At 37.6% G+C, this 144,179-nt stretch overlaps 9 protein-coding genes across 14 annotated transcripts; 4 read left to right on the top strand and 5 right to left on the bottom strand.

Annotated features, from left to right (window-relative positions):
- The first annotated feature begins 57,887 nt into the window (after positions 1–57,887).
- Positions 57,888–59,288, top strand: LOC149935200 (uncharacterized). Its single transcript, XM_090152977.1, has 6 exons — positions 57,888–57,991; positions 58,050–58,171; positions 58,240–58,338; positions 58,404–58,563; positions 58,628–58,898; positions 58,963–59,288. Exons 2-6 carry the CDS (start codon positions 58,077–58,079, stop codon positions 59,196–59,198), a joined length of 861 nt encoding a protein of 286 aa, XP_090009103.1. The 5' UTR covers positions 57,888–57,991; positions 58,050–58,076; the 3' UTR covers positions 59,199–59,288.
- LOC149935199 (nonsense-mediated mRNA decay factor SMG8) lies at positions 59,070–64,202 on the bottom strand. The gene is made up of 21 exons (XM_090152976.1): positions 64,064–64,202; positions 63,768–63,894; positions 63,664–63,702; positions 63,476–63,601; positions 63,335–63,418; positions 63,213–63,280; positions 62,984–63,149; positions 62,820–62,908; positions 62,222–62,352; positions 61,936–62,153; positions 61,737–61,876; positions 61,438–61,681; positions 61,210–61,371; positions 60,918–61,149; positions 60,707–60,856; positions 60,501–60,647; positions 59,811–60,079; positions 59,690–59,748; positions 59,452–59,631; positions 59,258–59,387; positions 59,070–59,201 (listed from the first exon to the last, which is right to left on the bottom strand). The coding sequence occupies exons 1-20, from the start codon at positions 64,123–64,125 to the stop codon at positions 59,267–59,269; spliced, it is 2,814 nt and encodes a 937-aa protein (XP_090009102.1). The 5' UTR covers positions 64,126–64,202; the 3' UTR covers positions 59,070–59,201; positions 59,258–59,266.
- A 12,537-nt stretch (positions 64,203–76,739) lies between these two features.
- LOC149935198 (uncharacterized) lies at positions 76,740–77,948 on the top strand. Its single transcript, XM_090154805.1, has 4 exons — positions 76,740–76,772; positions 76,850–77,020; positions 77,476–77,734; positions 77,848–77,948. The coding sequence occupies exons 1-3, from the start codon at positions 76,740–76,742 to the stop codon at positions 77,575–77,577; spliced, it is 306 nt and encodes a 101-aa protein (XP_090010931.1). The 3' UTR covers positions 77,578–77,734; positions 77,848–77,948.
- A 4,928-nt stretch (positions 77,949–82,876) lies between these two features.
- tw (Protein O-mannosyl-transferase 2) lies at positions 82,877–86,296 on the top strand. The gene is made up of 16 exons (XM_090154436.1): positions 82,877–83,174; positions 83,239–83,323; positions 83,389–83,493; positions 83,556–83,664; positions 83,801–84,069; positions 84,137–84,243; positions 84,309–84,391; positions 84,451–84,560; positions 84,622–84,749; positions 84,813–85,141; positions 85,204–85,280; positions 85,346–85,417; positions 85,481–85,637; positions 85,698–85,838; positions 85,899–86,010; positions 86,066–86,296. The coding sequence occupies exons 1-16, from the start codon at positions 83,035–83,037 to the stop codon at positions 86,169–86,171; spliced, it is 2,130 nt and encodes a 709-aa protein (XP_090010562.1). The 5' UTR covers positions 82,877–83,034; the 3' UTR covers positions 86,172–86,296.
- On the bottom strand, positions 86,248–99,246 carry Ufd4 (ubiquitin fusion-degradation 4-like). Its single transcript, XM_090154432.1, has 32 exons — positions 98,881–99,246; positions 98,131–98,270; positions 97,602–98,064; positions 97,258–97,530; positions 97,137–97,195; positions 96,765–97,048; positions 96,033–96,700; positions 95,365–95,544; positions 95,076–95,310; positions 94,841–95,016; positions 94,447–94,755; positions 94,248–94,385; positions 94,086–94,186; positions 93,914–94,022; positions 93,571–93,848; positions 93,364–93,507; positions 93,030–93,301; positions 92,717–92,965; positions 92,480–92,644; positions 92,212–92,420; positions 91,658–92,144; positions 91,424–91,591; positions 91,103–91,306; positions 90,755–91,029; positions 90,313–90,689; positions 89,956–90,236; positions 89,676–89,889; positions 89,412–89,610; positions 88,529–89,347; positions 88,374–88,467; positions 88,162–88,312; positions 86,248–88,088 (listed from the first exon to the last, which is right to left on the bottom strand). Exons 2-32 carry the CDS (start codon positions 98,268–98,270, stop codon positions 87,806–87,808), a joined length of 8,004 nt encoding a protein of 2,667 aa, XP_090010558.1. The 5' UTR covers positions 98,881–99,246; the 3' UTR covers positions 86,248–87,805.
- A 144-nt stretch (positions 99,247–99,390) lies between these two features.
- LOC149935195 (aarF domain-containing protein kinase 1-like) lies at positions 99,391–101,979 on the bottom strand. 2 transcript variants are annotated; one of them, XM_090154437.1, is made up of 9 exons: positions 101,686–101,979; positions 101,481–101,564; positions 101,220–101,423; positions 100,960–101,118; positions 100,737–100,895; positions 100,407–100,682; positions 100,149–100,346; positions 99,949–100,078; positions 99,391–99,877 (listed from the first exon to the last, which is right to left on the bottom strand). In XM_090154437.1, the coding sequence occupies exons 1-9, from the start codon at positions 101,812–101,814 to the stop codon at positions 99,654–99,656; spliced, it is 1,563 nt and encodes a 520-aa protein (XP_090010563.1). In that variant the 5' UTR covers positions 101,815–101,979; the 3' UTR covers positions 99,391–99,653. The 2 variants fall into 2 exon arrangements, with proteins under 2 accessions (XP_090010563.1, XP_090010564.1); XM_090154438.1 differs by having other exon boundaries at positions 100,407–100,670; positions 101,686–101,976.
- Positions 101,980–102,091: 112 nt separating this feature from the next.
- Positions 102,092–105,466, top strand: Mitofilin (inner membrane mitochondrial protein mitofilin). 2 transcript variants are annotated; one of them, XM_090154434.1, is made up of 13 exons: positions 102,092–102,247; positions 102,417–102,478; positions 102,540–102,716; positions 102,777–102,873; positions 102,937–103,015; positions 103,083–103,166; positions 103,236–103,372; positions 103,438–103,535; positions 103,606–103,741; positions 103,800–103,914; positions 103,971–104,194; positions 104,270–104,498; positions 104,556–105,466. In XM_090154434.1, the coding sequence occupies exons 1-13, from the start codon at positions 102,203–102,205 to the stop codon at positions 105,236–105,238; spliced, it is 2,166 nt and encodes a 721-aa protein (XP_090010560.1). In that variant the 5' UTR covers positions 102,092–102,202; the 3' UTR covers positions 105,239–105,466. The 2 variants fall into 2 exon arrangements, with proteins under 2 accessions (XP_090010560.1, XP_090010559.1); XM_090154433.1 differs by having other exon boundaries at positions 102,937–103,018.
- A 9,445-nt stretch (positions 105,467–114,911) lies between these two features.
- On the bottom strand, positions 114,912–124,784 carry LOC149935193 (prolyl 4-hydroxylase subunit alpha-2-like). Of its 4 annotated transcripts, none has more exons than XM_090153178.1 (12): positions 124,340–124,784; positions 124,115–124,269; positions 123,864–124,058; positions 123,625–123,794; positions 123,505–123,541; positions 123,315–123,445; positions 123,078–123,251; positions 122,561–122,631; positions 122,313–122,505; positions 121,623–121,679; positions 121,398–121,563; positions 114,912–115,224 (listed from the first exon to the last, which is right to left on the bottom strand). In XM_090153178.1, exons 1-12 carry the CDS (start codon positions 124,513–124,515, stop codon positions 115,148–115,150), a joined length of 1,602 nt encoding a protein of 533 aa, XP_090009304.1. In that variant the 5' UTR covers positions 124,516–124,784; the 3' UTR covers positions 114,912–115,147. The 4 variants fall into 4 exon arrangements, with proteins under 4 accessions (XP_090009304.1, XP_090009305.1, XP_090009306.1 ...); XM_090153179.1 differs by lacking the exon at positions 114,912–115,224 and adding an exon at positions 118,630–118,957 and having other exon boundaries at positions 124,340–124,783; XM_090153180.1 differs by lacking the exon at positions 114,912–115,224 and adding an exon at positions 120,312–120,734 and having other exon boundaries at positions 124,340–124,783.
- A 2,823-nt stretch (positions 124,785–127,607) lies between these two features.
- Positions 127,608–134,074, bottom strand: LOC149935192 (uncharacterized). The gene is made up of 8 exons (XM_090153556.1): positions 134,013–134,074; positions 132,064–132,173; positions 129,032–129,122; positions 128,807–128,971; positions 128,627–128,733; positions 128,324–128,570; positions 127,962–128,263; positions 127,608–127,905 (listed from the first exon to the last, which is right to left on the bottom strand). The coding sequence occupies exons 1-8, from the start codon at positions 134,064–134,066 to the stop codon at positions 127,608–127,610; spliced, it is 1,374 nt and encodes a 457-aa protein (XP_090009682.1). The 5' UTR covers positions 134,067–134,074.
- Positions 134,075–144,179: the final 10,105 nt, after the last annotated feature.

Raw genomic sequence — 144,179 nt, 5'->3', positions numbered from 1 at the left:
ATCGCGGCAGATTTTCGTCTCTCTGTGAATGACGGTTTTTTTGACGTCACGTTCACACTAGAGCCTAAAACCCAGTTTAAGTCGGTTTGAATGCCTGTTTTGACCGCTGACGATAATTCTTGGTTCACACGTGTGAAATCGCTTCACCCCGGTTCGCTTATTGCCAAGGCTTAACGCCATTTCAAATTATGACTAGAATTTTGAAAATACTAAAATGTATCCCAAAACAATTAGTTAATCATGTTTACTATACATACTGTAATATTATTTGACATTATTTAGAATTTTATTCCCATTATTTTGGAAATTACGAGCAATTTTACTTGCTCGCCTTATCGTTCTGAAAGCGATTCTGAGCGAACCGACTTGGACGAGTTGCTTCATGAAGCGATTTCTCACGCTGGTTTTGGAAACTAGTTATCTAAACCATGGGCCAAATAATGATAAATCCAGGACATGACTCTATGCGAAAAACCCGTCCAACAGCGCTAACACCCGATCACTATTGCCCCCTATTGGGAAAAACGCGCGATCGCGGACCTACGTAATTTTGGGGGCAAATTTTTTAGGGACAGTTTTCAAAAATAATACACGTGGTCGTCGTAGTAAATATCCTGGAATATTTATTCACAGTTATCATATATAGTGTGGTTATTAAAGTAAGTACTTATTTTTATACGTACTAAGTTCATAATTAGTATAATATACATGTATATAATTATTTAATATTAAACATATACTTTCCTAGAATCGTTAACATTTATCAAAAAATGAGGGGCCAAAATGGCAGGATTTTCGAATTACAACCGCCACTTATTTTCGAATTCCGACTCAGTCATCACTAGATGGCGTTCGGGAAACCGGAAACTTGCTTGATTTTGCCCCCAATTTTTTTTATTTTTCCTCCTTTTCCCCCCTACTAAAATGGCCGCCTGTGTCTTTTAGTGGACGGCTGATTTAGTACGCGTGAAGGTACCAGGGTCATGTCCTGGATTTATCATTATTTGGCCCATGTCTAAACGAAGCGATTCTAGGGGTAAGTGTGAACGTGGATAGTCAATCATCCTAAACTATAAATAAATATGCAACATTTTAACGCTTGGAAGTTCGTAACTCGCAGTTTATTGGCAACAAGTTTTAAATTATTTTCGTGAGGGGCCGGCTTTGCTTGTTCGAAGCACGGACTTGTTCGAAGTAGCCCATCCTGGCAATTATCGCGTGAGAAGAAATCCCGGCAAATGATCGAAAAGGCTCCGGCACGACTCACGAAAATGGGGGCTTTTAAAAAATTCATATTCATCAAACAATGAAATTCTTTCGTGTGGAAACTCAATTCATAAAATGAGAAATTAGCCAGAATATATTTTCAATTAGCGAACGTAAATTACAAAAACACTTTTAAAATTCAAAAAGAAAAATTCCCATTTTAGAACTCTGAACCATTAATTGCGGCAGACTCTACCCAGTTAAATTAATGACCTCGAGTAATTATTCTTGGTTTCTTAAGCGGCTTTACAAATTTTATTCATTACGGTTTTTACGACTTTACAAATTTTATTCATTAGGGATTTTTTTTATTCCTAAATTCGAAAGATTTCTAAGAAAAAATTAGAATATCGGCCCTAGTTCTGCCAAAAATAACTTATTAAAATTAAAAAGAATATGTTAACATATTTACTCGTAATTTCGTCGTATTTGAGTTTGAAGAAAATTTTAATCAATTATAAAAGAGCGTCGCTAAGAAACGACAAAACAAATAAAACGACCCAGTCAAAGTTGGCGTAAGCAGCCTTTCGCGGCCGTAAATTCCACGGCGGATAAACTGAAGCCCGGTTCACACTTACCCCTAAAATCGCTTTGTGTTGGTTCGGAAAGCAACTCGTCTAAGTCGGTTCGCTTAGAATCGCTTTCAAAACGACAAGGCGGGGGAAGAAAAATTGCTCGTATTTTCCCAAATAATGGGAATAAAATTCTAAATTATGTCAAATACTATATTACTGTATGTATAGTAAACACGATTAACTAATTGTTTTAGGATACATTTTAGTATTTTGAAAATTCTGGTCATGATTAGAAATGACGTTAAGCCTTAGCTATAAGCGAACCGGGGTGAAGCGATTTCGCAAGTGTGAACCAAGAATTATCGTCGGCGGGCAAAACTGGCATTCAAACCGAACTAAACTGGGTTTTAAGCTCTAGAGTGACCGTGGCTTAAAGGAAGCCTATTAGATTTGGGGGATGCTAGAGAGAAGGGCATTTTAAAACATCGTTTAAGACGAAGAAATAAATATAAAAATATTTCGGGTAATGGCATCGCGGCAACCCGAGCGTGGGAGGGGTGAAAAGGGGGAATCCGGGTTGTCCGAGATATTCAACGAAGGCCCGATATACAAGTCCTCTTTTGTGGCTGAAAATTCCAGTTGATCGTGACCAACTTTGAAGAGAAGCGTATATAGGGGGGAGTTGTTAGAGATGAAAAGGGTAGCTAGCCCGATTCCGTTTGAAGATCTTCTCGGGTCGCCTCGAGGGAGCTTCTTTATTTTGACTGTTAAAGGTATTCCCCGCTCGCTTCTGTGATTCATCGCCGATTAATTTACGGAGAGGCTAAACCTGCCAAGACGGGCTTCGAAGGAACCATTCCCCCGCCGCCCACCGACGCTCTTTTCACTGGATCCGCCGCTGGTCAAGTTCTTCCTTTCACGGTCGAGTTTATCGCCAAATGTTTTCTCGTACTCTCCGACCCAAATAAATTCTAGGATGATGGACGAACGAGTTGTTTATGGACCAATTTTAGTGGTTTCATTAAATCGGGTTTATATCCCCCCCCCCCCTCTGTTGTAACCCTTTCTTAATCGAATCGTCTTTCTTGTGGACGCGTTTTCAGGGTAGAGGGTATTACGGTCTTTGCCTTCATTAATTCTAGTTTTTCTTAGTTTGGTATTTACTCGCTATAATAAATTTAAACTATAATCTCCTTTAGTTCTTAAGATAGATGCGACTTTAAATTCAATAAATAATTATTTGTAACGAAATTAAGGGAATCCTCGGAGCTAAATCTGGATTAACGCGAAACTAATCTTGAGTTGTGGCGTTATATCTCATTATCTAATCAACTAAAAATTGGCAAAACCATTTTAAGCACCAGAGTCATATTTGATCTATAGGGAGCTAACAGTTCTACGTCACACGACGTCACCCATGCTTTTTCCTATTGAAAAAAATTCTACCCACCATGGCGGCCACAACCAAAGCTACGGAGTGTTACTTCCCTATTGAAAAATTAGGTTTTTTTTGCATAAATGTAAAATCTAATAAGTTCGACCGTACCTAGAAAGTCCTTTTCTAAATCGAAATATTAGGTGGATTCTTGTCCTTTGTTCTAGAACAAAAGGTGTACACCTTTTAAATATTCGCTTGCTCTGGTGGAGAGAATGACTCTACACCGTGAAGTATTTGTCAAGATCAGAGTATTGGGACTACACTTAAAACTCCCCCTGAAAACGAGGTATAATCGTATTCTATCGTCTGTTAATCTTATTCTTCCGCTAAATATCTGGCAAGACCTTTAGCAAGACACGCCGAGTTTTAAATGCACGTTTTTATTCCAACCAGTAATGCCAAGTTGCCAAAATTTCCCTCACAGGGTCTTAAAATTTCCCTTTTTGACCCTAAGAACTTGGTTAAAATGTTTCTGTATTGGCCTTCAGAAAATGATATTGAATACATAATGCCTTCTAAGTAACCAATATTGAACTATTCGCCCCCAATCCATCTTAATAGTTAAATGTTTCAGTTAGTTTCATTGCTTAATTTTAAGCTATAATGAATGGTTTATAACTGGTTAAACCAACATCGTATTCAGACGTTAGGCCTAACTTAGAAAAAAAATTGCGCCCGCAGCACCGGGAATAATTAATTCCCACCCGAAGTCTCTTATAGCCGACGAGTCGCCGAAAAGGAGACTAGCAAGTCGAAACTTCGAAAGGAAAATTGCAGGGGTGCCAGGTCAATCGAAAACATTACGCTTTCTTGTTAAGATTACTCTCTATTAATATTTTCTTCAAATTAAATCAATTATTTTAAACATTGTGATTATTTAGATTTAGCTTAATATCACCCTTCGTCGAATTTCCCTTGATTTCGCAAATATTTGGTGTGATTTCTCTTTTTCCTTTTTGGATTTTTAGGGGTAAAAATTTCCCTAGATCTGGGAAATTTCCCCCAACTTGGCATCACTGACTCCAGCCCAAATTATTCGCAACGACAGAATCGTAGATAAAATAACTTTGTATATAGATAGGAAACTTCTTGTTGTAGAAGTGACGCCAGAATTTGGGCCGACATCTGGTGGCGGCACCCGAATAATATTATTTGGTGAAGTTCGCACTACTCGAAGTGTAACGCAATCCCAAAGGCTTAAGCGAGCTATATGTATTAAAAGTACTTTTTTCTTGAACTGAGAGCAAATTTAAACGCTATTTCTTGTATATTTGAAGACATTTACCTTGCAAAATACGTTTATTCCCAAAACTCCGACCTCAAATTCCTCAATATGTTCTACGCTCTTAAGAACACAGCCAACTGGCGCAGTCACTAGATGTCAGGGCAATCTCGTGAGAGTCAGTTTGCTCCATTGAAGTTTCCTATCTATATACGAAGTTATTTTATCTATGGACAGAATAGACGCTTCAATAAAACATATCTTCAAGGAAATCGCCAAGAAGTAATATTTCCGAGAGAAAGGACCTGCAAGTCACTGTTTATATAGTGCTTGTTGAAATAATGGAAACTTTTCACCTATACGGTAGGTATATTCCGGTTGGATAGAATCCTATTGGGTCGAATTGGACTTTCTATAAAGTAGCATTGGCGTTCTTGTTTAGATGTATCGGGCGCGTCACTCGTGACGTAGAAGTGACGGTTCGCTATGATAGCCAATAGACGCTAGCATCTAGGAGCAACAAACACAAGAAGAACGCAGCTAGCCTTTAAACACGCTAACGAAGGGTTGTGTACGAATTTCATTGGACGAGCGTCACGAGCCTTTACGCTGAACGTTTTACGGGCGGGGGGGAAGACAATTTCTGAATTTTCCCCTTCCGACGGCAGTAGGCGCTAAAGCGTATAGCCAATGAAAAATGTACACAAGAAAATCCACGACTTTTGACGGGTTGCGTTGTCCTTGTGTGGGGTGTTGTGTTTGTTGCTCCTAGCTAGCATAAACTCTATTTATGTCTTATTCAACTTGTTAAAAAGTTCCACGCGCGTCTTGATATTTTAGCGTAAACGGGCTCGTGCGATTTCGCGCGTGCTCCCTGAAATAAAAAAATGCGCGAGCCTTTTACGCTGAAATATCAAGACGGGCGTGGAACATTTTATTAAGTTGAACAAGATACGAATTAAAATTCGACGATTCGCCCTTTTTATAAAGATCTAACCTTCAAAACTGAACTGAACTCCTACGTATTCGTGACGAAAGCGATACATGAAAACAAGTTCGGCAAGCGTAATTACTTTATAGAAAGGCTTATTCCCAATGGATCGAGTCAAAAAATACACTTTCCCAATTGATCGAATTCTAATTTTGCAATCCCATTGGGGCGAATCCCATTTATTCGAAAATTGAAATCTGTTTATTCCGTTAGGTTAGGTGAGCATAAAATAAACAAAAATGTCGGTCGAATGGGACAAGCGGTCGAATGGGACAGGCGATCGAATGGGACAGGCGATCGAATGGGACAGGCGATCGAATGGGACAGGCGATCGAATGGGACAGGCGATCGAATGGGACAGGCGATCGAATGGGACAGGCGATCGAATGGGACAGTCGGTCGAATGGGACAGTCGGTCGAATGGGACAGTCGGTCGAATGGGACAGTCGGTTGAATGAGAATCGACCCAATGGGCACCGACCCAATGGGCACCGACCCAATGGGACAAAAGCATACGGTATGCAACAAGTGTTCCCTTTTAACCAGGTAGCTTTTTTTGACATATTAAGGCTTGACGAAAACACGACATTCTGTTTACAGGTGAAAAGTGTCCATTATTTCAACAAGCACTATATCCACCTATCGTGGGGTAACACGCGCTACGAAATGTTGTAACGTAAATTTGGTAAATTTGGTGTCGAAATTGCGCAAGAAGGTGATCCGCCAAAAATATGGCTGGCAAAGGGTTTCCCCCTCGATTCTCAGAGTTGAATAAACTACGGCGAAGGGAGATGAGCGCGTTCGTGGGAGACCTTTGGACAGATTGAATGCTTGGCCCTAACCGCGGAATGTCCGTTCCCAGAGGGGAATTCTTGCCGCTGTCTCGGTCCGTGTCTGTTTTGGTCTTCTAATTGAAATTACGGACGAATTTTTCGTGATCAAATAGTCAGTAATGACGGGTCCACCTACGTTCAAATCCTACGATCACTTTTTCCCTCCTTCTCCGACGTTTGTCCGGTAGGCGCAAATTATTGATGAAAAGGAGAAACTAATTGGAAATAAACTTGGAGACCAAAGAAACACACCCACTAAGCAGATCCCACCAGGGTTGGACGGCATTTGACTATTAAAATAAATGCTCTGAGTACTAAAATTAATCGAAATCTGGGGGCTCATTAGTCAATTTGACTAGTGACAAATTTACCTAAATATTCATAAATAATGGTGAATATGGCGTATCATTAATCATTCCATTTTATTTAAAAAAAACAATCACAACACGCTTGTAGAGCTTTTAGAAAATCAAGAGTCCAAAGAGTCCACTGTCCTCATACAAGTTCTGATTCAGAATCTCTATCTCAAATTAATGCGTCATTTGATGTTATCAATGATAATATTTTAAACTAGGCAAAGAAAAAATTGTGATCAGCCAAAGTCATGTAACTCCAGTGATAATAAACTCCTATTTTAATTCTGACGGGTAAAGCCAAATATTGACTGTCCTTCTTGTTTTTATACCCATATTTTTACCCCCACTAGTCAGTGACTACTAAAATAAATTAAGATAGGAGGCTCACTAGTCAGGCTGACTACTAAAACAAATATCCTTATGTCCAGCCCTGAATCCCACTGAGGAGGTTGATAATGATACTAGATGTTTCATCTACTTTAATTTCCTGTCATAGTGGACGAATTATATAACGCCATCTATAGATGAACCACCATTTACCGGTCGACAGTTTCTAGAATTTAAAGCTTTGCTAATTAATATTTCCGCAATTAATCCCGGTATGGCGCCCCATTAGGCTGTCACGCGCAATTCGACATGACACTGCGTAATCGGCTTCTAGAATGTTACGTTATCAATGACAAAATTGATTCCTGACTGATCCCAGGCAAAGAAAGTCAACTTTACAATAATAACATTTTGATAATGTAGTATTATCAGAAGTATTTAAAATAACATTTAGACGTTAGCAAAAATAGTGCCGTGTGCTTCAATGGCTTTGGGAACCGTACGGTATAGAGATACCGAGTGCCATGGTTTATAAATAAGCGTACATCCCTAGGCAATTTAATTAATTAATTTTACTTCATTAGACGAAGTAATAGAATCAGTCAACTCGCGAGCGTTGGAATCCGCGTCGAGCCGGCGGAGGTACGCGTTCCATTTTTAAAGCCAAGACGGATACGAGTCTCTCGTAAAAGATAAATAATAAGTTTCTAGTATTTATGAATTAAAATTAATAACTTCAACGAAGTGTTAACAAAATTAGAAATTTAATTTCTTTCAAAACAATTATAATTTCCGATCGCTATAATTAACCTACTTCGCCGTTTCGTACGCGCCACAATTACCCCCAATTTGAATTCTAAACAAGCAGATTTAGAGAGCTAAGTAGAGCGGCGGTAACCTTTTGGATGTATCCTCCAATTTCAATAATAACTCATCCCCAATCAAATAAAAGCACCGGCAAACTCGAATGAAACTCCGAGAATTCCAGCGTCAATTCGTTCCGGCCTTCTTTTTCTGAAGGTTGATTATTTACAACGTTATAACTCTAGCCGCAAAAAAGGGTCTTTATTTTAAAGAGAGGGAAGACCGGTTATGGCGCGAGGGCAGGGGACAGCGCTATAAAAGGCAGATCCGAAATGGGAGCCGGCTCTCGGCGTCGAATCCGGATGCGGAGGTCGGGGCCCGACGGAAGTTACCATTTCTTCCCAGCGCGGATTTTTCGGGAACGTGACATCCTTTACTTCCTCCCCCGATCATCATCTTCAGCCGCGTCTTCGAGAGAAATGCCCCCTGGCGGAGGATCGGAAAAGGCGCGAGACTGCCATAACATCGCGTAAATGAATTCCCTACTGGCCCACCGGCCTACTTCGAGCATTGGTTCCCACAGGGCAGTTCCGACTGGCGCCCCCCCCCCCCCCCATTAGAGGGAAAAGATTGGAGGGTGTCAAAGGTCGCGGCTTGTACTCGTTAAATAAATGAAGGCAACCGTCTCGCTTAGAAATCAAGTTATATAAGCATTATACCTTCCTACCGTTGTTGTACGAGGACCTCTAGTAGCGGCGGGGGGATGTTTTCGCTACGGGCAGGCGGGCTGATTTATACTTCTGTATACGGATGGAATCGGATTCGCGGGCTGTCGCGTTCGGTACACGAAAAAACCATTAAAAACGCGAGCTTCGGCTGAGAAAGCGCGGATCTTACGATGGCGGGCTGGGCTAGATTCGTATAATAGAATCGAGGAAAAGGTCACGTAACGAGAATGACCCCGGCACCGCTTTCGAGGGGACCTCAAAATAATCTCATCCCGCTTTCGTGATTGTATACTAGCGGCCAATTACGTTTGGCCGACTAAAAATTGAATCTCGCTTCTTCGCATGTCACGCAGAGTGACTGACCTATTTTGAGGCGTTTTAGATCTATAATTGTAACGCGGGTCGACAGTACGTTCATTATTTCAAGCGAAATGATTTTAACTGATTCGTATGGAAATAAAAGTGAAACTATTAATACCCTTTTCAGACGACGCTTATAAAATACACTTTAGATTCAAATTATTAAATTAAAATTACATAATTTAGTATAAAAAAGATATGAAAAATGTAAGGTTCCGCGGATTGTGGCTGTTGGCGTCGCCATAGGTTCGCTACCGAATAAACATCATCTGAAAAGTGTATTAGCGCACAAACTACTAATACAAAACATTAGCCAATATTTTTACGTTAAAAATATGGTCCTCCAACGACACCCCCGTAATGAATTAAAGAGGGAGTTGCGCTACTGCCCCACGCGATAGTCACGTTTAAATTGATCGAATTATAAGGACATTACTTTTGGGTCTGGCGCCTTGATGGCAACAGCAGTAGTCCGTTTTGCTCAAGCGGCCACCGTTGATTTGACCCATGACGAGCGCGGTCGAGCCGTCCTCTAAAGCACTTCCGAATTTGGCGACATGATTCGCGCAAGCACCAGCACCGAGACACTCCGAAAGAACCGAGGCTTCATCGATGATTTGTCCCGCTTCTAACTCGTCCTCCGCGCTGACGACGCTCATCGTCACCACCCTTTTCACTTTTTTATTTAATGAAAGCGAAAATATCCGGGGGAGCGTTTGATGATTAAGTACTTAATGCGGGCACCCCGCGATTTACGCCCACTTTATTCCACAACAACGCGTCTTGGAACTCGGAATAGTTACCACTATTATTCAATTATCCCGAAGAGACGCCAACCGTCTCGACTACGCGTTGAGCGCGAAGGCAAATAGTTAAGGAACGAAGCTTTCGAACTTTACTCTCGATCTAAAGAACAGTTTGGTTCGGGGTTCGCTTATCTACTTTAGCGTAGAAACACGAGAGAAAGCTACGAGTGGCGCTGACGCCTTAGAAGATACGAGAGCCGGAGTGTATATGGTTCTCCGTTTTTAGCGAAGGGTCGAATTCCATCGGGTTAGCTCTTGTTCCGAGTGATTGACGACTATTATAAGCAAACTGGGATGCCTGTGCGGAACTTCTACGTTTCTGGGGTGTATAGCGGGACACCCTGCGAGAAATGAAACACGTGGTGTCGCTGGGGAAGAACACTTTCTCACCCCGAGATAAATTGTAAAAATATACGATAGATTTTTTGTTGTGTTAAGAATTTCGTATAGTTTGCCAATTTCGTATTGGAAACGAGATCGTGGTTGTTTCGCAATTAGGCTTTTCAGTTTACATAGCGCTACGTAGCGGCCAAGTGAGAAGCTCTATGTAAAATGAAAAGCCTAATTAATACAAATCTCGTAAAAGAATGTCGATTTCCACTAACGTTCAGTGTCCATCTTGAGCACCCACTTGTCCGAGCTAGTTATATCACGCGCGCTTCAGTAGCGTAGGACAGTGTTGTAGCTAAGGTCTCCGGGGCCCCCGCGAAACCCTTTTGGCGGCCCCCTATAATCAGTGGCGTTAATAAGGGACGAGTGAAGACCCCCTCCATTATGGGCCCCTGGAAACCACCCCCCCCCCCCCACATTGCGGGGTCAATATTTACGCCACTGAACGTAGCAGTGTTACTGGATAAAGCACTTAGGCGTTTTGTAGGCTTACAAAATTATGAATCGCACTCGACGCCATCTACCGGTTTGACGCGTTTTGGTGATACAAACAAAGCGGCGTGTTTTCCCACGTGTATTGTAAGCTCGAATAGTTTACAGCTCCTGTAGTATGATATGCGCATGCGCCGAGACGCAAAATATGTTTCACCGTTTCCCTGACAACGCGTTCCCCCGCGAGACTTTTTTTATCCCTTCCGTTACGCGCCGAAGCTACAATGCCTTGACGAAAGTAGAGTACTATATCCAGTAAGCGAAAGCTTATATTATTAATCCAAGGATATGTTAGAAGGATATGAGGCGAGGGACGAAAAATGGCAGCGCCGTCGGTGGGTCATGCGCGATAGAGAATCCATCTTTAGATTCCGTCAAGGACAAAACATGGAGGAAGCACCGCCAAAATTTGTCCTTGAGGGAATAGAAACAAGACGTCCCACGTTTAGAGGCTCTCTTAATATCGACGGCACTGCCGGCGTTTTGAAAACACCTATCCTTCTAACATATAGGATCCTTGATTAATCCAAGTCAGAGGCTCCGGGGGCGCGGGGCCTCCATATGTATTCTAAGAGAAACAAATAATCTAGCCAGTCCTACCTGATCTGTACAAAAGGTGATTCCTCCTGGCAGCTAGTCCGTTGTACTGGGAACTTCCGCTGAGGGCGATGGCCGAGTCGGAGTCGCTGTGGTAGCCGGAAATGTCGCTAGAGTCGTCGTCGTCGTCGTCCGCCACTTCCTTCATCAAGTCTAGCACCTACGTTATAAAGTTTTTATGATTGGTGGTTTAAAATACACTTAATCTGGTGCGCGTACTTGTAGACAGCCGTGCGAGAACCTCATGAGGACGGGCGCGACGATGGAGTTCGGATTGACGTCCTTGACTTCTTTGCGGAGCTGAGTGAACTGAAAGAGGACGTCTTTGTCGAACTCGACTCGTTTCCTGAGTATTTGCAACAGGATCTCCAGACTGTGATTGGTCAAGGTGGGCTCGATTAGGTTCAACAGGGTTTTGTTTTTGATCAACCGTTCCTGGATTTCGTCTTGTCGCAGAGACAACTGCCTCTGGTGACTGGCGTCGGTCGGCGCCGGACCGAAGGAGACTGACCTGCGAATCGGAGGACGCTAAATTAATATTTACAGTTCAATACTTTTACGAGTCAGTTCTCGAATTTCTCGCCTAGTGACTGGTTGCTTGGAGGCCAAGCTCAGGTCGTCGAGTTTCTGAACGGCCGTTTTGAACTGGTGCATGGCTCGTTCGAATTCCACTTTCAGGGCCTCGTGCAGGTTCATCAACGTGTCGTCCGTTGTGCCTACTAAGCCGTGCCTGCCCATGCCCTCCAGGGCTTTGTCCAAGGAACGTTTTCTACCTCCCAACTGCTTCTTCGTTCGTGGCTCCGTTAAAACAATCACCTACGAATATAAGGAACAAATAAATTAATTAATTTGAGCCACTTTAGACGTGTTAATAGTTTTAATTTGGGGTACTCTAGAAAACGTTTTAATAATTTAATTTTCGGAGTACTCTAGAAAAATTGTCTAGTCAAGAAAAAGGTGTTTAGTGAAATATGGAGTACTATAGAAAAAGGTGTTTAGTGAAATATGGAGTACTATAGAAAAAGGTGTTTAGTGAAATATGGAGTACTCTAGAAAAAGGGGTTTAGTGAAATATGGAGTACTCTAGAAAAAGGGGTTTAGTGAAATATGGAGTACTCTAGAAAAAGGTGTTTAGTGAAATATGGAGTACTCTAGAAAAAGGGGTTTAGTGAAATATGGAGTACTCTAGAAAAAGGTGTTTAGTGAAATATGGAGTACTCTAGAAAAAGGGGTTTAGTGAAATATGGAGTACTCTAGAAAAAGGGGTTTAGTGAAATATGGAGTACTCTAGAAAAAGGGGTTTAGTGAAATATGGAGTACTCTAGAAAAGGGGGTTTAGTGAAATATGGAGTACTCTAGAAAAAGGGGTTTAGTGAAATATGGAGTACTCTAGAAAAAGGGGTTTAGTGAAATATGGAGTACTCTAGAAAAAGGGGTTTAGTGAAATATGGAGTACTCTAGAAAAAGGGGTTTAGTGAAATATGGAGTACTCTAGAAAAAGGGGTTTAGTGAAATATGGAGTACTCTAGAAAAAGGGGTTTAGTGAAATATGGAGTACTCTAGAAAAAGGGGTTTAGTGAAATATGGAGTACTCTAGAAAAGGGGGTTTAGTGAAATATGGAGTACTCTAGAAAAAGGGGTTTAGTGAAATATGGAGTACTCTAGAAAAAGGGGTTTAGTGAAATATGGAGTACTCTAGAAAAAGGGGTTTAGTGAAATATGGAGTACTCTAGAAAAAGGTGTTTAGTGAAATATGGAGTACTCTAGAAAAAGGTGTTTAGTGAAATATGGAGTACTCTAGAAAAAGGGGTTTAGTGAAATATGGAGAAGTCTAAAAAAGTGTCTCATAAAATTAAGGGTACTCTAGAAAAAAAGTTAGTAATAAAATTTGGTGTACTCTAGATATTGTTTCATAAAATTCGGGGTATCTAGAAAAAAGTGCCTCATAAAATTCAGGTACACTAGTAAAGTGTCTCATTAAATTCGGACCACTCTAGAAAATGCGTCAACCTCAACTTTATACCTGGCAAAAAATAGGCCATATATTGTATACGTATACGATAACCCACGAGTTTCATTTTAATCTTGGCTCAAAAACCGGTTATATTCGTAGGTCCATAAATGCAAGTCCTATAAGCCTAGCTCTATCCTAAGCCTTTAATAATCCCGCGTATAATTTTATAAATTAAAATAAGTAAATTTCTGTGATGTCTTTGCACCCGGCAGTAGAAACGGCGATACATCAATGTACAAAAATATATAAACCCCACTAAGTCATTTTGTCGTAACCGCGAATCCCGAGGAATAAACTAAGCGTAGAAAAAACACCGCGACAACAAAACCAAGACGACACCTGACAAATTCTTCTTCGCGACTATTTGCATAAAATACGCGCGACAGTGTAATATTTATAGCGACACAAAATTCGAGCGCCATAAAAGACGCGTCGCTTTTTTATTATCGTCCGAAATAACGTAATGCATTCAGTGACCCTCTTCTTTGACAGGCAACAGGGTGCTGGCGCGATTCCTGGCATGGGCCATAGGGGACTATCGCCGCCAAAACGAAGCCGCCCAACCATCGACGCCGATGGAGAGAGAGATGGCATAAATTTGGATTGCACCAGAGGTCCCTCTCTTTATGGATATGCGGGGTTCGATCTGTACGATAAAAGCACACACACACACAACAGAAATTTCGCTCGGCCGGATCTGGCCCGGGGCCATTCGCGAACACCCTCTCTCGGTTACCCCCTCGCCCACCGGGCCATTCGGCTCGAACACCCTAGAAAAAATAACGTATTCCGATCATTCGTTCGATTTGTACATCGAAAGAATTTCTATTTTTAGCACGACTCCCGTTTTCATTAGGCGTCACCCTCATTACGACCAATTTAGAATGAAGCGACTGAAAGAGGAGCCGCCACTTGGTAAGGGGATTTCACGCTTTAATTTTCAATGGCCATTTCTGTCTTTTCTGTCGATGGAATTAGCATACTAGACGCGTATCGTCGTTGTGTTAATGCCGTTGTTTCGTTCCGCCACACACCAGAATCATTAAAATTATATCATTATATTATTCACTTCAATTTGGAACGGAATGAAAGTCCGTTCGCGCAGGGGGGCATCGGAGGTCAAGACGATTAAATGTATTCACTTCGGTACCACAAGTATACCATCCGGGTTGTATAACTCGCTCGAGTTATTTTGTACCGAGTGATATACTGCGTTCGATCTCTTCGGAAATTTATTTTGTAAACTACCTTTAAATTAAAAAATTGTCTTCAAATTATTTGTTTCGAAAATTTTCATTCTTCAAAAGGTGATCAAAAATTATTATTTAAGGAATTTCCACTATTTAAAAAGGATCTAAAAAGATATATATTTTTTAATTTACTCTTTTAAAAAATGGACCAAAATTATTTATTTTTTTAAATTTCCACTATTAAAAAAGGATTTATCAATTTTTTTTAGGAATTTTCACCATTGAAAAGGGATCTAAAAATATTCCACTATTAAAAAAGTAACTAACAATATTTTTTTAGCTATTTCCACCATTAAAAAAAGATTAAATTATTTTTTCAATCAATTTCGAATTTGTTTTTTAAAGGAACTCATTAAATCCGCGTCTTTTAGGGTTCAAATTTAATTTTAAATGAGATAAATTAGTTCTACGATTTCCGGCTTATTTTATTCGTCGTCTTAAATTAAATTTAATTTGTGTTTTTGTCATTAACTTTAATGAAGTTTAGTTTCTCCCCTCCGAAGGTGGTCTCTATTCTTACACGGAAATTTTTGGACACTTTCAAGTATACCTTGAAAATTTCAAAACAGTTGGCTCCTTTTCGTTACATTTCCCAGAAGTGTTTGTATTTCCCGCGGCCAAATCGGCTTATCAAATTAATAAGAGAATTACGGTGATGGATAATTAAATATGTCACGTCGAGATTTCTATAAACCATTTGTTTATTCTAATTACATACTCGAGATGGTCGGACGTAAATCCGTACAACGATTATTTGCCAATTTGGGTCAGCTCTATTTGAAGAACCTTCATTGATACTTCGTACATCATATTTGGCCCTCTTCAACGGGAATTATAACGAGTACTTTAAAGAGAGATATGAGGTAACTCGTAGTTCTGATCCGCGGTCCCTAATTGGTACGTTTAATTCCTTCGGAGATTCTATTATAAGCTAAGCTGCCAGTTATAGACACTTATTTTTTTTTACGAATTAAATTTTCAAGAGCGCGCTTTAAATATCCCACTTAGTAATATAGTTAATCCACCGTGAACCGGTAAAACTAGACTTCGCTAAATTGTTATTAAATCCTTTGGATATTTATTATTAATCGCGCTCCGTTGGAACGCTTCGTAACCTGATAATTATATAGACTAATGCCCTTCGTTGCTAAGGTCCTGCGACGTCACGATGCCGTTACTCGTAACTTGAAAAAAAAACCAATTCTTCAACGATAATATAGGTTACTGCATTCTTATCTCGAAATCTATTTTAACAGATTTTTTTTATTAAAATTATATAGAACTGTTATATGAAATCTATATATTTTCTATAAAAAATTTGTAAAAGAAAAGTTTGTTTTCTATAGAAATTTAGAAAAAGAAAAGTTTGTTTTCTATAGAAATTTAGAAAAAGAAAAGTTTGTTTTCTATAGAAATTTAGAAAAAGAAAAGTTTGTTTTCTATAGAAATTTAGAAAAAGAAAAGTTTGTTTTCTATAGAAATTTAGAAAAAGAAAAGTTTGTTTTCTATAGAAATTTAGAAAAAGAAAAGTTTTGTTTCTATAGAAATTTAGAAAAAGAAAAGTTTGTTTTCTATAAAAATTTAGAAAAAGAAAAGTTTGTTTTCTATGGATATTTACAAGTTTGTTTTCTATGGATATTTACAAGTTTGTTTTCTATGGATATTTACAAGTTTGTTTTCTATGGATATTTACAAGTTTGTTTTCTATAGATATTTACAAGTTTGTTTTCTATAGATATTTACAAGTTTGTTTTCTATAGATATTTACAAGTTTGTTTTCTATAGATATTTACAAGTTTGTTTTCTGTAGAAATTAGGAAAACGTTTTTACTTTAGAAATATCTATCGGATATAGAAAACATTCGACTTTCTATAAACTACTATAAGATTTGATAGACAGTCTAAACTATAAAATATTTTTCTAAAGATATAAATAAGCTGTGTACAACGAGAAATATCACGCAATTTTACTTATGTGTAGAAAGAGTTACAATATTATAATTTGATTTATAGATGAATAATATGTTCGAAGAATGTTAACTTTCCTCAAGCCTGGAGCATATTTACAGACTTTAATATAAAGTAATAAAAATGAACGAGGTAGGCGGTTGTTTTTTTTCACCGAACCGATATTTTAAAATATACCAAAACAAATATCATAATAACACGGTAGTCCCCTATTGTAAAGCCTTCGATAACGAGAGCTGATATTATTCTAATACCGTCACTGTAAACAACATAGACGAAAAATAAGGGGCTAGATTTCGCGGTACTATTAATAATAATAAAAAGATGAAAAGCAATAACAATTTAAAAGACCTTTAAAAAAATAGTCTATAAAAATAGGTTACGGTGTATATAATTGTGGCCATCATTTAGAAATGAGATGGAAAAAACCCCGAGCCGTTCATAAAGTCCGGGTTAAAAACAGGTTCAATAATTGATCTAAAAAGAAGAGAGAAAAATAATAGGAAACCTGTAAAAAAAAGTGTCTGAAAATAAAGTATCGTCGAGTGGCGCTGGAAAATTGAGGCCTAGCTAGAGAATTTATTTTCATTCTTTTTCCTCTCTTTTTTTTGATTGGAGATCTTTCGCCGATCTCATAAGCCGCCTCGCGTCGTTCCTCGCCCCCCCTCCCCCCCCTCTGCCCAGAGATTCAAAATTATAACCCCACAGGGAGAAATAAAATATATTTCCAATTTCAAAAATTGTGTACGACCAGAGAATCAAGCAGTCCCCCGTATCTGCGAAAAATACTGTATAACCAGGCTGACTGGTTCAATTTTCAACGCTAGCTTTTCGAAGATAATTTTGATAAAATTGTTTCGGGAAATATATATACATTTAGAATGTAGTTTGCATGATCGTCGATTTTATTATTTTTCAATAAAAATAAAATCATTAAATTTGTTTTATTTAAATCGGTTGTTTTATTTTATTGAATTTATTGATTTAAGAAAAATGATTGTTTTTTTCACTATAATTAATGGATCATTGGGTTCTATAGGCTAATAATCTAAATCTAAATTATTTTTTTATTTAATAATTAGTTTTTTGCTTTGTATTGAAATTGTTTAAGAACCTATTTTTTGCCATTTTTATTTCTAAATTGAAATACATTTAGTACTTTAAATCAAGCACGTATATAAGGGGGGGTTTAGGGGGTTCAACCCCCCCCCCCTTAGGAGTCGATTCCTTTCTTACGAAAGGAGCGCCACATTAAATGTATTAAAAAAACTTCGTTTGATACACGTTCGGAAATGTCATTGTCACTCGACCCGAGTCTAGCCAGTACTTTAAATATGCGTTATTGATAACGAAAAATTTCGCGCTCGCGATTTCATCTAGTTGTGTTATATCCCCCCCCCCCTTAGAATTTCTATATCTACGTGCTTGCTTTAAATCAATTATTTTTATCATAAAATTATTTAAATCGTGATTTAAATTAAACTGATTTAAATCAGCGAACCCTGCTACGTTGTCATTTCATTAGTCTAAATTAATTTTTAAGGGTTTTTAATGTTTTTAACTTTTTAGCGATATAAAATATCTAATATCAGTAAACATACTACAAAACATTAATAGTGTTACATTGTTAATCAGTTTAAACTAGTTTTACTTTATGATTCGAAAAAATGAGGCGAAAATGCCGCTTTATTTAAATTTGCAAACAATATTAGACTAATCATGGAATGATAACTTTTTTTTATTTTTTTCGGAAAAATACGGAAAATTTTCCGGAAAAAAGGCCTCGGTCATTTTCCGACTTACAACACTAGTCTTAAAGTCTGTAATAATTCTATCGAAAAAATGGTTAAATCATACGTATAATTTGTGATTTTTTACGAAAACAGAAATGTGTCAAATTTGGGATTGGTCAATGCGGTTCCTTGCGAATTTGGGATTGGTCAATGCGCTTCCTTACAAATTTGCTTTGCGCGGCTGCTTTAAAGGCTATAGTCAGGGGCGTCATTTCAAGACTTTTCAGGAGCGGGCAAAACTTGAATATCCGGGGGTCTGTAAAAATAAATTTTTTAAAGGGCAAAACGGGTCAAATTTGTTATTTTATGGATAGTTATTGCATAATTCAGGATAATTAAAGATTGAGCTTTTTTAGCTCATAAAAATTGACCCCCTTGCCCCACCCAAATGACGTCCCTTGTTTCATAGACTGAAACAACTACCTTAATAAAATCAAAGAATTTATACGGGGAACTACGGTTTACTTTGAAAAAAACTAAACAAAATAATCCCACAAAATAGACAGAAATAAATAGGGACGCATAAGCCCCACCTGAGCCCCACACTGTGGCTATAAAAAGTTACAACTTCGATTTTCACGACTCAACTTTAGGTTTAGTTCGCACACCTCATCGACGTTTCGTCAACTAACTTTACTAACAACATTTGATCCCCCAATTAATCACGAAATGTGGAAATTAAACGTCCAATTATAGGGTTGACCACACTGTTCAATTGTGTTTTTTTGAGGGATTAGGAGCGGATTACCGGCTAACGTAGCGCAGTGCGAATCATGATTTCGGTAGACACAATACAGCCACTGTTTCCAGAAACGGGTTAACATTGAAATACCCCCGTAGTAATCATGAAGGTAATAACAATAATACTACTAATAATAATGACACGCAGCAGAGAGATAGGTATCGCGAACTCCCGAGGGAAAAAGGGAAAAGACTTAAAAGAGTTGTTCAGCCACAGCGAAGACGAAGGACATTAAAATACAATAAAAACTTGAGCGTACTTTGTTTGACTTTCGGGTGTTTCATTTCACGAGCTAAAGTCGAGTCTTTCTCGCCTCTTCGTAAATCCCACCTTCCTCACCAGAAAAAATAAGGGATTCCCCCGGAAATTGGCTCGCTAATCCTCGAGTAAATAAGGAAGACTTCCTTTCAGTCAGCCAACGCGCTACTTTTTCTCCTACAAGAGAGAATATCCATCCGCCGTTGCTTCGAGCGTTTGGCAAATGGCGACTGAAACGAGCCTAACGCGTCGTGGACCACGCGCTCTTTTCTTTACCCTCTCAATTATACTCATTTTGTTTTTATTTTGCTCAATATTCTTTCGAGATATTTTCTTTTGTTACGGTGGCAATTCCATTGTCGGAAAGTTAGGTTAGAAATAGCTTTTTAATGGCTAAATAAACACGACGCGTTGATACGATTATAAACTGATAAATGAGTTGCCTCGAGACAAGAATAAAATTTACAAAAAAAAATGTTGTATAACGTTTTCACGAAATTACAAATATTGTAATACGGTTTTTTTTATGGTAAATCGGAAGCGAAATTGAAACCAAGCGATTACGTTTAGTTTTTCAAGAACGCCAAAATTTCCGCGACGTACAGATTTTGCCGGAAAACAATTACCAAAAAATCGCAAAAAATTCCGCAACCGCCAAGCGATTTTTCGGTCGTTTCGGGTGGCCAAAGTATAAACTAAGCCCCACCTTCATCGTCTAAAAAACAAGTGACTTCGGGGCATCGATTAAGATTATAAACACATCAGAGAATGCTCAAACGAGACGATCTTTTCCCCGGGTTCAATATTAAATTTAAGGATCTATTATTTTCGCTCTCCGCGCGTGGATAGAAAATAATAATAGAGATAAAAAGATTTGCCATTAAAATGCCGTAAAATTTCTTATCAGTCGATTCCTCCTATCCCACTCGCCACTCTTTTTCGAGCCATTGAAGAAAGTTATTACAAAGATAGCCCAAAAAAAGTGGGCCTAACAGCGCTATCTCCCAAACAGTTGTAAATTCCGCAGCGTTCCTAAAGGCGAAAGAGGCATATCAAACATTTTGGAACAACGGCATTTCGACGCTTCATTTAACTTTGAAGAGCTCGTTAGCGCCGTATCTAGATTAGAAAATTTTAGAAACGTTTTTTATTTATTTTTAGTATCGGCGTCTTTTCCTCTTCAACGGGAGCTTACTAAACGAGTTAAAAGTAATTAAGCGATAAGAGGAGTCGCCATCTAGCGAGATATATTTTAGTCATAATCAAACGGGGATGTTCTCTTTCGGGGCGGAACTCGCTAATGACGAGGGCTCCCCCAATTTGAGAGAAAAAATCCATATCGCATCTAGAGCGGGAGCGTTTTTCAAAGCCCTCCTAATTAAGAATAGAAACCTGGATGTCGAAGGTACGAAACCGCTTGAAATATTTTCACTTTATAGCTTTTAAGACGCATCCTTGACTATATAATTATATTGCCTAGATACGTATATTTATTTTTCAACAAAATTTTAAATTATCGTATTTAATAAATTAGTCGTTTTGGAGATTAATGAATTGAGGGTCTCGTTTAAGAGTATGTCGTATTGGTGGGAGGGCTGCCGGAATAATCTGATTTATTTTAATTGAATGTCATATCATAAGTTTATAATATACTAGCTCCCTATAAGTTAGAATCCGCCATTGATTAACAGCGAGTCAGCGAAGAGATGAACAGAAGCGCGGAGCTAGCCCTAACGACGATTTTTTAGAAATGTTCACGGGCGGTGACATAAGTCAACGCCAAGAGCTGGGCTCGAGCTCACCTCACTGAATTCGTATATGAGCTTACGGATGGTACCTTGGTCTCACCAATTATTAGCCGGGTCTCGTGCTCGAGCTCGCAATCTAAATTTTTCCCGCCGATGTGAGGTCTCGAGCTCAGTAGATTTAAAACCTACAAACCGTCTCGGGCTCGGACCCACTATAGTTATAAATATACGGGCAGTCTCGGGCTCGGACTCACTGTAGTTATATATATATATATATATAAGGGCAGTCTCGGGCTCTCGCTCACCTAGGAGCAACAAACACAACACCCCACACAAGGAGAACGCAACCCGTCAAAAGTCGTGGATTTTCTTGCGTACATTTTTCATTGGCTAAACGCTTTAGCGCCTGCTGTCGTCGGAAGGGGAAAATTCGGAAATTGTCTTCCCCTTTCCTTAAAACGTTCAGCGTAAAAGCTCGTGACGCTCGTCCAATGAAATTCGTTAGCGTGTTTAAACGCTAGCTGCATTCTCCTTGTGTTTGTTGCTCCTAGCGCTCACTATATTTACAAATCAATGGGTACTCTCGGGCTCTGGCTCGCAACAATTACAATTCGACATGTGATCTAGGGCTCGAGCTCACTATATTTACTTACAAATAAAATGGTGGCCTCGAGCTCGGTCTCACTATGTTTTAAAACTACTAAAGGCTCAAGCTCGAGCTCGATATCAGTTAAAAAAATTTAAAGCATATAAATCTAATTTTCGTACGTTTCGATGAGATGACCAAAAAATGGCTACCTATTTCACGGCCAACTTTGACACTTGCGCAATAGCGGCTAACCCATTCGCCGAAATTCCATGACCAAGGATTTTCCCGCTATAAACCATGCTATAAACTATCGGCGTTCAGCGCCACGCTCGTTTTTATATTGGTTTCAACGCAAAAAACTATTCTAAAAATAATTTTCCGCTAGGGGCGCTCAACGCCGAGAGATATTTTTGTTTGTAGGTTAACAAAGAAACTTCAACGAATGGGTTGGCCGCTATCGCGCCAGTGTCAAACTTGGCCGTGCCTATTTAGTAGCTACGCGCGAAAGGGTTTAAATATTTGATCTCCCCTCCTGGTTTCCACGGAGACCATCGGTCCCTCCCTTAGGTGCAAATTATGTGTTTAAATCTTCGATAAAAGAACACTATTCAATCATCATTGAGAAGAAGGATGGAAATATGCCGTATGTACGTAGTTTTTCCGTTCAAATATTTTTCGAAATGAAAAGCGAGCGATTCGTCATTTGTACGTGATGGCGTAGAGCGAAACGCGGATCGGGGCTAACCCGTCGAGAAGGCCGTCATCGGCGAAGAGAAGCATTGTAGAAACGGAAGCGGCGCTCTATTCCGTTTCCGCGTTTATTGTAGAGACGTTGAAGGTAATTTGAGCGAGTCGAAATAAATGGTTTTTGGCGCGTCAAAAAGAAACTACCGCGGTCAAACTCTCCGCCGCGAACAAAGCTCTTTCGGACGTTTACCCAGCCACGCCTCTTTTGATCCGAGAAGTGGCGTCTTCGTGGAATTAGAAGCGTGAAGAACGTACTCGATTAAAAGGGTTGTATATGTGGAACCATCCAAAACGATCACACGCTTTCGGGGGGGGGGGGGTTAAAAGTATCAAACCACGTCGCAATATTTAACGAAGCACCCAGTCACGTGACTTCGATAATGAATAGTCCAGCTAAGTATGTGGCTAGTCAATGAACCGTCAAGTTCGATAGTTATCGGCAATGGTTTGGAAAAGTAGTTGGTTTTTTAGGTAATTTAGGGGAAATATTCGGTACAGTGGGGAGCAAATGATCCTACCTTGAGTAGTTTCTTGCACGAGGGCATGACCGGTTTGAGAGTGGTGGCCACGACGCCCAGCTCGCCACGCACGGAGCCGTTGGCGCAAGGCTCCTCGTGTTGGGCGAACATGCGAACCATCTGCATGATGACGTTGTCCGGGCGCAGCAGTTTGACGGAGAAGTTGAGGTCGTCCGACAGGAAGACTTTGGCGTACAGGGCCTCCAAGACGGGCAGCCCGTGCGGGATGGACTCCACGAACAGGTCCAGCGGCAGGTCGCCCAAAATGGCTTTGAAGGTCGAGTGGTTCAGCCGGGTGATGAAGTTGGCCGCTTCCCGGTACTGACCCTTCTCGTAGAGCAGAAGGACGCGCCGGATCGCCACCGAGGGACTGACGTCCGCGATAGTCATGCTGCTCACCTACTCCACGAAAAATGAAAAGCGTTTGATTTAGGGATGCACCGATATGGGTACAGCCGATATATCGGCTATTCGTGGACGATAATATCGGCCGTATTATCGAACGATATTAACAAAGTTATCTATCATAACGGTAGTTTATATGATTAAAACATACATCAGGTGTGTAGTCAATGATATCGAATAATATTTGGCTTTGTTTATTTCGTTTACGATTGTAGTTCTGACTTCAGAACCAATCAAAGTTATAACTATGGTTGCAGCGATATGAGTACAGCCGATATATCGGCTATTCGTGAACGATATTAACAAATTAATCTATCGTAACAGTAGTTTATATGATAAAAACATTTTAAAAGACGGTTCAGTGCACTGTCATACCATTTTATTAAAATGTTTCATGAAAAAAAGTTTGCAAGAGCATATCCGAATATGTTTCTTTTCATTTTACTTGATACATATTTTCTATCACAAATCGAATATAGTTTTTTTTAATTGTTTACACTCGTAACCCCCGGTCCAAAAAAATGGTATGATCTAGCTTCTGAAGTCTGGCGTACGTGGCGCGACTAATTAAATAAAATATTATCATTAGCTAGTTCATCGATGATTTTCAAATTTTTAAAAGTTTTTCCTGAAAATATTTTTCTAATACCGGTATTCGCCAATATCGGCTTCGCTTAAGCCGATATTGGTCGATAGCGATATTAGAAAAATAGGCCGATATATCGGTTACCACCGTAGAAATAACCAAAGCTGTACTGACCCTACTGTCCAACAATTCGGAATCGGGGAAGCTCTTAACCCACTGAGATTCTCTCCAGGTGAGTTTCTGAACAGTCCTCCGATGGGACCTTTCCGGCTTGATGCGGTCACCCCTCTCGATGACCGAGCAGCCCCCTCGCCTGTAGTTCCAGGCCGCCGCCGTGACCACCGTCGAGTTGGTGTGGCGATCCAGAAGCGGAGGCGCCAATTGTTGTTTGCGCGACAGCATACTAGCTTCGACTTCCGCGTAAATGGGCTGGTGTCTCGGCCCGGGGACGTTCCCTCCGTGGCCTCGAGGATCGGGAGGTGGCCGCCGGTGGGTCTCGCTGACCAAGGCACGTAGGCCGGACAAGGAGCCAGGCCCGACCTCGCGCAGATTGATCACCGGCCCGACCCCGCCGCGGGCCAGCCTCGACAGTCTCCTGTTGGGATCCAGTTGTCTCGCTGACCTTCTAGAACCCTACGCTAAATAAACAACCACGAAACGTATACTAGACAATTTAAAAATATTAATTTCATCGCCACATTTCCATAGACTTTAGGCTTAATAAATGAGCTAATTAGAATCAACCTTTCGTACTATTAAGTGGCACCCTACGCTATCGTGCTGAACCGTAAACAAAATGGATACATCAGCGGAAGTAAAACATAAACACTTACTTTAAAAAATAAATAAAGAGCCATAAATTAATATCTATTTAATATTTGATAAAGACAGGCGGACGATGTAACAAAGTCGGGTGGTAAAATGCCAGTAAAAAGACTCGATTTCTCGGCCATCAACGAAAAGGAAAACGTCTGAGCGTTAGATGATACGGTCCGCCGCGCTGCGGACAATATCGAGATTTTAGCTCTAGCACTCCGTCGCCATGGTCACCGCTCATAAAATTAAAAAGAAATGCCTATTGGCGCATTCTCTTATTGACAATTTCTGCCAACTTCGTTGCCTCCGGACGCCTTTATTATTAGCAAAAAATGCTTCACAAGCTATTTAAGCGCCTTAAGTAGTATTTATTAGAGAATTAATGGATTAGAGAAAGCTTTAGCGTATCACTTTTATCGGCCTATGTATTAAAAGAGGGTATTTTATTTGACTCCGTCACGAAATAAAATTCTTTAAATTGAATCTTTATTAAGATTTCCCTTTCGAACTGGTTCCCTAGAGGTAATTAAACCATAAATCGAAAAGATTTTTAAATAAAATCCAAACGTCCATCGTAATCCCTTTTTTCGGGACCGTAATATGAACGGAAGACAATTTTATCAATTATGTACCTACGTCTTCGTATTTTCCATTTCATTATTTTTTAATCTTTTGTAAACCCCGAAATATAAGACGTGGGATTAAAGCTCAATTTAAATATAAAAAGGGTTCAATATTATTTAACCCTTTCAACTCGTTTATTTTTTTGTCTGATGAATTAGTACTTTTTTCCTAATTGGCTTCATCAAAGTTATTAATTTAATTTAGTTTTTTAATTTGATGTTGCTGAAAATTATTTTATATTTGTTTGTATTGTCCTGGTAGCTACCTAGGTAATTGGTTTTTTTTTCGAAAACAAATATTATTATGATTATTTGACCAAATGTTTGAGTTAGGTAAAACGAATGAAGTAGATTTTTATTTAAATTAATCAAGATTAGAAGTTAATTTAAGTCTGGAGTAGTATTTAAAAAAAGTTAAGTAGATCAAATTTATTTTATTAATATTAATATTTTTTTTATTGTGTACTATAAACGTTTTAAAATTTATGAAGTATAATTATGTATCCAATTAGAACACCCTAAAATTAGTATAGCTAATGTTCCCTCAGAAGCGTATTAATAAATTAGTCAATCAAATCTTACCCATTAATAAAGAGTTACAGCGAATTTGCTTTCAACATTTTAATGAATTTTCCATTAACTATTTAACAAATTTGCCCTAAAATTTTAACGAATTTGAAATTAACTATTTAACGAATTGGCCCTTAAAATTTTAACGAATTTGAAATTAACTATTTAATGAATTTGCCATTAACTATTTAACGAATTTACTATTAAATTCTATAATGAATTTGCCCTTAATATTTTAACGAATTTGCCATTAACTATTTAACGAATTTGCCATTAACTATTTAACGAATTTACTATTATATTCTATAATGAATTTGCCCTTAATATTTTAACGAATTTGCCATTAACTATTTAACGAATTTGCCATTAATTATTTAACGAATTTGCCATTAATTATTTAATGAATTTGATATTATCTATTTAACGAATTTACTATTAAATTCTATAATTAATTTGCCCTTAATATTTTAAAGAATTTTCCATTAACTATTTAATGAATTGGCATTTAACTATTTAACGAATTTGCCATTAACTATTTAACGAATTTGCCATTAACTATTTAACGAATTTGCCATTAACTATTTAATGAATTTGCCATTAATTATTTAACGAATTTACAATTAACTATTTAACGAATTTGCCATTAACTATTTAACAAATTTTCCATTAACTATTTAACGAATTTGCCATTAACTATTTAATGAATTTGCCATTAATTATTTAACGAATTTACCATTAACTATTTAATGAATTTGATATTATCTATTTAACGAATTTACTATTAAATTCTAAAATGAATTTTCCCTTAATATTTTAAAGAATTTTCTATTAACTATTTAATTAATTGGCATTTAACTATTTAATGAATTGGCAATTCACTATTCAACGAATTTACTATTAAATTCTATAATGAAATTGCCCTTAATATTTTAACGAATTTGCCATTAGCTATTTAAAGAATTTGCCATTTACTATTTAAAGAATTTGCCATTAACTATTTAAAGAATTTGCCCTTAACATTTGAACGAATTTTGCCGGAACATTTTAACGAATTTACTATTAAATTCTATAAGAAATTTGCTCTTAACATTTTAACGAATTTGCCCTTAACATTTTAACGAATTTACCCTTAACATTTTAACGAATTTACCCTTAACATTTTAACGAATTTACTATTAAAATGTTAACGAATTTACCATTAACATCTATAACGAATTTGCTCTTAATATTTAAACGAATTTGCCACTAACTTCTACTACAAATATCCCATTAGAGTCTATACGGATTTTCTAGTTTAGAATGTTAAAACAGACGAAAAAAGGGTAAAGCCAAAAAAAGGGGCGAAACGGTACCTATTGACGAAGAGAGGAAAGGCGTCGAGAAGCGTTAATCCAATACGCGATATCGGCAATCGGGAGCCGAGAGAAAGGCGACCAAATGTCAAAATCCAATATCGATAAATTGATTCATATCGGGCCAAAAATCAAACACGCGAGCCACTCGGCCTTTTATATTTAAAACTTCGCGACTGAGTCAAACTCTTTTCGAAGTTTCGTGGCGCGGGAGAGCGTTGGCGCGGCGCGACTTCTCTGGAGAGCCGCGAGAGAACGAATCAAGGCTGCGAGCACATCCCAGAGCCCGAGATGAGGACGAGGAGAAATCACTAAATGATGATAGAGGATGGAGAGAAGTGGCTGAAGGGAGGGGGGCCGCCAGATGGGAGAGAGATTGGGTATAATGAAACGGGGGGGGCGCACTTTTAAAACGATGTAATCATTTTACGGGCAACCATAAAATCTTAAGAAACGAGTATAAAATTAAGATTCGGGTGGGGGGGAGGGGGTGTTCTTATTTGGAGATAGTAGAATGCGCCAGGCGAAGAAAAGGGGACCACAAAAGCTACCCCATCCTAGAATCCCCCCCTCCCCCCTTGGAAGTTTCATTTGACTCATCCGCGAATGGCTACTTTGAAATTATCATACACGACGCGTAGTTGACACCGTTTTCTTTGAACTATATTCGGATATAAATAAACTTGCATTAATTTGAATACAACGTATTGAATATTGAATATACGCAAATTAGGCCTAATAACTGTACTAATTAACTAGATATTTTGCACGATCTACCTCGTTCTGTCCGTTTAATTTTTGGGACTTGGAATTGAAATGTTTTTTTGTAGAATCATTGAAATAATTTAAACGCATTAAGACCCTAAAGAACACAGAGGTACTTAAGAATTATAAAAAATATGGTTTGTTTTAGTAAGGTAAGTCGGAAAATGACTGAGGCCTTTTTCCCGGAAAATTTGCCGAATTATTCCGCAATAAATAAAAAAAGTTTTCATTCCATGATTATTCTAATATATTGTTGGCAAGTTGAAATAAAGCGGCATTTTCGCCCGAGGGGTAAGACACTCGGCGAACTCAGTGTACACTACCGTACCTTTGACAGTGCTAAATGGAACTCGCGAACTCTTGAAAATATGTACCTTTAACAGTGCTAAATGCACGAACTCGGTGTACAGATTATCTGAGACTGTCTTACCCCTCGTTTTCACCTTATTATTATTTCTAATCTAATAGTAAAACTAAACCTCTAGACAAGTTTAAACTAATTATCAATGTAACACTATTAATGATATTAGACATTTTATATTGATAAGTGTTAAAAACATTAAAAACATTTAAAAAGCAATTTATGTTTCTATTTTTTATGTTTCAATTTTTTATTTTTCCGATTTGCGGTAAATTTTCCGCATTTTATTTATCCGGAAAAATAACAACACCATAAAAATATTTATCATTTTTGTTCAATAGCGAAGAGCAAAACTAACTCGCTAATTAATCGTCAACAATCAAATCGATCGAGGAGGCCGAGATACAGAGGGGGCAGGAATTGGGAATCTTCTATTAAAAGGATTTAGGAAAAAAAAAGCGGGGGGGGGGGAAGAAGGCAGATCTTCGGAGACTGGTCAGTCTTCTTTCGGTTCGTCGGCTGTGTCCCCCTTCGCGCTGAGCTCAATTCGCGAATGCCCCGGGGCTGTGGGACAGACTCGGCGTACCATCAGGTACTCGATGCCTCCGCCGCCGACTCATTCCGCGTGCAACGTTTCGCGCGTCATCCGTAATTGATTTCGGACCAAACGCCGACAGATATTAGCCAACCTTGCCCTTCGTAAACGATTACTCTCAAATTAACCCGCCAAAGAAATTAGCGGCAAACCTTTCGGATGATAAACTAAAGATGAATCGAGCGACCATAGACTATGGAGCGACGGTGGACCAGCGAGCTCTTTTTTGGGCGGGGGAGGAGGGGGTTGGTATCTTTGCCGGTGGCTGACCCCTTATCGAGAGCGAGGGGGAAGGTGGGTGGACCTCGTAAAATTGCGAACCCCGATCATTTTGGGGATAGCATCCGTTTTGGGAAAATTGAAATAAAAAATATATTTGGAGAACGGAACGAAAAGGGGGCCGGGGGGCAGAAGTAGAAGAGAGATAAAAATGTTAAAGGTATCTCATAAATTAGAAATTACCGGTTTCCTTGACTTCGGGGCGGTCTGGGTTAAAGTTGGTTGAATTCGGTTTTACGTGTATTGTGGAACTTTTTTATTTATAACACAAAAAAATCATCCGTTTTTAAAAAATAGTAACGCGTCGCTATCTCGCCTTTAAAAGAAGTACCAACTTTAAGAAATATTCAGATATTTGACGACGAATTATCCATATTCTAATTGATAATGACATCTGTTTACGTTCGCTAAAGTTAGCTATACAATCAATAACAGTCTGATTTGAATATCAGTCTCGGGCCTACGTGAAATGTCAAACTGCCAGTAGCAGACTTCGTTCGGCAAATACTCGCTTGAATTTATGAAAAGGATACGGCAACAATGAGAAAGGGGGGGGTCACAATTAATTTAGGGTTAAAGGTCACGCTCCGTAGAATGAAACGAGAAGGCCGGAGTTCGGAACGCGAACAATTGTTATGACTATTATTATATTGATTAATTAAGTTGGTTAGAAAAATTCAATAACAGAAAATGTGGTTGTTATTATACGTTTCCTTTTAGGGTTTAACCTTACTAGATTTCTCAATTGATATAGTCTACATGCTTGGTGTCAATCTGTAACACTTTTTTTTAAACTTAAATAAAGTAAATAATTTATATTCTACAAAATAGGTGACATCGTATGACTTATTTCTTTTGGAAATTGAACAATGAAGCTTCATCATCGTTTGGCGGAGATCAGAGTGTAGCTGCGAATTGTATCTCGACACGTCCGCCATTAGAACTGGATCGATCTGTTCGATACATATTCGCTCGTCGTAGATTCGACTAAATCCCGGTAATTAAGGACTAGGACGTAAATAGCAATCCTCGTGTTGAATACCACACGAACTAGTAATCTAATCTAATCCACGTTCGCGAGCAAAATCTCCCATTACAAATTGTCGTCGAGAAACAAATGTTTTTATTTACAAAGTGACGGACGAAATCATTCCAAAAGCGATAAACCTAAATAGTCTTACAATAACATCGTTTATAGAAGAAAACGATATATTTGAGAGGCCAACGTTACATCATTAAATGTTTGATACGGTACATTCGCGAGTCCGGGTGCACCAGCGGGAAGGTGGCCAGGGGACCTGACATTGGGGGGGATCTGGCTAACGACGTGGAAATTCCAACGATGGAAAAAGAATTTCGAACTGGCAAGAGGCCCGTCGAAAAACATCTCTAATTATCGTCTTCGCGTTTATTAATCGTAGACAGTGCCCTCATTCCGCAACTTCGAACAAACAAAAATGATATTCATTTGGACTACACGCGTTTACGGGACATTTACGGTTTATTGTCGTTTTTTGACGTACAATCTTAATGGTATCGGGTCCTGCCTACTTGATTCTCTAGACCTACTTTGAGACATTATCGATTAAGCGCCTGTCTCTTACAAGATGAGTACCGGGCAGGGGCGTAGGAACCGGGAGGGGCGGGGGGGGGCAATGCCTCTCCCTAGAATTTTGCTGGGAGAGGCAACTAATGTTATTGCCCCCTCCAACCTTTTGGTCAGTTGAAATCTTCAAAAGGCTCAAATTATCATTTTAAAAGCATATACAGTTTATAGAACCTCAACTGTGTTTAAATTTCAGTCTTTTCCCGCCAATTTACATAGTATTAACAAGTGCACACGCATTCGGAGAAGCTACACTCCAAAAAAATTAAAAACCATTCTCCAGACCCCGTTTCGTTATCTTTGCCCCCTCCAACTTCTAGAACGTTCCTACGCCCCTGGTACCGGGCTCGATCCCAACTTGTGGCACTGGCTAAAAACTCGGAACCATCCCTCCGGCGTTGAGTTTGCGGGTTCCGTACCGCCCTGGTTAAAGGGGTTTTCCACCCGAGTTCTTCGGTTTCTCCTTTCCATCAAAACTTGTTGCGATATATGGTAATAGTTAGTGTATGGAGCTGATAATAATACTAATCAGCTAACCTAATCGAAGCTAATACCCAAGGCACCACCAAAGTGGTGGTTACAAGTCGCTAGATGAATTGGGCCTAAGGTTCTGCCATGGTTCTGCCTTGGATATTACTCTAGCTGATTATTATTATTTATTATTTTTATAAATAAGTATAGGTATCGAAGAGGTGTAAATTTTACATTTTTCATCGTTTGAAGGGGAATTTGAGCGCGTAAGTAATTGCAAATGTACGCGCTCTATCTAAATAATATGTATGGACACTCTCAGGAAAAGAAGTATATCATACACTTCTGATATTAGTAAATAAAAAGCCAAATTTAACGTCCATTTACCAGGATTACACAGGTTAAGTTATCCGGCAAGAACGCGTAGGGGACACTTGTAAAATGGTAAACGTAGCTTTCTTCCGTACAGTCTTCACTCGGCTACCAGTTTCCCCGTTCCCGTTTCGTAAGGGTAGATTAACCCTTCTATTTTAATATAATTCATTTTTGATGTTTAAAGTACAAATCTCAACCTAAAAAAAAGTGAAAACAAAAAACACGAGAAAACTAAATTAAGGACATTTAGTATAGGATGGAAATTTGAAAGCGGATAAAATGATTTTTAATCGTCCAAGTGGTTACGCTAGAACAGAGAAGAGACATTTTCTAGTGAAAAAAGTGGATAATTGGAAATTGATAGGTTCGCGGGCTCGTCTGCGAGCGTGAAGTCGACCAAATTCGCGGTCGAACGGCCTTCGAGATTACCGTTGCGCGAGATTCGAGCCTATTCCAAATAGTTACATTAACTCTCTCTAAATAACTTGACTAAACACCGTAACGGGGAAAAGTTATATTTTGTTTTACGTATTACGAAATTTTTTTAAATAAATTTAGATATTATAAAAAAATACCCATTCTACATAAGGAAATTTAATTAACATATTTTTTTACAGTCCCCAAATAGCGCCGTAAAATGTAATCAATTAAAACGCGAGGATTATTACGGGCCAATTAACGTAAAGAGTCGAGGACATTTTAGCTTTAAAGAAATTTAAAAATATTTCGCGACACTAACACTTTCCAATATAACTAATGAACAAACTACGACAGACCGAGTCCACTCGCTTACCTTACTAACCTCGAAAACTAACGAATTAAAATTCAAAAGAATCATCGAAACAAAAGCTAAGGAAAATACGTTGAACGCGAATCCCAGAGTCTATTTGGAAAAGTTTAGCGGATCGGGCTAAAAATATGACGACCGATATTTTAGAGCGAAGATAAACACTTTTGTACGTAGGAAATAGAATTCTGACAACGGCAAAGAAAACACGCTAGACCCTAAACCACCCTCGCCCGGATAATCGGTCAGCCTAGCTTAAGCGACTTTACCCCTTTCCGTCGCTCGGTAGCGGCTTCCCGGTAAGGTTTTACTTCGGGGAGCATTTGGCCATACGTTTCGGGTGATTGGCCATCCGACTCTTTCAGCCCCTTATCGGTCATGTTTTCACCCTGCTCGTTTTATTATTATTAGAGAAAGAGTGAAAAAATTTTCAGTAGTCATTACGTATTCATTGTTACATTTTTTGAACGGCGGAATCGAAGCAACGGTGAAGGGGAGGAAAAGTTCATCCCCTTGGCGGAGATTTCGAGATTTGAAGTGACGGAGAAAGTTCAACAACACGTAGGGTCCCCCCTCGTCGTTACCCGCTACGCTCGAATGACCAAAGAAACGTTCTTTTACTCGCGAACAACATTAGGTAACGAGAAATCAACCTTGCTAATCTCCGCGATTCGCGGTTGGATCTCAATCTCAAAGAGTCTAATCTTTCTAGAAAGCTCGCGCCGTGTTCTTATAACGCGTACATCTATTTGAACTCTGGCCGTGCTAACGACATAACCACCGTTGATAATAGCACTTTCAATTCAATGCCCAATTTCATCACTCTAAATTATAGAAATGGCTATTCTAGTATTTTTACACCTACATATTGCAATCATGGACTATTTTCCCGCTCTTTCGTTAATCTATCTTTTTCAAGAGGATATATTAAATAGTATACATATTATCATAAGTAACGTAATATCAATAAGTATTTCAATTAGGAAACATTTTTAAAGAACTGATTTTCAGAGCTATTGCTCAATCTAGTTTTAGTTATTGCCACAGAGCCCCCTAGTCAAATCAAATGTTATTTGAACAAGGTAAAGATTTTTAAATATCAATCAATAAATACATGCATATTTAGGCACTAGGCCTTAGTGTCTAAATATGCATGTATTTATTGATTGATATTTAAAAATCTTTACCTTGTTCAAATAACATTTGATTTGAATTAGATATTTCCCTTTATCAAATGATATTTGAGCAGAATTTGCTTTTGCACTTTATCAAATGACATTTGAGCAGAATTTGATTTTGTACTTTATCAAATGAAATTGGAGCAGAATTTGCTTATGTATTTTATCAAATGACATTAAAATTTTTTAAAAATGATAAATATTTCTACTTGTTCAAATGACATTTGATCAAAATTTAATATTCTACTTCATCAAATGATATTTGATCAAAATTTAATATTATACTTTATCAAATGATATTTGATCAAAATTTAATATTTTACTTTATCAAATGATATTTGATCAAAATTTAATATTCTACTTTATCAAATGATATTTGATCAAAATTTAATATTTTACTTTATCAAATGATATTTGATCAAAATTTAATATTCTACTTCATCAAATGATATTTGATCAAAATTTAATATTATACTTTATCAAATGATATTTGATAAAAATTTAATATTTTACTTTATCAAATGACATTTGACCCGAATTTTATTAAAATTCACTTTAGCATAAAAAATTATGATAATGATATAAAATTTTGATCCTCGATCGATTTGATCAAAGCTTAATATTTTCCTTTATCAAAGAACATTTGACTAAAATTAATTAAAAGTTTACTTTAGCAAATAAAATTGAATAAAAATGATATAAAATCGTACTTGTTCAAATAACGCGTAATTTCGACATTTAACTAGGGATTTGATAAATTAAAGTTGCGTTTTCGACGTCGGTCGATTAACCTTTATTCGCGCTACGTCCCGGACGTTAATCATTCTCGTAGATGTCAATTATCACGTAACACTCCGTTTGAAAACAAAAACTGAAGACGATGTAATTTAAATAAACGTACACCGCGGGCGTACCGACAGAAATTTGCTTATTTAATCAGATTTAATCACATTAATCAACCAAAATAATATAGTTCTCCGACCCAATTTAATCTCTCTCTCAACATAAAAGCAAAAAGTATAATTCGAAAAAGAAACAAGTAGTCGCTAGGAGAGGCGATAACTAGTCCATCCTAATTAAATTATATCAAAAAAGAGTTAATAGGCAACTTCTATAAATACATTTATACGTGACGGAACGAGACGAGAAAAAACAAGATGATCGAAGGCACGCGCCCAAATGGGAAATCGGAACGCGTTCGTGTCCGGTCTCCCAAATTAGCCGCTGGCCATCGGGAATTAAAACCGAATTTGGTAGCCCACTTCTAAGTATGACGAAGCTGCGAGATGATTATTATTAGCCCAGCGGTCCGTTACTTATCCGAGGATTAAAACTTCGCCCTAAATTCCACGATTTAGAGGTTGCCTCCTTTAGTTTTTCCATCATGGCCGAAGATCGTGGTTACTTTACACGCGACCGCGAATCTCATTTCCAGTTTCGACTTTTGGCAAAATATGACGGGGATCAAGATCTCGCCGTGTTTTCTACTCAATCATAGCTTCCACCCTCTTATTCTTACCCCCCCCTCTCCGGACGTAGATGGGGGGAGTCGATTTCGCTGGCGGTGATGAGTTAACCTACTAAAGGAAAACCTCAATCGGAAATGCCCCAAATTCGCATTTATTCCCTAAAAAACTCTCCAATTTCGGTCTTGAACGGAATGCTACATTTCATTTTTATTCGGACTGCTGTTCCGATTGCGATTTCCGTACCAATAAAGGGGGCCTTATTGAACTTAAGTTTAATTAGGTCTGTTTTTATCATTCCAATTGTAGATCCTTTTAACGAAGGTTTCACCTAGAGGTCGGGGACGGTTAACTATTATTCAATAGATAAAGCTCTCAAAATTATTCGTAAAATGTATTGATCAAGTAATTTATATTTCTATATTATCCGATTAATTATTTGATAAATTTGTAAAATTAATCGGGAAAACGACGTTTTTTTTTCAATAAAAAGCTCAAATTTTACGAATAATACATGTTTTTTAATCATTTTCCGAAATATTAACCGGTAAATTTCTTTGTTTACATTTTTTTCCCGAAAAAATCAATTTAAACATGGATAATGATTAACCGTCCCCGACCTCTAGTTTCACCCAAATTAACCTAAAAGACTACATTCTAAATTATAAAATGCGGGCTAAAATCGAATGTTTATAAAAACAATACTCTATTCTACTTAACGTTAGATAATAAAGTTTATTTTGCTAAAACCTTAAACGCGAAAGAAATTGACGGGCTTCTACTAAATTAAAAAAATTATTTAATTTAAATAAAAAATATAACAAATTAATGAAAAATGCTTCTAAGTATTTTTTCGTAGTTTAGTAAAATAGATTGGTGAAATTAAAATATATTGCCCTTCTAATAACGAAAACTGTAGAAGTTCGATATTGTAAAATGTTCCCTATTTTCATGGAAATTACAACAAAAATTATATTGAAACTGATGCTTTTTTTACTTTTATTTGGGATAAATCTATTGTTTAAAGTTGTATATTTTTGCAATTTTTAGAAGAAAAAGGTTTCTAAATTTTTAGGAATTTTAGCCAAACCAAAGCTTAATAAAATCTTTATTTTTAATGAAATTTTATATCGTTAATAGTTTTTTTGTGTGAAAATTTAAAAAAATGTAATATAAATTTTGAGATTTATAAAAAAATTACTTAAACATTAGTTTTATTCTTTAAACGTTGTCCTAAGAAGATGCGATGCATCCACTAACAGCCGTAGCCTACGTGATTTAATCATCATAGACAAGGACGGAGCAGTAGATTCGACGTATATGCTCACCTAGCGGGAATTTGCGGCGAATTCGAAAGACCAGTAAATGTATTTTTTTCTCTCGAGCATGCACGGGCTTAATAAATTACGTAGGTAGTGCCCACACCCTCGTGTTAACAAATAATAGCTGATTTAAAATGTAAATGGTAACTGAGATAAAATGAAATAAGTTCGATCAAGAACTCATTTAGGTAGCTGAGAACTTACAAGTCTCACCGTTTATCGAAGAAAGAAGTATCAGAAATTTATAATAATGTTTCGTTTAAATGTTTGGCAATCTACCAAATATATGGCAATTTATTATTTATTTAAACAATAAATCATTAAATTTAGCTTTAATGAGGCAAATTTTTAAGAGCAGACCTTGATTAGATGGCGTCACTAACAAGGAGACGACCCGAGGTGTAACTCACCGATTTTGTTTAAACTCGGGTGTTTGGTAGACCTTCATGTAACTTGAAAAACCTCGAAGGGAAATGTATCCATAGGCAACCGTTTTGCCATGGCAACCAAAAATTATTTTGACAACACAAAAAGGAAATTTTCCCATTGAATATAACATGGGAATCTGACTAATTTTAAGGGTACCCTCTGTAAAATTTTTAATCAATTTCGAACTTTTTCATTATTTCTTTATTTATAAAAAACGGTTGCCTATGGAGACATTTCCCTTTGGGATTTTTCAAGTTACATGAAGATCGACCAAAGACCCGAGTTTAAACAAAATCGGTGTGTTACATCTCGGGTCGTCTCCTTGTAAGTACAAGGTGAGTTAAGCTATTTCCACCAATAGTAAAGAAGCTAGGGGAATAACCTTTCACCCGCTTTCGAAATATATATTTCGAGTGGACTGAAATGTAGTAGTAGTAGTTGTTAGTTGTCATAAATGAGAAATCTTTTGAAAGGTTTCATCAAAATATTCTCTGATTTTTATTAAAAAAATCCAACAACGGCCACGTCAGGATGCGATCCCGGGACTCTCCACTTGCGATACATAATTTCTTTCGTTTCGGAATTCCCTCAGAAACTCAGGGGGTAAACTACCTAAATGAGAAATCACCCCCATTTGGCCGGCTACTTGTATGGCTAAATCATTTGGCTTGCTTAGAGCTAAATGATTTGGGATGTAGACTTACGGAAAGAGCATTTTTGTCATTTGAGGTGCCAAGTGCCAACTGTCCAAATTTCAAATGATTTGGACAGACTCGATCCAAATGATAATTACAGAATCGCCTCCCTGCCGGTACTCCATCTCATCTCCGTTGGTTTCTCAATGCGCTTGCGTGAAATCACTATTGAGGGCAGCGTTGCCAGACCTACAATAGCTATCATCCTTGTCGATAATATTTAACCGATTTTTGGGCTGTACAATGTTTTTGGAAATTTACTTTCCAAATATTCTGCAACGCTATCAAAGACTGACACTTGGTCACTTACGGATTATGATTATTGGCAATTTGAAACTTCTAGTCAGAAATAATTTCAGTATAGCTTCTGCTTTGTTGCCATTTAAATGAGATTTAATGCAGTATCTGTCTGCCTAAGCAATACCACTTTACGTGCAAGGACAATCATAAGTAACAATAAGTATGACACTAAATAAAGCTGTGTAACGTACAATCGCAAGTAACAATATCCTTAAGTACGACCCTAAATGAAGCTTTGAGATTTACACCTAGAACTACTTCGCCAACATAAACACAAACTAGTCAATCTACCGTGTCCAGATTTACGCCTAGACCTATAGTCCGCCAACATTAACACAAACTACTCAATCTACCGTGTCCAGATTTACACCTAGACCTAGTCCGCCAACATTATCACAAACTAGTCAATCTACCGTGTCCAGATTCATGCCTAGACGTAGTCCGCCAACATTAACACAAACTAGTCAATCTACTGTGACTAGATTTACGCCTAGACGTAGTCCGCCAACATTAACACAAACTAGTCAATCTACGGTGTCCAGATTCACGCCTAGACGTAGTCCGCCAACATAAACACAAACTAGTAAATCTACTGTGTCCAGATTTACGCCTAGACGTAGTCCGCCAACATAAACACAAACTAGTAAATCTACTGTGTCCAGATTCACGCCTAGACGTAGTCCGCCAACATTAACAAAAACTAGTCAATCTACTGTGTCCAGATTCACGCCTAGACGTAGTCCGCCAACATTAACACAAACTAGTCAATCTACTGTGTCCAGATTCACGCCTAGACATAGTCCGCCAACATAAACACAAACTAGTAAATCTACTGTGTCCAGATTTACGCCTAGACGTAGTCCGCCAACATAAACACAAACTAGTAAATCTACTGTGTCCAGATTCACGCCTAGACGTAGTCCGCCAACATTAACAAAAACTAGTCAATCTACTGTGTCCAGATTCACGCCTAGACGTAGTCCGCCAACATTAACACAAACTAGTCAATCTACTGTGACTAGATTTACGCCTAGCTGTAGTCCGCCAACATTACCACAAACTAGTCAATCTACTGTGCCAAAATTTACGTCTAAAACTAGTCCGTCGAAAGAGATTGATACAAACACGTTTTCTACAGGAAAACACCCTCACGCTATCACAGTCGACATCCATTGCGGTAGCCATGGAAACAGCTACCACAGATTCAAAAGTTATGAAATCCGCAGATAACAGCTGTTATGTTCTTATAATAATCTCTAGATGGCGCCAGTGCCTCTGTAGCCAAACGGCCGTGTTTAAACACCTGTGACCCCACCAGCGCTTTATGATTCCTCAGTCACCTCGCCGCGGAATAAGCTGTAACAATGCTCCGTGTTGAAGTTAATCTCTTTTGTGAATAGCCTTATTAAAACTTTAGTTTAAGTAATAACGTTGACTCTCATTTAATTAAGTTAGTCACAGGTAAACTCAGGCTCAAGAGTTATTAGATCTACGAATACACGACAACAGCAATCCGCACTCAGTCCACCACATGCAACATTATCAATATAAAGCAAAAGGTGGAAATTCGGGTCGTAACCGCAACACTGTCAAAAGGACTGATCTAAAGAAAGATTCATTCGAAATACCAACAAAACTTAATGGACGTTGTTTCCGCTGTGGAACCAAGGAACATTTCACCAAGAATTGTACGCATAAAGATACAAAGTGCAATAAATGCAACAAAATTGGACATTTAGCATGAGTTTGCTTGGCGAAACAACAGAAACCTATAACACAAGTAAAACAAATTACGGAGGAAGATGAAAGCAACACAGCTCAATACAAGCTGTTTGACGAATACAAGGCTAGTGCTTATCATGTCACAAATGACTCACCCTCACTTATTGAACCATGCATTCTATCATGCCAAATAAATGGTAAACGAATACCGTTCGAGCTAGACACTGGGTCAGCCTTCACGATTATTTCGGAATCTGTATTTAACACCATTCCAAATGCAAACCCTTTGGAAACATTTCCATACAACTTGCGCTCAGTTTGCAGCAGTAACTTGGAAACAAAGGGATTTTCTAATGTAAAGGTACAATTCCATGACAAGTCAGCACTCCTACCACTGGTTGTTACACGAGGCACCACACCAAATCTCTGGGGAAAAGTTGAACAAGAAATTGATCGCTTATTATTACTATTATTGAACGGGGTGGTTGAACCAAGCACTTCGACCTAACGTTCATTGTGCGTCCCCAGAGCCCTAACTCTAAAAGAGTCTTATTGCCAAGACAAAATCAAGGATTTGCTTGGCCGAAATGTTGGAGACATCCTGTGTCTCCAACCGATGCATACCCAAATGCTCGAATCTCTACGCGGCGTAATAGTCGCAGCTGCAGAGTACATGAGAGGCGGTTTCCTCCTCTGTAGAGCATCTATGAGACTTAAGTGTCTGTTGAGTTGGCAATGGCCTGTAAGTAGGCCAGTGACCATCCTAATGTTGGTTTTAGAGAGAGTTAGCCATATGCTTGGAAACCAAGTCACGCGTCAAACCCAGGGAAATGGGGATTGCAGGTTCCAGTCCAATTAGCCCAGACCTTGCACCCTCCCTAGCCAAGGCGTCAGCATTCTCATTGCCCTGATACCCCTTATGGCCAGGGACCCAACAGAGAAAAACTCCAAGAGCATGTAGGAGATATAGGGAACTAAGAACCAGTTTTGAAGAAATGCTGCACTGATTGAGAGCATTAAGAGCGGCTTGACTATCCGTATAAATCTGGATAGTCTTACCGCGAAAGCCCTGTTTAAGACTATAGTCAACACTGAAGCAAATAGCACAAATTTAAGCCTGGAATACACTTGCGTATATCCCAAGGCTTTCATAAAAGCCGAAGTTATTTGTAAGGCAATACATCCCCGCGCCTGCACCTGAGCGAGTCTTGGACCCATCGGTAAACCAGACAACCTCCCCTCTGGTACCGAGGGTACTATATGACCACTTCGTGCGAATAGGGAAGCTAACCTCAAAGGGTTTACAAAAGTGTAATTTAGCAACCATCATGTCAGAGCCCATTGTAAGGATCAGTATTTGACTTGAGATATCTCTATAGAGTTTGGTGTTGCTATTTTCCCAATCATTAACCTTCCACCAACCATTTTGGTTAAGCCTATAGGCACCCAAAACTGCCGCTTCCTCTATATATAAGTGCAGGGGAAGAATATTCAGGAGGATCTCAAGAGAAGCGCTTGGGGCTGTTCTCATAGCTAATGTGATGCCAACGCAAGCCAGCCTTTGTAAAGTGCGCAGTTCAGACTGCACGGTCTTAAGTTTGACCCTTGGCCACCAGACTACAGCTGCATAAGACAGGATGGGTCTGATTACCATAATATACAACCAGTATACAACCCTAGGACTAAGACCCCAAGATTTACTGACTGTACTTCTTATACGCCAAAAAAGCATTCTGCCCTTCTTGACAATGTGGTCAAGGTGCGGTTCCATGTTAATTTGCTATCTAGAATAACACCGAGGTACTTCACCTCGGTGCTTTCCGCAAGATTACTTCCAAATAAGGAAATATCATTAAAGGACCCCGGGATCCTTTTACGAGTAATGGGAACGAGGACCGTTTTATTAGGATTGACCGTGAGGTTGACCTCATTGCACCAGCTTTCGACTGATGCTAGGGCCCTCCTCATTACATCCTTAACTGTCTTGGGAAATTTCCCGGTTATGTTGATGGCAATATCATCTGCATAGCCGAAACAACGACAGCCTCCCCTGTTCAACCTCCGAATGAGTCGAGGGGCTGATCACTCCGCGGAATCGGTGTACAGAGCCGTACCTTTGACTGTACTAATGGGATTACGCGTAATCTTTGAAGTCCCTGCCTTTGGCAGTGCTAATCTAAGCGTAATCCGGTGTACAGACTTTCTAAGTGTGGTTAGCCTCTCGGAATGAGTTCATCCACCACCAGGCACCACAGCAGGGGAGAGAGAACTCCCCCTTGTGGACAGCCACGGCTGGTGGTGACCTCAAGGGTGTCGCCCAGCAGGGAGGACATCACTTTCCGGTCAGTTAACATAGATTTGATCCAAAGGCACAACGTGTCATTTATACCAAATCGCTTAGCAGCCTTCATTATGACCGCACTTAAGACTTTATCAAAGGCCCCCTCAATATCAAGAAATACCGCTAACGCTATTTCCTTGAATTCGATTGCCTTTTCCAGGCAGCTGCTAATACCATGAAGAGCAGTCTCAATAGACCTTCCCTTCTGATAAGCATATATACTAATAACCTCTCCCCTGATATAGCTGTCCACCAACTTTTCCAGAATCTTTAGGAAAAATGAGGTGAGAATAATTGGCCTAAATGCCTTAGCCTCAAGGTAATTTGACTTACCAGGCTTAGGTATGAATATGGCCCGCGAGAGTTTCCATGTGCTAGGTATATGCCCAAGGGCGATACAAGCCCTATAGATTCTCAATAATAAGGGACGCTTGATTCTTAAAGGGAGGGGGTCAGTATCACAGCTGTTCTTGATACTTGAATCCGGAAAGTGTACATCTAACATGTGTGTTAGAGTGTCCTTTCCGGATGTGGAAAAACTACCATCTTTCACCCTAATGGTGTCTAGATGTTTGGTATTTTCATGTGCCATAATTTTCATTAGCTTGGCCGTGCTGGGAACATCAGATATGTTCTCACAGAAGTTCCTCCACGAAGCTTGTTTAGCATCGCGGATGGCCTTATGGTAGGAAGTGAGGCTGCTTCTATAAGCATTCCAGTCACCTCCCCTCTTTGCTCTGTTAAAGAGCCTACGAGTTTCTTTGCGCAGACCGCCAATCTCGTTAGACCACCAAGGAACTAACCTTGGCCGGTTGACAGTCTTCGCGGGACAATTGCGGTGATAGGAGTCGATAATGGCATGTTGCATGCGATCAACAGCCAGATCGAATCCAACACCGATGAGAGCCTCGGTTTGTCATCCATTAGGAACATACCAAGGTCATCCTTGTAACTAGGCCAGTTTGTGTTCCTGGGGTTGCGAATGGTGGTACTAGCCCGAATGGGTTTGACCGATATGTTAAAGCAAATGTGTCTGTGATCCAAGAGAGATGGTTCGTTAGACACATGCCAGTTCATAATTTTGTCTGCGACATTCTCTGAACACAGAGTAAGATCAATTACCTCACTTCTGTTTGCTGTAACAAAAGTTGGTTCATTGTTCCTGTTTAAGACCTCTAGTTTTGTACCAACCAAGTACTCCACTAAGTCATTACCAGGTTGGTTGCAGTCTGAGCTACCCCAAATATCACACCCTATGACCAGACTATCCCCCAAACCCTCACAATGGCTAACCAGACTGATCAGCCCCTGCGCGGGAGGCGGAAGAGCATCGTCATAAGGAAGGTATGCCGAGGCTACTGCAAACTCACCGCCGCTTCCATCCGTAGATGAAACAATGAGTTTTACAGTAGAAATATCCCTAGAGGTGTATGCCGAGAGTGGAAGTGCATGAATGCCCTTGCGTATCAGCACACAGGCTCTTGGTTTTTCAAAGTTATAATCAAAAAATATATTACCTGCACTATGGAGACCAAGTATCTGCCATTGGCTGTCCATGGTTCCTGAATGAGCGCTACATCGAAGCCCTCCTTTGCGAACCTTCTACAGAGAACTGCAGTGGCTGCCTTGCAGTGATGCAAATTGATTTACAGCACCTTTACACTCATCTTGGGTAAGGTGAGCTTGGTTGCTGGCCAGAGATGATTATTCAGACATAATGGTGGTTGTGGAGACTCCAACACTCCCACCGGTCCGACTCGCATCCCTAGCCTGCCCCCCTGCTGCACCCTCCAGTGGTACAACCTCTTTGTTCTCGTCGGTGTCCAACAAGCCAAAGACCTTTCGGTCCTCCGTGAGAGTATCTTCCAAAGGAATCTCCTCTCCTGAGTCCCCGCCAGCCAGAGCCTCATCTTCCATTCTTGAGATCTCCGAAGCAGAGGGTTCGACTGAGCCACCCTCCTTGGCAGGAGCCACCGGAGCTGTCGGGTCAGGTTCATGAAGTACCTTAAAGATACCACTGTCCAGTCCCGTTAAGGCTTGGTGTCCTGCCTCCTTAATAGCCTTAACCGAATCTCCATCCACCTGGAAAATCCAGCGGATGGCAGTCGGCTCGTCGGCTTTGTTGACGACCTTCCAACATTGCGTATTTAGCGCGTTGTTGTAGGTCCCGAGTCTACGAAGGAGGACAGTGCCATCCTTTGTGTAGATGTCCCTGGAAGGGCTTCGGTAGGTCGGCGGCCTTCATTACTAAAAACCGTGACCCCCCGGAGACCAATTCCTTTTGGTCAAAACCTCCCATCAACCAATCCGCTGTAAACCCATACTTACAGAGGTAGTGAACGGCGCCTCCAATCAGCTGAAAGCTCCCAAAATGAGGTAGAGGGTCGCCCGTTGGTAACCCATCTATATGCTTCAGAATCTCACGCTGAATGGTGCCCATCTCCTCTGCGGAGATGGTTTCGCAGGATAGCCTTCTTTAACGATGGCCATCTTTGTGGAGCTTAAGGTTTCACTTTAGGTTTGGTTGTGAGACTTCGCCTTTTTGGAAACCTGAGACTGGGAATCGGGGGAGTCATTTTCCCTAGATCGTTTTGGAAGTGATGGCGGGGGTCGTCCTTACCAGTGACCTCCTCCTGCCTCAATTTTTCCCTGCGGCGTCGATTCCGCCTTTGGGTTTTGTTCAGGGGCTTATCCCCCTCGAACCCTGGCTTCACCGACTGGTTCTTGCCAGAGGCAGACCCTTGAAGGCTAGGCCGGGTTCCTGTTGGGGTAAGTCCCCCCTCAAGGTTAAGACCAGGGGGGGTAACATCCGAAGATGAAACCGCCCCCTGCTTTGGGTCGGGTCCTTTCGAACCCTCCCCCTGCTTTGGGTTGGGTGCATTCGAACCCTCCCCTTGCTTAAGGCCGGGTTCTTTCGAACCCTTGCCCGGTTTTTGTTTTGTTTTTTTGTTTTGTTGTGCTTCCATTTTGGTCCCACGAGAAAATAGGAAAGTAAAAGGTCACCGCCCTTAATCCTCTGTCCGTGCGGAAGGCTAGTTACAACGGGGTTTCGCCTGGTTCCCCGAGGGGATCGTTCATGACACCGTATTTTCACTTCCCCGGTACCACTCAGCCCTCAGCACGATACCTTACACCTTAGCTTAAGGAAGAAGCAGAGCCTTAGTTGGCCAGCATAGAGGGTTGCCCTTCCACCTGTTACTCCCTTCCACCACGAAGAGGTACAAGGTTGCAATTTATGGGAGGGAATTGATCGCTTAGAAGCTATGGGAGTGATCACGCCCATTCCAACTTCTAATTATGCTGCACCCATAGTCCCAGTACTAAAACCAAACGGCTCCATATGCATATGTGGCGATTTTAAACTAACAGCCAACAATGCCATCGACACAGAGCAGTACCCGTTACCAATACCAGCTCACATCTTTGCAACTATGAATGGTTGTCAGGTATTTTCTAGAATAGACCTACGGGAGGCATATAGTCAGCTGGAGTTAGATCAAGATTCCAAGGACTTAGTGGCTATAAACACCACCAAAGGCTTATACCATATGTAACATAATTACTCATAAGTATGCCACTGTACCTTTATTCCATTCAAAAATCTTCACTAACGGTTTGTTTCACCACGAACCAGTAAATAGGTGGACTACGTTAGATTTTAACCTTTTTATTCATCCTAGTAATTTTGGGAGTCACACTATTGGCTACTAACATATTTATTTAAGCCAATGGAAAACCTCTAAATTGAGAAGGAATTTTTTGCGTCGTAATTTTAGTCAGCCCAAGGTAGCTTTATTGAAATTTATAAACTCGCTCGGTTTGTGCGGATGAAGTTAAATAATGAGTAATTTAGAAAAATAAAAGTTTGGGGAAAATGACCAATAAGTGATCGCTTTCCGAAAATGGAACAAGTCGTCGAAGTGGGATATTCCACCAGCGTTATTGAAACCCATATCAAGCCTAAAAGAGTTAGGCCTAGGCTCAAAAGAATCTGCAAAGACTCCAACCTTGTAGATGCGCCAGAAAAGCTCAACCTGAATTTCAACTATTTTTTTCAATAAACCGGCTTCTTTTATTTGACAATGCAAATATATTTTAGAACATGAGTCTCCGATAACTTCATTAATTTGCAAATTAATTACATTGACAGAACTGGACACTTTATTGTAGTACATTTTAGCTTCTAAGCCTTGGTTGTTCAAACCGGTTTGGGTACTAAAATAATGGCCGTCGGTTTATCAGACATAGAGCTAATTATACGACGGCATAATCGGCATTTGAGATTCGATGACGTCAAATATTACATCAAATATGACGTCAAATATTACGTAGGGTACGGATGACGCAATATCTGTGAAACAAACCGTTAGTGAAGAAATAGAGCTAGTGGCATACTTATGAGTAATTATGTTACATATGCTTATACCATTGAGTTGGGAATAAATAGAGGTACAACTAAATCTGGCTGGCGCGGGACCAATTTCTTTCAATAAGGAAACTTTATCAACTTTATCGTTCTACCGTGGCGGCATCTGTCTCTAGTGGTGGCCACTATATGGCAATTGAATTTTTGCGCGAATCTGACGCGAAATTGAAATGTATGATTTCTCCTAATAAACAAACCTTTGAAGTTGTTTAAAAATAATTTTATTCTGTCAACACGATCATGTTTAAAACAAGTTACGGTGAGTTAGCTAATAATTATTTATTTTTAGCCAAATAACTACAAAATATAGATGGCGCTACCGCCTTATTATAAAGATGAATTTCGTACAGTCTTCGCAGAACAGGTCCCGCGTAACCATGGAAACCGAAATCATAATTGTAATTCTAGCAGTATTATTCCCAATTCAATGGCTTATACGCACATTTGAAATTTAAATTTTCTAGCGGTAGGTCTAGAGATTACTCTTAGTTATTTCAAAGATAATATAGAGCTCCGTACCCTAGATTCTAATTTTGAAAGCTTTTTGACTGTTTCGTAAAAATTGGCCTCTTATACTTTATTTATAATACTATTTAATGGAATATCTTAATACAATTATGATAATATACTCTGTTTAAAATTAACGTAAATGACTATCAAAACAAAATATCGTAAAATTTATATATTGCAAGTTGACATATTTTTATACAGTCGTAGGTTCCAATAGACTCGCGTGTTATAAACTTTGACCTGAAATATAACGGAAGGAAAATATATGGTGGGGTACAAAAGTAAAAATCCGGGGTAGCCCACAGCGATACGAGAAAATTGGGTTTTTTGTTAAGCCCAAAACGCTGATGATTTCGGTTTTTCGGTTTGTAAATTTGTATGGCATATTTGCTAGTGATTTTTACGACAATAGAACAGTGTTTAGCAAATAGCAAGTCTAATTCAGTATTTAATTAAATAACTTTCTTCATTTGTATAATTATATGAATATATTATTATATTATTTATAATTTAATTATTATTTCTGATAGTTTTGGAAAGTTATACACCAAAATCTGATTTGTTAAGTTTTTGGAAGGGCAATTTGGGAAGTACAAATACATTAATTATACCCCCGCTTGAAATCTAGAAGGGTAAATATAGGTCACTAGTACTAATTTCGAAATAATCCAAGAAGAATCTTAAAGACTATTCTTATATTCAATGAGAAAACCTACAAGTTAGGTTGGAAGAGATTCTGCGATATATAGTAGCATTCTTATAATGTATGTAGAAGAATCCTTTCATGTCTTTATTTTATAACCAATTTGAGGTTTCGATTGTTTTAATGTGATATAATCTGTAGGAAACGTTATTATTTTCCAATATTGCTTGGATTCGATACTTGATTGAGCGCTTAGCGCTATTTAAGCTTAGATAAATTTGGATAAATCAAGCAATAAAACGAGCACATGGGCAAAAAGTCTCAAATGACGCATAAAAATGTTGGTGGATCTAACCAATCAAAGATTGGACGCAAATCTTGCTGCATCTTCACGTCCTTCGCGCACTAAAAAATTCCACAAAGAAGCAGATATCGCCATCTACCGCAAACAATGTTAAAAAACGCTTTGCACCGTTGCCAGGCGTTCTTAATTATAAGACTTTTCGATAATTGCGAGGCAATTTTTGGGGCATACTATAGAGTAATGGCACTGTGACATCCTAGTACGTCACCCATGCTCTTTCCTATAGATAAAAAATTTGCGACCAAAATGGCGGCCATGGCCAAAACTACGGAGTGCTACTACTCTATATTTTTAAGCGCGTACTATACAGAACTCTTTTTTCGATAATTCGTTATTGGCGTACTATAAAATAGTCAATGTGGTGGTCAAAGGGCCAATTTAATTTTTTTTAACGTTCACCTCTTTAAAAAATGCGGCAAGGAACTACATTCGTAATTCCTTCGTTAGAATTTTCCGCAAACATGTGAAGACTTCGACATCAGATTCTGTTCTCGTCACACGAGTCTAAGGTCCATCGAGAAAAATACACGAGTCACGTGACTCACAGACTATGTTATTTTAGCGCTCAGCGTTGGTTACGCCATGGACGCAATATAATATTGCGTCCATGGTTACGCTGGGTTTTGTGGTTCAAAATTGAATTTCCCGCCGAATGTTTTGGGCATTAAGCTGGGAATATTAATCTAGAGGTCCAATCAAAATGTCGGATTTCAGTATTTCGTAAATCAAGTTTTTAAAAAATAAGAATACTGCCGAGAAAACTTTATCATTTTACCCTTGGCGCCGTCTATCTCTCAATGGTTCGATCAAATAAAATGCGTTTTCCGGCAAAAAGATTGGTTTTTAAAAAATAATCGATGGCGCCACGGGTCATATGATAACGTTTTGGGAACGACTCATAATTTCGAAAATCACAACTCCGAATACAAAATTCCCATAAATTCCCATATCATCGAATTCCCATTTCTCCGAATTCCCATAACTCCGAATTCCCATTACGTAGAATTCTCATATCTTCGAAACAAAACCCCGAATACAAAATTCCCATAACTTCGCATTCCCATAACTTCGCATTCCCATAACTTCGAATTCCCATAACTTCGAATTCCCATAACTTCGAATTCCCATAACTTCGAATTCCCATAACTTCGAATTCCCATAACTTCGAATTCCCATAACTTCGAATTCCCATAACTTTGAATTCCCATAACTTTGAATTCCCATAACTTCGAATGCCCATAACTTTGAATTCCCATAACTTTGAATTCCCATAACTTCGTATGCCCATAACATCGAATTCCCATAACTTCGAAATCCCATAACTTCGAATTCCCATAACTTTGAATTCCCATAACATCGAATTCCCATAACTTCGAAATCCCATAACTTCGAAATCCCATAACTTCGAAATCCCATAACTTCGAAATCCCATAACTTCGAATAGTAGTTTTTTGGGTACGGAAATGCTAATTATTATTCTCAACTCAATGGTGAAGTTTGTTTTCGTTGTAAAGCTCTCTTGCGGAAGTGAATAGGAGAAAGCGTGTTGATTTCAAATAAATGATGAAAAAAGGACTATAATTAACGGAAATAATGGAAAGATTCAATAGGCCATATCATAAGTAACATAATAACAGTAAGTATGACAATTAACGAGATTTACAACGGAACTGATCTTCATAGCTATTGCGCAATCCAGATGTTTTATCAGCACAGAGCCCCCTAGTGTCTAAAACACGCGAGACTTCCGCCTAAGCCAAAATATCTGGTTTCCGATAGATCGGCGGAATATTACACTTAATTGATAAAATAAAAAATAAAATTCGGCGGCACGAGCCCAAATGAAATATGTTTTTTGGCCCGCGTGATTCGCACGCGGGCTTCAAAACAATGGCAAAGTTCCTCACGACTCCAGAACGGGCTCTCCGTTTTTTTTTATTATATTCTTAAAGAAAATTATTCACCAAGGACGGTAACTTCAAGAGAGTATCTTTGTCGCAAAAAGGTTCTGTAAGGAAATTAGAATTAAAGCAATAGAAAGTGTCCTACTTATTGTAGTTATGGCACCTATGGCTATATCTAGTTATATATTTGAAACTCAGGTATTATAAATATCATACGTCTATAATATTATTCAATAAGTATATCACTTTGGAAAATATTTTACTAACGTCTCGTAAGAGCTAATCACAGAGTGCCGTCATCATGGTACGAAAATCGCCCGGCTAGACACGATAAGGAGCAGACGCAAAACGTCACCGAAGTCCATTATAAAGTCTCTCGTATCTAGCTTCCGTGGGGCTTCGATTTGCACTCCCCCTCCTTGAACTTTTCCCGTGGGCACCTTCAGCTTGCGGGCCCCCTAACAGTCCCTCATGGGCCCTTTTCAACGGGACAATGCGGATTTGCCCCCCCCCCCACTTTCCCCTTGTCTGCACGGCCCTGTGTCCCATATCAACTCAATCTAATAATCACCCCGATAATCAACCCCGATCATTGCCAATTTATTTGTTGAGAATTTGGAAGACGTTTTATGGACGATATTTTCTTTGTGTGGTCAGGCAATAGACAAAATTTCGACGCTTTTCACCAATCTATTAATAATATTAATTAGAAAATTAAATTTACTTTAGAATTAGAAAACTCTGGTTGATTATCGTTTTTAGATAATAATATTGAGAAAAAACAAAATGGCTTATGTTTCACGATGTACCAAAAACCAACTCATCCAAAAACGTTTCTAAATTTCAATTCCAATCATCCTCACCAGGTGAAAACATCAGTGATAAAGGGTCTAAAAAGCCACATTGAGAAAATATCTGATAATCCCATTTTAGATAAACAAATTATAACTAATCAATGAACAAGCTCGGACTATCCTAAAAGTTTGGTGACTTCTATTCTGAACCAAAATATAGTTCAAAATTTAAAACCAGTTGATTCTGAAAAATTAAAAACATTGGTTCTCCCATACATGAAGAACACGACGGAAAATTAAAACGTATTTTAAAACCATTTGGTATTAATCTAGTTTCGAAAACCACTATCACATTAGGAAAACAACTTTCAAAATTAAAACCAAAAATTTCCGAAGAAAATTTACGAGGTGTAATTTATGAAATTCCCTGCTCGTGTTCTAATGTATACATTGGAGAAACCAAATGTTCAATTACCGATAGAATTAAAGAACATAAAATTTGTAGAAAGAACTGTGATTTGACAAATGGTATTGCGAAGCATATTTGGGAAAATTCTTAGAAGGCATATTTATTCGAAAAAAGTGTACTTTAAATTTAGATAGAGGCTGTTCAGAAAAAACTAACTGGGGTTTACTTAATAGGTGGTTTTTTTTTCGCCTGTCCCAGGACAAAAAGTGTAAACTTTTTACCCTAAAATGTTTTATTCGCCTGTTCTCGGGGTAAGATTTACCCTGTTCCGAATTTTGTTCGCTTGTTCCAGAGCTCAAACGTTACACTTTTTACTCCTCCTCGAAAGGCGGTGTAGAGGGAGTAATCTTGCTTATATATAAAATTCATCTGCTTAAATTTCATTTCACGAAAACATAACGGGTTTTGAAGCTTTTAATAACGAATATCCAATTGTTAAATGCTATTTAATGACTATAAAAGTTGCTTGATGACCACTAAGGTGGTGTCTTGGGTATTAGCCTAGCTGATTATTATTATTATTATTATTATTATTATTATTATTAAATAAATAAGCCCGGACAGACCCACAGACATACAGACAGACCCACAGACAGACACGGTGATTGTAATACAACTCCAGGGTACAAAGTACCCGCGGAGAGGTAAAAACCATTTAATATGTTTTTGCTTAATTAATTAATAGACCTTCATTCAAAAAAATGCTACTTGCAAATTTGTTACTATCTAGTTTATACCAATTAATGTGTTATTGCACAGTAGTTTTAAAATATCATGACTGATGACGCGTCTATATCTAAAAAATATTCAAGCTAGAAAGGTTTGTTGATTTAATAATAATAACATTTCGCAAAATAAAACTCTGCGGGCAACCACAGAGGCCTATACGTGGTGGTTAGATTCCATTAAAAATTAGATTAAAGATTTGAAAGCTCTACAAGAAAGGTTTAAATAGATAAAACCAATATAAAAAAATATTAAATTTAACATAAGAAATTAAGAATTTTGCGGAAACCAAATGCCAAAAAAGAATTCCGATACGCAAGAACGAAATAGCGGAATTGATTTCGGAGGGAGCACACAATGGGAATCAAAAAAAGCCATACGTTTCGGGGGAGGTGGACTTGCCCCTTGGCCCACCCATCTGGCTATACCACTGCATGCTCCTCTCTATTTGAACTCTGTTTGAACCCAAAAACGAACCTTTTTCTATTTGACTAGGCAAAAACCTAACTTTTCACCCTACCCCTCTAAGACCGAGGGGTAAGACAGTCTCATATAATCGGTACACCGAGTTCGTGCATTTAGCACTGTTAAAGGTACATATTTTCAAGAGTTCGCTGTAGTATTGTATTATATGCCTAGATGGCGCTAAACTATGAACAGTGATAACTGCGATAGCACGTGACACTTTCGCGCCTTTACTCTACTATAAATACGGCCTGTTTATATTTGAAAGACACAGACTGACGATCTCCCTCATGTATAACTAAAATGTAAATAAAATCTTTAACTATTTTGATACTACGACTAATGCCTTTTTAAACAACACAACATGGTGTCAGAAGTATCACCCATGCTGCCACTACCCGTCTACTTTGCCTAGTCGGCGGTTCTCTTTTGCTGTCCTCTCCCTACCACCATGGCTACCCACTTTCGTGGACCTGACCAGTTCGATCCTGGAACTTCCAATCCGGCTGCTGCATGGACGGCATACCGCAATAATTTCAAGTTGTTCGCTGCGGCATCGAAGATCAGTGATGAGACGGCCGAAACGCAAGTTGCAATATTCTTATACACTCTTGGGTCGCTTGGACAGAGGGTCTAGACTCCCTCGTTATACCTCTTCCTGCCGGCCGTGTGACACCTACTTTAGACGAAATTTATGCTGCCTTTGATCTCCACTATGAGCCGTATAACAATCCTGACTCGCATCGACATGCATTTTTCAACACCCGACAGAAACAACACCAACCTTTTGATGACTTTTTGACTGATCTCCGTTCCAGGGTCCCAAACTGCGACTTTGGTAACCGATGTGATTCCTTGCTTCGCTATCAGATCCTTGCTGGAGTACACAACGCTGTCCTTCGGAAAACCTTGTTTTCGCATCGGAACCTTACTCTAGCCCAGGCTATCGCCATATGTCAAGCTGAGGAGACCTTGGCAACGCACGCAGGATTGGTTGATGCTGTGCCACCTCCTAATGGACAACCCGCCAACATACACACGCTCTCCAGGCGTTCTTCCTCGCAGTCGTCCCGTTTCCAGTCCCATCGTCCATCTTCCGGTAATCGGCCGGCTGTACGGTCTTCTGATTCCCGTTTTTCCCAACCACATGGCAATGCCCACCAAGGGTCTTCTGGAAGATTTTTCTCTCGCTTCTCGCGGAACACTTGTCCCAACTGTGGACTCCTTCACTCTCACCAAGCACGATGCCCAGCAGCTGCCTCCCAGTGTCGTAACTGCTCTCGCCGAGGTCACTGGGCGAACTTATGTCGAACCAGATCATACAATACTCACCTTTTAGACGCTCCGCTCTTGCCACATCCACTGTCTACTGACGACGAACGACATGATTATCACTATGTATCACCTGCTTGGCAAGACTTACACTCCCTGGAATACTCACCGACGCCTGTTGAGACTGATCCTCAGGGTGCCTACCAGACAAATACCAGGCCTCGGGATGGATATTTTCTGGACTTGCCTTCCTCCACAGCCCCAGAATCCTATGATTTCTCATTACACATGCTTACTACTATATACAGTGTCACTAATGGACGTGCAAAGTCTTCGATCGACGATGAATGGTATGAACGGATCATTATTAACAATTACTCAATTAACTTCAAACTAGATACTGGATCCCAAGTGAATATAATACCTGGATATATTTATGATGCAATACCACAGACGCCGCCACTGAAGCCATCATCTCGTCGTATCATTGCCTATACTGGCCACACAGTACCAATTTTGGGAAGTATTGACATGGTATGCACCTCTTTTGCTGCTACGATTTCTCTGGAGTTTTTTGTTACCCAAGGACGGGTGACCCCTATCTTGGGTGCATATGCATCGGAGGTGCTGGGCCTTGTTCAGCGTATGAGGAAGAATTCCATCCAAAGGCCCTTCGTAACATCTGAATTACAGACACGCAAGCAGCCCACCGACATTATACAACAGTATGATGATGTCTTTGACCGTGTCGGTTGTCTTCCCATTGAGTATCACATCGATCTTAAACCCAATGCCACGCCTCATGTCTCTGTATCTCATAAAATTCCACAGGCTCTCTATCAACCAGTCTACTTTGTCCCCTCGGAGAGGTAATGAGCAGAAATGTTTAAAAAATTGAGACTCGATGCAATGAAGTGAATAAACGACTACAGGCCAGCTCTTATTTTCAAGGAGTCGGATTCTACCTAACCTAACGTACATAATCTCAGAATGTTATAGAATTTTAGGAACGTGTGAAAAGTATGGGAGACGTCACACTGATACTACTCTATTTCCCATTTTCTGTATTTCGGCTTGAAATACTTTAACACAGTAATAAATAATCTAAACTACTAACGCCCCCTTTCAAGTGAAAATGGACTGCAATTTCTTGAAAACAATATAATAACTTACGAAAGTTAGTTCCGCCATTTAGATCCCCAGATTTAATTTTCATAAACCATGGTACGGATACTAACAAGGAGAGTACCCGAGGTGTTTTTTCTGATTTTGTTCAAAGTCGGGCTTAATGAAAATTGAAATTTACCGAAATGAAACGGTGCACTATCCATTGGTTTTGCCATGGCAACCGAAAATGTTTTTGACCACTTAAAACAGAAATGAGATTTTTTCCTTATTTTACCCAAAAATATTTACAACTTTAACCCAAAAATGTTAAAATTTACCCAAAAATGTTCCAATTTACCTAAACGTGGTCGAAATTACCTATTTCGTGATTTTAATTTTTTTTTAAATTTTCGTAGGTAAAACCGAAAACATTCCATGCTTTTTAAAATGGAGATTTTTTGTTTAAAGTGGTCAAAACATTTTCAGCTTCCATGGCAAATCGAAAGGGAAGTGCAACGTCTCCTTTTGGGAAATTTCATATCTCAGATAGGTCTACATTATATCAAAGTTAATTTAAACTCGTTGTTAAGAAACTGTTTAAAACTATGTGGAATGTTAAAATTAAAAATTAAAAGTTTCAAAACTGAATGTCAAAAAGATAAAAATTAAAGGTTTTCTTAAAAAGTATTTTGTATTTTTAAACTTGTCTTTCTGTCGTTAATGATGTATTCGTACACGTTTTCAAGTTCGACAAGCCCTTGTAATGGCTGCCAGATGAGACCCGGGACCCCCGCATTGTTCGCGGATGCTCCTTTTCTAGAAGACCCAAGACACGTGTTAAAGGGGCTGGAAAGTGGGGTTTTGAAAAACGTCATCTCTTGGGGGGGGGGGGGGGGGAGCGGAAAGCAGACGAGCGGGGTTTAAATGGTATCTTTGGCTTTTCGGACGCCAAAGCGTTCACCTTGTAAAAAATAAAAGTCCTCAAAAATAAAGCTATTTTTCTCGGTTTTAAATATACTTTGTTTCACTAGTTATTTCACCAATTCGATCAAACGATAGTTTAGTGGATTGTTTCAGTCCGATTGCTAAAATCAAACGCTCTCCTAAAATTAAAATTGTTACGAGAAGAAATAAACCGAAATTCTTAACTCGTACCCTAGATTCGAATACTAAGAGCTTTCCCATTGACGGTTTTGTTACGAAGCGTTTACCCTTTTCCGGCACGTGACTTCAGAAAAATCGGGCTCCATCGGTTGCGGTAAGGCGCAAACCATGAGCGAATTTTTTCTGAGTTCCAGCGGGAAGTGGGTAAACGCTATCGTACACGCGCGAGAGAGTGATTTCGAATCTAGGGTACGAGTTTAAATTATCTTTGATTATATACGCCCGACTTTGAACAAAATCGGCAATTAACACATCGGGGATTCTCCTTGTAAGTGCGCAGTTTGTACCCTTATTAGAGACTCTTATATTGGGATAATTACTTAGGTGTGGAATGAACTAGTGGCGACATGGAACCTAATCATCGCCGATTAAGTTCTATTTCGTCGCTAGTTCAATTCGCCACGTAATTATTCTAATTGTACTGCTCTAGCTTGTACCAAAATATTTTTATTGTTAAAAACTTGTTATTAAAATAAGCTGATTACCACTCAACTGAAAAAAATATATGATTTAATATAATATCATAATTAACATAATAATCATAAGTATCACTGAACGATGTCGGTTAATGATATTAATGATGATCTGTCGCGGGGTGATTGCGTAATCGGTGGATTAGAAACTGCAAATTCGTCGAAAAAATGACACCTACGTATTATGTACCAGCCAAAGCACTTCCTTCAAACACCAGGGTAATGTTTAAAATTTGTCCCGATTTAATTTGCAAAAATCTGTTCGTCCATAGGATGAATGGTAATTGCCGAGACAGACTATCATTAACTAACGTAGCATTGGGAGAATAGGACGTGTCATACTAATAGTTATTATGTATTAATATAAAATTGCAATTATAATTATAAACTAAAATTATGTTACGTTTTTTTAAGGCTAATATAATTCTCAATAATAATATGGTAGATAACTATACTATACGTTCTAAAGTATTACTCATTATGTTAAAATGTAGCTTTTTTCGCTCGACTTTTTCATAATTTAGGTCGCCATTTACCAAAATGGCGATTTTTTTCTTTTCTTTAAACGTGTGATAGACAATAATTCGTAGAAGAGCACTTCATACTATTTAAACAGTGAAATTTTAACAAACTATTTAATTATAGTATGTGGAATTTTGGATTTCAAGAAATTTATCTATTGACCCTGTTTCAATGCATGTTTCCCACCTTCCGGTTTGCCTGTACTATAAAGGTACGATTGTCAGGAGCCACGGCAGTCTGCCCGCGCGATTTTAAAAAGTCGTAGTTTTTATTTAAAATTATTTATCTACCGCAATTTATATTGTCTTAAGTAACATATTCTACTTACAAAACGTTGACATTTTTTGTAAGAATTTTTTTTTGAAAGCTGTTTTATTCAGTAACCGCGGAAGTACTCCTTGACTAGCTCCTCCTAGGCTCCTACGACTAAAACATAAATAACCCTACATTACCATGCAAAATGGGGGTGCATTTGGCCCTACCTGCCCCCCAATTCCGCGGCTCCTGCTTTTATTTAATTGTGTACTGTAGCTGACATGGATATTGAAAGCTTAATATGTGTTTTTATATTAAAAATTCATTCTTCTGTCCCCTTCTGACAGAGGACGGAAAACACAATGCCATCTACATTATAGAATTTGTATTGTAACAATAAAATATGCTACCAAACAATTTTCTTATACTGTAATAAAACATCATATTTAATTACGACCAAAAATTAAAATAAAGGGAAAACTTTAGTCAAGATTATTTAATTTCAATAATCTTGCTTTAGCCACAAGCGGGCGTGACACGTAGGAGGTTTAACTCTGCATAGTGTAACTAAATACATTTCGGAGAAATGGGACTTCGGTGATATGAGCTTTCGGAGTAAAAGCAAGAATATGTCAATTCGGTGAAAAGGGAATTCGGTGATATGGGAATTCGGTGATATGGGAATTCGGAGAAATGGGAATTCGGAGAAATGGGAATTCGGAGAAACGAGAATTCGGAGAAACGAGAATTCGGAGATGTGAGGTCACTAAATACATTTCGGAGAAATGGGACTTCGGAGATATGAACTTTCGGAGTAAAAGCAATTCGGAATTATATCAATTCGGAGAAAAGAGAATTCGGTGATATGGGAATTCGGAGAAAGGAGAATTCGGCGTTGTGAGGTCGACCCAACGTTTTCTCGTGATTTTAGAGGAGACGACACGTTTTCTCGTGATTTTAGAGGAGACGACACATTCGTAATTTTCAAAAACTTGTTTCGCGGGGAGCAGATTTGATTGGATCTCTAGATTAATATTCCCAACTCAATTGTTTTGGGTTCTTGTAACTGGTCTGCTACTCAATTTTCGCCAAAGCCTTAATGTATGTTCATCAGATGTTATAATTAAACTTTTAATTAGTTTATAATAAATTATTTAAGAAAGCAAGTGGTAGTCCTCCACCAGTCATGGAAAATAAAAACATGTCCGAGAGAAAAAGGAAAAGAAAAAGTTTGGGCAACGACGATATTACTTTAGGAAAAACTCAAGGGTGGTCCACTGAGTAAGCAAACCTTGCTTTAAGGTGGTTATAACTTTATATAATCTCTATTAATGTTATATTCTGCTTAGAGAAAAGATTAAATTATTGACTGGACTTCAGAAATACGGATTTGGTGGTTTAGATCTCATTGCTCAAGAAATGGGTACAAAGAATTTGAATGAAGTTATGTATGTCTATCAGCAAAATTAACTGTTAAATGAATATTATAGTAGTAATTTTGGTTTTTATTTAGTAATTTTTGCGCTAACCGCAGAGGAATAGTAGCAAGGCGCTACGAACATCAAACTACTGAAAGTTCAAATATAGAATTGTGGAAGCAAAAAATTGCAGATTCATTGGATCCAAGAGTGTCAAGATTAAAATTCAGTTACACTCAAAATTCCTTAAAAGAGGTTAATATTCAGTACAGTTTTAATTTTTTCACCACCCCATAAGTGATCAAACCAATTATTCTAGCTTATGCATTCTTGCCAAGCTGAGGCATTAAGTAAATGTGCCAAATTATCCATAAATAAGGAGGAAAATGAAGAGGACAATGAGGATACTTTCTTCAAAAAAAGCTTACCCAATTTTGCCTCAATTTACAAATACATAGGTTCTGTATTATCCAAAGAAATGCCTTTCCCCATAGGACCCAGCGAAAGCTTGCTAACTTTGCATTTAATGAATGATTTGTTGGAGATTCTAAAAACAAATTCATTTGATGCGGAGAAAGTTTTTCTCAAGAGTACGCCATTTATTATTAAGTTAATAATTGTCATTATTAATATTAACAATGGCCATTTAAACAGGTTTGCCTTATAGAAAAAATATTTCTGAAGTGAAGTCAGAGCCTGCAACGATTGAAGCTGGTTGCTCCAACTCTGCTCAAAAGACACAATTTCCAAAAATTGATTTACATAATCATACACACTGTTATATCATTAGTGATATGAATCCTATTCAAGTTCCTCTGGAATTTCTGCGCCAGGAACATCAACTTATAAATAAGCGGCTTGCGGAGCGTGAAAAACAAAATCCCATTTGATTTCTTTGAAAGAGAACACAATTAAACTTTTGAAATTTCTCGCAAAAAATTTAATTTACCATTAAAATTTAAGTTTTTTCATCAGTCACTTGTGCAATTCCATATGTTCCTTTTAAAAGTCGACATAATTCTACCGACAGGGCTTCTTTGGGGGGTAAATAAGGTCCTTGACTACCTTCGTAGATAAAACTGGGTGGTTGATGTAAGGGCAATATATCATTCAATTCCAAATATATATTTGTGAAAAGGATACGGTAATCTAAGAACCCAATAGGCAGATTGTGACAACTTCACTGGCTCAGAATTACCAGGGAAGAATATAGGACATGGAGCTGGTGCTGGTTGAACCTTGGGATTTAATGTTACTTGAACCGGAGCTTTTGGAGTCACAATGTGAATTCTCATTAATTGAGCAATGTTTGGCTTAGAAGGGCTATAAATAGATAAGTTTTCAAAATGATTATTCTAACCTTCAAAAATCTGTTCCTTACCGACAAGGACAAGGAAAATATAGTGGCATATCACTTCCAGTAACTTTATTCGCATTATCCTTAAAGATCAATATATAGTTGGTATGTTGAATATTAGAAAAAAAAATTGGGAATTTCTTACTTTGACTAAACCTGATCCAGTTGGTCTTAAAACTCTATCTGGAGCTGAACACATAAATCTATGGCTTCTCGGACATTCGTATTCAATTCCAACGAATATTTTGACAGTAAACTGAGATCCATCTCGTCCACCTTTCTTATTCTTTATTCCTGAAACTCTTTTCCCTTCCCACAAGCTATTCCACCGTTCTTTTTGTTCAACTTTAACAGTAACGTCCCAAGGAAGAAGGAAATTTGTTCCATTTAAAAAACCAGGTTGGTCCTGAATGCCTAGTAGAATTTTAATAAAAATTATCCAATGCTCAATCAGTATTCGGACATTATTAATATCAGGTATACTCTTGGAATGTCTAAGGCTGTAATACCTGGAGAAATGGACAGGGCTTAAGTTATGTCAAATGTAAGACATTGAAAGTATATTGAAATTTATTGGCTAGCCTCGGAATAAAACAGATGATGCTCACCCGAAAATAATAATATGTTCTACAAATAACTGTTCAAGTTCCACCAAAAACACATTTAGAATGTTTAAAAAAAATGAGATATTGTGAACTCTTATTCAAGCCTATACTTTATATTGAATCAGCACGGAGTTTAAAGTAACACAGCACAAGCAAAAATCTCATAAGAGCCACCCCCTGTCTTCCTTAGACATTTCAAGAGTATAAATATATAATTTCTTAGTTCGTACCTATGTTATGAGAGTAAAGACTTGATGGTCCCAAGCACAGTAACGACCAAGACTGGAATGTCGGAAGTAGTCCCAAAGGACTTTCAGAATGGAGCATTCCAGGTAAATATTCTGTTGTGGAATGTTGTCTTGGTAAAGTTTTATCAGCTAAGGAACATTATCGTAAAATTTAATTGGTATGAATGATATTTATCTCATTAACTTACATTTATTGGTAATTTCTGCTCCTTCCATAATACTGATGACAACTTTATGAGATCCACCACCCCCTTCTTCTTTCAAGTTTCCTTCATCTATTCCAAATTTGGTAGACAAGGAGCCTTCAGGAAATAATTCTTCACTCGCATTTTCTTCTTCTAAAATGAAAATGATATTAAAACTAATAATTCATTTTATATAGCTTGATTTTAAATGCACCTATTGATGGGGAATGGGAAACTTCTTCGCAAGAATTGATTTCGCTTTCTACATCTCCATCATCTTCCGCCCCATCCTGACTTTCTTCATCTTCCAGAGACAGAGGTTGCAAAGTGGAGATAACAGCTGGTCGAGACATCTCTGTACTTGGTTCAAAAACCGGAAAATGTATCCTTTCCAAATTACCGCAACATTCCTTACGCAAGGATGCAAAGAAAGTATAGTTTGCATTCTAAAAAATTGAATACGATTAAGTTTTTAGAAGAGTTAAAGTGCCTAATATTTAATTTACTTTAACACCAAAGGGGTCTTCTCTGGAAGCTTGCCTTCGTCCACAATCACAGGCACAAACGTATTTTACTTGGCTATAATGTTTAACAACAATGAGAGGTTTGCCATTTTCATCCTCATCTATCTCATCTTCAATGTCATCAAACTCCTTAACCTTATGCAGCTATATCACGAATTATGATAAAAAAAAATTATTAACTATAAACTAAACAGGAAAAAAATAACATACAGGATGAATGCAGTGATTTCCAGTAAGGCTAAGCTGTTCGCACATTCTACGACCGCTTCTCCAAAATTTTTCGCACTCTTCTCTTAATTGTTGCGCATATCTGTGATAAGCTGGTCCTCTAGCTTGCATAGAAAATACTTGAAGAGCTTGCAGTAATTTCCTTTGATGATATTCTTCAGTATAATGAGATGGAAGATTTTCTTGATAGGCTGCCAAAGCCATTGGAAGAACTTTACCACATCGCCTAACGATGGTTATTTTCATTAAATCCTTCAAACAAATAACAAGTTACACTATACCCTTCGGAAAACCGGACATCAATATCTAGCATAGAATCCAAAGAAGATAAAATCCCTTTGGTCTGAGAATCTAAGTTATCATCAAAGAACCAGTCTTTTAGTTTTGAAGCTATCATAAACCATGTTTTAGCTGTCGGAATCTGAAACGAATATTCCTTTTAGATTTAAACCCCATTAGTTGAGCATCTGTTGTTCTTACTTCAAAATAAGCAGCTACTGGATGTCTACCAACATTATCATCAAACCCTTTGGTTAGGGCAAGATTAGTGTGTTGGAAAAGAAATGACTTGAAACTGTGATTTTCAGCATTTTCGCTTTCTGATTCATTGGCTCCGTTTGCTGCAGATGATGCCATCAGAGCACTACCTCTCCTATTTAATGTGTAACTTTTTGATTTGATTCCAGTAACATTATCAGCTAAAATTTAAAAATATATCTAATTATTATCTTTTAGAAAAAAAAACTAAATAAATATGATTATTTACAATCTTTGGATTGTACACTATGATCACGAAGCTGAGATAGGAAAAACTCCACCGGGTCAGTTATAGTGGTTTCTGATGCTATTACATACACAAATTCTTGGTTGGCAGGAACAGCAAATAAGGAATTCCCACTACATATAAAATTCTTCATTAAACTACAAATACTAGTACTATATCACTGTAATTTCCGGTAGATAGGTCAAACTGGATCAAAAGCCGCACTCCCCAAAAAAAGCTAAATTGAAATGTAAAATAAAATATGCCACATAAGCTTCAATAAGTAAATGCAAGATCGGGCTTCCACACCGGGTCGTGTAATAAGTTTTGCTATAAATTGCAAATGTAAAAGAAGATTATCTAGCGCTCGATAGAGTAATACGTTTCGCCAAAGACAGCACCATAAATAGGATATCCCACCACAACATTGTGCACACAAAAAATAGCACTTACCATCCCTCAATAGTATAATATGTTTCGCCGTAGTCAACACACAGAAGATAGGATCGCGTAATATGTTTTGGCGTCAATTGCAAATGTAAAATCCAGCATACGATAATTCATACTAGGATATTCAATTACAGCACAAAGAAAAACATACCTAACATTAGTTATAACTCGACTTTTCCTAAGAATATGATATATTTGGTCCTCCAATGCATGTTCCAACTTCTTTATAGGAGGTTGCATCTACATTATTTTGCAATTATTTTTGATAATGACAAAAGAGCTGAGAGTAATATTTGCCTTTAAAAAATGTCTCACTTTCGATCGACTAACAGAGATATTTTCCCCTTCTATCCTGATTTCAGTTGGACAAGATTGGAAGACAAATAATACTCTGGGAGAACAAGGTCTTCCAGCTTGGATCCATTCATTTGAAATTGGAAATTCAGCCAAAATTTCAGATAGTGAAATTATAGCTTTCTGTCTAAAATTTATCAAAACTTTGTTAAGAAAAAATTTGTTCACGAATGTAAGATTTTATTATCACCTCATTGCATCCAGAGTGCGAAATAATTGGACGTAACTGACATCAAACGAGCAAGTTGGATGAATTACCTTAAGTAGCACAAAATTAAATATTGGCAGGTAATAAAATAAAACTATAATCACCATCACAATGTGAGAGAGTTGAAATAAAAATAATAAAGCTCTAGCTTGTTTAGTTTGTATCTTACTCCACACTTCCAGAAAACCCTAGATAAAATGCCTTTAAGAATAAAACCACTAAAAATTCTATAGCGTCTTTCATACTTTTTCTTGGAATTCTTTTTCCATTTCTTTACAAATTCGGAGTAAATAACTTGAGTCATAGACCCCAATCAAATGAAGAAATATTATTTTATTTTCAATATCCAAGTAGCCATCAATATTAAACCCCTGTTTTAAAATTTTAAATACAATTAATGCTAATGCATTTACTAAACTTTTAATAGACTTACAAGATTTTCATCCACTTCTATTTCTTCACACATTGAGTTCTGAGCAATACATTAATATAATAATCAGTTTTGTGTATAAAATTGATCAAACTGAAAAAAAATACCTTAAACATATTTCTTGCAGTAGCTTCGTGTAATATTTTAGCTTTACAAGAGCCATCGAACAATGAGCTTTTCCCAATAACTGACACCACACAAATGTTATCATTTTTGGTCTTTTCTAATATATTACTAGAAAATGACACAAGCCCAATGTTTGAATATTTCGAAATTTTTAAGCAAAATCAAGATAAGGTAGGTAGCCTACAGCAAAGGCTTACAAAATCTGTTGTCAATGTTCACTGAATTTAAAATGTATGTGAAATAGACAACATAATGTTTTTATAAGTATATGAAATACCTTAAATTTTCTCCAAAAAGTGATGTTAAAGAAAATGGAAACCCATTCATTTGAGGTTTCATGATGCCTCGTTTAAAAGCTATTAAACACTTTCGCACATGGGTTTCATTGCCAGGGGTCAACAATGGGGTCACTCGCTGCCTGTGAGTGGGGGACCTGCCTAAAAAGAATGAATAGAATGAATAGAATAAATAGAATAAAACCGATATGCTGGAGATGCTGAGTGTGCCAGGTAGGACGATACTTATTCTATTTATTCTAAATGCGAGAATGACCATTCTTTTGGCCTGCTAGCTACGAAATTAATCATTTAACCATGATTATGATTAAACTAAAACCAACTTTCGAAATAATTAAATACGTGTTATACAAATAAAGCTAAATAACATGCATTGTCATAAAGGTAAATAAAATATTTGCATTCGATTTCGTCGTTTAATTATTGTAATCTAGGCCATTTCTTTGTGTTTATATCACGTGAATTAAAACTAATTTTAGAGTTTATTCTAAGGCAAGGGAATCTAGACAATTATAATTTATCCGAACCTAATAGCAATTTTTATTTGAAGTTTTGAACCTATAATAATAATAATTATTATTATTCTAATAATAATGATAATTATAATTAAAATAATAACTAATTTATTTATTCTAGAGTGTAAAAAATGTTAATAACTACGGAATGGTTTTAAAAATATAGATAAATTATTCCATTTATTCTAACGCGTTTTCCGTATGCTTTTTGGCGTCAACGCGTTATTTAGTGATTGAAACTTATTCTATCAAGTTTTCTATTCTTTCCATTCGAATACCGGAATTATTTTAACGCCGTCACGAAGAGCGTGAAGAGGGGTATATTTCGGGATAGTTTCATTAATTTCCCTCCACCGGTTTAAACGTTATAGCGAAATTATTCTATTTATTCTCATTCCTTTTGGGTAGGAAATATGGCGTATCAGCGTTTTTTTCGTGCTTCACATTTATTCTATCATTTAAAGCTACTTCCCTTTTGAATACCGGAATTATTTTTAGGCCGTCACGAAGACCGCGAAGAGGGGTATATTTCGTGGTAGTTTGAGTTAATTTCCCTCCACAGGTTTAAACGTTATAGCGAAATTATTCTATTTATTCTAATTCCTTTTGGGTAGGGAATATGGCGTCTCAGCGTTTTTTTCGTGCTTCACATTTATTCTATCGTTTTTAAGCTACTTCCCTTTTGAATACCGGAATTATTTTAACGCCGTCACGAAGAGCGTGAAGAGGGGTATATTTCGTGATAGTTTCGTTAATTTCCCTCCACAGGTTTAAACGTTGTAGCCAAATTATTCTATTTATTCTAATTCCTTTTGGTTAGGGAATATGGCGTCTCAGCGTTTTTTTCGTGCTTCACATTTATTCTATCGTTTTTAAGCTACTTCCCTTTTGAATACCGGAATTATTTTTAGGCCGTCACGAAGAGCGCGAAGAGGGGTATATTTCGTGGTAGTTTCGTTAATTTCCCTCCACAGGTTTAAACGTTATAGCCAAATTATTCTATTTATTCTAATTCCTTTTGGGTAGGGAATATGGCGTCTCAGCGTTTTTTTCGTGCTTCACATTTATTCTATCGTTTTTAAGCTACTTCCCGTTTGAATACCGGAATTATTTTAACGCCGTCACGAAGAGCGTGAAGAGGGGTATATTTCGTGATAGTTTCGTTAATTTGCACGGACTGGTTTAAACGTTATAGCCAAATTATTCTATTTATTCTAATTCCTTTTGGGTAGGAAATATGGCGTATCAGCGTTTTTTTCGTGCTTCACATTTATTCTATCATTTAAAGCTACTTCCCTTTTGAATACCGGAATTATTTTTAGGCCGTCACGAAGAGCGTGAAGAGGGGTATATTTCGTGGTAGTTTCGTTAATTTCCCTCCACAGGTTTAAACGTTGTAGCCAAATTATTCTATTTATTCTAATTCCTTTTGGTTAGGGAATATGGCGTCTCAGCGTTTTTTTCGTGCTTCACATTTATTCTATCGTTTTTAAGCTACTTCCCTTTTGAATACCGGAATTATTTTTAGGCCGTCACGAAGAGCGCGAAGAGGGGTATATTTCGTGGTAGTTTCGTTAATTTCCCTCCACAGGTTTAAACGTTATAGCCAAATTATTCTATTTATTCTAATTCCTTTTGGGTAGGGAATATGGCGTCTCAGCGTTTTTTTCGTGCTTCACATTTATTCTATCGTTTTTAAGCTACTTCCCGTTTGAATACCGGAATTATTTTTAGGCCGTCACGAAGAGCGTGAAGAGGGGTATATTTCGTGGTAGTTTCGTTAATTTCCCTCCACAGGTTTAAACGTTATAGCCAAATTATTCTATTTATTCTAATTCCTTTTGGGTAGGGAATATGGCGTCTCAGCGTTTTTTTCGTGCTTCACAATTTTTCTATCGTTTTTAAGCTACTTCCCTTTTGAATACCGGAATTATTTTTACGCCGTCACGAAGACCGTGAAGAGGGGTATATTTCGTGGTAGTTTCGTTAATTTCGACGCCATCGTTTTAAAAATATAGCGAAATTATTCTATTTAGACAGTGCGTTTTTCCAATGACGTTTTGTCGTAGCTGCGGTTTTTCGTATTTAAACTTATTCTATCATTGTTTCGGTACTTCACTATCGAATACCAGATTTTTTTTGCCATCATCACGAAGATCGTTATAGTTTCATTAATTTCCACTCACCGGTTTTAAAGTTATTGCCAAATTATTCTATTTAGGCAGTGCGTTTTTCGAATGGCTTTTCGTTGTGCATGTTTTACGCTATCCACTAGATGGCGACACTATCTCCAAGAGCGCATAAATTATTCTGTACCAGTGGCGGTTTATTCGAATTATTCTTCAATTATGTGAACGTAGATTTCATATTTAAACGAAAAATAATAAATGTTATATTTTTACGGTTATAATTAAGTGTGGGGTTTTAGAAATAAAGTGAAATTATTCTACCGTGTTTCTAATACCGGAATTATTCTATTCATTGTAACGCGTTTTCTTTGGTGCAGGCGTATCTTCGTAATTCAAAATTGAACTTTTTTAAAAATATCCATGGAATTAACTAAAACCATTATCAAAAATTAAGAGATGGGCTTTCTTCGTCCCAATAAATGTTAATTTTTGAAGAAATTGTTTTATTTCGTGATTCAAATTTATTCTATCTCTTTTTGGCTTCTTTTCTTTCCCGTTTTATTCTACCGGTTAATCTCGTTTATTCTACCCTCTTTCTCATTAATAATTATAATTTTCTATTTATAAATCCCTTTCCAAAACTAACTCTTCTTCAAAATGCTAATAAATAATGAATTAAAAGTCTATTTTTTTATTTTAAACATTAAATTATTTCAGACATTTATTTGCCGGCTCCTTCACTAGAAAAATATAATATATCTTTTTATAGTGCTCTTATTTGGAGTGCTTGTTCTTTTAATGAACGATTGACATAAGCGTTAAAATTTTACTTTGACACCGTTTTAATATTTGAAGTGTGTTAGTATCCGAAGGTTTTAATGGTTAGATGGTTTGACCGATTAGTGGTGAGGCTTATATTTTAATTCGTATTTTTTTGTAATGAAGGTTATCAAGTTGAAATATATAGTTCCTAGCTAATGGATAACGTGACTGATATTGTGTTGTAATAGGTTTCTATTTATGGTCAATTTGCTCTCGCTTAGTACGCTAATTATTTTTAGGATAGGGTGATTGAGATATTGTTCTTCACGAAGAGGGTGGTTTGGAAAAGAGCTCCCTTTCGTAAAAATTCCTCTTAGGTTGCTAAACTGCGCTTATTAAGTTCATTGATTAAAAACTTTCAGATTCAACTTTAATACGCAAGATGTACTTAAGGGGGATTGTGGGTACTCAAATATACGTGGCATCTAGTTTTTATTTGACAACGAAGTTCGTAACTACGACCAAAGCAAAGATGCGAATACATTTGGTATATCATTGAGCGGTTAACAGCCAATTTCGGATTACACTTTTGATCGGACTCAATGTATAAAGTTGGTAGTGGGGTTTAGGTCAGGTGAATAGATTTCACTCCAGCAAATATGTAAAATAATTATTCATAAGTATTCCATGAAGGTATCTCCTTTACTGAAACTTTGTTCGCGTAATGTGACGTAAATTACGTCATTTACATTTACAACTTCTTACGAATTTGAATCACTCGCGAATTTTGAAAACATCCGAAATTTCTCGCGCGTTAATGATTAATGGTGATTTACCGTTAATTATTTTGGGAAATGCGTGGTTACAACTGAATTCTAGAAAATACTAAATGATTTATGCATAATTTCAAAAAAATATTTGATTTCCCGTGATAAGCTGGATTTCTGGAAATCAAGTAATCAATTTGTACACCTGTTTTCTCGCTTAACCGACCAGAAAAAAACGTTTTTCGTTATAAAGAAATTTAAATGTGAAATTAGTTCAATGTTCGTTTTGACTTTATACATTGCTATAAGCGGCTATATAGTGTGAGAAATAAGGCACTATCACAGGCCAATCGCCAGTTTGAAAATTAAATGCTTGGGGTGTTAGTAGCGCTGGTGACCACTTAATTAATTTTTTCCCTTCAAGATTTTAGTTCATTAAAAAAATACTATAATAATCCCTAACATTGTTTGGTCTTTGCTTCTAGCACATATTGTCAAGAATAGATAATTTGACCATAGATTATGAAAGCCTGATTTTGAAGGTTAAAAATGGCAAATGGCCAGTTTTTTAATTAAACTACCTAGGCTCTACTGGCCACAGTTCCAGTTTAAAAAAATTCCTTATTTCTCAGCCTGGGATATAAACATCTAAACAAAAGTTGTCTGCTCTAAGTTTAGGTTATACCTAACCACGGCCAACTTCGATCACGCGCTGTTCGCACTACAGCGACCAAAACATTCGTCGAAATTCCGCGAGCAAGGATTTTCCCCCTATAAACTGTACTATAACGTGTAGGAGTTCAGCGCCACGCTCGGTTTTTATATTGTCTTCAATGTAAAAACTATTCTAAAAATAATAATCCGCTAGGGGTGCTCACGTCATACACATATTTTGCTCATAGGTTAACACAGAAACGTCAACGAATGAGATGGCCGCTGTAGCGCGCGAGATCAAAGTTAGCCGTGACCTAACTGATAATACAAAATTGAAAATCGTTATTTTCAGAGAGCTTGACCTTGAATTTTAGCGGTCAGGTTTCACCATCTAGGGGATTGTGAAAAGGATTTTGCTATAATTTTGCGCCAAAAATCTTCACTCTTTGTTTAGAGTTCTTATAGCTCAGTTCTTCGATCGGCTGTATTAAAATTTTGGACTAAAGATTAGGCCAAAATTTGTTGACTTCTTGATCTGTAAGTTTACTGTTTTATTCTGAAGAATTAATTTAAGCTTTAATTTAGTTGATTTCCAATACATTTTTGTGGAAACTATATATTCTGATAATTTTAATCCTACACTAGTAAATAGTACTAATTGTGTGGTTTGCACAAACGTAGGACTAAAATATACAATATAATTCTGGGCGTTACAGGTTTTGTGACTAATCCCAGTTAACCAGTCCTAATTGCGTGGTTTACGCATAATTTGGACAAATAATACAATAGAGTAGTGTCAGTGCTACATCACGCAACGTCACCCATGCTTTTTCCTACAGAGAAAAAAACGCGCCTAAAATGGCGGCCATGGCCAAAGCTACGAGGTGATACTACTCTATATAATTCTGGGCGTTACAGGTTTTGTGACTAATCCCAGTTAACCAGTCCTAATTGCGTGGTTTACGCATAATTTGAACTGAATAAAAACATTGAATCGGAGCGTTACATAATTTGTAACAGATATCTTAACAAACCTTTTAATAAATAAAGAAAATATGTCTGAAACTCGTAATTCTGATACGAGTTCTGACAAAGATGAACGTGATTCATCGCGGAATAATTCGAATTTCGACTATTCTGATAATGATGCTTTTGATACAGAAAGCCAATTTTCTAATTCAGGAAATGAAGAGAAGGATATTTCGATAATTGAAAATGAATCCGAAGACGAAGACGGTTTAATTAGTACCGATGATGATGTTATTTCGAATAACAATAATAATTTCGTTGTTGAAGACGATAATAGCCATGCCGACGCCGGTACCAATAGTAAAAGCGACGAAAATGTGGTGCCTTATATGACCAACGTGTCCAAACTAACCAACAAAAAAGCCCACGAGATTTTAACCGCGGTGAAAGAGAATACCTTTGAGGGATGTATTTATTCCCTTCATTGTTCTAATATTAAGGGCGGAGACGTTTACGTGGTCTCAACGACGGATCCATCGAAACGAGAAGACATACTTTGTGATAAGATGAAGTGGAAAAGATCTGGAACCTCTTAATTAAAATATGAGCCTTTGATTAAGCTTTATCAATTAATAAAAATTGGTCCGAAGGATGAAGACTATTCTTCGAGATTCAAGAGACAGATATTCACTTTGCAAAATCCTCCAGGCGTATTTACCGCAGTTATTCACTACATTGGCGACGAAACTGCTTGGGTTCCCAGGGCGCATGGCAATTGTCGCCAAGATAAGATACGACACGACTACGTCCGCACTATTCCCTCGACATTGCAAAATGTGAAAGATAACGTCTCAAAATCGTCCGCTAGAACTTACAAGAACGTTCAAATTGCGGCGGAAAGGGACTTAACGAACATTAAAAACGAAGCAGTCCACGACGATATTGCCGCGTTGCGACCGATGGTTAATGTTCGAAATCGCAAACAAGTTCGAAACGCTAAGTACCTAATCGATCGGAAGAAAAAGATCTGTAACGACCCTCTGGTGGCGGTGATAATGTTAAAAAGGACGGTATTTAGCGATTTCGTTCGTCAGATAGATTTTACGAACGATTTAACTATCGTATTTGGCCACCCCGAAGCCGTGACGTTAGCCAATCGTCTACTAGAGATTTCAAATGACGATGAAGAAACGGAACAGGCTATTTATTGCGATACTACCTTTAAATTGGGTAACTTTTTCGTAACCATCGTTGTTATGATAAACACGATGCTCGTCGAACATCCCATTGTCCCGATTTTTTTTCTGATACACCAAGTCAAGTCTCTGGAAGTCCACGAGCGCTTTTGGCGCGATTACGTGGCGAAAGAACTGAAATTGGATGAATTTGGATCGAACTGCCCCATTGTTTCGGATAGAGAAACGGCTATCACCCACGCCATAATGGGCGCTTCTCAAATGGGTAAAACTAATTTAATTGTTTGCCACAATCACTTGAAGAAAAACGTCGAGCGGTGGCTAGATCAAGCAAAAACCACGAGAAATAATAAGAAGATTCTATTAGATCATTTTTGCGCGTTACTAGAATGCGAAACGCAAAAGGACTTTGATGAAAAATACGGAGAATATTATCCGACTTGACCAGCGGAATTCGTGAAATATTTTGACAATCACTTGAAGGTTGATTTGAAAACGAGGGCGATTGCCGAACGCCACCAAAGGTTCGCGATCTTTCGTAAAACGCCACCGACGAATAACCCCAGCGAGAGCTATAACAGCAAAATAAAACGCGCCTTCGAAGGGGAACAGAAACAGATCGACGACGCCATTATGGTTTTAGAAGATTTAAAGAGCATCGATTTAAACGACTACGATCGCGCCGTCGATGGCCAAGGAAAATACCACTTGAAGCCGGAGTTTGAAGGTAACGAAAAGTTAAGCTTGAAACTCAATATCTCCCTGGAGAACAGAAAGGGCGTCGTACCGGATTCTTCGGATCCCATAACGGAGAGAAACACGGGTAGATGGTCCCAGAAATTGTTGGCTTCAGTTTGTCTGAGACAAAATTTAGTCACACTCGTTACCAATCCGATGGTTTATGTGGTCAGAGATCCCAGTAAGAACGAATACCACGTTGTTAACCCCAGTAACAAGAAAAAGTCTTGTAGTTGCAATTTCGGCAACAGCCGTTGCTTTCACGTGTTGGCTGTAGAAATGATTCGAAATAAAAGCGCATTTTCGGAAAAGATTCCGGACGTTCCGTCTCTCACGGCAATAACGAGAAAGAAAGGTTCCGGAAAAAAAAACTTTAAGACTACCAAACCGGACGGAAAACGAAGGTTCGAGGACATCGATTCTTACGTAGCGTCACAAGACTCCATCGTTGGCACACGAAGTCATCAGTCGACGCCTTTGAAGGACTTAGAATCTAACGACCTGAGTGATGGTTTATTGGCGCCATTGTCCATTCCCGATACTCCGAAGAGAACTGTAACTTTTAACGCGCCAATTAAAAGAAAGTCGTCTACGCCAATTGAAAAGGCAAAAATAGCTGACGGCCTAAAAACTGATGGAACCGAAAGACGGACAAGTCAAAAAAGAAAGATACCAGATGAGGGAAAATGCGTCCGTGAAGACGTAAGACCAGCGAAGCGCTCGAGTAAGACTAACTCTGCTCACGATGTGGGAGAGTTGAGCCTTAACGATCATTGGGTTTGTTCTCCGGAATGTCGCCAAAGTCTTGAAAGTGAAGAATTTTCTACTCTCAAACCCGGTGAATACATTGAAGATGCTATCCTGAATCAGTATATGAAATACTTAATTCGCAACAGCAAATTTTGCGATAGCGCTTTGTTTATAGATTCGTGTTTATACTCGTTGGCCGCGAGTTTAGAAAGTAACTTCGGGAATGTAGAACGATTCCTTGAAGACGAAAAGGGTGACCAAGAATATATCTTTGTCCTAATCACGACAAATATCTTTGGAGGATCTCATTGGTTGCTTGGTATTATTGTTAAATACGAGAAAGCAATTGCCATTTTGGACTCGCTCCCGACTGATAATCTTCAGTTACCGGAGAACGAAGGAAAACGGGAAATATTGATTCATTGTCGCCATACCCTTGAGAAAATAGCCAAATGCGCTTTTCCCGAACACACGGGTAATTGGAAATACCGGTATCCTACTCAAGTCCCTATCCAACCGAACGGTTACGATTGCGGACTATACGTTGTGGCCAATCTCTATTGCGTATTAAATGACGTCGTGTACCCAAACACTTTACGCCCGAAATATAGCTACGTTGATAGCGAAAAGGGAAGAAATTGGCTCCATCACATGATGCTATTGACGACTGAAAATATTCCGCTTGTATCTGGACGTAGCGAGAAAAAGGTCGAACCCAGTTTTAAAAATAAACCTATCCTTTTGGCTATTGAGAACGAGGATCGTAAAAAGGTTGTCTTAAATATGATTAGCGCTGTCGGATTCAATTAAGAACGCGTAACGGAGATACGAAGCGCCAAATTTGACTTTTCAGACGCTGAAACAGTGATACATTTGGAATCAGATATTCGAGACGCTTTCGCGTATGAGGGAAAGCATTATTTGCCTCAAGATTTATTGGATATCTTGGAAAATCGTAATCACAGAGATTTATTGTGGGCCCGAGAACAATATAACCATTGGTATAACACCGGAAGTCGATGGCCCGTGGTATCTAATCCAACGGGCAAAGAATTACTGCAATTAAGCCCAGTCCAAACTGATGATGAGAGATCGTTAAAAAACAAAAATAAGCATGGGTTAGCGGGTATTTTCAGCCTTCGTAAACATCAAATAGTGTTGAAAGACCGAATTAATCTCCACATCGAAAATGAGCGGAGAAAAAATCCTCAACTTTCACGGACCCAAGATTTCGCGTTATTAGATCTTACAACCAATGAAATGGAGGAGCTTAGGTTCTTCGATGTGAATGTCAAAGATTTGATTGATAGCGGAAAAGAGAAAGTTGATCTAATCGAGAAATGCTCCAACACGGAAATAGCTCAAGGCCATTCTATAAAGAATATTGAAAGCGCGCCACTCGAGAGAATCGAAGCTTCAGTAGGAAAAGAAATGACGATAGAAGTAATAAAGAACTTCGATGGTCGTCTGGAAAACGTTCCCTTTGAAACAGTTTCCAAAACCGATTACGAAAGCGAAACGTTTAAATGCTTGAAAGACGGAGCGTGGATATCATCGATTCTGATAAACTTATCAATGCCAGTCCTAATTCGAAAGCTCAAAAAGACGGATAACGTCTTGCCATTATTTACAACCTTGTACGAAAACGTTTACAAGGAGCTTTTCGTAGATCAGAGTTCTTCCAATTTCCTCCAGCGTGTAGCCGGTTACCTTCGTATTAACCAAGGCTTTAATAAAGATATAATTGCCACCGTAATTCCAGACAAACCATTCGAGAAACAGATGCGTATGTTACTGGGACTCGTCCATTTCAAAAGCAAGAAGATTTACATTTTAGACCCATTGGGCGACTATTCTCCTACGGATTTGCACTTCCGAACCCTTCGTACGATAGTACACATGCGCTATCAGACTGCGAATCTACCATTTGAGCCGGAAGAATGGAAGTGCATTAAGATACAGATTGCGAGAAGCAGCCTAATGGATACGACTGCGCTTTATACGGACAACTCTACCTTTATTGCATCCTAACGGGCCAAAAAACCCGAAACCTAAAGATAAGTAGCTCGCAAGGTCGCAAATGGTTGTATTTGTTGGCAAAGGAATACAGTAACAAAAAAGACTACGCCAATAAGACGCGATCGTTATCAAAGAGTAAATGTCTGCCCGATGTCGACTCTCGAGTCGATTAGAAAAGGCTCGAACTTGATGTGCTCCGTAGTACAAAGCGATACCGATTTTGAAATAAGCGGGTAGCTCAACGCTACAAATACACAGGCATGGGACACTCGCGAATTAGACGCGACATGTACCGGTAGTTTTCCCGATCGCCAAGTGTTCTGCGTTTCTTGTCGTAGATGGTTTCACGTTAAGTCCGAAGGTTTAAAAGAATATAAAATTTTCAAAACGTATTACGTTTGCAAGAAATGCCAAAAATTAATAGAATAGCCCGAGAGAAAGTAAGATCGAATATTTATATAAAAAACATTCAAACCTATATTTTCAGGAAAATGTTCCTTGAATATAAATTCGCCATAAAATTGATTCATCGCCAATAAGGCCAAACTACTAAAGCTTCAAGTTTCCCCTTTAAAGTGACCAAATGGAAACTTGGTTCCCCAGCGTCCCAATATATTTAGCGTCGCCCATAAAATTTAAACGCCACTAAAGATATGGCACAAATATATCCGACTATAAACAATTGAGAAGTCTAATTTTTGGTAACAATATTGCTAAGGAGTTGAATGTTTCTAACAGTGGCGTAGCGTGGGCCATTGTCGCCCGTGGCGGAATCATAATTCCAAGGAGGATAGGAAGAGAGGCGAAGTAGAAGGGATGAACGCGCCAAAATCATCCTTGTAAAAAGGGGCAATTTTAACGCCCTCCTAATGGGGGCGCCCGGGGCGGTCCGCCCCCCCCCCTCGCTACGCCACTGATTTCTAAAAACGCGATAAAACAAGCCAGACGAAGATACTATAATCGTTATATGAAAGACGAGGCTTCTTTGGGGAGATACATCTGAGGTTGGATTACGTTCTCAAATAGAAAATGCAATAGTACCGCGTAAGGTGGAAATTTCAAGCAGTGTAAATTCCATTCTATGTTCGAGCAATCTCGTTAACGTAACCGACGAGAACAAAGTGCTAAATGTTTCTTATCCAGCAAACGAAATTCCCTATAAAATACCTTTAACCAAATTAAGTAGGAAATATGTTAAACCAGAAATCCCCAGTAAGAAGCTTAACCCATTTAATTGTATATGTCATGAATCTTCTGTAGGACGTGACTGCGCTGAGTGCACGATATGCAAAAACGTATATCACGTGGATTGTATGCATTTACCGAACGCGAAAAACGAAAGATCAAAAACTCAATGTTTACTTTGTCAAAATGTAATTCGGAGGGGAGTAGTGAACATGTTTAAAAACTGTTGGCTATCTTCTACTCTTCAAGCCACTATGGAGGTGAATTTAACTCCGCTAGAAAATATCCACAATGAAGCTTTCAAAAGTTTCTTGTCTGAGATTTGGTGCAAAACGCCAAAATTTTAATCGGTTCTCTCAAATATCTGAGTGGTAAATATACGGATCGGGAGCTGGATATTTGATCATAATATTTAGACTAAAACGTTAAAGGGTCTGTCTAATGAAAAAAAAAAACACAAAATTCCCCCTGAATTTGAAATGAAGTTTTAATAATAATAAAAAGCTGGGCTAATACCATTATACCACCACAGGCCCAAGTCAGCTAGCGACCTTTTAAGGTGACCAGGTTAAACAGTTTTGGAGGTTGGTGGCAAGCCCTTCATTCTACGCGAGCCAAAAGCTCCCATACACTTACTACAAATTTTGATAGAAAGGGGAAACCGAAATAATCGGCGGAAACCCCTTTAACGAGTGGGGAGAGAACTTGCATACTCAATCCGGAAGGAGTTGTTCGGAGTTTTCACCCACAAGCTGGGATCGAACCACGCTGCGAGGCGAAAGTGCTAACCACTCCGCCACCCCACAATTTATGAGCTGGTAATCAACTTCTAAATTTCAGTTTCGAGACATCCCCTCAGATATATGATCAAAGACGACTACACATAAATTTAGGATCCTCCGATGTAACGACGCATGCGCGTGAAAATATTTATTTTATTACTTTTAGTTCAGGTTTCTGGTTATAATTCACAATGGACGAAGAGGGTTCAGTTGACTTAGAGATCGTTAGTTATAATTTTCGTTTTTCTTCAATTTGTAAGAAGTTTATTATTAACACTTTAACTTTATTTTTCTGGTTTAGATAAACGATCCGGAATACACCGTTCCGATTCTCGATGGCTTTGTAATCCATAACACGGATTGGATCACGCAACCAGCAGATGCCGAGGCGAAGAAAAGGGAATCTCTTTTCTATGAGCTTCAATTGACTCTTAAAAAGAGCATGGCTTATATGAAAGCCACATACCCACAAGTTTGTTTAAAAATTAAATACGTTATAGTCAATAAACAGGAAAAAAGGTGGTAAAGGCCAGGTCAGGTGTCAGATATGCTGCGTCATTAACAGAAGAGTAGAGACGGGGGGGGGGGGATAAAAACCGTATGGTCAACGGCCATCAAAGTTGGCAGTTGTGATTTTTCCAGTTCTAATTTGGTTATTCCAGGTTCCAAAAGAGGGGTGGAGGACGCGATGTTATGGAATTCCTTGTTTACGGGAACATTTTAACCATTCTAGAATACTAAATTTAATTTTCTACACCTTCCAAATCGACTGGGATAATCTATCAATACGCTTTTTTTCCCAAAATGATTCTCGGGTTCCTAACGATTTGGTGACCTCGAGATTTATATGCCCACCTGACTAAAACGACGACAGTCCGCCCCTGTGTATAAGTTATAACAGTATCACACAAACCTTTTTTTTTTCAGCTGCAAAATGATGATCAAAAGTGTTGGGTGCAGGAAATGTACAGCGATCTAAAAAAAAAAACAAGACATTCTAGTGGCGCAGAGGCGCAAGAATATTATTAACAACTTAAGTATACAAGGCCAGCCTCTTTCACAAGCTGCGAAGCAAGCACTGCTTACATCGACATACCCCCCCCCCCTGGCTGTCCACCTCTTTGGACCCACACTAGACACGGCCCTTCAGCAAATGTCCACGGATGTGTCAAGGGTTCAATTGCTCGTAAGAAATTATATCTGTCAGAAGACTCTAATCATTCCCTCCAAATAGCAATAGACTTCTACTTCTATTTAAAAATTACTGGAGGCTCGTTTAAAATATCTTTATTATTACAGACACATCATCTGGTCCAAAGAGGAGGAAGGAGAGGAGGTCGCGGAGGTCGTCGTGGTCGTGGTCGGGGTGAAAGCTCACATAGACGCGGACCAGGAGCCGGGTGGACTCATAACCCATATTAATAATATCATTAATATTCCTGTTAATTAAATATCTTTTTTTTAATAAAATTTGTATTACTTGGAAATATTTATTCGCATTTTGAAGAATACTCGTTTTTGGAGGGCGAATTTACAAATACAAAACTATGTAGCCATTCATGTTCACCTCCCCACATATACGCCTAACACGTTTTTATTTACTTCTGATAAGACGCTTATTTCCTACTCTCTACCTAAGATTCCAAAGCCCTCGTAGTAGAAAACCAACTACCTGCAGTGTTCGTCTTGTTGGTTTTGTTCTTTCTAATGGTAATTTTAAATTACTCACAAAGGAGAGTACCTGAGGTGTTTATTGTTCAAAGTCGAACGTAATGTAGACCTATATGATATATCAAATTTTCATTCGATTTGCAATGGCAACCGAACATGCTTTTGTCAGAACGTTACAAAGTTCTACTAAAAATCCCAGAGGGTTGAGACCCAAATAGATGGAAACTACTCCCCCGCCCTAAAGGTCAATTGCAATTAACAATTATACTAAACTTCTATAGCTCGATCGTTCCATTAGATTTAGGTGTAAGTTATTTAGAAAATAGAACATAGATCAACCCTCAATTTTCGTAATTAACCAAATTAATAGAATTGTTAACCTCAAAATGAGTATAAAGTTAATCGCCAAATTGTTTGCTAAAACGTGCGATAACTGGTTTTAAACTTAACTAGCGCCAATTACCTTTAGCTTCTATTAAGTCTGGTGGAAAAAAGGTGAAATTAGTTGATACAACATAAATATGGTGCTTTAAACTCCCTTTAAGATTATATATAAGTTAAGGACCAAATAGATCTATTTGCCATTTGGACAAACATATCCGCCATAGGCCGCAAAGCCTTTTGACTACTTCATCATTAAATGACACCCACTCATCTTAAAAAAACTAAGGATAAATGTGTTTTACCAAGAATTTTTTATTTCCTAGAATGACCATGTCCCTAATGCCTATGGAGGTTACGTGATTATGCCTTAGCTGCGTCTGAAAATCCGAAAAAGAATAAATCAAGGAATAGCATTGCGTTTGGTTCAATGTTCTAAGAAATCCTCTAAAGTTCATTATTTTACTTTACTTCACTATGAGCCTCGAATACACGTAGAAACCGTCTCAAGTAATACGAGGTCTAGTTCCCTTCGAAAAGATATTGAAAAATAATTCAAATAAACCGCTACAGGTATCGAATAATTTATACGTTCGTGGAGACCATGTCGCCATCTAGAGGCGTGGAAAAACGCATAAACCACAAAATCCTACGAAAAATTCGTTAAAATCAATGGACAATATTTTTAAAACGGAACTACCACGAAATATACCCCTCTTCACGCTCTTCGTGACGGCCTAAAAATAATTCCGGTATTCAAAAGGGAAGTAGCTTAAAAACGATAGAATAAATGTGAAGCACGAAAAAAACGCTGAGACGCCATATTCCCTACCCAAAAGGAATTAGAATAAATAGAATAATTTCGCTATAACGTTTAAACCGGTGGAGGGAAATTAATGAAACTATCACGAAATATACCCCTCTTCACGCTCTTCGTGACGGCGTAAAAATAATTCCGGTATTCGAATGGAAAGAATAGAAAACGTGATAGAATAAGTTTCAATAGCTAAATAACGCGTTGACGACAAAAAGCATACCGAAAACGCGTTAGAATAAATAGAATAATTTGGCTATAACGTTTAAACCTATGGAGGGAAATGAACGAAACTACCACGAAATATACCCCTCTTCACGCTCTTCGTGACGGCGTAAAAATAATTCCGGTATTCGAATGGAAAGTATAGAAAACGTGATAGAATAAGTTTCAATAGCTAAATAACGCGTTGACGACAAAAAGCATACCGAAAACGCGTTAGAATAAATAGAATAATTTGGCTATAACATTTAAACCTGTGGAGGGAAATTAACGAAACTACCACGAAATATACCCCTCTTCACGCTCTTCGTGACGGCCTAAAAATAATTCCGGTATTCAAAAGGGAAGTAGCTTAAAAACGATAGAATAAATGTGAAGCACGAAAAAAACGCTGAGACGCCATATTCCCTACCCAAAAGGAATTAGAATAAATAGAATAATTTCGCTATAACGTTTAAACCTGTGGAGGGAAATTAACGAAACTACCACGAAATATACCCCTCTTCACGGTCTTCGTGACGGCCTAAAAATAATTCCGGTATTCAAAAGGGAAGTAGCTTTAAATGATAGAATAAATGTGAAGCACGAAAAAACGCTGATACGCCATATTTCCTACCCAAAAGGAATTAGAATAAATAGAATAATTTCGCTATAACGTTTAAACCGGTGGAGGGAAATTAATGAAACTATCACGAAATATACCCCTCTTCACGCTCTTCGTGACGGCGTTAAAATAATTCCGGTATTCGAATGGAAAGAATAGAAAACGTGATAGAATAAGTTTCAATAGCTAAATAACGCGTTGACGACAAAAAGCATACCGAAAACGCGTTAGAATAAATAGAATAATTTGGCTATAACGTTTAAACCTGTGGAGGGAAATTAACGAAACTACCACGAAATATACCCCTCTTCACGCTCTTCGTGACGGCCTAAAAATAATTCCGGTATTCAAAAGGGAAGTAGCTTAAAAACGATAGAATAAATGTGAAGCACGAAAAAAACGCTGAGACGCCATATTCCCTACCCAAAAGGAATTAGAATAAATAGAATAATTTCGCTATAACGTTTAAACCTGTGGAGGGAAATTAACGAAACTACCACGAAATATACCCCTCTTCACGGTCTTCGTGACGGCCTAAAAATAATTCCGGTATTCAAAAGGGAAGTAGCTTTAAATGATAGAATAAATGTGAAGCACGAAAAAACGCTGATACGCCATATTTCCTACCCAAAAGGAATTAGAATAAATAGAATAATTTCGCTATAACGTTTAAACCGGTGGAGGGAAATTTATGAAACTATCACGAAATATACCCCTCTTCACGCTCTTCGTGACGGCGTTAAAATAATTCCGGTATTCGAATGGAAAGAATAGAAAACGTGATAGAATAAGTTTCAATAGCTAAATAACGCGTTGACGACAAAAAGCATACCGAAAACGCGTTAGAATAAATAGAATAATTTGGCTATAACGTTTAAACCTGTGGAGGGAAATTAACGAAACTACCACGAAATATACCCCTCTTCACGCTCTTCGTGACGGCCTAAAAATAATTCCGGTATTCAAAAGGGAAGTAGCTTAAAAACGATAGAATAAATGTGAAGCACGAAAAAAACGCTGAGACGCCATATTCCCTACCCAAAAGGAATTAGAATAAATAGAATAATTTCGCTATAACGTTTAAACCTGTGGAGGGAAATTAACGAAACTACCACGAAATATACCCCTCTTCACGGTCTTCGTGACGGCCTAAAAATAATTCCGGTATTCAAAAGGGAAGTAGCTTTAAATGATAGAATAAATGTGAAGCACGAAAAAACGCTGATACGCCATATTTCCTACCCAAAAGGAATTAGAATAAATAGAATAATTTCGCTATAACGTTTAAACCGGTGGAGGGAAATTTATGAAACTATCACGAAATATACCCCTCTTCACGCTCTTCGTGACGGCGTTAAAATAATTCCGGTATTCGAATGGAAAGAATAGAAAACGTGATAGAATAAGTTTCAATAGCTAAATAACGCGTTGACGACAAAAAGCATACCGAAAACGCGTTAGAATAAATAGAATAATTTGGCTATAACGTTTAAACCTGTGGAGGGAAATTAACGAAACTACCACGAAATATACCCCTCTTCGCGGTCTTCGTGACGGCCTAAAAATAATTCCGGTATTCAAAAGGGAAGTAGCTTTAAATGATAGAATAAATGTGAAGCACGAAAAAACGCTGATACGCCATATTTCCTACCCAAAAGGAATTAGAATAAATAGAATAATTTCGCTATAACGTTTAAACCTGTGGAGGGAAATTAACGAAACTACCACGAAATATACCCCTCTTCACGCTCTTCGTGACGGCCTAAAAATAATTCCGGTATTCAAAAGGGAAGTAGCTTTAAATGATAGAATAAATGTGAAGCACGAAAAAAACGCTGATACGCCATATTTCCTACCCAAAAGGAATTAGAATAAATAGAATAATTTGGCTATAAGGTTTAAACCTGTGGAGGGAAATTAACGAAACTACCACGAAATATACCCCTCTTCGCGGTCTTCGTGATGGAGCAAAAATAATTCCGGTATTCAAAACGGAAGTAAGGAAAACGTGATAGAATAAGTTTCAATGGCTAAACAACGCGTTGACGACAAAAAGCCTACCGAAAATGCGTTAGAATAAATAGAATAAATTCGCTATATTTTTAAAACCATTCCGTGGACATTAACATTTTTTACTAGAATAAATAAATTAGTTATTATTATAATTCTCATTATTAATATTATTATTATAGGACTTCAAATAAAATTAAATTAGTCTTGATTCCCTTGCTATTAGGTTCGAATAAATTATAATTGTCTAGATTCCCTTGCCTTAGAATAAACTCTAAAATTAGTTTTAATTCACGTGATATAAACACAAAGAAATGGCCTAGATTACAATAATTAAACGACGAAATCGAATGCAAATATTTTATTTACCTTTATGACAATGCATGTTATTTAGCTTTATTTGTATAACACGTATTTAATAATTTCGAAAGTTGGTTTTAGTTTAATCATAATCATGGTTTAATAATTAATTTCGTAGCTAGCAGGCAAAAAGAATGGTCATTCTCGCATTTAGAATAAATAGAATAAGTATCGTCCTACCTGGCACACTCAGCATCTCCAGCATATCGGTTTTATTCTATTTATTCTATTTATTCTATTCATTCTTTTTAGGCAGGCCCTGAGTGGGGTCTTTGGGTTCTCTTAAGCTTTCCCCCCCTTGAAAATTATGTCATTGACCCTGGCAACCCCCATCATTTTCTCATGGTTTTTGAATTTTAAAACTAATATCTTACGCGTGTCACATTTGACATTAGTAGTTATTAAACATTAAAAGAATATAATTATGAAAACTAAACAAGTAACTAGTAAACAAACGTTGGACACTGGTCAGAAAGATATAAAATGGTATATCGTTTTTTCTTCAATATGTTTATTAACCTTTATTACAAGATATTATAAAATTGACCAACCTGACCAAGTATGGTGAGTCTATGAAAACCAAAAACACCTTGCAAATATACTCATTAACGTTTAATTGTAAAAATAGCTGGGATGAAACACATTTTGGGAAGATGGGTAGCTGGTACATAAACCACACTTTCTTTTTTGACGTTCATCCGCCTTTGGGAAAAGTATGAAAAATATATTATGTGGTTGGTGGCTTTAATATATTTTTATAATAAACACCATGATACAGATGCTTATAGGTTTGTCTGGACATCTGACTGGTTACAATGGTAGTTTTGCCTTTAACAAACCTGGTGATAAGTTTGGAGATCATCCATATGTTGGCATGAGAGTTGTAGGTTCCAAATTTAAATACAATATACTTTTTGTAGTATTAAGGCTATTTGGTTTTCTTAGTTTTGCGTCACACTTGGTGGACTCATTGTACCCTTCTCATTTCTGATTGTATGGGAAATGACTAAAAGTTTAATAGCAGCTGGATTAGGTTCTACCTTCATAATTTTTGGTATGAACCATGTAATATAAATAATAAATATAAGCATAAGTATATAATATTGTTATAGACTTATACATGTATTACACTTATATTATAGACTTAGGATATAAGCCACAGAAAATTTAAATATTTTTCTACACTTTAGATGTTGGAGTGTTAACATTGTCAAGGTACATCTTGTTGGATCCAATTTTGATGTTTTTCATAATTGGTTCAGTTCTTGGAATGGTGAAATTTCAAAGTCACCGACTAGCCCCTTTTCAGCTACGTTGGTGGTTTTGGTTATCCTGGACAGGGGTTTTTTTGGCATGTGCTATAAGTGTCAAATTTGTAGGCCTTTTTGTAGTTCTCCTAGTTGGATTACATACTTGCACTGATCTATGGAACCTCCTGGGGAATCTTGATCTTCCAATTGTGAGTTCTGCCATCAAAAAGAAGAAAACGTCCTAGTTTAATCCATTATTCAAAAAAATAATTTCAGGTACAAGTTTTTAAACATTTTGCTGCACGTGCAGCTTGCCTTATAATATTACCAATATGTCTATACACTATCTTCTTCTATATTCACTTGAAAGTGCTGTATAAAAGGTATCAGCAATACAATTACAGTTTATAATCAGATTACCATATTCCAACTAGACTTATAATTTCAGTGGATCAGGAGATGGTTTTTTCAGTTCCGCATTTCAGTCTCAACTACAGGGAAACTCTTTATACCAGGCTGTTATGCCCAGAGGTAAAAGACACACACTATCAAACCAAAGAATTACACTTTAAAATAAATATTTTATACAGAATTGGCATATGGCGCCATAGTTACTTTAAAAAACCATCGTACTGGCGGCGGATATTTGCATTCCCATTGGCACCTTTATCCCGAAGGAGTTGGGGCCAAACAGCAACAAGTGATTAAAATTTAGTCTATGTGAAATAATCCATTATGCTCTAATACCTCCCTTTAATTAGGTAACAACCTATTCCCATAAAGATGAAAATAATAAATGGTTGTTAAAGAAATTTGATACACAACCTAAACCGCATGACCCAGTTGAATTAGTAAGAAATGGAGATCTGATAAGATTACAGCATATTGTGTTAGTTACATATAACATTTAACGTTTATGTTTTGTCTAATTTGTAACTTTAAACCATATTAGAACTTCACGTAACTTACACAGTCATAGAGAAGTAGCTCCTATAACAAAACGCCATTTTCAAATAACTTGTTATGGTGAGAATGGCACTGGGGATGCGAATGACGTTTGGAAAGTTGAACTTATTTCGGGGAACAAAGGTGCTGATCCTGATGTTGTAACTACAGTAAGTAGCAAATTTCGCCTAGTTCATTACTTAACTGGATGTGCCTTGCACTCTCACTCAAAGCAACTTCCAAAATGGGGATACGAACAAATGGAAGTTACTTGCAACCCTAACATCAGAGATAAAAATAATCTCTGGAATATAGAGGACAACAGTTTTCCTAAATGTAATACAAATATGATAATTTGAACAAATAATTGTCATTCGACTAATTCGGTTTATACTTAGTGCCAAATGTCAGTTTTGATGTTTATGCGCCTAGCTTTTTGGAAAAGTTTTTAGAATCTCACGCAGTCATGCTTCAGGTATGAAGCGTAAATACTAAATAGACAATCCTTCAAAATATAAAAACTTGTTCCAATTTTACTAGGGTAATGCTGGTCTAAAACCAAAAGAAGGTGAAGTGACTTCCAGACCATGGCAATGGCCAGTCAATTATAGGGTATCAGTATTTCATATAAATATCTCTTAAACTTTATAAGACAATATTATCTCTGTAAAATAGGGTCAATTTTTTTCTGGCCATCAATACCGAATATACCTGTTGGGAAACCCAATAATTTGGTGGGCAAATTTGGCAATATTGTCATTATACTTGGGTCTTCACATTTACATCGCTGTTAATCGACAAAGGGGCAATGCTTTTTCCCCAGATACTGAGGGTAAATGATTAATGATTAAATATTATGAAGTTATAATAATGCTAGTTTTGTTAATTTTAGCTCAAAACAAAGTTCTAACCAATACCTGCGGTTGGTTGTTTATAAGCTGGTCCCTACATTATTGGCCATTTTACATTATGGGTCGAATATTGTATTTTCATCATTACTTCCCTGCATTACTCTTTAGTTCCATGCTATCTGGTAAAAAATTTAAACAGTCCATCAAAAATGTTCGGCTCATCAATTATTTTATCAATGTAGGTGTTATTTTGGATTATCTGGTTAAAGTTATACCCAAATTCCTTCCTCCATCCATTGGAAATTCAGTTTTTCATTGGTTGCTTGGCGGTACAGTATCCATTATTTTATACAGGTGAGTTGTAAAAAGGATACTTTTAACAATGTATTAAAATATTTTACATTTACAGTTTTTACTTATTCTATCCTCTAACTTATGGCATGGAAGGATCATCCAGTAATTTTGAGAATAGTACAATGTACGGTCTAAAATGGTTAGACTCGTGGGAATTTTAGGCAATACGCAAGTGGAATATAAGGGTTTAGGTTAAATATTAATGAGTTTACTACTTTTCAGTATTTATTTAACACCTTTGATTTTGTACAATTTAAAGAAAAGAATAAATGGTGTTTGTTCATTACTTTTTCTCCGCGTTTAAGTTGAAAGAACTAAATATTTTCACATTTTTAATTGGTCACGCCTTTTTAATTCTCTTTGAATAATTCGCAGAGAATTAGCAAGAATTTTTACTCAAAAGCAGCATTACTTGTATAATAATTTCTATATTTACCAGAACTAGAATTATTTGCAGGTAGTTCACAATAAGATGCCAATTATAAAAAAACTACCATTATTTGGAGTAAAAACTTGCGAAACCAAAGTAATATCATATAATTTCACTAATGTGCAAAGAAATAGGGAAACACATTTTAAGAATGTACCTTAAATTAAATCAAACATCTGTGCAATAGGTTGTATGATATTTTTTAAAACTTTCCCCTTTTTATCTATTTCACTGTTCATAACTTCAGGCACTTTTTCCATTTGAAGGTTTTAATTTTTTTAGAGCGCGGATAAAAGCTTTTAGATAATTATATACAACCCTCCAATCAAGCTTAATTTTCTCTCTCTACACAAAACTTTGTTAATTGTTAAAATAAATAGTCAATTTCAACTATTAGTATATAGTTTAGGATCAATTATAATTATGATAAACCACCTATTATATATTTCACACATTTCCGAGTTACTATTTTTTCACATATTATGATTTATTCTATTATAACGTCCAAAATTAGCAAGAATCTTTCTTGATTCGTCCAATCGCCTTAAAATTCTATTCCTATATAAATTTATAGCTTACTAAAATTATCATCCAACTACTGAAGAAATATATAAATATAAATTATATAAAAGGTATAGAGGTAATGTAATATCTCGAGAAGAAAAAGGAAAAGCAAATGAACATATCGCAGTTATTTGAACTAGAAGTACCAATGTTGGAAAGTCTAAATTTCCATTAACGAATTAGGTGATAAGATGAAATTGAAGAATAAGGCTATGCCTAGAGAGAGAGAAAGAGACAGAGGTTTTAATTCCCAAAGTGCAGCGTGATTAACAATTTTTAAGGATTGCAATTTTTTGCATGAGTACCACACTGACCACTGTGACCAGATATACAAACTTCTCAAATATAATATTTACTGCTATTTGCTATATTTATTTGTTTGAAAAGAGTGATTTTTTGAATAATTATTCCCTTCACCTTAATTCAATAATTTAAATAAAATTTCTGCCAAAATAGATCAATTTTGGATATTCCACCACGAACCTCTTTTGTTTATTTTCAAACAAATATGCTTGTTAGGGAATTTTTAGTTAATGATCATTCTACATATCCACGCTGGACACAATTTAATTTTTTTTCCTTTTTAAAAGGAATACTCTACATTTCCATGCTGCAGAAAGGTCATATCTTTTCAAATAAAACAAGTGACTTGATAATTTTCTAAAACATACACAAACCCTAGGTCTACATAACAATCGCTCTTAATTAATTTATACTCTTTTTACTCACCATAATTTTTCTTTACCAGTGGGCACAGTCATTCAATTTTGTTTACTTCTAATCAAAGGATTTTTTCCAGAATTAATTCAAGTGAAATCCTTTCTCCTTGGTGGCAGCTAAAAGTCTTTCTCTAAGCAGTTCTTCAGAGCTATACTCTGGCAGTTTCAGATAATGCGCACATGTATTAACGGATGGGAAACTTCCATCTGAACCATCCACTTTGCGCACAACTGTTAATCGCGGGTGTAGGTTTGCTAATCCCCCTGGTGGCAAAGATGAGCAACCAGTGGCAAACTGCAGGAAATTTTTTCGTTCTTCACCATTCATGTTGACTAACACATTGACAAATCTTTGAAATCCAGGGCTAAATGCAAATCAAATAGTATTAATTAATAAATATTTGAATGGCTCTACTATGAAGGCATTTATAAAATTACCTGTCTCTAGTATATCCTAATTTTGGTTCTGTATAAGCTAGAATGTCTTCTCGCGTCCATGTTGGACTTTGATCACCACAGAGCATTAAACGTACTTCTTCGGGACTAAAAGCACCCAGTTTCTCCATTGGAAATACTTGATTAAAGCCCTCTGTTAATCAATACAGAAATGTTAAATTTGCACTATTTTTCAAACAAATGAGGAAAAGAACCTTTGAAAGCTTCCATTTGACGACAAATTCCTTTGTATAGGCAAAATTCATAGACTAGTGACACGTAATCTTCAACATTATCAAGAGAGACCTCCTAAAATGAAATCACAATTTAATGAAATGAAATGGTGATTTGTTTTGCCATTATTAAATACCTCATCTTCTCCATTGGGGTGAAGATCATAAGCGGCAAAACCATAAACCTTCGAGGAAGGAAAAAATTGAAAAGTTAAACCAAGATCTTCAACTCTAACCGGCATGCCAGGAGAGGTTTGACCACTATGAAACGGAATTGTCAGATTTTTCAGTTGATTAGATCTATCTTCTTTCGTGAGTGAACGATCACTTAAAATGCGTTGCTTCTGAACAATTAGTTCTCTTAATTGATGCAAAAACTTGGCTTGATGAGGATTGATGTCAAGGAAATCTCCATGGTCTAATATAGCTTTAAACCACGATCCTTGTTCAATAACTTCTTTCTGATCTTCAGATCCACAAGAAGAGGCATTTTTTTCCTTATTTTTCAAACTTTTCGCATCAAAAAGGTCACTTTCCACAATGGAAGATTTCCTTTTAGTATGATTTAATGGCAATTTGTCCTCAAGAGTTTTTTTAGGGACATCTCCATTGCAAATGAGTTTCAAAAACGGGCGTGAAAGAGGCAGATCTACTAGTCTATTATCTTGGAGAGCTTTTGCCAGAAATACACCCAAGAAATAAAAATATCTAACTACTCTATCAGTAGTAACACTTTCCTGCGGAAGAGGTGCGGGGAAAAGGCCGCAACTGGCATGTATGTAGTACCCGGGAGGCTTGCTTCCTTCACCTTTGTCAACTTCATGTTTAGTAGGAGGATGAATGTCATCGTCGCAAAGCCACAACCCCAAATCACGTTTTTGCAGCTCAGCAGCTACTAAAGCGTAAAATTCAAGTGTTGGGCCAAGACCCGTACCCTCTTCACCCATAAATTCTACCTAAAAGGTTAACATCCCTTAAAACACACTCAGTAGAAAAATGGAAATTAATAAAATATCTTACTTCTAAAATACTTTTCCTAGGAGCATGAATTTTCATAACTTGAATCGCCCAATCTAAAATAGTGTCACCTCTTGGAACTTTAACTCTTTCATGTTTAAGACGGCCCACTCTAAATTCGTGGGGATCATCCCTACGTGGAGACGGACCCCTATTCCTTTCCATTGAAGCATCACGCTGGTTTTGAAGCCAGACTATTGACCTATTCAAAGACAAAAAATTTAGAACCAACTACTTGTCAATTATAATATTAGGGCGGATACTTGCCTAGAAGCTCCAAATGCTGTACATGAGAAATAAAGTTGTCTAGTTTCGAAAGGAAAAAGCATGGAGCATGTATAGGTCATATATTCACACCATTCTGGTTGCGAAGAAGAAGATAAACTTAGAGGATCTTGGATTTGCTGTTGAAGCTTATTTGTAATTTTCTTGCTAATAAATTCTTCAGATTGCACATTAAATTCAATTTCCGGCGGATAGCCTTAATTAAAGAAAAGTTCCTGAATCCTTTGGGAATGCTTAAAAAAAATTAATTTAAGGTCTTTACCCGCAAAGTTAACTTGTTGTTGCTGTTGCGATGACTCTTTACAAAGTGCGTAGATTAGCCTCAGAACTTGTAAAAGGGTTTCAGGCGTGCACCCTGTTGAGATAGATGGTAGCAATGGAGTATTTAAGTTTGATTTTGGACTCTGGGTTATGGGCTGAGTAGTTGGTGATTCTGGACTTTCATTGTTGATGCTAAGACTGCTTCCGCCTGATAATGGAACAGTTTCCCTAACTTTGGGAGGAGGAAAAATTGTATCTTCTTTCACTTGCCTATAAATTATTCTGAAAAATGGTTAGAAAACTTCAATACTACTCAAAAAAAGAAAATAAGTCAACGTGTTGTGGAGAGTGTTCTTACGTATATGTAGGCTCCCACACTCTTCTAATTTTGTCTTGACTACTTCCTATTTGAGATGCTTGTATAAGTTTCTGCACAGCTCGGAAAATGGTCCAGTTAGGATTTGCAAGATCAATTTCCAAATCGGCAACTCCACTCAAATTCGGGCCTTTCAAAGTTAGCAACAGTCTAGGCTGGCCAGATGTTGGTTTCGCGTCTTGCCCTCTAGAGTTTTCAGTTCCTGGAGCAGGAATTTCCAAGTCTGTAGTCTGATTAACATTCGTGCGGCCAGGTCTTGGGTCAAATGCGGGTATAAGGGCAGAAAATTGACGTTTCAGGACAAACTCATCATCCCAGCTTCGTCTTTTGCCATTTCGAACTTCAAAACCTTCTTCCTCCTGCGAAAAAATCAATTAATATGTATAAGTACTGTACAATACAAAGGAAAAAAATTAAATCGCACCAAAACATCTTCGTAATCATCATCATCCTCATTTTCATCATCATCTTCATTTTCATCATCATCCGGATCCGGCAATTCATCTTCATCATCCAAATCAGCCAAGAGAGTGGTGGCTCTACAGCTATCTAGGAAATCAGGTTCACTGTCACTAGAGGTTGAAGTGAGACTCATAGTGAGGCCTTGACCAAAAACAGAGCTTCCAATTCCTCCTCCATGATGTTGATGATGTAAATGATGGTGATGCAAATGATGTCCACCACCGACTCCACCTCCTGCTAAATGAGAATAATTGTTATTTCAATGCCTCTGGGGCATTTTTTCATCAAATCAGATAGCAAATTTATTAACCCGAAGAATTATGTCCTCCAGTAGTACCCATTGCAGAACTACTGCTGCTAGTACCTAATGTGGAGGCTGTCGTTGTGGCTGTAAGACTAGGATAGCTACGAGCTGTGCTTAACAAACCACCAGAAGTAGCCAAATGAGAGAGAGTGGCAGCTCCGGGACTCGACTCATTCACCACTGGCAACTCAAGCAGATCAGCCAGAATTTCTAACCATAAACAAAAGTAGATAGAAGTGAGAGATAGAATAGAAAGAAAAGAGGTGAATACAAACACCAGCCCTAAAGCATATTCCAACATCCCCATACTAATAATTTGAATATTACCTGGAAAATTTGAAGACAAGGCTAATCGCATTAAGCTGCTAACATTATTCGAGCCCCTCGAAAAGATTGAGCTTCCAGAAACATTATTGCTGGTAGCATTACTTCCTGAGCCAGTGGTTCTTCTTCTAGCAACAGCGGCAAACGTTTCCAATAAGCTCACAGTTGAATCTTGAGTAAAACACCATTATAAATATGAAAATTAAAAAGGGACTTTGTAAAAATAATATATCCCACCTCTTGCATTTGTGTCTCCAATATTGGAATTCATGGAAAGATTAGGAACGCTAACACTCATTGAACCGGGTGAGCCTTGCGACCTTGACTGAGAAACGTTAGAATTATGTTGATTAATGTTGCTTGAGTTAGTACTCTCCAGAAGGGTGACTCTTTTAGTGGTAGGTGCATTGGGACTGCTTGATACGCTGTTCACTGATCCACCCAAAGAGCTAGCAGCGTGGGTGGAAGTAGGAGTGCTTTGATTGGAAGTGGCATCTTCGGGCTCTTCTTCCCTCGTTGGTGAAAGTCCAATGGTATTGTTCATGGAAGATGAACTTTCTCTCGGAGCGTGCACCACAACAGCTTGACCAAGCATGGCTTCCCTGTGTCCTATGGAAACTACCACAGAAGACACGTCAGATTCAGATGATGATGCCGCAGCGACTATGGCTGCTTCTGCATTTGCCCTAGTTAGGACATTTTCAGCAACAGCTTCAGCCGCTTGCTATATTATGTAAAAAAACAAAATTATGATATACATATTTGAACCATTTCAAGCGTTAAGTATTTACCTTAACAGATGAAAGATTTTCAGCTGAAGCAGCTTGATCTAAAAGTAAGCCACTAGCCATAGCACTAGCCTTAGAAGCCGATATATTGTCTAAAAGACTTGAAGTGGAACTACTCTTGCGACTGGTCAGCACACTCGTGCTACTACTTGGAACACTGCCTTTAGCAGAGGCCGAGTCTGTCATGGTGGTTTTTGCAACTTTAATGGCCGCTATAAACGAGTCATTGTTAATTTAAAAAATATATCAAAAAACTTAAAAAGTTATATACCTAATGTTTTCTGACTTCCTGAAAGACTTATGGACGATGATGTGGTATTACCTACGGTGTTTGATTCTGGATCATAATTCGATGAAAGTTTTAAATCAAACTTTCCTTCAGCTCCCATACGGTAAGAGTTAGAGCTTCCATGGTCCCAAGTAACATCGATCCAGCCTATGAAAAACCACATTTTACCTCCGATAACTTAATGTTTCAGGTTAGTTCTTAAAGAAAAAATTACACTACCATTATGTAATTCTCCAGTAACAGTTCCCTCTCCAGCAGGATTGCCATCTTGATCTCTCCATTTCCAATCTGGTCCTCTTTGAACACGAGCACCAACTACCATGGCTTTTAGCTGTTGACTTTTAATCTGTCGCCTTTGTTTGCGTAAGTTGGCTTCAGCTTCTTTCGCAGCCTTACCCAAATCATCGCAGACACCAGTTACAGATCCGTAAATTTCAAAGCCAGACAGAGACAAATAATGAGTTTGACCTGAAAGGCGTAATAACAAAAGGTCAATAAGGTATTTTAACTGATATTATTTATGAAAAAGTACCAGATGCATTTTTCCCAGTCTGCTGAAGGCGGACGTGTCTCCAGCCTTGCGTCTCCTCTTTAGGCGGTTGAAGATGCCAAGATGCGGTGGAGCCAGGTTCATTCAAAGAACAGTCATCAGTGTGAGTGTACAAAGTTGTCCAGGATACTCCATCCTTAGAGACTTGAAACAGCCAATTTCTCAAGGCTGACCTTCCATAGCCCCTCGCGTGTCTTAAAGTGTAACAACTTGGAATGACCCACAGACCTAAGTCAATAGCAAACCAGGCAGTTCTGTAAAAGATTGATAAATTTAATATACCTGCATTCTAGTGTAGACAAATAAAAAAAATTACTTGTCATCATTAGTATGGCAGTTTAGAGCTGATGTTTCTCGACTTAGAATATCTTCTAGTCTTCCGTATGGCAAATTTCTTCCCTCCGATGAAGTGACTACAACTAAACCAACTTGAGCTGGATTTACCCATTCGCAGACAGTTCTGTTTATTTGAAAAAAATGTAAAAACAAATGTGCAAATAATAATTTCCTAAAAGAATCTTACTTTGCATTAGTTCCTATCCAGTAAATAATTCCATTTTCATCAAAGTCTCTTTGATGTACAAAATTCACTTTTATGTCTGGTTCCTTTAACTTCTTCACAAATACAAAAGTGCTTCTCTCGTAGTCATACCACTGTTTCGCAACCATCTTGACTAGATACCTTTCCAACTGACCAACAGCAGTCAATGGCTCCATTTTTAAGCCCCTGCCAGAACGGTCAATCAAGGCAACTTCGCCGGGGGCTCGTTCTAAACGAAACCTCAACCGCCGAGTTAATATCTGAAAATAAAGGTAATCATTTATTAGTACTGAGACCAAAATATGATAAAAGAGAGACGCCTTACTTGTAATCCATACCCTGAGCCAGGAGTATCATAAAGGTAAACGGGTAATTTTTCTATGGACTCCAACACTGAAACCAATTTTTTTACTAGTGCTGAACAAGGGGATACCCTAAAGTAGTTTTTTAGAATAATGTTAATCTCAGGAGTAATACACCACGAAGAAAAAACTTACGGGTCATTTTCATATTTTGGTTGAAAACAAGACTTAAAAATTGCTAAACGTTCCTTTAAGTACTTATCCGCTTTTGCAGGACCACGATTCATATCTTCACTCTACACATTACGGGAAAAATTGTCATTACATAGTGACTAAAGTTGGTTTTAAGAATCTTACATTTTTCCCAAGAAGCCTAAGCAGTGCTTGAACTAAACCGCTGCTATGTAATTCGTAAGCTGAAAGAGCCAGTTCCTCTTGTAAAAGCAATGATAATTCTTCGAGAGCTCCTTGAAGAATTCTGCGCCATTCTGTAGGCTGTTGATTGAGAAAATATTTCAACATAGGCATCTCATTTGAAATATTAAAGTTTACTTACCTCTTGGCAATTGGACACTTGCTTTTGACAAGACCATTCAATTCTAACAACAATATTGCAAAGTTTAGAAACTGTTCCCCTAGGTTGGGCTTGAGCACTTTTGAAGTGAGACTCATAGATTTCCCTAGCTTGAGATTTGACTTTTTGCTTAAGTATTTCCAATTTGGAACGGAGCCTTCGTCCTTTACGACCAGTCCAGCCAGCCGCAAACTCAGATCCCAATGAAGTTTCTGCTGTAAATGAATGTTTCGTTCCGCGATTTGACTCAAAAATAAACCCTGGCAAGTCCTCTTTCAAAACAGTAGCCTGCTGTAATGTTTAATAAAAATACATCAATCAGGCAAAAGAATGATAAAATAAAAAAAACAGTTCATTTCTAGGCTAATATATGCACCTGCTGTCCGTCAGAGTTGTGAATGCAAATTTCACCTTGCCGTCTGCAAGTTAAAGACCAATTTCCAACAACTAGCCTCGTGGGGCCTGGTAAGCTTAGCAAGGGTTGACTAGGAACACCACTCCTCACTTGGTTCCTGGCTCTTTGCAATTTTTCTAGGAACTCTCCCCGGTTTTCTATTATGTCACAAAAATTAAGTACAGCTATATTTCAGCAGGATAAAGATAAGTTTTACCAGAGCTATCAGACCCTCCTTCAGGACTTCCACTAGAATACATGGTTGCTAATTTTCCATCAAGAATGAACCTAAACCAGCCATTACTGCCATTGGATAATTCCAAAGCAGCCGCATCACTCCAAAGGTAGAGACAATCTCTACCTCTGACTACGTTCCAGTCTTTCCAGTGATAAGGTTTGCCTGTCAAGATCTCTTTGGCTTCAGCTTCCACAGGAATGTCCTCATCTTCCTCCTACAAATAACACGTTATTAGGCGCTATAGGTTATTGGTACATAATAAACTTACATTTCCATCCTCTTTACAAGATTTTATCCTAGTGTCATCATCTAGATCAATAGGTCCTGCTAAAGCCTGAACTTTACTAAAAACACCGAGTCTAGCACAATGGTCAAGGAATACTGATGAACATTTGCTCATTAGATCTTGAGTCATTTGTAGAACAATTAAGTAACCATCATCATCATCCTATATAAAATATTTTCATACTTAAAAAATATTTTGTATCAATTTGTGAAAAAAATTTCCCAAAAAAGTAGGAAATAGGATAGAAAGTTGAAAATGTGCGAGAGTGCCCATTTGGCAGTCACAACCCCAAACAAAGTAATGATATTTTCTGTTTATGTATTACGAAACCATTTCTTGGTAAAGAAAGTATGAACTAGAACTGCATTAGAAATTTAAGGACAACCACTCTAAAACAATTTCAAGGCTAATTACAGTGGTGATGCAAGTTTAGGTTGCAGAGCACTCTATCCTAAATTTTAAATAACTAATTTGTGACAGTGCAGCTTTCTCTTTACTCTACTCTGCCAAAAGAAACCTTGAACCTGGGCCAATAAAAATTTTCTCTGCTAGTCATTTATTTTGGTACATCCACAGACAAATACATACACGTGCATTACTCAAAAATAAACTACTTTTTCAAAGAAAGCAAATAGAAAAAATATAATCACCTCGTTGTCTAAGACACTGGCAACAACTTCCACAAGCTGTGATGAGAAATTGGGAACACCGGAATCAGACGAGCTCAGCTCGGATAACAGATGTGATTGAGCATAGTGGATCATTTTACGAATCAGATTCAAGCTAGATTTTCGAACTGAGCGAACCATCGTATGTTGAAAGGTTTGACAGAATGTAGGCAATAGTCTTCTTAAATAAAGAGGGGCCATTTCTGGATCTCCTTTGGGCTCTGAAGGTTCTTCTTCAGAGGTGCTTGATCCAGCTGTAGATGCATTCGCCCCATTCCCAGCAGACTCTGAACTTTTCTTTTCACTTGTTCTCGCTGTACTTGTCTCCCCAACTGGGCACATCCATTCACCCGGAGATTGTAGAATAGCGGCAACTTCCCTGTGTCCTTCATCATTCCTTTCTCTAGCTTTATCTAATGGAGTTTTCCCATCTTCGTCTCTCAGATCTGGATTAGCTCCGTGCCGAAGTAAAACCTTTGCTACACCTGGTCTTCCAAAACAAGCTGCGTAATGAAGCGAGGATGACCTTTGACCCTTATTCACATCAGCACCTCTATCACATAGGAACTCCACCATTTCTTGGGTACCAAAAGCAGACGCCCAATTGAGCAATGTTTGTCCAACATCGTCCATAAAATTTACTTCAATCCCTTTATACAAATGATAAGTTAAAATGAAAAGTTGCAAATGGCGTAAAGCAAAATATCTCGTTACCTCCTGAATCAATGGCATCTATCAAAGCATCTGTATCTTTACTACGTATACAGTCTATTAACTGCCTATGGGTTCTTTCACCAGCACTGTCTAATCTCCTCAAAGATGGAAGCCTGGATGCAACCCCGACACCAGCTAATCCACTACCAACTACGCTAGCTGGACCAGCTGACGAAACAAGACCACTAGCCACTCCCGAAGGTCCAGATTTTGGAAGTGCTTTGCGCCCTTCAAACAGCAGGACCAAAAGCAAATCAACCAGGCGCATAGTATCCAAAACACATCTAGTGGGCAAAAGGAAAAAACGCTTTCAGTAAGTAAACACAGTAATGTGTTGTACAATACCTTAGCCTAGCAGATTATTATTATTACCTTTCATCTCCTTGAAGCGCAGATTCTATTGCATCAGGAAGTTCAGATCTAAGCAAGTCCTATAAATAATAAAGGATTAATTAGAAGTCACAATATGAGTTGGGAAAACCAATTTTTTTACGTGAGTAATGCTTGGAGAGCCTCTGCATAAAGTTGATAATAAGCTAATGGTGGTAGAAACACTAGAAGATGATTTTGAAGCATCAGGATTTGCTGTTGAGCCACTAGATGGTGTCCCAGTAGTTACTGTGGGAATGAAAGGGTTTCCTGCAGTAGAAAGCCTGGCTAATAGCTGAGTCGTAAGACCATGCTCAGCTAACGGAGCTGGATCTATTCCTCGTCTAGTAAATCTATCAGCCAATGAAGCAAAACACCTGAGAGCACCGTCAGAGACCTAAAAAACCAATATAGCAATAAAAGTCAACTACATTCAATTAACACCATTTCTGATTACGCAAAACATACATGAGTATCTTCATGTTTAAGTAGTAAAGATAGGGCTTCAACACAACTAGGCAAGCAGCCATCTTGTGGCTCCATTTTCCCACATAACCTCGAAACAACTGCCATCGCTGAATGTAAAGTATCCTTGTGAACTAAAGAGCCATTATCTCTGATGAATGAGAGTACGCAGCTTAATCCCCCAGCTTCAAAAACAGCTCCAGCTTCTCGGGTGCAAATTAATTCCAGAACTTTGATACATTGCTCAGCTAAGTCCTTGCTCGTTCTTGATGAAACATCAGCCACTACTAATCTATTGCACATGGCTTTTATTGCTCCTTCTACCGCAACAATTCTACGGGTGCATTCAGCAGAAACATCCAAATAATAGGTGATGGCCCTGGCTGTTACTTCCAAAACATTATCTGGAGCGCAATCGTCCAAAAATATTCGACACAAAGCGGGTAAAAATGTGCGTGGAGGACAGCTAAAATATTAAGTAATTAGAAATTATAACCAATCACTTGAAAATTCTATGAATTATGATATTCACCTTTCGAAACATCTGTCAACATTGTCTGACATAAGAAGCAACATGCAAAGTTGCTCCAACGCAATTAATTGCATGTCTCTTTCATCACCCTGGCCCATATTTAGCCACTCCAACAGGGTTTCAGGATCAACGTCTGCCATCTGAAGAAAATAGAATAGAAAAATATAATTTGGCTAGTTAAACAATTGATAAAACTAAGCTTTTTTGTAAAAATACACAATATTCAATAAAATAAAAGGGTTATCCTTTTTTAAATATAATACTGATAATAGTTTATCATGGTAATAATAAGAATATTTATAAATATGATAATTTTCCAAGGTCAAGTTTAAAATAATTTCATTTAGGGAATAGAAGTTAAATTATAATACAAATAATTAGATATTAAAAATATTTCAATGACTTACAAGTGTAATATAAACTGCAATGGTTTCAAATGAATGAGATAAGCTTTATTAGATTATGAATCGATGACTGGCTTAGCTAAATTTCATACGAAGTAGTTTCAAATTATTGAAACACGAATGAGCCTACTTTCTTTAGATAGATAAAACCTTAATCATTCAGATTTGATAAGCCACTTGATAATTCATTCAACTTAGATTTATAATGGTCTCAATCCCACGCATATAATGAATGTACAAACAAAAGCATCACACAACAATCCTTAGCAAATTACAACCATGATTTCATCATAAGTATTTAAAACCATTTAAAAAGTCATACATATAAGGCACTACAATACATTACCTTAAGGCTTCTTACTCGGTGCTTATCTTTTAGCGCTTTTTAGATGTAGAGATTATGGTCAAAAATCTGTAGACAAGAAAAAAAGAGACCAAAGCCTTAGGCATAAGCCTAGGCTGGCTCGCCAAATTCCTACTTTGGAAGAAGCCAAGTTTGGAATTTCGATTTCCTCCTCGAATTATGAAAACTAGGTTAATTATTTAAAACGCTTAAGATTATTTACTGAAGTTTATCACTTTTAATTCCTCATTTCTCTAATTTGTGGAATAATCGAAATAGCTTAAATCCAACTAAGTTAAATTAAAACAAAGGACAAAACTTATGCAACAAACAAGAACGGCTCCAACGCGCCACTTCAGTACTGCTCTACACTGTTCTAGAGGAAAAAACAATGATGGCGCACGCAGGATAATATTCGATTAAATATAAGATAATAGCAATCGAACATTATTTCTTTACGAATCGATTTAGTTAGCGTCGTCGACCACTGATTACGGTAAGAATAAACTACGATTAATCGAAATGTTTTTTAATGAAAAAATACGCGCGAAATTTGAATGAAAATTCTGAATAGGTTACAATAAAGGAGCCAAAATAACTCCACTAACAATTGAAATACACATGAATAAATTTATAACAGCCCTTTTAAATATAAATATGCAATTTAACAATTTCTAATAGCTTGGACGGGTAAAGGTGGAAGAGCCTGCTCCCACTCTTCAGCCTTTGGTAGTCCTAATTTTAATATTATAAATACAAAAAAAATAATATATGACCTATAATAGAAAGAAAATTCTACGACAAAACCAGTTACTCTTAAGAAAATTTTTAACCCATAATGCCATTTGATAAAGATATAATTTAAGAAGCGATGTTTTTTCAGACCATCTAACATTCACACGTTTAATTGCAGAATCACAGTTTTTAAGTTTTTCTTCAGCCACCGCTTTAACACAACATTTTGACATTGTCAAAAAAGAACTAGCTGCTCCTGCAGTGCCTTAAATATAACAGTACAAAATTAGTTAAAGTCACTTATAAATAAAATGCTAGGAGAAAGAATAAATCTACCTAAAGTTGATTCAATTCCTCGTAGCAAATCATTAGTTTTAAATATTAAAAGCATTTCTCTGGGAACTTTATTTAGTATTTCCGTTATATCCCCAATGTGTTCCGCTACAAACATTTTAATGTGTTCTCTCTGCAAGTTGAATCCACAAAAGTTAATGAAAATTTTTAGAATAAAAATGTTTGCTGATTTTTGTTTATACTTCAGTTTGACTGGATTTTTCAGATCTGATTCCTTTAGTTACTGCAGACCAGGATCTAGCAGACAGCATACAGGCTAACATTCCATATAAATTGCCAACCCCCATTTCTTGTCCAACTCTCTTCATTCCTTGTACATCGGCTTCCAAAAGTGCCATCCACATGCGGCAGTATTGCAAGCGGAATTTATCAGTTAAAGTCTGAAAAATAATAATATACCTCAGAGATCTTTGACAGTAGAAATTAAACAAAATTCTTACAGTGTATAAGCCATGGTCTAACAAAACTATATTTGTTTCATTCTTTGCCGTTTTTTGAATAAGAATATTTCCCGGATGTGGATCACAGTGAATAAAGCCTTGAACAAATATCATTTCGCTGTATAGTTGACCAAGTCTTTCAGAGACTTTTGAAACTGAAATTTTATTGGCTATCATGTAATTTTTATCATTTACAGCGCCTCCTTCGCAATATTCCATGGTTAGTACTCTTTTAGTGGACATATCCCACATTATTTGGGGTATCTGTAAAAACAACTATACAAAATCAATTCAGTAATATAAAACAACACTTCAAAATAATATTTCTACTTTTAGCCATGAAAACTTGCTAAACATGTGTCCCACTTTCTCAGCATTTTTTCCCTCATTAAGAAAGTCTAGCTCTAAAGGTAGGTTCTTTTTTGTTTCTTCAGCTAGCCAAAGAAAAGAGAAATCGGGAAAGACCCATGCAACTACATTCACTAGGATCTGGAAAAAAAATTATAGAAGTAGTTCTTAATTTTTCAATTTCATTTCATTTGAATAAAAATACCTCCATGGTTTTCATATCTACAAGGGAATGAGAAAAAACATTTCGATGCTGAACTTTAACAGCCACAACTCTACCATCTTTTAGGGTGGCTTTGTGGACCTGCGCTAAGGAAGCTGCTCCTAGTGGTTCTTCGTCAAAAGACGAATATATATCAGAAGGCTAAAATTATTGAGTTAAAATTCGTTGCTTAAATTATTGAGTTAAAATTCGTTGCTTAAATTATAAAGATTAAATTCCAATGATTGAATAAATGATCTCACATCTTCCTTTAGATCTTCTTTAATAACTTGCATAACATCACTAATGGGTGATTGTGGAGCGTGATTGTGCAAAATTTGAAGAGTTGAAACATACTCGGAAGGCACTAAATAATTCAAAGCACCAACATGTTGACCAACTTTAATAAAAACGCCACCATTTAGACTGCAAAGGTCTAAGAGTTTCTTTGCTGAACGAAAATGAACCTATAAAAAGAAGTTTTACCCAACCAAAAAAGTCTTATTTTATAGTAAATGTGTTACTTGTGATTTAACAGCTTGATATTCATGAGAGGTTTTATCATATTTGCGTAAAGAAACATGATAATCAAAGGCAATTTTTGTCACCTATTATGGATAAAATTATAATTACAACTGAGGGAATAGATATTTCAATTTTAAAGAATTATATATATTATATTATAATTAATTTATATTATACATTATATATAATTTAAATAAACCTTACAGTACAAGCGGCTCTGCCAAAGCGGACCACTCCAATGGATGATATATCCCATTTATTATTGTGAAGAACTACGAGAGTACTAACTGTACTTCCAGTTATCAACCCATATTTAACAACATTTCGAATCATACTAAAGTTAGTTACTTTTTGAATAATATGTAGGAGCACAACGAGAAACGATTACACGTAAAAGGACTAAACGACGTGGCTAATGTAAATTTGTAAATAACTGACGAACATGTAGCAGACGAAAAATAAGGTACTGCCAGTTTAATAGAAGACCTAAAGCTTACTATTGAAATACAAAGCTGGCCTTAACCATTCTCAACTACGACTAAAACAAGAGATAGAGAGTGGAATTTATACCTTTGACAGTGGTGTCATGTGTTGGTTGTTTTTATAGTAGAGGTTTGGGGTCAGCTTCCTTGCAAGACATTTATAAGCCGCCGCTGTAGAGCAAAAGGTCAAATTAGCCGGGGTTCTCGTGGTGTTAGGGGTGTTAAATTAAAAGTCAAAGATGTGGCGCACAGCAATTGGAAACATTGGAAAATCGAATAAAGTGGTAAAACCTTTGATGTTTTTATTTTAGAAACATTTTAAATTCCTAAATGAGCTTATATATGAATTTAAAAGTATTCAAGCTTAGAACAGGGCGGGGAAGGGGGCAAACTACATTTCAGTGGGGTTGATATGAAAATTTTGTGAAATACAAAGCCATTTAAATCTTCCAGGTGTTAAATAAAACAATTAAAACACCAAATGTCATACGATTTCAATCATCAGATTCTGGAGGGTGAATATGTTTAATATAGAAATAAAACTATTCCCTTAATATTAATAATATTAGTATTTAGGAGCAAAGGAGGAAAAACCGCATATATAGTTGTTGGATCTGTTGTCTTGACAACTGGAGCCGCACTCTTGTATGCTCAACAAGACCCGAAATTCAGTCAGAGGATGAAAGATAATCTTCCTTATGGAGACCTCATATTTACGTACATTCCAGATTGGGGAGAAAAGACTAAAAAGATGTAAATTTAAAAAACAAGTCGAAACTTTACAAATATTATTAAATTTTTTATTTATTTCAGCCCTGAAAAATCTCCAATTGATACTGCACGTGAAAAAGCCAACATTGAAGATAGTCTTTTAAAAAGAAAATTAGAAAGAGAAAAAGAAGCTGCAAAAGTATACATTATTTGGCTTTAAAAATTACACAGACAAGTTTATTATTACAATATAAATTCTTAGAAAGAAGAAAAGAAAATTGCACCCCCACCAACTCCACCAAAATCAGAACCAGTTGTGCCAGCTCCAGTTATTACCAAAGGTGGTACATAAGTTTTACTCTTAGATAGTAATTCAAGCTTTAATTAAATTCATGTTTGTTCCATTAGCCACCACAAAAGTGGTAGATGAAGAAAATGAAAAACAAAAGAAACAGAAACAGGAGAATGCAAATGCAGCCTCGTTAAACAATGGTACATTGTTCACTGGAATTGATTGAATAGTTTGAAACCAAATAAAAATGGAAAAACATTGTATTTTAGCCTTGGAACGAAATTTAAGTGATAGTCAAGAAGCATTGGAAAGATTATCCAAAGACTCACTACAAGCCCAGGAAATAGCGGTGAATGCTATTAAGATGCACGCGGACTTATTGTTTAAAGCTCTGGATGAAAACCAAGTATAGAACAGTTCTAATATATCTAAATACCTCCATCACGCCTTTTTAGTAACTTTCTTCTCCAGGACCCAAATGACGATAGCATTTGGAGTGAAGTAAATTTGGCCCAAGAAACAAAAATTTCTTCCCTTACCAGAGCAACTGAAACGATAATAGATGCAAAGTATAAAAATTTGTAAAAAGTGACTGTATATGGCTGTGTATTAATAGTTGGTTATCTTGAATGTTTTTAGAGCTGGATTAGATAGATTACAAGCTAGAATACACGAGGGGAAGGATAATAAAATCACATCAAATAACGCAGCTCTTCTTAGTGCCGAAGAGAAAGTTAGCGAAACGGCTCAGCAAATTAAAAAAGCTGAAGATGCTGTAAGCTCCTTGTACTGACTGGAGTAACAAAAATTTTGACAACTTTTTTATGGAATAGCTCACAGCAGCTCAAATTGAAGCTAAAGCTGCTAATTTGTACAAAGAACTTATTGAAAATGGGAAACAACAACTTCAGAAGGAATTAGAAGCTTTGCTACCGGCTGACGCTAAAGGCATTACTTTTTAATGATGTCTTTCTGGATTGATACTATTGCATTATTTCTTTTAGGTCGCAAATTAGCAGAGGAGGAATTAAATTTACTATTGGGTCATGCCCATCAACGAATACAGCAAATTCAACGTCAATTAGCTAAGCAAGAGGCTACAGAACAATTAAGGATACGTCATGCAGTAGATGAATTGAAACAGAAACACGAATCGACATTAGGTCAGCATATATCAGAGCAGTTATCAAAACAAAGACAGCGTCAAGAGGATGATATCAAGAGAAGAGTTAGTGATCACATTTTAAAATTGGTAAAATTATAAATTGTCTAAAATAATAAAAATGATCTAACTGCTATTTAGGAAAGTAAAATGGCAGAAGATTTTGAGAAGGAATTGAGGCAACAACTTCGTAGACAAGCTGCGGCTCACAGTGACCATTTGCAAGAAGCTCTACATATACGAGAAGAGGAGTTATCACGACAAAGTAGCCTCACGAGTCAGGATGCTCTGTTGAAACAACAAGGCCAACATCAGGAACAAGTTGGAGAGTCCATGTCCCGACTTAAAGGAATTCAACATTACTTACAAGGTTGATTAAATGCAATTGTTTTTCAAAAGAACATATTAATAGTTTTCATGACATTAGCCAGGGAAGAGTTAGAGAAGGCTTCGAGAAAGGCCCAACAACTTTGGCTGGCTTGTCAAGCACTAAAACAGATGGTTAAATTTGGAGCGGGAGGAAGCGAAAAATTGCCAGCCTACCAAACAGATGAGAAAAGTTTACACCCACTGAAAGGACAGGTTGACTCGATAAGAGAGGCAGTGGGAAATCAAGATCTACTTTACGAGGCGGTTTTGCAAGCAATACCCGATAAGGCTTTGAAACGTGGTGTTTACACCGAAGAATCATTGAGGAGAAGATTTGCCAATGTGGAACGTACTTGCAAACGATTAGCTATGCTTGAAAATGAAGATAGTCCCGCGGACATTTCTCTATATAGATATTTCTTATCATATATTAGGTCCTATTTAGTCATAGACGCGTGGAGTTACAGCGTCGCACCTTCTCAATTAGAAGCCGAGCTTAATTCAAAAGCTGTTGTAGAACCAGCCAAATTGAGTACAGGTGATGTTCTGGCTCGTGTAAGAGCGTGTTTAGAGAGAAGGGATTTGGAACAAGCTCTTCGTTACGCTAATTTACTAAGGGGAGAGCCAGCCCGTGCTGCTCGTGATTGGCTAAATGAAGCTAGGTTATCTTTAGAAGCTAGACAAGCTGCAGATGCCTTAATGGCCCAAGCGGCAGCCATCACAGTCCAAGCTTATCATTAGGGAGGGAAAAAAATTATATTACAAGTTTTAGTTAGGAAAGGTAAATTATTCCATTTTTGAGCGTTTATTTCCTAAAATTTTAATTTAGTTGGAATCATTCAATTCACAGTCTTAATTTGTTGGAAAACTCTTAAAAAAAATTTCTGTGCTTTATCTCAGTCTTCAGGTAAAAATATTGTAATTATTTTCCAAACCTGGAAACCAATAAAAATTGTAATATAGTAAGACTGATTTTGGTCACAGGAAAGAAAAATCATTAAAACTAAGTTATTGTTTCTAGGACGAACTTATAGCTTTATTATTAACGTATTTGAATAATTTTAAAATATTTATTAGCTTTGGTATAATCAAGTTATGAGTTTTCCTTAAAACAATTCCTTTTTTTATAATTGTAATATAGTCTCTAAAAGAAGTCATAGGCTAACCATAATTTCTGCCAGGAGTAGTGGCTCACTCCTGTAATCCCAGGCGTCCAGGAGGCAGAGTTTGTGGATGGCCGTGTGAGGACGACCACCAATCCCCCAACGGGTGGTCGGAATACTTCGGCCACGGGTGTCCCCACGTATCCCCCCCCGTTGCCGTGGCCATTACACATATCTCGCCCTGATTAAAGGGAATATAACCTCAGGTATTTGGTGTGGAACACCAACGTTTGAAGCTCTGGCCGCTCTTGCCTTTGGCTTTAAAAATGTTTGGCGCCACTGTACAGGGAAACTTGAAAAATTAAAGGGGTCTTCCATAAAGATTGCTTTGCAGGTTATATTCCCTTTAATCAGATGGTGTCTTCGCCGGGCTCGCGGTCTTCTCAGATTCAATTCAGCCCTTTCTTCTTTGAATAAAAAAAAAACCTTAATTTCTTTTCTATTTAATATGACTGTAGGAATTTGTATTTAAGTAGGTTAGTCATCTGGCATGAGAAAATGAGCATATAATTTTAACAATAACAAATTTGCGACAAATAATTCTAAGATTACCCAATTATTGCTTTAAGGGGGTTGTAACATGGTTTTTTTTTAAATTGAAGGTGAAAAATAAGATCATAAAATTTGAAAGTACCAATCTTGAAATTGACATATTTCTGGAGGTTAGGGCATTAGATATGAATTCCATGAATTAGGAGTTATGTAAGTGGTTGAAGGGTGTTTGCCTAGTTTTGGAATGCGTTATCTGCGCAACTAAATTTATTTGAGTACTTCCACTAGGTCTTGTACCTTTTGTTGAGCTAAATTGGAACTAAACTACTACCACTTCCTAAACAGAGGCTTTGTCTTTTCAATGTTTTTCGTAGGTTTCTAGCTCTGTTGGAATTTTAAATTTTCTTTTGTTAAAAACTTAAAATTAAAAGTTTCACAATCAGGATTTCATAGTGCTTTTATAGTTTCGACATTTAAACCCGTCCATATTTAAAAATTTATTATGTATTTCTTCTACGCTCCCTAATTGCTGTCATAATGTATTGAAATAAGAAATGGAAACCAAATCTGAGAGCTTAACTTAAGGGGCCACACCGCCGTTTGAAAAAATCGGAGTCAAAAATCCAATAGCCCCTCCTCTTCCGGATCCGGCCCATCATATTGTGGCATTTCTCCAGCCCTATTTCTGGAACTCGCTCGAAATTTAAACGCCGGTGTTTCCTTTTAAATTGCAAAGTATTCAACATAGAATAGTAGCAACGCGGCATCACTCATGTTTATTTTGAGAACTACTTATGGTGTCGATCACGCCTACTTTTACCCCAGAGGTAATAGTGTTGTGGAGTGCTATACTCAGTTGCAGGTAAAGAAAGACAAAATATTTAGTACATTTATGCTCTTAAACAATCATCAAATCGCATGTTTATATAAATCAAAGTGGTAAACTCGGCATTACCTATTATATTCTTACCCTGGACTCACCAAATGGAATTTTTTAGGTACTAATATTAAATAATTGAAACTGTTTTTAAATCTTATCTATGTCAGTTGATTAATTATTACTTTGAATTAAAACACAATAGACAGTACTCTGCAAAATTATATAACGCGCAGGTATACTTAAATATTCAACCGTAAATAGGCCGAATTCGAAATTCCAGCCTCCGATTTACCAGAATTTCGTGCTAGTATCTTTCCGCCAAATGCACTAGATATTTTTCTTTTCTTAACCTGCAACTGAGTAAGAACTGACGTCGTGAGTGAGCGATTTCCAGAAACGGTATGCTTTTCAGAGCAGTGTTTCGTGGACAATCTAAGGATAAATTCTAAATATCGGAACACCAGAAGAAGGCAATTTTCCCAATGTGAAACCAGAGATCCTTGCAGTTATAGAGATGCGAAACTCCATCGAAAACCTGACAAAAAAATGCAAGCATCAGCGCCGCCCTTCGGCCGGAATGAAGCGCCCGTTTCAAGCCGAGAGACGCAAAAATTGTAAACAACGGTAACAATCCTAGGATCTCTGCGATTACTCCCCACGTACAGGCGTCGCTGCAATCGGCAAAAATTTAAAAAAAACTGGTTTGCTTAGGGTATAGGGAGTTTCGCATCTCTATAACTGCCAGGATCTCTGGTGAAACGGTCACCGATTTGTCAAGGGGGGGAGGTAGGAGGGGGTGATAATTTAGTTCAGTCAAAGGTGCACGGAAACCCCCCAACCTTACCTTCTCTACTTATATGACTTCCCTCAGTTTCTAGTTTTCCCACGAAAGCTTCTACTGTCTCCTAGTCTCCTTCGACGTCCGTGGCTTCTTCTAAGTTCTTCCTCTCAGGGCCGGATTAAGACGTTGTGGGGCTGCAGTCCCAAACTAATTTTGGTGCCCCGCAATTTATAATTGACAAATGGATGGAAAATACAATTTCAATGTAGACTTTGCGGATATTTTAGTGACGTTGATAAATGATTGAAGGCACTAAATAATTCAAAGCACCAACATATGTTGACCAACTTTATTGAAAAATGTGTACGCATTTACTAAAATTACTCCGGGAAAAAAATTTTGTGAAAAGCAAATGATAAAAGTTTTGTACTTTTAATTTTTTCAAAACCTCTTGGGGCCCAGTCCTAGTTGGATAATCCGGCCCTGCTTCCTCTTCCCCAAATGAGCTTATATGGTGTCAGCCTAGATACTAAAGTACTAAACCCCAAAATCGGGTTAAAATTTGAAAAGTGTATAAATCAGCAAAAGTCGTAACTACAAAATATTGAAAAGATATGTATATAAAAAAACCACGACCAAACTAAAACCTGGATAAAAGCCTGACATTCGTCAAGAAGGTCGACCCTCGGGAAAGAGTCCTAAGCCAACAAGGAATAGACAGTGGAGGAGGGGAAATGGTTTTCGAAACTCGAACCGGCTTTTGTTGCCATACTCCCACAACTGGGTGGATTGGGGGATGAAAAGAATAGGGGACGCATCCTGGTAAAACGTTGTGGCGTAAAGAAAATAGCTACCTCAGCTCGAATTTGACATGTGATAATTTTTTCCCAGGATTCCCCCTTTTGACTCCCCTACCTGTGGGAGGCGACTTCACGGATAGGGAATTAAGTAGGAGCCGTAATTTCCCCTCCTCACCTTCTTCCTCCATGGCGTAACGAAGTAGAGCCAAAGTGGTTCCAGGATAATACAGCAGTGACAAAATGCTCAAGGTATCTCTCCTTATGGAATTTAGAAAAGGAAACCAGACCAATGCGAAATAATTACCGCAGACACAGAAAATCCACCCACCAGGGCCAGAGACAATAAACGGTCATTAGAGTGACCTAAACGGCAACCAAAAACTAGGGAACTAAACGGGGCGAGTTCACAGCTGATACAAACAAGATGTCCCAAACACTTTGGTACACACAATCCCCTACACATTTAGAATATCTAGAAAAATTGTTAACTGGGAAAACGCCCAAACCTGATACAGCGACAATGAGGACTCGACTGCAGCGTTGCCAGACGTACCATAATTATTGTACAAAATAATATTTTTAGCCCAAAATTTTGGTCGTACCATAATTTTAGGCTGGTACAATATTGTACGCTTATTTACAATAATTTTAAAGTTGTGTACCATAATTTCAATAATTTTAAAGTTGTGTACCATAATTTCAATAATTTTAAAGTTGTGTACCATAATTTCAATAATTTTAGTTTCCAGTCTCGTCAGTTTTTATTTGGTTATGGCAGTTCGGAGAACTTCGGCTTCGGCCATAAGCCCGGGCCTCACCTATAGACTATGGTAACATGTTCACTTTCAAAAGAATCCTTATTCCCACCCTGGTCTCAGTTCCCTTGTTCAGTGCGCCCATGGATATTCTATGTACCGCGCCAAATCCTATCGTTATCTGCTTATCACTTATCATGGGTTTGGAGTTCTTTGGACAATGGAGAAAGAAACTACGATACCTCTAGCACGGGCCGATTGTTCGAAGTGCGGCACGAAAATCCGCTAGAGGCGGCAGGCGTTCAGCCTGGTTCGTAGGCTTTTAGCGACTCCTATTTTAAGACAGTCATTACGGAATTTTTATAAAGTTATAGTTGTTCCATTCATTAAAAGGTGGCGATACTCTACTAGGCACAAAGGTGTATTGGGCCGCTGTTCGCGCGCCATCTTTTCTTCTCCATGATAATAGTTGCTTCCTCCATGTTTGGACAAGTCTAGTAATCTTAGATTAGTGGTTGAGAATCACGTTGAAAGCAGTTTAGGGATACATGGGTAACATTATACCAATTATTATTTTCTAAAAAGAATGGCGACTTCTAATAACGTTAAGTTTTCATTTTGGAATTGGTATTGAAACTCTTTCTTAAAACAAATTAATATTTACAGTTGAATTATTGTCTGAAGAATCTGATTCTGTAGAGATATTTTATTCTAAGACTCGCATTCCTATTGTAAAAAATTAAATTTGTAATTTTTTAAATATGTGCAATAAATTTTGCAATACTTATACTTCAGTGTTATAGTGTAAAACAAGTATAACGTAGATAGTTCAAATTTCAATATTTACACTATTTTATTTTTGAATTTCGCGCGGCTAACGCTAAAATGGACGCTTCAATAAAAGATACTCGGTTTCTACTCCCCTCTCCAAATTCATCTGGGAAGGAGCTATTTCCGGTCGGTCGGTTAAACGGTTAGAATGGCTAGCCAAAAAGTCATATTTAAGCCAATTTGAGAATTTTGCGTCAGATAAGAAACGCGTCGGCTCACGTGTATACGCGATTTACGAGGTAACCGCCCCCTTTTTGGAGGCTAGTGCTGTGGAAGCTACCGGCTTCGATGCACCGACAAGGAATGTCAGCCAATGAAAAAGGCGTGCCGACATCTTATGACGGCGCCCACAGAAATGCTCTCGTAAATCCCGTATAAGGAACATATATACTAATGTTAATTTTCGATAATATACTTTAAGGTAAAATATATAATGTTACTAAAACTAAGTATAAGAAGATAATATTATTATTATTATCATCCTCTTATGGTATAAATAATTGAAATTATATGTAATATTTTTATAATACCGGGCAATTTTAAAGCTTCTCATGGAGGCAGAGTTATTTCATTTCGTATAAAATTAGCTTTTGGAAAAAGCTGAGAACTCATTCCTTTAGAACTAAACATATTACATTTGCAGTACGGTATGCAATAAGTGTTTCCTTTTAACCAGGTAACTTTTTTTGGCATGTTAAGGCTTAGCAAAAAACCGATGTTACGTTCGAGAAAGTTTCCAGCTTTCTAATATTTCAACAAGTACTATATAAATAATAACTTACGAGTCCTGGCGGTCGGAAATATTACTTCTTGGCAATTTCTGGGAAGTTGTTTTATTTAAGCGCCTATTGGCCGTGTGAGAATTGCAATAATTTATCCCAAGAATCAATAACTTTTAAGCAAGAATACAATAATTTCGTTTTTGAAGTCTGGCAACGCTGCTCGACTGGCATAATTTTCGTTTCTATTCCTAACGGTGCGCGGGGCTGCCATTACCCAATTTTCGGACTCCATAATGCCCAAAATTGATATAGTGATCTATTGATGTATCATTTTTCTTTGTATCACTATCGGTATGAACGACAGTCCCATTTCTGGGCTCCAAGTGCTCAAATTGATATAGCTACAGCGAGGGCACGCTATATCTATCCCTAACGGCATATGTAACATAATTACTCATAAATATGCCACTGTACCTTTATTCCATTCCAAAATCTTCACTAATGGTTTGTTTCACCACGAACCAGTAAAAAGGTGGACAACTTACCTTTTTATTCTTCCTAGTAATTTTGAAAGTCACACTTTTGGCTACTAACATCTTATTTAAGCCAATGGAAAACCTCTATATTGAGAAGGAATTTTAGTCAGCCCAAAGTAGCTTTATTGAAATTTATAAACTCGCTCGGTTTGTACGGATGAAGTTAAATAATGAGTAGTTTAGAAAAATAAAAGGTTTGGGGAAAATGACCAATACGGTTCGGTTCAGTGATCGCTTTCCGAAAATGGAACAAGTCGTCGAAGTGGGATATTCCACCAGCGTTATTAAAACCCATATCAAGCCTAGAAGAGTTAGGCCTAGGCTCAAAAGAATATGCCCCAGAAAAGCTCAACATGAATTTCAACTATTTTTACCAATAAACCTGCTTCTTTATTTGACAATGCAAATTTATTTTAGAACCTGAGTCTTCGAAAACTTCATTAGTTTGCATATTAATTGCATTAACAGCACTTGACAGTATATGGTAGTTCATTTTAGCTACTAAGCCTTAATTTTTCAAACCGGTTTGTTTACTAAAATAATGGCCGTTGGTTTATCAGACATAGAGCTAATTGTGCGACGGAATAATCGGCATTGGAGATTCGATGACGTCAAATATTACGTAGGGTACGGATGACGCAATATCTGTGAAACAAACCGTTAGTGAAGAAATAGAGCTAGTGGCATACTTATGGTAATTATGTTACGTATGCTAACGGTTTGAGGAACAGCTGGTTACGAATAGTTAGGCACCCAAAAGCCCAAATTGATACAGCGACAACGATGGCTGCCAGACTAACGAGGGGTGTGAGAATAACAAACGGGGAGAGATTTAAAATTTTGGTCACAAGTATCGCCGCCTACCGACCGAATTTGAAATTGAATATGTGAAAGCTGTCTGCTCGTTCAAAATTATCCTTTGCACAACAGCTGAAAGCTTCAACCGAAAAAAAATGAAAATCAAAGGTAGGAAGTACGTACGCGGCTTGTAGGATTCCAAAAATAGACCCATGATGAAAGTTGGGGGGTCAAAAATTAACATTTTTACCTGGCAACCCAGCATTTGGATGTAACATCCGTTTCCTTACTTCCGCCTGTATATTTCAATGGCGATCACGTGGTTCAAAACGTCACAAACAGAATGTTCCGTCCAGAGGTCTCACTTAAGCCTCGTCTTCGGCCCCTCTTTTGTTATGGGTCTATTGGCTTCAAACCAGACTTAATATTAAATGTTTTAAACATAGCTCGCAATTGACGAGATCTAACTAAAAATATAATTTTTAACCAAATTGAACTTAATTTAAGAAATGTATGAAGATTTGATTTGAAGGCGAAAATCAACAGGAACTACTAAAATGGGTAAATGACCAAATTGTGGGCTCCGATCACCAATTTAAGAAATGTATGAAGATTTGATTTGAAGGCGAAAATCAACAGGAACTACTAAAATGGGTAAATGACCAAATTGTGGGCTCCGATCACCAAAATTAATATTGGGATATCGAAGGTGTGTAATTTTCTGTAATGTGACCTATCATATACCATTTTAACGCTATAACGGTTGATGAATTTAATCGAGAACGGCGGCGGGGCTTACGTACCAGGTAAAACGAATTTACAACGAAACTGGAAGCTGATAATATAAAGGAGCCAGCCAGCTCGAGCCTACTCGAGCCTTAGCATCAACCGTCTCCTTATAAATAGGCACCCGCAGACATTTTTCTAGTCTAAGCTCGTAAAAGAAGCTCATTTGCCCCGTTCGCCCATGTCCTTTTATGTGATACACATAACTTGGCGCGGGAGATGGACAAATCAGTGGCGCCTTCAGACTGTGACAGTAAAATCAGAAGACGGACCACTCGAGCAATCGGTGTACAAAAGACACCACTTCAGAGACAGATAGGCCAGGTATAAATAGAAGGCTGAATGCAAGGAAGATGCCGTGTAGTCTGGTTTAGAGTCCATAAGCCAAATTGCGCGTAAGAGAAACGGAGCCAGTGGAGACTGCACAGATGGAAGGTGCCAAGGTCTGAGGGAGAACCATAGATATAAGAAATGTATATAAAGGTCTAGATACATTTCGGGGCGTCTAAGCCTAACATAAAATACGGAATTGACACCTAGCAGACACCGAGGAAGGCACGTGACCAAGAGCGCGTGCTCTCTTAGCATTTTAGTACTAAGTGCTTGAACTTTCCGCAGGCCGTAGTCTTTAGACACCATCTGTTGGTGACTTTTAGTATAGTTTTTAAGCAGGAGACAATGGCTCTCGCGACGATAGCACGAGCTTTCTTACCGATAGATAGTGCCTTATAAGGATAGCCTGCAGAAATTACGCGTTTCTGCTAGCTGTCAACTCCGTATTCACTCCCTTTGAAATATTTTATCTAGACTTTTATATACGTTTCCTATATCTATGGGGAGAACAGTGAAATACAAAGCCGTACGATCCCAATTGGTTTACAGTCATAGAAATCTTATACTCCTACCTAGAATGCTCTGGTCTACGGGAGAACCTGACACCAAGTCATTTTGTAGCAACGACTAATGATTGTATAGTCTTTGCTTAAGCTTCAGCCAATCAGCGGCCATTCATTGACTACGGCAAGCCGCTAGCGCCATAACATGGCGGCAGTAGCGGCGCTAAGGTTTTTTCACAGGTGGGCTAATTATTTTGTGGCCCCTAAGAATTTTGTGGCCCTTAGCGGGAACCTTGTATTGACCATATTTCGAAAAAGTGGTGAAATCGAAAAAACCCAAAATTTTCCAGGAAGCGAGAAGAGCAAGGTCGTTTTATTGTTGCGGCTCTCGTCGCGTTTTCTGGACCCCCTACTGACCTTGTATCTGACCTGAAGGAGACACGTGCATGCCTGGGATATTTCCCTAAATTCCCATAAGCCCCTTTCTTTTCAACTTTATCTCAATTACCGCTACCTTCCTCCCGAATCTATATGTTTATGGTCTACTAACTTTTTGAGTAAACCAATTGATTTTGAAAGATTTTTTCCAGAAAAACGTTTCTTCGCAATAAAACAAATTTATATTTTCATATTCATAAATTAAAATATATGGAATCTTAATTATGAATATGTGGCCCTTTTAATATAAATATGTGGCCCCTCTCAGAAAAGCAGGGGGGCTAAAGCCCACTTCAGCCCACCCTTAGCGCCGCTACTGCATGGCGGTTAAAAATAGTAGAAGCTCAGACGATTTTTACAGGATCCATCCGATCCAAGCTCGCAGAATTCCCATCGGTTTTTGCTGGAATTTTTTCACATGAATCACTTCATCTCTGCTTCAACGTTTTTGGATTTTTATTTAACTAGGGCGTCACAAAACCCCAAAGGGTATTTTTGACAAAAACCTGAGCGGAACGAGCTAGCGACAATATAAATAATTCAAATATTGAACACACATTTAAAGAAATTAAGGTAATAACTTTTATTTTAATGCCTCTCCAGTTCTTTTTTTTTGAAAGCTAGCCCGGTCTTACTATTGACTTTCAAAAGTCGTTCTACGTTAAATCCGGGATCGAAAATTATGCCGTCCAATGTTTTTACGCGCTAAACGGCAACGTATGCCATGCCGAGAGCGAATTCGTTGGGTCCGATATCAACAACTGCTTGCTCAAGTGTTAAGCCCTGGGAACGATGAATGCTGATTGCGTAAGCAAGTTGCAGTGGGAATTGCTTACGAGTACAAGTGGCCGCCCCCAAGGGGCTGATCACTTGGCGTAATCGGTGTACAATCCTGTAGCTTTGACTGCACTAAAATGATTACGTAAGTTAATACAGATTTAACACTACCAAAGGCTGTACTCATTTTTATATTTATGTAATCGGTGTACAGATTTTCAGAGAGTGGTTAGCCCCTCGGCCGCCCCCTTTTTAAACGAAACGGTGACTGGTGGGATCGGTATCAGATTGTTGTATAACGACGGACCTGAGTATGTTGGAAAATTAACAAGCACACAAGTGGCAACTCGTTTAAATACTCGCGAGAATCGGTGGAAATATAGATAATGTCAATGATTTTGCCTATAGTACCATTGCCAGTTTCCTTATCTCTCAATAAAAAAACCCTCGAAGGGATTCCCCTCAGTCAGAGCCCCCATCCCCCTCCACTTCTCTACAAAACGTTCCCGTACAACTCACTCCTATCCCCGCTGAGCGCCCCCCCCTCTACCCTCTCGCTCTCTCTCTCTCTCTCTCTCGCAACCCGTGGCTCATACCATTCCTCTTTCTCTTCCACCCCCCTCCTTTGAAACTTACTAACGGACGACCGTTCCTATCCCCGTCTAGCACCCCCTACCCTCTCACTTTCTCTCTCTCTCTCTCTCGCAACCCGTGGCTCATACCATGCCTCTTTATCTTGCGTCCCCCCCCCTCCTTTGAAACTTACTAACGGACGGACGGACAAAACTTTCCCATTGAACTCGCGTCCCCCCCTCTTATTTGAAACTTACTAACGGACGGACGGACGGACAAAACTTTCCCATTGAACTCGCTGCTAAGAGAGCTACGCTCGCTTCGCTCAATAATAGTGGAAAGATTTTTTTAACTTTTTGTTTTGTTTTATATTTACTTATTATAAGGAATATTTAAATGCCATTGTGATGAAGATAAATAAGATTTCGTTTAGGTTCGCTTTGAAAATATTTAAGCCTAGGCCTGACATGGGCCTAACTTTTAAGTAAAGAAACAGTCTACCATGTTTAAAAACTACATTAAACTCGATCACAGCCCCCTGCACGCGCTCCCGTGAGCGCGTGCAGGGGGCCGTGACTCGATTGACGTGGGCCAATCAAATGCGGGTTCTTAAGGTGACGTAATCTAAAATCGAATTACTATTTTCAGTAACTCAAACTAGATGGCAACGAGTCGTGGCCGTAATAACTCTTTTAATCGTGATTGGCTGATAATGACGAAACCTCCGAAAATGTAATTGGCCCATTTTGTATTTATACGGAATCATACTATGTTATAAGATTTCTATGGTTACAGTGCCCTCAAGAGATATAAACGGCAAATCGTGACTATGGAACCAGTCATGGGCCAAACGCTATGGTAGTGTCAGCAAACAATCCCCTCAACATTCCATTGCTATAACTAAAATGCAGGACTAGACATGTCTTAGACAAGCAGGCACATCCGTAACCAACGAACATGAAAGGACAGCATGATGAAGCTTCAGCTTAGCCCGCTGGAAAGTACCCCCCCCCAATAGGAAGTGCTATATAGGTAATTATGTTACTTATCTTATACTAGCTTTAATGCCCGGCTTCGCCCGTGGTTTTAGTTTTAATGAATTAGATCTGATTTGTACGGAAGAAAGGTAAACGCTGTAGCAAAAACGTAACACACGTAACACGCATAGCAAAAAGTCCCTAACGACTTAAAAATCCCAAATAAACATCCCCTTCTACGAAGTCCCTTTCTTTCACTCTAACTTCCCTTCTACGAATTTCACACTAACCCGTTAAAAAAGTTTAAAGGCCGGGACGAGCGCAAGGAACTCAAGCGTTGAAAACAAACCGGGCGAGGTTTTCAAACAAATAACGGCGCGACCACGCGACATTTAAAAAAAAAACAAGTTGGCCCAGGCCGTAATATTAGTTCCACATCAGTGTATTCGAGTGGGCAAACCCATACACCCTTAGTAGACACAGGTAGGCAAACTAATACAAAAACTGTTGAGGCTACGTGATTTCTTATCGTTGGACAGAGCAGATATTTAATATGGATTATTAACAACTGCATAAATCATATTATTGAAAGAATGTATTTATGTACTAAGAATATGGCAAGACGGAGATTCTGTCCCCATGGTCGCATACTTTTCAGCTTAAGGGCCTCTAGCCAAAGTGCTAGCCCATTGAACTTAAAGGCCGAGACCAGAGATTTCATTTTCTCGTGCGCGAATTTAGACCCCCACAAAATTGAGTGACAGCGTCGACAGCTTTACCGACGGCTCTGACTGTTTTTGAATAGAATATATACAATGAGCATCAAAAAAGAGGTAAGCTACAATACATGGAATTGTCCAGATGGTCACTCCAGCTGTCAGAGCTGTCACTTAAGTTGTCAGAAATGTTAAGCAGTTGTCACTCGTCAAAAAATTAAGTTCAGGATAAGAGGGGTGGAAATTCGCTCTGGTCTCGGTCTTTAACATGTTTGATTCTAGCAAAGCAGACCTTTGCAACACGCCCTAAGTTCGATTGCTTTGGATTTTTTGGTCTCACTCTTTCAAGTAGACGCTAGCGTAGACGATCCAATCTTTTACTTTTATTGTTCTATGAGACCAAATTGTTTTTTCGATCACTCTCCCTTTAAGGGGGTTGGTCGGAGGGGGCGGAAATTAACGGCACTGCGTGCGCGTCAAAGAGCTCTATCGAATGAGACCAACTTGTTTTTTTCGGTCACTTTCCCTTTAAGGGGGTTGTTCGGAGGGGGCAGAAATTAACGGCACTGCGTGCACGTCAAAGAGCTCTATCGAATGAGACCAACTTGTTTTTTTTCGGTCACTTTCCCTTTAAGGGGGTTGTTCGGAGGGGGCGGAAATTAACGGCACTGCGTGCGCGTCAAAGAGCTCTATCGAATGAGACCAACTTGTTTTTTTTCGGTCACTTTCCCTGTAAGGGGGTTGTTCGGAGGGGGCGGAAATTAACGGCACTGCGTGCGCATCAAAGAGCTCTATCGAATGAGACCAACTTGTTTTTTTCGGTCACTTTCCCTTTAAGGGGGTTGTTCGGGGGGGGGGGCAGAAATTAACGGCACTACGTGCGCGTCAAAGAGCTTTATCGAATGAGACCAACTTGTTTTTTTCGGTCACTTTCCCTTTAAGGGGGTTGTTGGGATGGGGCGGCAATTAACGGCAGTGCGTGCGCGTCAAAGAGTTCTATCGAATGGGACCAAATCTCTGGACCAACTATACAAACTATACAAGTTCTTCAAGAAGGCGATAATATTATTTTGTGCCACATATAAACGACTTCGATAAGAAAGTGTCACACTTATTTATTACTTCTGACCATACACGGTTTCGATAAGAAAGTGCCACACTTATTTATTACTTCTGACCATACACGGTTTCGATAAGAAAGTGCCACACTTATTTATTACTTCTGACCATACACGGTTTCGATAAGAAAGTGCCACACTTATTTGTTACTTCTGACCACACACGGTTTCGATAAGAAAGTGCCACACTTTTTTATTACTTCTGACCATACACGGTTTCGATAAGGGGGTCGAAATTAGGCGGGGGGAGGCGAAGTTTGAGGTTAACTTGACCCTAAAACGCCGTAAATATACGTAAAAAAACCCGGAAAAAGGAACGAGAATTGCGACAACTTAACTTGACAATCCCACCCCGCGTTGCAAGGAAAGACTAGATGTTCATAGTAGATTTGTACAGAGTGGTGTGGCGTGGTTGGTAGAGCGTCGGGTTTTGGAGATTATGCGGCCCGCAGCTATCGGTGTTCCAGTCTCGGTGAGGCCACTAATATAAATTATATTAATTTTAATAAATTATTTTTCGCAGCTCCATTTACCGTGTCGTCGCTTTTCCACAACAAACAAACAAACAACAACACTTAACGACAATACGTCCATAGCAATAGTCCCACTTCGATATATATATATCTCGATGTGGAACTAAAAATTGATCCGAATAATAAATACGGGAAGCAAAGGGGTGGAAGTCGAGACAAAAAATTTGGAGCCAGATAAGGGAAGCAAAGGGGTGGAAGTCCAAAGTCGAGTAAAATAATGAAATTGAATTAGATTAATAACCATCTCAGGTATTTGGAATTAGGCGCGTTTAGTTGGAAATCAGGTCCTGAACATAGAGTTAAAATTTCAAAGCTCTAGAGTAGGGATGCACCGATATGGGTACAGCCGATATATCGGCCGGCCGATATATCGGCCTAGGATAGCCGATATATCGGCCGATATTAACAAAGTTACCTATCACAATATTATGCTTTTTTGTTTACTCTCGTAACCACCTGTTAAAAAATGATATGATCTATGGCTTTTGGAGTCGAAAAACCACTTATGATTCCTGACCGTTTTGGACGCGAATAATTATTTCCTACAACAGCGATCAACTGGCCTTTTTAAAAGGAAATGTAAGGTTGTGGCAATAAATGTTTTCCATTAATTAGTTAGTTGAGTATCGCCTTTTTTTAAAGTTTTTCCTGAAAATATTTTTCTAATACCAGAAGTATCGGCTAATATCGGCCTCGCTTAAGCCGATATTGGCCGATACCGATATTTGTAAAATTAGCCGATATATCGGCCGATATATCGGTTACCGATATATCGGTGCATCCCTACTCTAGAGATAACCGTTTTCGAGTTTTTAGGAACATGAACTAAATAAATGAAAGGACAAACTTTAAGATTTATAGTTATAGATGAGTATAGCATGCATATAAATTTGAGTTAGTCTCAGCTGTTGGTAATCACGACATCTGTTTAAAGTTTATTGTTTTAAACCACAAAAATTACTGATAGTTATGTGTGGTGTGATGTAGAATCGAAATCATATTCAAAAAAGATTAGCTCGTCTAGTGAGAAAAAGCTCATTATCAAGCGCTGGACTTGCATCTCGGCAGGGTTCACTATGACGACAAGGCAAAGAACGAGTATTTTATGACTTCAGTATTAAGTCCTCCAAAACTGTTTCTTTCCAGAAATGTCTCAATAAAAATTAAAAACACGAAAGATTAAGAGACACACTTATGTGTAAAATTATAAACTTATGTTTAAACGATGTAAAATCACATTTTATATTCTTTAACTTTATGAAGTTATTGCGATAAGAAACTTAACTATATACTTAACTTTATACCATAAGTGTATAATATAGCTACATAAGTGTGACACTTCCTATTCTTCACATGCAAAAGTTTTACTGAGAGCTATTCACAAGACAGACTGCATTACGGGCTTCGTCGCCGTTTTGCGTCCGCTCGCTAACGCGTCACACATAGCTTTTGACAGCGCCTCGCTAGGGGGAGATTTTCTTCTTGTGATGACGTCACTCCGTTACAAGCTCAGTAAAATATTCCCCAGAGTGACAAACTTGTGGAACAGTATTATAGACTTAGGGTTTGACTTATTTTCAAAAGGGCCAAAGTGGATGCCCAAGCACGTCCCTATGTTATGCCCGCGAGTACCGCTAGAGTGCGTCGATGCTTGTTATTTTTACTTTTTTCCCGGGCCGGACCGTCCCTGTTGTTAATTAGTCCATGGTTAACCACTTCAGAAATCTGGTGTACAAAATATGTAGAAATAGAAAAGAAATACGAAGAAATATTGGGAAATACAAAGAAAAGAAATGGAAATCAGAAATATGGTGTATATTATGTTTCGAAGTTATTAGCTTCTCGCTTCCCCTTGTACAAATATCAAAAGTGGGTGAATGAAAGTTATCGGATCTCGAAATTTCGTCTACGATACGAGCATAGACTAAGAAAGGTTTAACCTTTCTTAGTCTATGATACGAGAGTCATTCTTAGTTTCCTCTAGCGCGTCATAATGTTAGTTTTTAACACTTGTAAAAAAATTTGATTGAGCTAATGATGGGAAGCGCTCCATTACTAGCGCTAGTGAACAGAGAAATAGGAACCATTTTCCGAAATGAAGTGTAGAATTAATGAAAGTGCCGCTTAAATCTATCCGATAACTTGAATTTATGCATACTTCGGAAAATCTGATATGATATTCACGAAATTTAAACAGGAAACAAAAATTTGGTAAAATTTTTTAATTAAAATACTATAACGTTAATAAATATTCATGAGGATCTAAACCGCACTTCTTTAGGAACATTTGCTGTTTACTTCTGAACCATTTGTTGGTGACTTGATAAATTGACATACGGTTAGATAAACGCAGCAGCAGCGGGGAATATCAAAATATATATTACTTACCCCACTTGGTGCCATAAAGAACTGGACAAGCACCGTGGTAAGTGAGAGGATCTCCTTGTCCGTCGGCCTTCAAGTTCCACCAGAAAACAGCCGACCCTTTTTTGGGCCAAACAGAAACGCCTATGTTAGGAAACGCGGTAGCTCCACCAGCTTGAACATCAGTAAGCTTAGGAAAAAAGGGACTTTAGAGACTTTAAATAAAAGAGGAAATCGAGAATTACTCACGTAATACATGAGGGTTCCAATTCGGTCTCCTACTATTTCGTCATCTTCTCTGTTTATCTGTTACAATGATTGCAATTAGCCTTTTCTCTTTGCATAAAGCTACGTAGTGGCCAGTGGCGTAGCTGAGAACTCAGAGGCCCTCCGCAAAAATCTCAACGGGGCCCCACTTTCCAATTTTTTTTATGGTGAACAGAGCCCCCGAAGCTCGGGGCCCCTCCGCGCCGCGGGCCTTGCGGACCATCAGCTACGCCACTGGTAGTGGCAAACGCGAGAAGCGGCTTGATTTTCGTCTGCTAGCAGACTCTTTGTGTTTTATAACTTGGCTCTCAGACCACTTAGTTGGTCTAAGTGTAAACTAAAAAGGGCTAATTGCACCAAGAATGAATTAATGAGATACCTAAGAATATAGAACTGCAGATATTTTAACACCCTCGCGTACTTTGAAACGAAAGTTCGCCAGCTTTCTATTTTTTGTGACCCTCTTTCGCACAGATTATCACTATCTACGGGCACGTTCGACAACATTCTGATATATACTAGATTATTTATCTGAAAATCCGCAACGTCATAACAACTAAGCCCCTCCCATCCTAGCGACTGACGCTAGACTACCTAATGCAGTTTGATATACATGGTTGCAATGAATACATTCATGGTTTCAGTTGTTTTACAGTTGTGTTGTATTCTTACCGCAAATGTACCGTCTGTATTTGCAACTTGAACGTAATCGTGATGGGGGATATAATGGCCGCCGATCCCGTAATTCGTCACCTGGAACATTTCTGAGCCTCCGGCTCCTTCGTTGGCATCCAAACCGAGAATCATTTCGGCTTTCTTATTTATTCTTTCCAAGACCGTATGTTGTTGGGTTTCTAACCAGGCACTGAAAATGACACGACTTTTACTTACCGCTTCCATCGTCCCTTTTTATATCTCACTTGTTGCTAGTTCTTCCCAAAGAAGATTTAAATGCGCCGTCGTCCTCCCCGTAATGCAACGATCTAAATAACTAAAACAGGGAGTTCGCCAAAGTTTCGCAAAAGCGAAAGTATATAGCATATATCTTAGCTTTAATTAATTTGTTAATGCTATTCGTTTGAAGCTGTATATACCTTCGCAGGCTGACTATGATTTTTCAAAGCCGGGTTTGGATCATGCGTTTTCAAAATGTGTTGTACATGACTCTCTTAAACTATTAAATCGGGTAAACATGGTTAAAAAATACGTAAATATCCCTAAGCATTTAAATTTCTGCATTTTTGTCGTTAGTCGGAGTAATACCAGTAAATGCTAAGTCGCGATGATGTGTACACCTCCGCGGTTTGGGTAAAAATAGTTCCTTTGGGAATCTGCGTCAAGCATGCGAAAGTACATGTTTCATTTTTATATCCTAGATGGATCTTCCTGGTAAAACCAATAGTGTTATCTAAGAGCAAAATGAAGACCCAAGCTCACATTTGGGGATGCTAATTCTTGGAGAGTGGAAATTTCCTTGTCGTTTATGATGTCGTAGATGACGACTAAGAATGGGATATTGGATACCACTTCCAGTTTCAAAGGCTGCAGCCAGAAGAACGGGTGATGGCCTATGAAGTGATGGCAACTTAAATTGGCGTCCCAGGACAAAGGCTATAGTGTAAACGATAAAACTGTTTTTTCTTTTGGAGATCGGTAATTTTTCAGTTATCTTACCCGCAGTCTCTCTCCCCTGCACAACCTCTTAAATTGTTCAGTTTGTAAATGCCAATCGTAATCTTCTTCGTATAGCTGCGGGACGAAGTTCTCGCTCGATACCATATCCGTCATCATTCCATCCTCGTCATCTGAACCGGTACGTAAAAGATGTCAAATACTGAATGAGTAATCCAACTGAAAACCTTACTTTCCGAATTCTCTTGAATTTGGTCTTGCCTTTGAATCTTAATCAACGGGGAATGTGTAATCAAAATATTGTTGCTCATTTTATTTATTCGGGAGGTGACGGAAACAAAGATAGGATTACCAATTGGTTGACTTCAACGACGTACGCCTGCGCTTCTTCGGCTGGCAAAGGGCCGACTAAATCCATATTGTCCATATGCGTCCTATTCATTGACATCTCGAACCAAACCAGCGCTTTTTCGAACTGCTTGTGATTTACCATATGTTGACCCATAAGCAAGCAGTCCCTAGCTTTTAAAACCAATTCGATGAATGTAGCTTATACCAATATTTGAACCACCAATAGGGTCACGCGATTACCGGTTAACTGAAGAATATTATTGCCGTTGGGTGTGAAATCAAAAACGTCGTTTTTGAAGGTTCCGTTAGCGAGAGCTCCGGGATTTAGATGGTAAGTGTGTTGCAACCGAAGCAATCCCTGAGCGGCACCTTGCAAATCTTCATCCAGTGGTAACAGCTTCTCTTTCCGCATGTTGTCCAAGGTGAAAGCTAAATCTACGGGTGAATTAAATACATCAATAATTAAAACAAGACTGGTATCCCATTCTTACATTGACCAGAATCGCTTTTTAGGATGGCTCGTACGTCATAGAGATCAGCCGAGGTTCTTTTAAGCAGTAAGTAATTATCCACCGGGTTTTGCACCCTTTCGTCGTCGTTCATTTCGTCGCCATTCCGATATATTTCGTGATATCGGTCAACATACCTGTCAGATGTATTCAAATACCACGTTACATTTTGAAGAATTGGCGAGTTACGATTCGGGTAAAGCGTACTTTTGAAGGAAGGCTATGTTATTCTTGGCTTCGTCGATGTAATTCGTTAACAACTCAATCACCTTCTTCTCCGCTTGTAACAAACCGAGTGTCGCGCTTGTAGATGTAAAAAAGTCTTGACATTTAGCTTCGTATAATACAAACGTAAACAAAAGAGTATATATATGAATTCTCATTTTGCTCGTACGTTTGGTACCAAAGAAAAAATATATTTCCCTCAGCTTTTGAGATTTTCAAATCGTTATATTAATTTCCCTCGTGTCTCTTCTTCGCACGTTTCACCTCAGCTTGATTTTGAATTCTTATTACCGTTATTACAGATAATACCACTAGACGATAAGAAACAATTGTCTATTATTCTAAGCAGTACCTTTTTCATCAAAAATTTAGCAGTCTTTATTGCGCAAGATTACTCTTTCGTTTGCGCGATTAAATTCAGACTCGAAAGAAAGAGTGACTTATGCAAAACAAAAAGGCAAAAACCAGCCGAATGAGAAAACGCAAAAAAGCGATAAGATAAAGTTAGATTTATAACTGTGGAATTGTGAAATACGTGCCAAAATAAGAAAATCTGCTTTCCGCGGGAACAGTTTTCCATTCAACGCACGGTGGTTTTTGATGGCCGGTTGGTACGTTTTTCATAGCACCGTTACAAACCCGGATTTAGCTAAATGTTTTAGAATAGTTTATAGTTGTCGTTTATATTAATGGTGCCTCTGAATATTCTAATGTATGAAACTAGTCGAAATATTATCATATAATTTCAGCTGCACTTTGTTCAAATATTAAAAGCGCTGGATTTGGAAATCGTATACTGGTTACATTAATTATCAAGATTTATTTTCGAGACACGAAGATGGTTTGCGATTACCCGGTTTTTGGGTTAAAATGAGTTTTGCTTGTGTGAGTTTAATTTTCGACTTTTTTTTAAATATAAATTTTGTAAGAATAATTTTAATTCATTAGTGCGAAGAATACATCATTGTTTTATTTTTTGACTTTATTCCAATGGCATGGTACGAAAGAGTACAATTTTGGAGGCTACAATGGCTTACCCGTGCTTTCCTGTAACTCACGAACTGTATATTGTGAATTTGTGGGAAAACAATATTGCCATACAAAAGAAATTGTGAAAACTCACTGTGTGAATCAAATATTAAATCTTATTCACAGAGCCTCTGACTGGTTGGAACCTATGTCCGTTCGCGCATACTTTATTCCCCAAACTTACTTACAATAATCTCGCCTGTGACGGGGAAGCACGGTCTGGACCAAGGGTTCAGTTTAGCATTTTCAAATTAAAGGGGCACACCCGTTTATTAGTTCCACATCGAGATATATATATATATATATATACAATTCAATTCAATTCAATATATATATATATATATACAATTCAATTCAATTCAATATATATATATATACAATTCAATTCAATTCAATATATATATATATATATATATATATATATATATATATATATATATATACAATTCAATTCAATTCAATATATATATATATATATATATATACAATTCAATTCAATTCAATTCAATATATATATATATATATATATATATATATATATATATATATATATATATATACAATTCAATTCAATTCAATATATATATATATATATATATATATATATATATATATATATATATATATATATATATATATATATATATATATATATATATCGAGTGGCCATATTGCTATGACCGAACTGTAGTTGTAGTTTGATGCCGCGACATCATAGAATATTTTTTCGAACTAGACTCGGCGGGTTTCGATATCCGCTCTTGTATTGTTAGTACAAATCGTTGTCACTAGGTGACGCCACTCTCCCAGCATCTTGTTTGTATGTTTTCTCGAGTTATGTATACACTAAAAAATTATGATCCCGCACTTGCCAAGCGGCTATCATTAAAGCAAGTCACATTCTTAATTATCGTCTCTTACTACTAGATTGAATACTATAGTTAAGTTAACCATAGATAGTTAAAGTAACAATACAGCCCTCTCCGCGCGAGAGACGGAAAGCTAACGCTCACCGCTGCTCACGGTCGAAGAGATAAAAATCATTTGGTTTTGGAACTCCCACTGGTCCTCTTATCTCCGTTGGTTTCTCAATGAATTTGCGCGAAACCGCTATAGAGGGCATCGTTGCCAGACGTTCCTGTCGATAGTATTGAACCAAGTGGTTTTCGGCCGTACAATGTTTTGAAATTAATTTTCATTATATTCTGCGACTCTATCATAGCCTAAGATGCAAGGACAATCAATATATATAAGTACGCCTTTAAATATAAATGACTGCAACTCTTTCCCGGTTCGGAGGCACTGGCGTTGGCTCGCGAGCGATGGTATAGTTAGTTCGTCCGTCTTTGCTACTTTATTTCCAAAAACAGGTACCTCAAAAAATTCGGTTTAAGTAAAAAATAATGTCAATAACCCAATAGGCGAAACTATAAGTCCAGGGGGACTGAAAAGATGGTAGTCACGTGACTTTGTGGAAAACTGCTGCGCCATCTATCCTAAGAAATATGAACTATTATTCATTTTATTTTGCTAATGGCGGTTTAAATTTTGATTGATTCATCTAAATTATTTTATTATTATTATTATTATTTAAAACATCTTGTAATAGAAAAGTGTAAGTTAATTATCTGTCTGCAGTATCTGAAAGGAATAATTTTTTTCTTTACCGTCGCACGGCCAACTATGAACACGAGTTACCGAATCAAAGTTGGCTGTGATATGGTAGTCACGTGATTTTCGTTAAGACGAAATTTACTTTATAATTTCGCCTATTAACGCGTTCGCGTGTCGTTACCTTATTTCTAAAACCAGGTATTTAAAACAATTCAGTTTGGGTAATGATCATTTAAATTTAAACGGCTCGTAACTTTGGTTTCTTGATTTCTCAGCGACCACTGAGGCAACAAATTTGAATGATACGTCCATTAATGGGGTAAGAAAAATTCTCAGAGGTACGATACCCGTTTGGGACCTTGATTTCTTAGGGACCACTGAGGTGACACATATGAACAATACGTCTATTAATAGGGCATGAAAAACTCTCAGAGGCGTGATACCACTTTGAGCCCTCAAGGGCCCGTAATTTTGGGTCCTTGATTTCTCAGCAACCGCTGAGTTCATAAATATAAACGATACGTCCATTTATGGGTGATTAAATTTTATCACAATTGCGAAATGGGAGGAAGCACTTATTTTTCATTCAGATTGTCCAAAAGTCGGTTTAATATTTTAAGTTATCAGTTATTTTGGATATTCGAACTATTACACGATGTCGCTCGATCTTACGGTGTCGTGTTCTGAAAATTTTGCTGAAGAAACTGTACGTTTTTTCCGCAAAGAAAGCAGACGCAGACACTAAGATGCAAACCATCCAAGTGATCACTGGACCCGCAAAATCGCTCCAAGTAAGCTTATTGTACATTTTTTGAGCCTGACCGTCTCCGAGACATTCACCGAAATTGTCTCGCGTTGGAGGATAAATGTAGGCGGATAATCCCATATCAACCAGTCGTTGAAGCCTGCGAATTGAATTTATCATGATATTTGATAAGAGGGGAAATGAAACGAGGCGTACCTATTGTTGACTCGAGTAACAAAATCGCCGGGGAATCCCTTACGAAAGCCCAAAGCATTGACGGTATAGGCGTAAGGTTCGGTTATCCTAAAGTCACACTTGTTTTTGTTTAAAAAAATTGGCCATTTGTCCAATAGCAGTTTGAAGTTGAGCAAGTTCGAGCCGAAGGCGGCTTTCCCTTCGTCGATGGAACGCAAAACCTGGGGATTCTCGAAGATTTTCTTCGGTTTTAAAATACCCATCGGATTTTGCTTCGATACGAGACGTCGATATACTTCCTGAAAATACATTCCTCGAGTGCTCTAGAGCGGAAGAAAGACAATTGTGTTTTACTGAAAAAAGTTGAACCTTAATTAAAAGACCTTAATTATATCAAGGTCTACTTGACCGGCTTTGATAACGGGCCACACTTCCGGGAAATCAATAAAATCATCGATTGATTCGATAAATCTTTCGTGTAAGTGAACGCTCATTTTGCACACCATTAAGCCGCTGAAGAGAACTCGGAATAGAAAACACGCTATCATCCACATTGACCAAATCAAGCGTCGATGGGAAGTCATTTGCCACACATATTCTCGCGTGTCTGGAAAAGTAACAAATTGGCACCTGAAAAACCGAAACATGTCGTTGTAATTTAGCAGTACTTTGGCCTAGCAAAGAACTCAGTAGGATCCAACAATTGCTCGCTGTAGTCGCCCACTTCGAGGCTTCGGATCGTCGATTCATTAAAGCGAGGATTAGCACCAGGATTTCGAAGAGTATGAAGAAACTAACGAAGATCTATTTGAACGTATACGTTTATTAAAGTCTATTTATGACGTTGAGAATTGCTGTATAAATACTTCGATTTCAAAAGCCAGTAAGTAGCTGAAATATGATGTCGCCACTGTTTTCTGTTTATGACCGACCAGGAACATTCTTTGGAAGCCAACGAAAGTCGAAGTGAAGTCCAGAACTTCCGATCTCTCCAGAGTAACAGCCACCGTTCCCAAGTAGAAATCACACTCCTATCCACGAATCTAGTTAGTTCTTGATCAAAGTGTTTACAAGAGTGTTTTAGACTTAACATTTCGATGAACGAGGCCCATGGCACCAGTCCACTTGCCATCCGCCAACTTCATACCAGCCTGTCTGTCTTCTGGTTCCATTAGGTTATAGCTATACGTACCGTAAAAATATAAGCTTATATACAGCGTGCTAACTAAAAACTATACAAATTTATTTGACTATGAATTTGAAACTTTCGGAACACATAGATCGGAAATTTCCATTACTTTAAAATTTAATTCGAGAACCATTAGAGATACAAAGTTGGTTTCAATTAGAAATGTGTTCCCCTTCACATTTTAGATATAAAAACTTTGATACTTCCTTATTTGACCAATAACAAGTCGAAAGAATTTAGAACAAAACATGAAGGTCGTGATGAAAATAATGTACCAGAAACCAGGTTGAATGGCTAATCCCTTGAAAAATACTCATCAAAATTTTCTAGACATATTTGCAAACTCGGATGACCTTTAACTCATTAAGGTCATTCAATGTTTATCTCAAGAACCAATGGATTTAGAGAAATGGTTCCAATTTAAAAGGTTTTCATCGTGGTGTTTTGCATCGGGTTAAAGACATTCAGTTCAATTTAAATTTAAATTGGAACAATTTCTCTAAATCCATTGGTTCTCGAGATAAACTTTGAATGACCTTGAACCATGAGTTGAATGTCCGAGTGTCTAGCAAATTTTGATACTCTAGCATGAGTATTTTTCGAGTTCATCACGACCTTTCTGTTTTTGTCTAAATTCCCTAGACTTGCTATTGGTAAAATTATGTGATATCGAAGCTATTTAGACCTAAAATGAAACGGGGAACACTTTTCTAATTGAAACCAACTTTGTATCTCTAATGGTTCTCTAAATCACATTTTGAGTTATTGGCCATGTATCGTTTTTTAGTTAGAACCCTGTATTAAGGTTCCAAGTAAGTGAGTCAGTTGCCTATCTTTCACGTGTTACCTTTCACAGATACTTCTAGAATAAAGGATCGCCTCGTGTGTTTGCATCGCCATAGCGGCTTATCGTTTTGGGCATGACGTTCATTTTACGTCACTCCACACAGCTATCTGACTAACTGACACACTTATAGAGTACAATTAAAAAATACGATTTGCTAATAGAAACCAAAAATTGATCTCGCTAACAGGACACAAAAGAAACTAACAAACACGGAAAATACCTTTACATTTCCCGTATTTTTTAATAACCCAAGGCTAAAAATTATATTTAACTTTATACATGTATATATATTATATACATATATTATCCTTAGTATTAACTCTTTCACTTTTTATCGTTAAATTATTTGTGTTGGGATTTATCCACGGCAACAACAAAATGGTGGCTATGATAAACCAAATTTAGAACGCAGGGACGTTTTACGATTGACGTGAATCAGTTTTGTATGCCGCATTTCACAAAACAAGAAAGCCATAAAATTTACTGATATCAGCAGCTAAACTTGGTTAAATTTTAATTCATGCACTGTCCTGTAATGGCTGAAAAGGGTGAAACAGGTCTATAGTTGGAATTTATTTCTAATGTTTCTCCTTTGGTATTTCCCAATGTATTCTAAATACCAAAGGCTTATAGCACATCTCTTACGAAATATATTTTAATAATTATTCGTATTGATATATTTAAAGCTATAATTTGGACTCTATAAGGTAATTCGGTTAAATTTTATTTAAATTTTTAATGTCTTATGACGTTTCTGGCATGTTAAAAATTCAACAGTAGGAAAGTTGGAAGAACCAAAATGGCCTTCAAGATGGAAGGGACATATCGGCATTTGAAAATTCTTAAAACATTATCCATTACAGTTATCCTGTACCTTACCCCGGACTAAAATTGTCGTTTCCTCAAAGTATCCCTCAACTTGGGGGTGGCGTGGGGGATGAACCGGATTTGGCTACAATACCCGACTTGTTTCTCCACTCGGTTTTCGTCCTTTTAAAAATTCTATGACGTAAGTTGTTCATGTACCCAAAGTAATTCTGCATTTGCAACAATTTTTCAAAAGGTGGCTCTCTAATTGAGAAAACAATAAAATCTTCCTTGGACAACGAAAGTTCATTTATGTCAAAATTACACGAGTGCTATTTCCAAAGTACGCTAAAAATTTCTAAGAATCAAATCAAAACTTCTGGTAAAATTTTTATTATAACACGGGAATTTATAATTGTGCAAAGAGTTCGGATTTAAAATGTTATATTTTTCTAATAATGATTTCAAAGATCTGACTGTTGAAATGTTTGATACTTTTTCTAAGTATCAATAAAACTTGACATTAAAACTATATTGTGCCAAGATTCATGTTTATATTTTACATAAACTACATAGATAAACATTATTTATATTATTTTGTTTAAAAAATATATCTCTCATATTTTATTCATTAAAGTTTAAAAATATGGAATCTTGAAATAACCCATTTATATTATGGGTCTATAAATTCTTTAAAGACAGACAATTCTAAAATAAATATAAGCCATCTTTCTCGCCCGTCCGCTCGAGTAACTGGAACCCAGCGTAAGTTCTGAATGCGCCCCCGTTGGATGAAACCAAAATAAATGTAACAGAACTATTCAAAAACTTATACTGAGTAGAGTAGGAACACAAATCCACAATCAATAATCCAAAACCAAATGGAATTAAATTTTCTGAAATTTAATCTTTTTTAAAGTAATAAAAATAAAATATTATAAAAAAACCAATAGAAGCTGCAGCAGTCCATTAAATTAAAATTACTTGACTTAAATCGAGCTAAAGTGAATACTCCAGAATTTTTTTCTTTGCCAACTCAAGTTCAAATTGCCAACTCAAGTTCAAATTGCCAAGTTTGCCAACTCTGATAAAATGTTGGGAGGGTGCGATGCCCCCCCAAACCCCCCAAAGCTTCGCCCCTGAATCCAGTTATACATTTGTATTGTATGATGTATTTCAACATGGTTTATATAAATTATCATGTCTTCTAATAGTGATAATTTTTTATCGAAGCCAAAACCTTTGCGTGTAATACTTCAAATATCAAAAATAAAACTTACGAAAAGCTCAAATGAGAAGAAAGAGACGTTAAAATGAACGCCAGCGGACCAGCGATTCGCAAAGCGTCGTTGTCAATGTTTCGTTGTACGACAACAAGAAAGGGGACGTTCTATAAAATAAACACGCAACAATTTGATCATTACATAAAGTTTATTTAGATGGTCAGAATCATTAAGAAACTAAAAATAAATAAAATAATGGTTTTGGTCTTAATCTATCGCAAATACCGAATTAAGGCTACACTAAGCCAAATATAGTCAGCGGGTATGTTTTATGCTTGATGATGATAATTAGTTTCGTATACCGCCTTTCACAAATTATTGAATCGACATCTAAAATTGTGTACTATAAGAATATCGATTCGTTTTTGAAGGTATGGAGACCAAACACTCGTGTTCATACGTATTTATCTCCATGAACGTCACCTGGTAGTTATTCTTCCAGTCAAAAGACAAACTATTTGCTTATTCTCAGTAGCTGAAGCATAGTGTATCCTTTATACAGGGTGGGTGTTTGAAATTGATCGATTCAAGCGTTTTTCGCAAAAACTATGTCTTGTAGAAGTACCAAATTTTCAGTAGGTATTGAATGACTAGTAATCCCTTTAAATTGTAATTACTTTTCACCGGTAGGTTGCATACAAAAAGTTTCAATGAGAAAGTGAAAGAGCAGACTCTAAAAGGTTAGAATAACCTTCGTTTGGTTAAACTCCGTGTATTTTTCACTGAAATATGATATCATGTGGAAAAACAAGTTGGTCATAGCCTCGTAGGAGGCAATATAATCAAGATTTAAAGCCCTTTAATTGAGCACTTAAAAATGCAGAGGTCACTAAAGGAAAACTACCAATATTGAGGTTTATGTAACAGTTGGCATGAGTATTTTGTAATGATCGTAAAATGTAAGATTGTATTCCCTTAAAATGAATCTTCAGAATCAAGGACCCGGGCAACAGGAACCCAAAGAGTGCCGATTTCGGGGCTGAGGAAAGGGCAGGGCCGGATTAACCAATAGGCCGAATAGGCCTGGGCCTAGGGCACCAAGCCTACAAGGGGCACCAAGAGGGTTCGCAAAAATAAAAGTACAAAACATTATTCCTTTGCTTTTCACAAAATATTTTCCGGAGTAATTTTATTAAATGCGTCCACCCCTGTGAACCAAAAACGTTTGATTGTCACATTCTCTGACGGACTGCCGTCTAGCCCCTGACGACATACTAAATCTGGTAGCAAAATGAATTTTCCTTCGATTTCTCAATTATAAATTGAGGAAGCGCCTAGCTCGCTATTGAAAGGGGGCACCAAAATTAACTTGGGCCTAGGGCTCCATAAAGTCTTAATCCGACCATGGGAAAGGGGAATGGTAACTAATCTTAAGCTCTCTAATTAAAAGAAATAGGGATTAAAGTGAAAAATCGTCTGCTAACACGCATTACGAGTTGCTTTTAACGCAACTAGCGCCAATAAACCCATGCTTATGTTAAACATAATAATTCTTTGATCTACCTGAAATATTTCACTTTATCTCGAAATTGGCCACTTTTCTAGGTTGTTGCGAGCAACTTTAGAAAAAGTCTCCGCCCCCTCTCCCCAAAATTGATAATTTTGTCATTCGCAACGGTCCAAATTAAGTGAAACAACAGCACTAAGCCTATTAAAGGACCAAATAAGATTTTTGGAACTTACAGCATTGACTACTCTAATTAGTCCATTATTAAAGCCCCGAAGAGGGAAGATGAAGTCTGTACAAATTATTGGGCCCCGGGATATACTACAGCCTGGGGATAGACCCTTCGCCTAATATTATCCATGGAAACATTGTGTCAAGTAACGTAATCACGGCTCTGGGAACTGAATTTAGAGATCAGGAGACCCTAATCTGGGCCAGTTTGTAGATATTCCGTTAGATTAAACGAAAGCAAAGCGGGCCCAAGCAAGCCAAAACTCACTTCTTTGATGGTTATTCGGAGATGAGACACGTTGAAGAAGTTAGAGGCTCCCATGATTTCGCCTGCTTAAATAGATTCAATAAAACTGGCGCCTTAAAATTAATTTATATGCGCTCTTTGGTCATTTCTATTCATAACTGCGTGGCGTGGCGTGTACCGCACGCGGGACTTCCTAGCGGCTATTAGGCGGAAAACGCTTGTCTTAGAACGATCTGCGAAAATATTGATTTTCACAATAAAAACTCCGAAGGGTTAAGCCACTCTTTTTGTAATACCAAATAATTTCCAGTTCTTGGAGATAATATCGCGTCTATAAAATATTTCTTTTGAGAGAAGTACGTATGTAAAAACGTTAAATGTATCCAGGACCGACAAAAGAGGGGGCAGCCGGTATAAATTTAAACAAACGATCTCCCGGATTTCTCTCCGAAAAAGTGCAGTAGAAACGTCTCTCTTTGCGGCCCGTAATTTATATTTTACGATCCTTACAAGTGACGAGCCTTACAAATGACGAGCCTGACAAGTGACGTGCCTGACAATATAGCATTGTGCCGCTAGAAAAAAAAACAAAGTAAATAAACAAAATGAGAATAAACTAAACTCTTCCACAAAAAAAGGATATGTTTTACCTCAAATATTTTTTTTTAGCTTCAGATGATTTCCGCCTTAAATCGAATTTAAACTACCCCTAAAAATGCTTTAAAGATAAAATATTTAAAAATATTTTTAAATACAAGATTTTATTTTGTTAAAATTGTCAGATAACAAGTTGGCAAGCCAAAATATACCTCTCCTCGGAAGAATTGTCCCTAGTGGTATTAATTTCTCGAGATAACCCTTAAAGATATATCTCCGCAATTTAGAGTTATTTGTTAAAAATGTTATCCCAGTTCTATCCCGCCCGGTATAAAATTTTTATTATAATTAAAATAATTGAGACGAAACGATCAATTTTAATTTATTCAGAATGTCATAAGTTAAGTAGTTACAACAGTGAGTTAGACGTACTATAACAAAGCACAATTGAATTAAACCCTTTTTACAGTACAAGTTTATCAGTTGAATATAATACGAAGCAAATTTTAATGAAAGAAATATCTACAGAGGGTATTATAACGACCGTTCGCTTTTTGGTTTATAATTTTAACGGAATCGGGCCGATTTTAATTAAACGATAGTTTATCGAAATTTTGTTAAAAGAATATTCCCTAAGGCCGCGCGATAAATTTACGAGAATAATTTCCCGTCGCCGTTATATCGAAAATTTATTTGATTCGGGATTGCCAGAACTGTAATGTTGTGGGCGAGTGATTAGAAAATATCGTAAATTATACTGAGTAATTTTAACTAAATTCAAACTACCTAACTATAAACTCTGTCTAAATTAACAGCTGAGAGCTGTTCTCTACTAATTACTTCCAATCTACTTAATTACCCTCACAGGTTGAGTTGATAATTTCAAGGGTATGATTAGGTTATTCCAATTCAAAAAATAATAACAATCAATTTTATCTTACAGCTGACTTGAGTTAGTTCACAATTACTTTAACACTTTCAGTCTTAAACACGCACTGTTCATACACTTAAGTCCATTCACTCACGTTCCAAACGCGAAACACAATTTAACTCTTTTCTTGACCGAAGACCGAACATACTAATTAAAACCGCAAAGTTACCTTATAACTTTTGACCGACACCAGGACCCCGTCCTGTAGTAGTTCGTCTGACAGCCAAGAACTAAGAAAGACGATTTCTTCTATATTGACGGCAACGGCTTTATATACCTTTATTTTGTGTTTTTTTTGACCCGTCGAGATTTGACTAAAGTTCGAAAAATTGAAGAGATTAAATTTTTTACCCGGTTTAATTGATAGTTCCCCACACGGTGGCGCTATATTATTACTTTGATATAGTTTCCGCGGGAGTTTTGAATAATTATCCTTTTTCTAAGCGTTATTAAAATGTAATAATGAACTACTTTTTGTGTTTTAACGAAATTTTGTTAAGATACTAAGACGAATACCGTGTACAACTGGTGGAAACCCTGCCATTGGACGTTGAGAGGTTGCATAACACTCAGCACTCGCTCCGTCCCAAAGTCATTAAGAAGAATTTGGAGAGAAAACGCCCATACATACACAACAGACTCAACATCCACAACCATCATAACACAAACTCAACACCCACAACCGTTATAACACGAACTCAACATCCACAACAATCATAACACAAACTCAACACCCACAACATTCGCAACACGGGTTATCCTACATAAAAAGATAGGCCTATATAATACTAATTAAGAGAAATTGATAGAGGTAAAAACTACAAAAATTTAGTATTATTCAAATTTATTATTACATAGTATTAATTGCGCAATGCAAAAACTGTACTGCGCTTTGCATTTTCGGAAATGAACTGATTCAACAATTTTTCCAAATATTTTGACGCGTGATTTCATGTAGCTATTAAAATTCATATAGCTACGTGTAACGATGTTTGAAGGATCTGAGTACTAATATTTAAACTCAATTATATAGAAAGGTAGAGACAACGTTATAAAACGTAGTACTGACAACTGTGGGTACTTTTACTACCCCAATTTGAGGTAGAAGACTTCATTCCTTAAAATTAGGCACCGATTATTTAAATTACAATTATTTAAAAAATAAATGGAGACTTTATGGCTTTGGTGTCAAATAAGCAGTTTAGGGAGAATCAGTTATTTATTTTTTGAACACTTACATTAGAGCCCACTACTAACCAAATAATCAACTCAATATCATATATGTAATATACATTTAGTATCGTTTACCTTCTAAAATTTTTAGTGTATGTATATGCACTTATAATTCCTACTTCACAACGGGAGGTAGCTAATAACTATTTTATATAAATGTTTGATACAAAGAGACTAATGACGACAAACATTAACGTTTAAATACACTTATGAAAATTATGCTTTTGTCATTTTATGTATTTTTAAATTTTGATTTTGATGATTTACTTTAATCTATTTCAATCGGGGCAGTGCCGCGTGCATAGTTTTCAACAGCACCGATATTTAAAGCGTGAGACAAAGATAGTGTTGTATTTAACTTCCGCATCACTTCCCGATAGAAGTCAGTCTTTACCGTATTTTCAGAAATAGAAAGGGGATGGACGCGAAGGAAATGAAAAGACTTGTCAAAGGTCTATGCTTAAGTTGTGATTTGCCCTTTTGGGAAGACTGCATTTTACTATTCACGCTTGTCTCATTAGAATTAAAAACTAATATTTAATCACCTATTTTACAAATTTACTTCTGCAGTTTTTATACTGAATGAATTAACTTAATCAAGGAGGGGATAGGAAAAATACGTAGTCCCTGGAAAATTGTGGAAAGCTAGCTATTCTGTGACAATGGCCGTGGCTCTATCCCCATCGTACCGACTTTGATGACATCAATTCCGGGTGGGTAAAATACCTACCCGGAATTTCCCGGGTGGGTACTTCTACCGACCATACCCACATTATCCGCCGGCCCTGAACATAACAATAACGAAATATCCGGTGAGCGTTGACGAAAAAAGACCAACCAAACCGAACTATATTGACGGCAACGGCTTTATATACCTTTATTTTGTGTTTTTTTTGACCCGTCGAGATTTGACTAAAGTTCGAAAAATTGAAGAGATAATATTTTTTACCCGGTTTAATTGATAGTTCCCCACACGGTGGCGCTATATTATTACTTTGATATAGTTTCCGCGGGAGTTTTGAATAATTATCCTTTTTCTAAGCCTTATTAAAATGTAATAATGAACTCCTTTTTGTGTTTTAACGAAATTTGGTTAAGAATTTTACAAAATTTTAAAGCAAAAAAAAAAAAAACCCGTACCAAAGAATAAACAAACAAAGTTCAATAAACAATATATACAGATATTGTATTAATCCGTTTAGTAAAAAACCCGCCTTATCATAATTGTTCCTTTACTTTAACATTTTCCCTAGGGAAATCTATGGCTCGGCGGTGAACTATGCGCATTGTTACAATGCCACCCAAGTTCAATTCCTGATCACGATCAAATTTTACATTAAAGTACTAAAATATTTCATTAATTATAAGATTAATATAATTTATAAATATTTCATTAAATATAAGATAAATATAATTTATAAATATTTAAAATGATGTAGAATAAATTATAGTACCTAACGTTATAACTTTGTAAAGGACATTCGCCAAAGCTGTTTTTTAGAAAAACCCCTTATATTAACAAGCGTTGGTGGCTGAGTTGTTAGAGTACATCTCTTGCACGAGGCAAACCCGGGTTCGATTCCCGGCCAGCGTCAAAAAATCGCAAATTGATACTAAGACGAATACCGTGTACAACTGGTGGAAACCCTGCCATTGGACGTTGAGAGGTTGCATAACACTCAGCACTCGCTCCGTCCCAAAGTCATTAAGAAGAATTTTGAGAGAAAACGCCCATACATACACAACAGACTCAACATCCACATCCATCATAACACAAACTCAACACCCACAACCGTTATAACACGAACTCAACATCCACAACAATCATAACACAAACTCAACACCTACAACATTTGCAACACGAACTCAACTTCACGACCTACACATTAACATAACAATAACGAAATATCCGGTGAACGTTGACGAAAAAAGACTAACGAAACCAAACCCAACCGCAAATCAATCCGTTAACGCTCACTGTCACACGGTGGTTTTGCCAACCCTTCGAGAAACTGCGAACGCAGAAATTTCGAGAAACTGCGTACGCAATGATTACCCTTTGCCCCTGACAGACAGACAGACCCACCCACCGACAGATAGACAGACACGGTGATTGTATGTATAACCCCTCCCAGGGGACAAAGTCCCCTAGGAGAGGTAAAAATATAAAAATAAAATATATGTAGTTTTTATTGTATAATAAACGCCAGGCGGGATAATTGTGGTCTTCCACGTTTTCGCTTCTCTCCCATTGGAATGGTTTTGGCAATTTCTGGAACTTTTAGAAGCACTATTCCATTCGTCATTATGCATTTCGACAAACGAGTCTGATACAATTTGAAAGAATGAAACTCTCCAATTTAAGCTCTTTTTGGTTTTAAATACGTATTAATATATTGTTCTTTTAGAGCTGTTGCACCACAAGATTGAATAATTTTTTTTAACGTTCCGAAGGTACGAGTCCTAATTTTAGCTTGTTTAATCCAATTGTAGGACACCGTCATAATTTTTAAATCATAGGATGGTTGTAGTTGAAATAATTGGCAATTTACTGTTAATACGTCACGCTCAAAAGACCATCCGTTAGTGATTTCAAAAGCTACTTGTAAGAATCTTCCGAGTGGGTGTCTTTCGCGGAATGTTCCAAGGTCTTTAATCCATCTATTTGTTGCTTCCCAACAATTATTAGTACTTGGACTACATAAATCGACACCTTCATACCACCCAGTATACTTTGTCAGATAATGGTCCCTGAAATAATGAACAAAGTGTTCTGTTGAGTCATTTGAAGACCACTTTTTTAACCAAAGCTTCGAAGCCATTGTAAATTCTTCGGGTGACTTGCTCAACTGTTGAATTAAAATATCGGGGCTAATTTCGTGTCGATCTTCCATAGAAGCGATTAATTTTTTTATCTACATTTCGTATTACGTGTGCCCAACAAGTCACTCTATTCGGTTTGAGTCTATTTGATCGATTCCCAAATGATCGAACGGGTCCCATTTGATCGAATTTCCATTTGATCAAATTGCATTTGATCGAATGGCATTTGATCGAACGAAATTTGATCGAAAGCTACTGTAGGGTAAAACTACTAGTTTTTGGGAGTAAATCGAAAAGGCAACATCTAGTCAGAATGAGATACAGTAGACTCTATGAATAATAATTATTTCTTTAAACTGTACTAAAGAAAAATAATATACAGAAAAAAACCTGAGCGCAGTGACGTAGAAAACAAAATATTATCTCGGACATAATTAATAGAAAGACCTAATTTTTAGCAATAGAAGGGCCGTGAACGTGGTCAGACCCCTCGTATACAACGGTGCATACGTGCCTACGGCGCGCGTACATCAACCTAACCTAACATGACCCTATTTATATATATCAAAAACAACGGGCCGTTATCGTCGATGTCATAAAAAATTCCATCATATAGTGTATAAAGTAAAAATCTCTTCATCTTTGTTTCTTAATACAGTTAAAGCAATGAATTATTCCATCATTATTCCTTCTGCACTTAAGCAATGAATTATTCCATCATTATTCCTTCTGCACTTCATATTGACATTCGGTAAAATAAAAACATACCAACTGGTACTATAAATACTTTTGAATTCGATCAAATAGTATTCGATCATTTGAAGGTTCGATCTTATGAAACCAATGACAAATGGGATTCGATCAGTGGTGTAACGACAAAATTTGGGCTCCCCCGCAGGATATCAAAAGGGCCCTTTAAAAAAAAACAATTTTTTTTATTTACCCCATTTTTACAAGTTCTCTGAAAATATTGGGGATATGTGCCAGATTTCTACATTTTTACCAATAGTTAAAGCATATTTTTTTAATTATTTAAAAATTTAAATAAATTAAAAAATCAATACTTAAAACGAAAGGGCCCCTTATTTTGTGAAAATGTCATGCCCCCCCCCCCCCCGCGGTCGCGGGGTCTGCGGGTCCTTAGTTACGCCACTAAATTCGATCAAATGGAATTTCGATCAATTGCAACGTATAATGATCGACTGTCGATCACATATTTTTCGATCAAAGGGACCAACACCCTCTATTCTTGTCATTTCCAAGCACAAAAGAAAGTGTTTTAGGTTCAAAGTTAGGTACTGCACTTTTAATTGATAATAAAAGGAATGTGTAGTCAACTTCAGTTTCACCATACACTGAGAGAAAATTATGCTGTCGAATTTACAGGTATATTTTGGACCCACGGGTGTCCATGTCGTTACTGTAGATTGAACTGGATCATTTCGTGAAATTTATGTACATAAACAAAATGTAGATTTTACATTTAAAAGTTTACGGTAGAGGTTTTTGTTGTTACAAGACAATATGTAAACATAACAGTAGGTAACTCTATACATTTTACATACACTATAGTACAGTTTCTAGCTAAAAATGTTTAAACTACAGTTCGCCCCCTCAGTATATTTTACAGTTATTTGTATTTTATGGAAAAATATGTGAAATATACATTCTGAAGTACTGTATATTTTACCGTAAGTTATGTTTATTATATTGAATAATTTGTAAAATATACAGCTCAAATTACCGTATATTGTACAGTAAGATATATTTAATATATCGAGGAATATGTGAAATATACAGTCTGAGTTACTGTATATATTACGGGTACGTATGTGTATTATATTGAAGAATGTGTAAAATATACAGTTGGAAGTATTGTATATTTTACGGGTAGTCACGTTTATTACATTGAAGAATATGTTAAATATACAGTTTTAAGTATTGTATAATTTACGGGTTCGTATGTGTATTATATTGAAGAATGTGTAAAATATACAGTTGGAAGTACTGCATATTTGACGGGAAGTCACGTTTATTACATTGCAGAATATTGTTAAGAAATTATGAGATGGTGTCTAAGTTTAACTGTGAAGAACCCTGTGATCTTGTTCCCAACCGCACTCGTACCCGTGAAACTAATCAACAACCCTAGGCATGGACATTAGGCCCTGTCTCTAGGGATTGAATCGTTTGAGCACGAAGGCGTCGGTACTCTCCGCCTTATCGCCATTTACACTGGCTATTTATATCGAGTGACAGCGCAGCGGGGGGGTCGGGTAGCCATGTTTATTATATTGCAGAATGTGTGAAATATACAGTGGGAAGTATTGTATAATTTACGGGTACTCATGTTTATTATATGGAATAATGTGTAAAATATACAGTTGGAAGTACTGTTTTAGTAAAGACAAAGCTACGGTTCTAATCGGTGGGCATTCTTCTGATTTCCATGTTTATAGTTTGACTTATACTTCGTACGCAAGGTGGCCAACCCTGTTCGCACGGCCTCGTAGTGACTTAGAAGCCCAACTTAAATAGGATAAATTATAGTAAAATCCCAATTTGTAACGTTTTCGAAAGGAAAATCCTACGGATAATATAAGATCTTTGGGCCAAAAAAAAACCCTAGGTGAAATACCAAAGTGTGGAAAATATATACCCTGATGGCAAGATCGACCTCAAAATGCCAAGATCCTGGATAAATGCCAAGGAGTGGCAACATTGTTCGAGAGTTTGAAGAAACGAAGTTCTACGATCTAAGAATCTACATTTTTCCTGCAAAGACTATTAATACGCTTCGCTAACTAGACAGACGTCGCCCTACAAAAAAATTGTTACCCGATTAGAAACACGGGAGAAGCTTCTGACCAGCCGTTAGAGGCGCCAGTAGTAGCACTGCTGAAGTGCAGAACAAACGTCGACCATCGTATGCGGTAGAGTCCGACGCCGAAAATAAAAGAAAATTAATCGTTATGTCGATCAGTACAAAAAGGTCAACAAAAGTACAATAAGTTCCTTCTTTTGCCTGGAATTCAGCAACTTAAAACATTAGCGTATCACAGCAATAATTCAAATATTGATGATTAAAGAGTGACGAAAACGTCATTGAATAAAATATTAGAGATTTTTTTATACTGCGTAACAGGAAGGTACCCTCGGAGAGATAAAAATTAGTACCTTAAAGGGAGTACGTAGTTCCATGATTATGGTGGATCAACGAGTTCCGCATTTCTAAAACCAGGTTTAACAAAGCTAGGAGTGTTTGGTGCTAGTTACCTAAGAACGAGTTTTAGCAGACGATTTTGGGATTTAAGTGAGCGCTTATAATAATAAATGTAACGTTCCACCCAGTAGCGTAGCCGGGATTTAATTTCGGAGGGGGCACACAATGGAAACAAATAAAATACATAAATTGTACACGTGCCACCTGTGCCCCCCTAACAACGCCACTGCTTCCAACTGAATAGTTTATTATTATTTGGTAAAAGTAAGAGTATACTTTTACCTTTAAAATATACAGGGTCTTTTTTTTTGCTCGGAAAAGTGTTTTTTTTCAAAAACTATTTATAGTACCGATTTCAAACTTGGAAGGTCAATTCTCTATACCGGGGGACATCAGTTTGAGAAATTTGAGCGTTTTCGGTAATGTTTTTCACCAATTTTGAAAAATTATTTTTCGACCACTAGGTGCGAGATAAAAAATTGCTATTATAAAGTTGTAGGCCGTCATCGAAAACCCTTAAAAATTGTTCACTCGACGAAAAACAACTTATTTATCAGTGAAAATTCGAGCTTGAAAAATTTACAAGTTGGTGAAGCCAAATTACGATTGTTTGAAACGATAATTGAAAAGGGAACAAGTCTAATACAAACGTAGTAGAGTTTTCACACTTGAAAAAATGTACACGTTTGGTTTTTAAATGCAGATATTTTATTCACATAAATTTTTACAAAACATTTTCAATAATATCACCATTGGCTGCAACACAGGTTTGTGCGCGGACAATTAAGTTCTCAAACGCTTTCTCTACCATTTCTGGTGTGACGTCTCGGCAAGCACTGATTATTCGTCTAATGAGTTCCTCCCTAGTTTCAATGGGCGTGGCGTATACCTTTGCTTTAACGAATCCCCAGAGAAAATAATCCAGCGGTGTTAGGTCAGGTGACCTTGCTGGCCAATGCACTGGACCATTTCTCCCTATCCACGAGGATATGCCACAAAGTACGCGAGTACATTGTTCTCGAAGTCTAAATCCGGTTGACCCAATCCGCGAAACCTAGGTTGCAAGTTACCAAATTGATTGAAATCGTGAATTGCTCGTCTTACTGTATTTACAGATGGTGCTCCATTTGGATGTCTTTCTGCGAAGATTTCAGTCACTCTTCTAAGGTTTTGCGCTGCTTCTCCATAGTAAATGGCAACTATCTCGGTACGCTCAGCTACTGAATAACGAGGCATTGTTCGAAATATTATCAAACACTGATAATAATCTCCCAAAGTTTTCCTTTAAATACCCAATGCATGTTTAGGATTGACCTATAGCCTCGTGTTTTTTAAATCCGGTCGTTTTTTTAACCAAAGTTTCAACTGGATTAGGTAATTC

This window comes from Leiobunum rupestre, chromosome 7 (assembly GCF_980474605.1).
Source record: "Leiobunum rupestre chromosome 7, qqLeiRupe1.1.hap1, whole genome shotgun sequence".
Taxonomy (NCBI): domain Eukaryota; kingdom Metazoa; phylum Arthropoda; class Arachnida; order Opiliones; family Sclerosomatidae; genus Leiobunum; species Leiobunum rupestre.
This window is presented reverse-complemented; position numbering and strand designations above follow the sequence as displayed.

Coding starts and splice junctions, on each gene's coding strand:
- LOC149935200 (XM_090152977.1), top strand. CDS start 58,077: ATGGAAAATAAAAACATGTCCGAGAGAAAAAGGAAAAGAAAAAGTTTG. Junction 58,339..58,403: donor AAGAATTTGAATGAAGTTAT/GTATGTCTATCA, acceptor GTTTTTATTTAG/TAATTTTTGCGCTAACCGCA. Junction 58,899..58,962: donor GGAGAAAGTTTTTCTCAAGA/GTACGCCATTTA, acceptor CCATTTAAACAG/GTTTGCCTTATAGAAAAAAT.
- LOC149935198 (XM_090154805.1), top strand. CDS start 76,740: ATGGACGAAGAGGGTTCAGTTGACTTAGAGATC. Junction 76,773..76,849: donor GTTCAGTTGACTTAGAGATC/GTTAGTTATAAT, acceptor TTTCTGGTTTAG/ATAAACGATCCGGAATACAC. Junction 77,021..77,475: donor TGAAAGCCACATACCCACAA/GTTTGTTTAAAA, acceptor TTTTTTTTTCAG/CTGCAAAATGATGATCAAAA.
- LOC149935193 (XM_090153177.1), bottom strand. CDS start 124,515: ATGAGAATTCATATATATACTCTTTTGTTTACGTTTGTATTATACGAA. Junction 123,252..123,314: donor GCAGGGGAGAGAGACTGCGG/GTAAGATAACTG, acceptor TTTACACTATAG/CCTTTGTCCTGGGACGCCAA. Junction 121,564..121,622: donor TTGGAACCCTCATGTATTAC/GTGAGTAATTCT, acceptor TTTTTTCCTAAG/CTTACTGATGTTCAAGCTGG.
- LOC149935195 (XM_090154437.1), bottom strand. CDS start 101,814: ATGATTCGAAATGTTGTTAAATATGGGTTGATAACTGGAAGTACAGTT. Junction 100,347..100,406: donor TAGACCATGGCTTATACACT/GTAAGAATTTTG, acceptor ATTATTTTTCAG/ACTTTAACTGATAAATTCCG. Junction 100,079..100,148: donor AAAAATCCAGTCAAACTGAA/GTATAAACAAAA, acceptor TTCAACTTGCAG/AGAGAACACATTAAAATGTT.
- LOC149935192 (XM_090153556.1), bottom strand. CDS start 134,066: ATGGGAGCCTCTAACTTCTTCAACGTGTCTCATCTCCGAATAACCATC. Junction 128,571..128,626: donor CAATTGTTGGATCCTACTGA/GTTCTTTGCTAG, acceptor TCGGTTTTTCAG/GTGCCAATTTGTTACTTTTC. Junction 127,906..127,961: donor GTTACTCGAGTCAACAATAG/GTACGCCTCGTT, acceptor TTCAATTCGCAG/GCTTCAACGACTGGTTGATA.
- tw (XM_090154436.1), top strand. CDS start 83,035: ATGAAAACTAAACAAGTAACTAGTAAACAAACGTTGGACACTGGTCAG. Junction 84,070..84,136: donor GGAATCTTGATCTTCCAATT/GTGAGTTCTGCC, acceptor AAATAATTTCAG/GTACAAGTTTTTAAACATTT. Junction 85,142..85,203: donor GGACAACAGTTTTCCTAAAT/GTAATACAAATA, acceptor GTTTATACTTAG/TGCCAAATGTCAGTTTTGAT.
- Ufd4 (XM_090154432.1), bottom strand. CDS start 98,270: ATGGCAGACGTTGATCCTGAAACCCTGTTGGAGTGGCTAAATATGGGC. Junction 94,187..94,247: donor TTAGGCTTCTTGGGAAAAAT/GTAAGATTCTTA, acceptor CGTAATGTGTAG/AGTGAAGATATGAATCGTGG. Junction 93,849..93,913: donor GCTCAGGGTATGGATTACAA/GTAAGGCGTCTC, acceptor CTTTATTTTCAG/ATATTAACTCGGCGGTTGAG.
- Mitofilin (XM_090154433.1), top strand. CDS start 102,203: ATGTGGCGCACAGCAATTGGAAACATTGGAAAATCGAATAAAGTG. Junction 103,019..103,082: donor TCCAGTTATTACCAAAGGTG/GTACATAAGTTT, acceptor TTGTTCCATTAG/CCACCACAAAAGTGGTAGAT. Junction 103,915..103,970: donor GCTACCGGCTGACGCTAAAG/GCATTACTTTTT, acceptor TATTTCTTTTAG/GTCGCAAATTAGCAGAGGAG.
- LOC149935199 (XM_090152976.1), bottom strand. CDS start 64,125: ATGAAACCTCAAATGAATGGGTTTCCATTTTCTTTAACATCACTTTTT. Junction 62,353..62,819: donor CGAGTTATAACTAATGTTAG/GTATGTTTTTCT, acceptor TTTTATATGTAG/TGGGAATTCCTTATTTGCTG. Junction 60,080..60,500: donor TCTTTACTCTCATAACATAG/GTACGAACTAAG, acceptor AAATTCTACTAG/GCATTCAGGACCAACCTGGT.